This window comes from Aplidium turbinatum, chromosome 11 (assembly GCF_918807975.1).
Source record: "Aplidium turbinatum chromosome 11, kaAplTurb1.1, whole genome shotgun sequence".
Classification (NCBI taxonomy): domain Eukaryota; kingdom Metazoa; phylum Chordata; class Ascidiacea; order Aplousobranchia; family Polyclinidae; genus Aplidium; species Aplidium turbinatum.
The window spans coordinates 2900224-3044402 of NC_137482.1; the positions used below are offsets into that span (position 1 = coordinate 2900224).

The window sequence follows — 144179 nt, forward strand, 5'->3', positions numbered from 1 at the left end:
GAAAATATTCACTTGGAATTTAATTCAGTAAATCGTTCATTGGATACAAACCCGGGTTTTGTGCAAGAAGTTAGAATAATAATTTCTGCAAGGCGTACGGTAGTTGCTTTGAAAATTATCTGGGAAACTTGCGAGGTTTCAGTCTCACCAAGAGATCAGGTTGGGCCTGCCTGGTTGGGCCTGCTCCACACAGCTCTGGATTTAAGCAAGTAAAGAAAAATGAAAACACAACTGTTGCTTGTGATCTTACTAAGTAAGTAATTATGTAGCTCCGTTTCCTAACCAAGTTCACTATAACAATAACCGAGCAATGTTTCAGCCTCTACAACTATGCGAAACTGCCAGAATTAAGCTCTGCAAGAAGTTTCCCCAGTCCGAAGATAAAGATTCAATCAATCGATCACTATAAAGCTTTTTAACAATTAATAAATTTTGATTATTTAAAAAGCATAAGTGTTTAGAATCTAAAATTTTGTTAATTTTTGGCGTGATCAACTCTGAACAGTGCCCAGCAGTTGTCATCATTTTGTAGTTCTGAAGTAAAATGCGATAAAAAGTTGGCCTAATTTTATTAAATAGAGCTAAGCAATCGTAATTCGTTTTTTTTTTTCAGGTCAAGTAATTGTAATTATATAATGCAATTGAAGCACAAAGCTCTGTAGCTTGAAACACACCAGGCTATTTTTTTCTTTTAACGGACTCCTGCTATATTAGGGTAATAACAAGCAATATGTTTGTTGTGATGGTCAGAAATAAACCAACCCAATGCCGTTGAGAGTATATTTTGGCAAGGTATCAATGAGATCCTTGAGCCCCAAATCAAGACATTTATTAGAAGAACTCACTGTATCCAAAGAATACGCTGTGGTTTCTTCATACTTCTGGGCCCCTTGAAAAAGTTTCGGGCCTCTAAAATTATTCTGGCCCTGGTCTAAAAATACCCTCTGGACTCCCCCTATCAACGCTAGTAAACTGACACAAAGTAAACTGAAGTGACGTTACTGAAAATTAGAATACAAGTGACAAAAACTTGCACCGTATGAAACAAGATAATAATGTGATGCTACGTTTCTTTTTTATAGAGACTGTAGCCTACTGTGTCAATTTCAAGTCATCTTTGCCGCTTTGTGATATGTTGACATTCTTATTGCACCACTTATTTTATCTTCACCGTATGTGGAAAAATAATTCAATGTCTTTTGGAATACTCCATTCTGGAATTGAACCCAGACTTATCGTGGATAGGCTATTGTTGAAAGATACTACGTAATCTTGCAATTCCAAGTTGAAAGTGCTTGCGGAAACATACTGCACATTGCACAACAGCTTGTAGTTTCAAATGGTACGCTATCCTGGCCAGCAAATTGGTTCTTTTTAGATCAGCAGACGTTGAATCAATGTAAGAAAAGCTATTTGACTTGCGAGATATAAAGAAACTAAAACCGAACCTTTTGCCATGAGCAAACTTTGAAGTTATGAAATCCAACATTGTATCGTCATAATAGGGACGCGTGACAACATGACAAGCGACTTTAGCAGCTCCTCAAGCACAAAAATAGCATTCCCTTATTTCAAGCACAGCTGACGTCTAATTGAAAGGTTAATAATACGCTGAATCAGGCGTGGTTGCTTGATTATATTTTGGAAATTTGGCTCCACAGAATAATGTTTTGTTTTTTTTCTTATTTTTTAATACCATGGCTATGTGTTGCTTGGGCAAAAGAGAGTAGAGATTAGCCTATAATTCGCCTCTGGATCTTTCGATATTGGATATAAAGGTTAGCCTACCACTTTGCTTAGCATTCTGCTCTTTGTATGCAAGACGTGTGAGCAGCATTGTTGAGCAGATATTTTAGGCCTGGTGTCAATAATAGGCCCATCCTCCAAAACAAAACTTCTACAGTATAAAGAAAACAAGAACACACCAAAGAATACACCATCTTTGCATCGTTCGAGAGCTCTTTGGAAAGATTCTTAGCGGTATAATCATTCTGGACCTACGTCCAAAAGTTCCTCTTGGTCCTTGCTATAAACACTACTAACGTGTGGGCAAAAAAGTTTACGTGAAGAAAGTCAATCGCGTTAATTAAGAAAAAACTAAAAATGAAGCTTAGCATTCTATCTTTACTGTACACTCTTCATATTCTCTTACATCAAATTTGATGTAGTTCGCTCTTCTTGGCATTTTTACTTGGTATTGAGCACTTTTTGTAGTAAGCTATAAATAGCTATTGCTATTGTGAAAATTGCTATTGTCTAGCAACTTTTACAAACAGAAGGACATATAAATCCGCATACCCATGTTATTTTTGTAGATTGCTGGTTTTGTGATGGCGTTTCAACGAATTGTAACAATCGTACTCTGAATGATCGGTTTGGCTTTATCGAGTACAATTTCACACCACAAGGCGAGGATTGCAATCATTGGAACTTTGAGCCTCCAACTGATGACGGAGGATATGTTCTTATCATGAAGTTGTTTCAAATTAAAAACTCGGCTAATGTAATTGCTGCATTTTTACCTCATGGTGAGTCTCCAGTAGAGTTGCCCAATGAATTTTAAACTAACAAAATATTTTACTTTTACATAAAAGTGACCACTTTTACTTTTGAGTATCTGCCTTTTTGGGGCTTCTGGTGCCAAGAATTTGAAACCGAGAAAATTAAGGCCGCAAATCCATCCTTCTACGGGCCCCAGATTAACGATGTTTCACAAACGACATGGAAACGCTTCTTGAGCTTGAGAGAAGACGTTGCAGATCTTTTCGTTCCATTTTGTGGACGGAAAAAACGGTAGATCTGCTGATGAAATAAAGATAATAACTCGCAAGATGATGATGAAAATAATTTAACTTTTCATGCATTCTCAAATTAGTTCCAAGGAAACTATATGCAAGTTAATGCAATAACCTATTAAAAACACTTTCCATCGTTTATTTTTAAGGTGAGCCTTTGAAAGACACACCGGCTTGCTTTGCATATGTTTCCTCGGCTGCATACCAAGCTAAGGTTGCAGACCAAGCTATATGTGATGGCGTCTCTGAGGCATTTGATTGCTCTAAATTTGTGCTGCAAAGCAACGCATGGCCCCTCATGTTGACATTCTATTCCAAAGAAGTTGCTGATCGCCGCAAAGCCTTTGGATTTAAATTGGCTTACGTTTTTCTGGAATGTCCCATACATGACTTCAACGTGACAAGTAAGTTGACAGAAATTTAAGGTTTTGCGATGCTGATTAGAACATCCCAGCACTCACGAAACATGGCTACTGGATTTTGCAGCATGGCAAGTCAAAAACTTATTTGTCAATTGCAGAAGTCATCGAAAAGTGTGATTTGAAAAGTCTATAGATTGATTGATTGGCGTTTATTTTGTTGCGAATATAAATACACACATTCATTAAGCAAAGTTAAATAATACAAAACGATCACGTAGAATGTGTGGATACTGCAACGGGAGGCTGCGAAGTGATCTGGAAGGTCTTCCAGTCAAGCAATAACTTCTAGTTTTGTGCCTACTTTCGTAAAACGATTATTTTAAATCACCTTTTTTGTAAAAGCATCAGTGTCTTGTGGAATTTGTTTTTTTAGAACAAAATATTACTGAAAACAATGACGCCATAAGGAAAAATGAAGACCAGAGTGCTAGCAGTGTCCCAACAGTGATGGCTGTTGTGTTGGGAGCTCTTCTTCTTATATCGTTGTTAGTGATTGCACGCTTGATGAGAAGGTAAAATTAATTTGTCAAATGCTGTTCATTCGTGTAAAAACAATAAAAGAAAAAGGAATAATACTAACTTGTAAAACTGAGGTAAACTAGGGACGGTACATTACGGGACGCGCAACTCCGTTGTTCCTTCAACATTAGAAGGGTCAATTGCCAATTTGACATTTTTTTACGCTTTGCTGCAGGCTTGCTTTCAACTAAAAACCTTAAATTACTTTAAAACCAACTTAACTCTTCTTATATAACCCATAAAAAGTAAACTATTTTATAAATTAGAAAAAAACGTAACCCTTCTAGTGTTGCGGATAAGCCAAAAGCGGATGAAGTTTCGCATCCCTATGATCTACAATCCCTAGGTAAACATAGCAAATGTTGTAAATTCAAATCTTGTTTTTCAAAAAATTGCACCATTTTAGCACATTTTTGGCCCAATCTTTAGAAGTATATCAGCAAACTAATTACCAAAAGCGATATTTTGGCCTGGTAAAAATAACTTGGTTTACCACCAAACAGAGAACGTAAAAATGGTAGACTATGCCTAAAAGCTATACTTCTAGCTTTATCAAACAGACCAAAGTAAAGGGAAGTGTGCAGGAAGCTAATGGTATTTGTTTTGACTTATGTGGTCTGCCAGAGTTGGACACTTGAACAGATGCAATTTACTTATTTCACTGAGACATACGACACTGACAATTTTACATTTTTGTGCTTTTTGTGATTTATTTTAGGAAAGCAGCTGAAAGTTCAATGCTGTCCACCAACTACTTGCACAATCAACTCGTGCCGACATCGAGCGTACAGAGTGAATTTGTAGCGCCGTCTAACGGCACAAATGCTTACTCATATGCTGATGAATCTTCCGCAAGTCGTGTTCGAGATAATGGCGTTACCAATGACTACAGCTCCATATCCACAAAACAAGTCGTTACGAACATATTGTATCACACCCATGGTCACGTTGGAGGCAATGGGCAATTAGGTTGATAAGGGAGCTACCAAGCCGGTGTCTTGGCCAAACAAACAATTTTAAGCAGGCCAAAACGATTTCTTGGAAGGCCAACAAGTTTAGTAGAGCAGTAGACAACGTAAAAAAAATACAAGAAAGGTCGAGTTTATGTAGAAGCAATATCGTTTGGAAAAAAACAGACTTTTAGAGGTAGAAATGTCTACCAGGCTTCTATGCAGCCACTATCATTATGATGTGCTAAACAGTAGCCTGCTGGAAGAAATACGATTTTCTAACACTTTGCGTAGCCGTGGGAAATTGGAGATCAGAGGGGATGGTCGCTAACCAGCTACAAAAAATATCGCGAATTTGGGCGATATAATGTCCAGCTAGTTGGGTAAATTGTAACTTACATTGCTGCGTTTTTGAAAATCTAGGCCTATTTGCAAAGATTAAATTTTTAAAAATTTGGTCTCACCCTCAAAATGTTTAACTTTCCTGCTATAGCCTATGCCAAACATAGGCTATAGCAGAGGTCAAGGAAAAAGTAGAAGCGACAAACGGGGACATCACCGGTAGGATAAAAAGACTAGGCTATCGACTATCGCTTGATGCATTATGGAATCTTTTCCATGGATTGAGAAATTCTTTTTAAAAGGTTTCCAGACACCACTTTATCTGGTCCAGATCTGGTCTGATCCTTACCCGATCTGGTAAAGATCTGGACCAGATAAAGTGATTGTCTGGATTGTTGTAAGCTAATTCTAACAGTTCTAAAAACTTCTAGCCTACCAATATAGGCCTAAACTTGACTTGCCGACGCAGGCCAGCAGGGGCCAGGTTTTATAAATTGAAAGAAATGTTTTACCTTGTTGAACTGTTGCAGCTTGAAATATAGCCTTCTTCATCCACTTAAAGCCGTGCTTTATTTTCCTTATTCTTTTCGCGGTTAGCCTACGTCCATTTTTAGCATTGAAGATGACCAAAGCGTTTTTCCCTAAAAGCATGAATTATTTGTTTTGCAATGAAAGCTGTCAAAGTCGATACCGTAGTCTACATCCCATTGCATGAGAAACAAGTTGGGAAATAGGTTGCTTCCGTTGGTTGGTTTTTGAATCTTTATCCTCGGACTGACAAAGACTTGATAGGTTATTCCTGGTAGTGTCGCATACTTGTAGAGCAGTGGTTCCCAACGTATGGCCCGCGGACCCCTTGGGGGTCCCTGAGAAAGCATTTGGGGGTCCTTGATTACCTTGATGAATTTTGGAAAAAACCAAAACGAAAAGCGATCTTTTTGCTTTCATTTCTCTCTTTAAATGCAAGTGTGTCAAGCTCAAGCCCGCGAGAATAAACTGTACCAGTACCGTATGCATTAAAATAAATCTATGCTGCTGCCTACAGTGTGTATATTGAGTATTGACCTTAAAACTACATCTACCACAACGCATGTCGATTACAGTCAAATCAGGATTGGCTCGTCGCCTCGTCTATTACGTAGTAATAGAAAGAATACGGTGCCACCAAAGTTTACCTCATAGTGGCGGGAACGACACCACTGCTTGCAGTTGGAGACAACATTGTAGCCTACTTAGATATGTAGGCTACTGGTAAGCATATAGGTGAGTGGTATGCATAGTTATTATTACAATGGTCAATAGTATGTTAATTGAGTTTCAGGTAAAATTTAAATAGGGGTCCGCAGAATTAATAATTTGTCTAAAGGGGTCCGTGACAACAAAAACGTTGGGAACCACTGCTGTAGAGGCTCTTGACGCAGGGCCGGTTACCGAGATTGCCACAGTGAAGTTTTTGATTGTTGAAGTGTTGTTTCCGGAGAATTATTCCATTCAAGAGGTGCCGCTGAATGGAAAACAGCCCTGAAAGTGCGTTGCTCAAGCGCACACCCTGAGAGTCGAACCAGCGCCACGTGATCTTGAGCTAAAAAAGTCATCTGTGTAGGGGCGGATACAACGAGTAGTTTTGTAGGGGGAGGCGGCTTCAACAAAATACTATGATGTGTAGGCTTATGTGTCTTCATCAGTGTTGGGCGCGATAACTCATTTTTCAGTTAAGCGATAACGATAATCGATAAACGAAAAATGCCTAAAGCGATATCGATAAACGATAAATCAAAAAAAAATTAAGCGATAACGATAAGCGATAAATTATCGCCGATAATGTCCGATAACGATAATTTTTTTTCTTGATTAGCGCTGCCCCATCTCATGCAGCACGAACTGTTTTCATCAACATGACGAAAAATCGAACATAATATACTGTAAAGGGACAAAACTTTTTGTAAGTTATGCATGAATAGAATCGCAACAGAGGCAGTAGGTACCGAATCTTCAACCTCTTGATCCAGAATCAAACCACTGAGGTAACCGCCGTTCTTATAATTATACCTTCAGATACCAGTTGGATGCTTTTATCAATTGAGTTACACTGCCGCTTACGTGCAGTAGGAAAAACAATTAAATCAAATGAAAATACCATAAAAAATTCCAAACTTTGTATTTTGCTTTCTGCTTAAAGGGCTGTTTACAGCAAAGTCAGCAATAATTGAAAAAATTCCAAAAAACGCAAAATGCTTGAAAATTTATCAGTAATCTTAAGCGTTATTGGTAGTAAAAATATGCATACTGTGAAATCCATCAAGCTTGTCAAATTAGTCGTGTTTGTTTAAGAACAATGACACAACTATCGTAATTTACTGATAATTTCAGATAATTTTTTTTGTTTTCTTTGTGAACACCATCATTAAAGCAATGGCAGAACGCTGAGTTGTTGAGATAAGAATTACAGTATAGGCACTGTATTAGTGGGAATAAAAATATTTGAATGAGGTAGGTTAGGTCGCATAGGTAAATGAGAAAGGTTATAGCCTACTGTATTTAGCATAATTTTACCACGCAACTCGATGCGCCTATTGTCATGCAAAAACTACTACAAGTTTACAAGATGCAAAAAATGTGATGTCGGTCTGCATGTCAAATGCTTCAAGCAATATCATATTCCGCAATGACTTGTTTCAGTGATATTGTGTTACTTTGCTAATTTTCATCTTCATATTTTTTGAACTTTCATTTTAATAAAATGCTCGATGACAATAATGACATGAAAAGACATGAACAAGACATTTCCCATTTATCACTTTGAGCGATAAGTAAAACGTAATAACGCTTAAGCATCACGCACAAGAAACTTGTGAAATTTGATAACGGATTTGCCTAGCGTCTTATATATAGGACGGCTTTTTTCTCAAAAAGTACAAACACAATTAGGAAAAAAATAATTGTGATATGTTCTTTAGGTCATAATTATGCAATATTTAAATTTTCCGAAATTTTTTTTAAGTACTTTCACTTTCGACACAAATGGGTTAACTTTTTAAGTTAAATGGCACTTACGAATTTGGTTATTATTTTTGGATTAAAGTTATATCGCCAAGCTAGAAAAAAATCGATCTTATAGTCTATAACCGATCTTGTGTTGTTATTGTGTGTGAATTTTGTCTTTTAAACTGAGTTTGTGACGTAACCGCACGTCTCAAGGCAAGTTCTTGCAATTTTAGTTAATCTACTCATCTAAAGATTTAATGCGCTTAAAACAGTAAGTTTCATGTTTTGACGAGAGGGATTTTATTTTTTTGCGACAATTACTAAAAACTAACACTTCCAACGAAAAAAGAAAACACAAGAATAAAATAGTTGATCGTAAGGTGGCGCGAAAGACCATGTTTCCGATGTAAAAGCGGTAGGCACTTTAACATCACCCACTCGTCGAAGAGTGCCTGCTTTTCAATGTGAAATTGCTTTGTATTTTAGTCACAATTTTCCTTATAAACTCCATTGATTGCAGTCATTAACATCCTTCTTGCACTCAGTTCAGTTGCAGAAGAAAAAATAGTATTAGCAGAGGGTGGGAATCGAACCCACGAAATCGAAATTACTACTCCTCTGCCCTAACCATTAGGCAACGCTAGTAGTAGCGAAGCATTCAGTTAAATTTCTTTGTATCAAAATTTTTCGATCAGAATATCACGTGTCGAGTCACATGACTGAAATCAGCTGAATCGCGAGTACGCTTTTCGACGAGTGGGTAATGTTAAAGTGCCTACCTGTAAAAGCGGCCTCGTATTGCGACACTTTCACAAACCACTTGCCAATTTCTTTCGCTTCGCTTCAAAGGAATCTGTACCGCCTGTGCGCTTACATTTTAAGTGTAAAATTCACTCGCGATTGTCGATTGCAGAAAAACAACAAGAGACTTGTTGCATGCATTTCATTGCATTGCAATTTGCGACTCTAAAAATTATTGTGTTGTCAGGGCCGTCGCTGCAGGAGAGCGTGCCCCCTCCCTTGACAACGACCTGTGCACATAGGCTACACTTCGGGCACTGAAGAAGTACTGGTTTTAATTTTAGTTTCATTATCTAGGTGGTTAGTAAAAACATTACTTTTAATGGTCTTTCCACTTGTGTGTTGATCCCAATGATCCGAAATAAAATTTATCGGCGATTAATTATCGGCGATAATCAAATATTGCCTTTGGCGATAACGATAAACGATAACTGAAAAAATAATTGAGCGATAACGATAAACGATAAAAATTTATCGCCAATAATTATCGCCGATAATGCCCATCACTGGTCTTCATTAGTCCCATCTTCTTACAAATAGGCTACACTAAGAATAAAGTTAGCCTACTTTCCCGTGTTTCATTTCATCAAGATCAATTTCAATTCAATTCAATTTATTTTTCTTTGTCGGAAAACAACAGCAATGATAAAGTTACCAATAGTTTACCGGAACAAAACCAACAAAAGGAAACGACGGCAAAACCAAAGAAGTTTAAAACGTGCATGCGATGTAAATTTAAAGGATAGCCGACGTCGATGAAAGTAAATTTAAGCCCCGCCGTAGTTCAGCTCTCAGAGTGTGCGCTTGAGCAACGCATTTCACGATTGCTTTCCATTCAGCGGCACCCAGTAAATGGATCATTTCTCAACAACAAAACTTCAACAACAAGAGAAAACTTCACTTCTGCCAAACCCTCTGTAGGCTAACAGACCCTGCGTCGGTGGTTCAAAGCCTCTGCAAGTATGCGAAACTACCAGGCATAAATTATGAAGGGCTATGTCAGTCCGAGGATAAAAATCCAGTCCTCTCCGATAGCTCAGTGGTTAAGAAGTGCCAAACTCAACATCAAGCAGCACTGGTTTGACTCTCGAGGAGTGGGCTTGAGCAACTCATTTAAGGACAGCTTTCCTTTCAGTGGCACTTAGTGGCTGGAATAGCTCACAAACAAGAACGTTTCATCAAGCGGAAACTTCGTTCTGTCAATCTTGGTGACCGGGGCGGTTTTAGTTGTTCAAAACCTCTACAAGAAGCGAAATTACTCTCAAAGAAGTTTTCTTTGTCCGAAGATAAAGATTCCAACAGTCAACGAAACATTTATTATTTTGCACACTACAATTATATAAAATTAGATGGAAACTCTAAAACGGGACAAGTTTAGTTTTGCATGGGAGAGGTTTTGGAAAAGAGCCGAGGTTTGAATTTTTATTGTTTCTTCTTTTATCCTGTAGATGTATGTCATGACTGTAATAAACTCAGCATGTCAACTGTTATCAAACCAATTTGATTACGAAAAGAAAACTTGATTCCAAGTGAACAGTTTGCACTTATTTTATGCAGACTAGGTAGTAGGTTGTTTTATTTCACTTGTTTCTAATAGGACAAATGAAACCAAAGTGGGGCCTACAAGGCTTAGGGACTTTTTTTGAATAGAAGGCTTGGTACTAGCACAAGTAGAATGTGGTAGGCTGTGCTCAATAAAAATGAATAGACCTAAATTTTCAATAGTAGCCTATAGCCCAGCCCTAGTACTTAAGCTATACAGTAGGCTACTAAAGGTTGTTGAGAGCTCATTTAGTGACTTGAATGCAACAGCTTGAAATCTTGTATAACTCAGGAAAAGGGTGTTTTCATAAGAAAAAATAACAGTCTGAAATTCCAAGACCTAGTCTATACTGTAATCCATAAAACCGCATTTGAACGACCCTATGAGTTCCCACTTTCCACATTTAGGTTGTGACATCCTCTTGCAAGTAAATCTAGCATTGAGAACAATATGGGTAGAGTACAGTAATGGCACAAACTATCATACCAAAAGCAGAAACAGCAGATAAAATTATTGATCTTGAGAAAGAGGTGGAGTCATTAAAAGTGACACAATCAAAAGAAGAAATGACACAAGAAGTACTTTCTGAACTCAAAGATCAAAAACGAAGACAGAAAAATGTTGTAATTTTCAACCTTCCTGAACTACAAGGAGCAGCCACAACTAGTCAACAAAAAGAAGCTGATGCCAATAAGTTACACCAAGCAATTAATGAACATGTTAAATGCGACATTGATGTATCCAACAACAGAAGGCTTGGCAAACCTAAGAAAGATGGAGATGCTCGACCATTACTGGTGACTCTGAAACACGAGGACAATGTATCTGTTTTGATAAAAAATAGCAAAATTCTGAAAGAGTCAAAAAACTTATTTGTGAAGAAGGACTACACCCCACTGGAAAGACAAAGATGGAGAGATCTATGGACAGAACTAAATGCAAAGAGGAGTGCATGCACCAGCGATGTCGAAAAATACAACTGGCAGATCAGACAGATGAAAGTGGTAAAGGTGAACATGAAATGATCACCTCAACAGAAGATAAAGAGTGTCTTGTTTCGTATACCAACTCGGATACGCTAACTAACAAATTAGATGTTCATTGATTGCCAGAGAACACCAAGTAAATGCAAAAATAATTGTTGTTGTTGAAGTATAGTGCCTAAAAATTCGAAATTTGGTTTAACTTCACAAGAGCTAAATATATAGATGGATTTAACCTTTTCTGTTATAATACATTACCAATAATGGTAGGGGTGTTTGTATATACGTCCATTGTTCATTGAAGTGTGTTAATTGTACTAATATTCCCTGTATGATTCCTGATACCGTGTTATATGTATTAAGTGACAGTACTATGTATTAAGTGACAGTACTTTGTGACTGTATCAGTGTATATATGTGTTTTTCATGTATATATGACAGTAGTATATCAGAATGATGAAAAAGCACCTTGGTGCTTACAACATCAAATTATTATTATTATTATATATTATTATAAAAAGAAGAGATTTCGATTAACTCCTGCAATAATACTTTCATTGTCAAATATCTCAAAAACTAGATTGTTTAAAAAAATTAAGTGAATGTTGGGAATCGGATGCAACTTATTTTGTCCCCTGAAAAGGTCGAGTGAAAAAATAAAATAAAGCTGAAGTCGCTGATCGGAGTTTTCGCAAACATTTTAAAATTTTCCCCTTGAATTAATCACTGAATTTTTATGGGCCACCACAAAATAAGAGTGTCTTTTTCTTTGTTTTTTTGTCTAGAAATGTTAGTTGGAAGGGAATAAATCATTTCAATGTGGCACATGTCGTGATCATTTGTGTCATTATGGAAGGGGCTACAATATTACTTCGATACCCCTAACCCGAAAGTGAGGTTCTGTTTATCAAAATAACCCAACCCTAACCTATAAACCTAACCAATGCATATGACCCTAAACCAAAAGTGAGGTTTGGTTTATCAACATTTATGTCAAGTCTTCAAGATAGTTAGCGTTGTCAACTGTTTCGACAACTCGGACAATGGCAACTCCGATCAGCGACTTCCACGCTTTGTATTTTTTCTGTCGGTCTTTTCAAGAGAAAAACTTTGAAATATTTGCGGCAACTTTGATCAATGACTTCGGTTTTGCTGTATCTGTATCTTTTATTTTTTATCAGTTTTTTTCAGGGGACAAAATCGGGGGACAAAATGTTCAAGAGCCGAAATAGGTTGCACCCTTGAGAATCAGGGACCGTTAAAATAGTCTAAAACAACTCTCACTTTTTATTGCATCACATTACTCACAGTGCATTTGTTACCATACTGTATCACTAGTACCAACTAGGCTACCTATCATTACATATCAATGTTTACACCTTTACAGGGTCAGGGGCGTTACACAGATTCCTGTTGTTGTAATTTAAACATTGCAATGGCAGAAGCTGGTGTTAAAGTTTCCCCAAGTCATGCCGACATTCCAAGTGATTTAAGTGATGTCGGGGCAAAAGCAAAAACCCCCCAGACAAAGTTTGCTGTCTTAAAGACGTTCATAGAAGCTGTCGAAGTGTCCGATCGTGATATAGTAGATACGGTCTTCAACTTGGTAAGTTCTTGTTTATCGCCTTATCAGATTTATTGACACTCAACAGTCAACAACATTTTTAAAAATTATTTGATTATGATAAAATACAACTTGATGACAGTCAAGCATTATTTCAAGTTTAAAAGCATGCTTTTTTGCATTAAAAATAGCTGCAGCTTAACACAAACTAACTCTGGCCCATTTAATTTCAAGTGATATTACATTCCAAGCCTTAAAGCAGCCGGCGGCCATGGCTGCCAAGTAGTGCTTGAATGACCGCCGGTGCTACCTCCTCAGTCGGCCAAGTTTGGCCGCTGGTTTCTTCTGGCCAATTATTTAATTTCGCAATAGAATGATCATGGAATTAGACGCAGTGACGCAGAATTAGGTCAGCAGCACGTCATAATCGCCATTCGCCACTGTTGTATTGTTGCGGAACGTTTCCTATTGTATATATGGAATATATCCAGATGCGATCGCCAGCGCTGTAAGTCTTGTTTGTAATTCCCAACGTTTATTTTAACAAAGTGTTACTCCGAACTGCTAATTTGCATTGGCTAGCAATATTGTCGTTTTCATGTCGATTCAATGTTGTCGGACATTGAATCGTTGTTGAAAAGGAGAACTAGGTTAGTTGACATCCGAAGGGAAAACACGTGTCTTCATAATTGAGAAATGTTCCCGTTGTGGGTTAGTGACTTTCTGGGTTTTTTTTTGCTGAGACTTTTCGGTCATTTGTCCGAAATGACTTGAAAAAATTCGGTCATGTTTTATTTATTTCGGTCGTTTTTTTCTGATGAAAATATTTCCTTTCAAGTAGCTGATAGAAACCAAAATTTGCACTTCCTGACTAACTACAACATTAAGTTTCGCTGAGAAACGATGTCGTGTTTCTCAGCGAAACTTTGAAACAGCGTTGTCGTGTCATTTTGACCGAATTGACTATATATTTTTTCGGACATTTTGACCGAATTGATTATAGCCTATATTTTTCGGAAATTTTGACCAAATTGACTATATTTTTTTCAGACATTTTGCTAAAAAATCGGTCAATGACCGATAAATGACCGAAAAAAAAACAGGTGACTTCACACCCTCAATAGTGACATCATAACGGTATAAATGGTCAGGTTTTATGCATAAGTTTTATGCAAATGCAGTTGAAACAATTTACTGAGCTGTGACCAGTTGAAACAATTTAGTGTTAGATGGTCCCGCAATACCGAATTACAATCAGACTGATAAAGCCGTTATTGTGTGGTACAACAATTCTATTGCAGGACATCGCCCAGACTTTAACAATGCTAAGTGATCATTTTAGCATTGTTGCAAGTTTAATTCTATTTACTTGTGCTATCATTATTTGTATTTGGCCTCCAAGCACGCAGATTTGGCGGCCGAGAAGGAGCTCTCGGTAGGCCACGATGGCTGCCAGAAAAAAAACGAGTTTTTAGGCCTGCATTCATTTTTAAGGAGAAGTTGGTAAAGTTTTGTTTTCAATGCCCTATGTTATGAAGTACAGTAGCTTACCATTAAAATGACAGATTTAAGTAGAGTAGAAAAAATAAAAAGTTTGCAAATTTAGATGACCTGATAGTGATTCAAGAAAGTAAAAACTTTTAATTTAGAATGCTCGTTTCTCTTTTTTATAAACGTGTCAATCAAATCTGCAAATATTAAAATGCCCAAACAACTTGTTTCTTGGAACTAGACAGAAGTGCTAGATTGAGAGGGTTAACAATTATGTACATTTTACCTGATGACAAATTAAAAGCACTGAAACTGAAATAGCTTTGCAGACAAAGATGGCATATTTGTTTATGGTAGCTTTATTCTATGCATGTCTGTTTTGGTTGCAGTATGTCTGGATATTTGGTAAACACTTGTATTATTTATCGCCGCCTCATTGGCAGAAGGCTGTTGTATATATTTATAGGCTAATCTTAATAGTTCTTATTTTTTCATGCTGGCTGTATCACTGAGTTCACTTGCATACAAATGTCATTATTTGCATAGGCTAATCAACTTGCCAGACTTTTTATGCATTCGAATTATGTGGTTATCCACTATTCACATTCTTCAAACTAGTATTTACATGATTTTCTTCCATTACTGTATTTGTGCTTCAATTTGCTTTCTCAGATATATATAAACAATGTTTAATTAGTCATTTACGATAAATCTGAACTAAATGTGTATTCTGTTTAATCAAATAGAATATTCGAACTAAATTAAATTCATTAAAGCATTTTTTAATATGTGTGAATGATTGACAATGCCTTAAGATTCATAAAGCTTATAAAAATGCAATAAAATGATTGATGCAGTTATACGTTTAGGGTCATTCCATGTCAACTGTCCCAAAAAAATGGAAATTTTAACCCAACATCTCAGATTTTGCACAAATTTAATATGCAGGAAGAACTTTTCGTGCTGATTCCAGAGAACTAATTTTTTTGGAAAATGGTTGAGGTTTGACGAAGTTAAAGCCAATATAAAATGGCTACTTTTGTGGTCAATGAAGCGGAACAACTAATATGAAAGTTATTAACTAACTTCAAAACCAAATTACTTTCTTAGTAATTATTTTATTATAATGAAATCTTGAAAAAAGGTTACCTCTTTTATCGTTTCTTTACTTATGAAGAAAAATTGCAAAAAATTCATGTGCTTACCCCAATTTGGGGGTAAAGAAAGTGGTCCTCAAAATCACTCATGCGTGACCCAATTTTTGAACGCTATTTACTCAAAGAGCACAGGTGGTATTGGCATGTGTAATACATCATTGGAAAGCAATGGCTGAGAAGATCTCAGTCGCAAAATATCCTCAATGCTTATTTGGTGTCTTCTGAATGTAGGATGCATGAAATTTGAATGTCGTTTTCCATAATTTAGTATAGACTCTATAGAGCCAAGGCTGTGCTTTTCGAATTGTAACAGCAATGCAAAATCTTATCCTTGTACTGAGGTAAAATGAGTTGCTGTAGATGCTCCTTGGAACTGTTTGACTATGTATATACAAGAACTTTCTCAGATATGGAGCAGTGCATAAGTTAATATCAGATGCTGCTGAATGTAGCTTCAAACATCACTTTTGGTATCTCTCTGCTGAGATGGTACCACTCGCACTGTTCAGCTCTGAATTTCAGGAAGAGGAAAAACATCAGATGGCTGATGAACTTATACGCGTAAAACCTAAAGATCCTGTTTTTACACCAGCAGATCAGGTTGGCACTGGCTACGGAAAACCACGTTTTCCATCAGAAATCAATCTGGAATCAAAACTGACAAATTTTGTCACAAAGGACTCTCGTTTTTTTTTTCTGTTTTAGGGGTAAATGATGATTTTCTTCTTTTACCAGTAGAGAAATGGTCTGAATCAGAGTCTTACCAGAAAGTGTTGGTTCCATCAATGTCACAAAACATGTGGCTGAACGTGGAGTTAAGCTGAGCACCGATTACCTACATAGTGCCAAAAACAAGGAACACTATCAAAACACTTTACAAATAGTGGAAGCCAACAGAAAAGACGCACCTAATTTGAGAAAGAGAAAAAACTAATATCCTATTGCACAGATTAGGCTAGTCGATAACATTGCTTTCTGCTACAAAATATGTTAGTAAAAGTTTGCAGTTACTGTTATAGGCTACAGATTCAATACCAGGCTTTTTTGTAGCAAACTCATTATTGTTAGCTTTCTATATTATGTATTTGATCTATTTCCAGTACGAAATTAGTATTTTAGACCACTTCCGCTCACTGGAGTTGTATTTTTAGCTATTGCAGCGTTTAAACAATGTCAATTCACAGAGATCTCGTACAGACAAGCATATTCTTTTAATTCCCTGTAGAATAGTTGCACAGGCATACTTTTATGAGTTTGATGCATATTATGTTGTTGAAACATACAAATTCTTCTAAGAAATGTGAAAATAATTCAATATTAACCAAATGGCAACCCTGGAAATTTGAATGGGATGGTGGCCCACTTAAAAGTGCCCCAATTTTACTGATTTTTGGTCCAGCAAAGTTTCTTGGTTAGTGGCACATTCTCACATATTTACAAGTCAATAGTACAAAAAGTAAACAACAAGAGGGTTGTGTGCACCCTATTGTTGGCGCAAGTTATCTGAAAATATAATCTCATTATTATTTTGTCTCCAAAACGAATAAGGCACAATAAGCAATCAAGATTTTTGGAAGCAATAAACTGCTATTTAATAGCTTTCATTTGAGCCCACTCTTGCAGTTCTAGCTGGTGTGCTCATCTAGATATAGCAGTTTAAAATTGTTGTTACGCATGAGTGCACATTATGGATACACCTCCATCTTTACCCCTTAACTATGCAGGCCTCATGCAAAAAGTGCTTAAACATTTATAAGCTTATCAAGTAGGACCTAGACACAGCCCTTGCTGAATTTAAAGGTAATAACATAATCAGATTATGAGAAATTGAATTGTTAGTGTTCGTACTAGTAAATGGGGGCAAGCGTTCTGGTTGAGTGATCACAATAAATGCAAAATTTCAAACTCGCATAACTTCACCAAACAATAATGGATTTCAAAAAATTTTTTTTTGTCGAGTTCAGTGTTTTGAGCTTAATCTGCTGATGAAATGTCAAAACAATCTGAGATGGTGGGTTAACTGGCTGGGACAGCTGACAAATAATGACCCGTTATGCAAATAAGCAAATTCACGTAAAGTCATTTGGAAAAATTTATAATTCCAGTAATCCAGTATATTTCATCATTTCTAGCTTGTTGGTGGAGAGTTTGACTTGGAAGTAAACTTCATCATCCAGGATGAAAGCTGCATTCTTCACATGCTTGATATTATGACTGTTTGTTCCGTGCAGTGTCAGGTATATAATCTATACATATACACTGTGTGTATATTGTATTCATTATACAATGTGAATTAATGATTAACCACATGCTGAAGTTTATAATTTTTTACACATTTTTAATTTCATGCTGATGCGTGTCACAAACACGTTCATGTATATATTTTTGCAGTTTAGTTAGAAACAATACAATTTTTTTATCATTTCAATTCAATTTTTTTACATTTTTAATAATCTAGTAAATATTTCAACGTGAGAATAAAGATCCGTATTCCACATAAAAGCTCCCTCTTTTCCGACCTTAAAACGTACCGGTACTGAAAGTTGCGATGCAACTTATCTTTTTGGTTACTATTATTCAAGACATTGCTCATAGTTTTATGTTTAGCGATATAAAAATAGTAATTTTTAGGCGGAAATTTGGAGCAAATTTAAAGGGATTTGTCGTAAAAGCTATCGAAATTTGCAAGCATGCGTGGATGTTGGCTTAGCACAAACGCTTCTAACCATTCTACCAGATGCTTGTGAAATTATGTCTGGTAAGCTATATATACAACGTTGAATTATTCTACTGTAATTTAAATATTTACATCTTTAGGATTGCATATTCTTCCAGCCCAATTTTCATTCGTCTGATAACTTATTTCACTTTATTGGTGAAATGCTTAAGAAGTGGATATTTACGCACATGGTGTGATTTACCTTCATATAGCTAATCTTTGAATGAGTAGAATATATCGTTTTGCCGCAAACAACTTGTCGTTTTCAGGAATAAATGTTGACAGTGAAGCTTCGTGTAATTTATGTGTATGTGATCGATATTGTGCATACTTTCATGTAGCATTTGACTGATTGACCGTGCATCCAACAGTAGACACTAGAAAATCCTTTTGACTAACACCTCCTAGGTAGCACCATGTTGAAAGTTTCATATTTATATTGGCAACTGTGTTCATGAGTGTCAACAATAGACCAACATATTCCTCTGCTGCTTAGAGCTGATAGTGGACATGCTGAGCATCCTGACAAGCTACAATATCACCGTTAAAGAATTAAAGCAACTTTTGAGCATGCTAAAGGGAGAACATGGAAAATGGGTAATTTTTTTTGTTTTGAATGTTGCTATGTAGCAATTTATAGCATATGGCTGTCATTAGCATCTGGGAAAACGTATTGTTAAAAACGTCACTCTCTACTGGTCAATCTTCTACTGGCTAAGAAGGATATTTGAAACAAATTTGAAAGATAAAAATTGAATCAGCTATTGGTTGCCCTTGCTCGTGCGATATAATGTATAAATTGTATATTATACTGTTAAAGTGACAGCATCCTTTCAATGATTATGACATGCCTCTGAGCATTGAACCAACCGATGCTAGATGAAAAAGTGTAAAGATACATAGTGTCAAGCTTCTGGAGATGAGAAGATAAGGTCCTCACTTCTCAATAGCTTTTGGCACTAACGAGAATGGATTGGACACAGTAACTTTCTCTCGGCCTCTTTTTCTTCAGCAACAATACCCATGTAATTTATTGCGCCCTTGGTATAGGTGAGCGGTATTTTTTCAGCAACCACTAGGGAGTAAGATAAAATCGCTGCTAAATTATTACATATTATATATGCTGAAAACACTTGTCCTTCAAAAAGCAATGCACCGGAAGCCTACATGGCCAAACGGCAACACTTCCTTAAAAACGCGTGGATTCGATTAACTAATGACTGGTAACTAATAAACATCTAACATCAAAATGTGATATTCTTTCGCAGCCACCTTATGCTACCAAGCTGCTCGGAGTGTTACAATCCACCACAGAGAGACAAGGTCCAGATTGTTTCTTCAGTTTCCCTGGGAAGCAAGATGCGGCCATTGCTCTCCCTCCCCTGAAGACGTGGCCCTATGCTAGCGGATTTACGTTTACGACATGGTTTCGAATGGATCCACTGAATAGCCTGCGCTCTGACATGGACAAGCCGTATCTGTACTGGTGAGTTCACTTGTTACTTGAATCAAAACATACAGACATAGTTTTCCAAACTATATGTGCTGTTGATATTTTTAACTTTATAACATTAACAGCACATATAGTTTGGAAAACTATGTCTCTTTAAAATTTAAAGGCATACTAAATGAATTTTTCAAACGGGAATTAAACATTAAGATGCGTAAACTGAACATTCAAGAATACATTTAAAAAAAAATTACCGAAAAAAAATTGTTTTCAATGGCACTAGCAAGGCCCAAAGTCAAATACCAATAACAAATACCAATCAGATCTGATGTTTTGAGCAAACTGTCTGATGTTTTGATGTTGAAATCTGATGTTTTGATGTACATACATACATAGCCTACAGTTAAATCGCCCGCAGTAACAACTATTGCCGTTGCTATTGCTCGATCAGATGATTGCTAGTTTATAGTGACGTAGCCTATACAGTCGCACGCTTCGCTGCTCACACCCATTCCCGTTTTGAAAGCACGCGCGGAATGCTGACCAGACCGCAATGGGGCAAAATTTTATTGAAAATCGTTTTATAGCAGCATGTTTAACACAAAGAACGTGTACAATCGCCAAGTCAGGTTTTTCCTTTAGTAGCCTATCCCTTTAACACGCCAGTTCAGCGTGTAAGTGTGATACCTTGTGAAGTCATATAGTTTCGGGAGAGAGTTTGCTTTCTTATATCAAAGACAGGCAAAACACAACAATACAACAGGATTGAGCATTATAACAATATATTTTACATGTTTACAAATAGTTTTAACAGTCGAACGTTTTCGGTTTAACTAAAACCTTTATCAAGAATCTGAAAATATTTATAAAAATGCAATAAATTTCAACTTGTTGAAGGTAACTAGCTAACTGACTATAAGCATCAAGAAATACGCAGCGATTAAAAGCAATAGTGTGAAAAACCGGAATGGCCCGTTTCGGTGAGTCCGATTCGGTTAGTTCCCTAATCGGTGAGAGCCCTATTCGGTGATTTTTTTTAAATTATGGGGTACCGTAACCTAATTATCATTGCCGTTTTAGGGTTACAGGTTAGGGATTAGAGTTAGAGTCTTATTTCAACGTTTAGCGACGTTAAAACGATGTAAAAGCGGCTATGATAATTAGGCTACGGTACCCGATAATTTTCAAAAAAAAATTCAAAAAATCACCGAATAAGGAACTCTCCGAAAAAGGCTCTCACCGAATCGGACTCACCGAATAGTAGCAGACCCGTGAAAAACAGATAGACAAACGGAAAAAAAAATTACATTAGAAGGTAACTACGTAACTACAAAAGAATTTGCACCACAGGATGCGTGATACATCTAGTAAATGTTGAAGAGAATGGACGCGCCCCCTCAAATAATTGTTTGTTTAAATTTAGGTTGTAGCGTTTGATCAAAAGGGCATCCTTAATTTTTGTTTCTAATTTCCCAGACGCCTTCGTCTCTCTGCTCAAATGTCGTATACAGTTTTGCATGTCCGTGTGATTCGGCATTGACGTACGGTACATCGATATGTCCACCAGACATTTGGCCACGAGAGTACGGGAGCATCTGAACTTTAGAGACTTAGCCTAAAGGAAAGTGCCATCGAAGACCATATCATGAATTGTTCTTTTTGCACAGATCGAAAATTTTCTACTGACTCATTTAAAACTTTACGCAAAGGCAAATCCCAATTTGACACAAAAAATCGAGAAGCGCTGTTAATCAAACGCTACAACCCAAATTTAAACAAACAATTATTTGCGGGAGGCGCGTCCATTTTTAACATTTACTAGATGTATCACACACCTTGTGATGCAAATTCTTTTGTAATTACGTAGTTGCCTTCTAATGTATTTTTTTTCCGTCTGTCTATCTGTTTTCCACACTTGCTTTTAATCGCTGCGTATTTCTTGATGCTTATAGTCAGTTAGCTAATTACCTTAAAGAAGTTGAAATTCGTTGCATTTTTATAAATATTTTCAGATTCCTGATGAGGGCTTAAGTTAAGCCGAAAACGTTCGGCTGTTAAAATTATTAAGTTATAGACCAGCAGTTGCAGATTTTTCGTTTCTAAATCAAAAGTGTAGTGTTCACTGCACTGGCCACTGCCAACTGCTATGATCACAGTTTATTGTTGAGTGAAACGCCCATTCAGCTGCAGCTCTTCAAGTTCCATTTGTCTTTTCTGCCTCATTGGCTGGGTGGTTCCGTATGGATGCACACGTTAAATGCCGACGTTGTGTGTTTATGTCTGTGAGCACCAAAGACAACAGATAGTGAAGAGAAGGGGATCTTGGTGTGTTCTTGCGTGTGCCACATTTTATTTCCCGGTCATTATTGAACGATTATTTCCTCTCTCCGCATCATTATTTTGCGTAAAAGTGTCATATGTGAAAATTGCGGTAATGTCTATCACCAGCAGGTCATTATCGCGTTCAGCACTCACTCGTGCAGAATTCAGGTATGGTCTCAGGCTATCTTTTTCTTCCAAATCAAATGCAGTGACGGTTACAAATGCCGCAGTCACACTGGTGGTGTTGGTGAACAACTGAACATGGTGAATGATTGTACAGTCGAAACAAAACCTTAATTCTTAACTTGATATGCCAATGTGTGTTCTCTTAAAAAAAAATTTTGCAACAAACACGAGAAATGATTTTCTGATATTGGATTTTCTTCAGTGTTTATGGTGCAAATTCTCATTGTAGATTCTTTAAATTTGTTTTCTTGAAATTCGAAATAAAATAGAATCTGATTCCAACGTAACTGCACTAAGTGTAATCGTAAAGATAACGTCATCCGTGTTTCATTGAAACAAACTCAAACGTAGTGGCATGATGCACTTGTGTATGGCAACGAAGCTGTATTGGAATACAAAACTAAGCTGATTCAGTTTAAAGCATAAAGAATTAATCTGGCAGCTATGCACAGCTTTTAGTGTTCCGAAAGAAATGATACGTACAATGTACATGGAAGTAAACTTAATATTTTGCTCTGCAGTTTGACTTTTTCAAAAGTTGATGGCCAATCGCGCATTACTATTATTGAACTGTTTACCATCAGCCTCGGAATCAGACTATTCTTAGTGTTAGTTTGAAGGATCATCTTATCAATCCTTGAATGGCCATGGCTCAGCCATGTCTCAACCAATTCTGTAGGCTATGGCATTCGCTTATGGCACTATCACCTTTGTGTTGTAATGAATAATTTAAACTTCTTATTTTCGTGTGATGATCTTCATAAAAATTGTTTGATTTTAAAGTATTTACATCACAATGTTAGCACTGATTGTGTTCGGACCGTTTAATATTCTTTTTCAGAATATAATTGTTCTGCTTTGTTTACTTTATTGTGTACCATCTCTATTAACAACGCGGTTGTAGTAATTCTTTTGTAAACAATTATGATTACAAAAAGTTTGGTTTTTAGTTGCATAGCGACTGGTTTATGATCCATTTGACATTTGATGCAGAAGTTCTTTCTATTGTAATACGGTATGTGTCGGCGCTACTGTCAAGAAAATTTGTGCCTGTAAACGGATGGCCAATTTACTTTCGACTTGTCTATGAAATTTTATCACTTTTTAGGCTTTTGATTGGGTGTGAAAGTGATGGAATTGTTTTTGTTGCAACCGCTATATTGATCTGAGAATAAACCATACCTTTGGCAGCTCATCAAGTTTTTCATTCTACATGATAACATACTCGTAAGGAAGTCTGTACATTACAACCAGTAACCTCTTGTCTCAGATCAGAACTTTATTATGATCCTGCTAGTTTGTGATGAGCGTTGAATTAATGTAAAAAAAAAACGACTGATTTGCTGTCTGGGTCATTGTTGCCCATGCGGACTCATGACAGCCGGCATACGTAGGCCTACCTGTTTGTCATCATCCAACCATTAGTTTTACGTATTGTTGGCTGGTCTGCTACTGCTGTATTGTTCCTACTCTGTGTACTGTACATGGCTACCTTGAAGCATTCTTCATTAAATTTTAATTTTTCCAGCTTTCGCAACAGCAAGGGAATGGGCTATTCTGGCCATTTCGTTGGGAATTGCTTCATAGTCACAGTTTTGAAATCCAAAGGAAAAGGTTTTCAACATTGTCTTAAGTTCGAATTCAAACCACGAAAGGTAACATCAATATTTGTTTTGGTTTTGCGAAATGTTGTAAAACTTTAAATAAAGACTAAGTCGTAGAATATACGGTGGATAATAAAGTTTAAATTCATTCATTCATTCATTCATTACAACGTGCTAACTGAATATCGATTTCTGCGGATAGCGACGTGGTTGACTCAATACAATGCTTTGCTAAGTCGCATTATACTTAGTTTGTTATGTTTTTTTTTGCGGAAACCTCCTGCACGGTGTATTACTTCCTTTTTGTGAAACTTTGATGCTTTTTCTGTGCTTGTTTGAGGAAGAATGTTTGCGGCGTTATCAGTGTGGTGATGCTCCCAATCAAGACGTCTCTGGTTCAATACCAGTCCTCACCGGGATACGCTGAAACGTGCTCTCCCCCGAATAAACCCAAAGCGTATCTATGGTTGGTAAAAAAATGTTTGCATCATTCGCAAGACTCCAAAGCTTCATATGAGACACCGGCCCCCACTAAAATGCTTTTGCCAAGAAAGGCCTGAGTGCGGTCCAACTTGCGCACTGGCGTCGGACTATTCCGCTTCAACAAAGGTACACGGAAAGAAGATGGCACCATGCACGTCGCACGATCTGTGAGTGTGGCAAAAACGGACATACCGCAAACCACACTATCTGCAGCTGCGCCATCTATCATGCGTCAAGTGCGTGGTCTACGCTAACTGGATAACGAGTCAATTCAGTGGCTGCCACACCCGGCTCGTCGCCCAAGTGGGTATCGCCCACTTTGTCTCGCCCAGTTGTCGTGTACCGGCCACACCTCTTCAACAATCTATCCCGAGTCACCGCCGAGTCACATTTCACCGCCACTGTTTTATTGTGGTGAAAAGCAGAGCACCTCGAACCTTGACCCTTACAGGGGCGAAGAAGAAAGGTTTAAACGAAGAAGATCACATTGTAGAGTTCATCAACTCCAAATGTTTTGAAATATATTATACACCATAAAAAAACATGTTTTCGTTATTTGTTGTTTATTGGTTTCGGACTTCCTGTTGGCAGCAGTGCACTTCTCCAAAACGTGCTCGTGAAAACTTCACGTTTGAACTATTTCCGTCTGTTTTGGTTAGTCTCTTCTCTCACTGTTGGTCTCTTTAACTGCTTCCGAACCGTATCATCAAATGCAATTATAAAGATTTTTCCACCGGTTGAAAAAAAAATGGAACTGTGTTAGGCTCACTTCTGGTAAATGCAGTGCCATATGTATCAAAATGTTGTCTGAATTAAGATGAACATTTTTCCCAAATCATTTATGTACACTGTACAGACTACTGCGACATAGTTAGCTTGTTATATTATGAATATAAATGAGTATTGTTGAGAGTAGATCTAATGGTTTAACCACTCCTCGCAATCGAAAGCTGAAGATGGCTGTTGTGTCGTCTACAAGGCGTGGGGATTTAGAAATACACAATAACGCCATGCTACTGCCTATTTCTATACTATCTCGCTATATGCGACCATCTTTCTCGGCGTCTTCCCATTGTACATTTAGTAAAATTCCAAGAAAATATTGGCAAGTTGCTGTATGATTGTGTGGGCGGCACGAGAGATTGTTGAACCAATCGGATCCAGATGTTTGACAGCAGAACCGAAAAATCGTTTTTAGGCTTAGCTTGTTGTTGCATTATTATGTGCATGACGAATAATTTCCTCAAATATAGCACGGAAACACATCACTTGACCATCTGCGTAGCTTAGGCAATTAATAAATTTTAGTATTTCACTAACGTTTCGCGGATTGTTTCAAGACGCACTAATGAAACCTGACAGTGTAATTTTCAAAGCAAAAAATAACATCAAACCATGTTGATTGTTGATATATAAAATTTTGCATATTGTAGTTTTTGCCTTCATTTTGTGTCCAATGCTTTGAATGTAAGTGGCTGAAATGCTACTTTGGTATGTTGGTGGTTTCATGCAGCAGCAAGCATCACTCCAGATGCTGTTTTGCCCTTTGAACGCCTGTCGATTGATGTGAGTTTCAGCATTGTGCACTCTTGTTTAGCGACGTTGAAACGATGCATAGAGGCAACTTTTAAAGCATGGGAGTTCCCAAAGTTTCAGCATTCTTATCTCCTGCTTTGAATCCGCGCGGGCTTGTACAGAGTTAGTACTAAGCCTGTGCTTTACCTGTCTGAATTTTCTTCTGCAAAGGTTAATTTGATGTTTTTTCATCCGAATTCAACGTAAATAACTCGGTGTTTTGATCATTGGATAATTCAATACCCCGGAAAGGGTCTACATCAATTCTAGCATATTCATGTCATAAATCCTGCCATGCTTTCCTGACAGTGAAACCAGTTACATCCATAGCTGCATAAAACCGTTTTTCAATAGGTCATACTGTTTATTTTGCCGCAAAACTTGTGACAGCCTACCTTTTGTGTGGTTGTTAACGTCGAAGATTGAACCATTCAGGCATACATTTCAACTAAAGTTGCTTTTTGCGTCGTTGGATGTAAACAAATGTAAAAATTGCAATCTTGATGGCTGAGATTGTAGTCGTTATTGCCTATATCATGTTAGTGAAATTGATTGCCATCTGTTACTGCATAAACACGTTTCGCATACTTCACCAATACGTGAACCTCAGAACAAAATGTAAATCTTCTGCTTGAGATGATAAAGTGATCGTAGAAGATATTTAAAAGTCAGAATGCTGCCTTGTTCCTGTCCAAAGGCGCCATGAGCATGACTGTGGTGCACAAAGCCTAATTATCCAACAAAATATCCTTTCTGAATATGATTGCTTATTTAGTTTGTATAATGTATATACTCCTGAGGGAAATTATTTCGACATTTCGATTGATCTGAATAACAAACATTATGTTGCATTGCAGTGGTACATGGTCACCGTCGTACATATCTACAACAGGTGGCGCACTAGCGAAGTGAAATGTTACGCAAACGGACAACTTGTCTCTTATAGCGAGATGAATTGGAGTATTGGTGGAAGTGATGTAAGTTTTAACCCAGGCAGAAAATTAATCGTTTTTACATTGATTCAACGTCTGCAGACGTTGATGTTTCCAAATGCTCTTGAGCGGTCATGTTTTTGCTGGGCCTTGGTACATTGTCAATCATGTTTATGTCAGCTTACAATCACACGTTAAGCTTGCAACTTTTAAATTTTCAGCTGAAAGCCGTTTGTTTGTGATCAAGGGTTATGGAATAGAGGCCTACTGTACTGTGGCTATTTGAACTGCATCTTAATGATAGACACTTTCTTTTTTTGTTTTTCATCCCTTTGCCACAACGAATTGGGTGATTTCTTACAAAGAACCTCAAAGAAAATTGTTTTTTTTTTGGTGAGGATTCTCGCATTGCATTTGAAGCCGCCGCGTGTCACGTTGTTATATCCAGGCGCAGCAGCCAATGGGTTATGTGTTCATCGGACATTGTAAGGTTCACATACGGTATCTAATATATATCCTTGGGTCGATACTCCTTGCTATGTTGGCAAGCTCATACGAAAAGGTGTTGCTTCGATACATGTACTTATTGTGATTCACTTGAGAACAGCTCAAGTCAATTGATAGGCTCTTCTCTGAATGCGACCACTCACTTCGACTTTTAAAGTTCTAATATGACGAAAATCAATCGCTTTGCCCTCAAGAGTCTGAAAGCGTCGCATAGTTAGAAGTTGGTTGTATTTTTTATTTTGACTTACCCTCTTTGTGCTGCCAGCAATACGATCGCTGCTTCCTGGGATCAGCTGAGACCGGGGATGATTCTCGTGTGTTCTGTGGTCAGATGACGGCATCGTATGTCTTCAGTGAAGCGCTGAGTGCATCTCAAGTGTATGCGTTGTACCAACTAGGTCCAGCTTATAAGGTATGCACGACTATGACATACGGTACTGTAGGCTACTTACAGTTTAGTTATGAACGAATTGAATTGGAGATGGACTTGTTTTACTACATGTACGTTAAATAAATGTCTAGTTGAACAGTCATTTTTTACATTAGTTCAACGTCTGCAGACGTTAAATCAATGTAAAAATGATTGATTTTGCTGTCTGGGTCCATGTTTCGTAATGTTGCTTCCTAACCTTGCAGAACCAGTTCAAGTTTCCCACGGAGAGCGACCATCTGCTGGCGAACCATCATCGGAAAGTTCTTTATGAAGACAACAAGCTCTCTGACGCCATCGTGCTGTCGTATAATCCCAAGTCCACAGATGGCCAGTTGTGCTTGGAAAGTTCCCCAAGATCACACACTAAGGATAGCGCAGACAATCAACGATGGTTCGTTCACAATCCACATGCTCTTATGCTACATGTAAGTTCTGTCACCATTGTGTGGTTTTGTTGTTTCTTTTATCTTTAACATGGAATTCTTTCAAGTGCAGCATAAACAACCCACTTGGAAGGGCTGCAACTTCCGCGACAAGCTTAAAGTACCTTCGCAGTGAGAAGTTATGTGATATCTTGGAAAATTCTAACGGAAAACTGCGGATACTTCAACACTTTTGAGCTGTTGTTGACAATAATAATAATAATAATCGTGTTTTTATTTGCGCCCATTGCGATATCATACATAACACTGCGATCACAGATGCGATACAACAGACGACAGGAAGCAGCGAAGGGACATATAGTCTTCGAGTCATCTGCTCCCCTTATTTTGGCTTGCTATTAAGTGTCTTTGCCGAGACACAGCCGCGTGCTCTGGAGCGGTGTCGAAGTTGGTTTTTTTTTCGGTCATGTATTGGTCATTGACCGATTTTTTAGCAAAATGTCCGAAAAAAATATAGTCAATTCGGTCAAAATTTCCAAAAAAAAACAACGTTTCTCAGCGAAACTTAATGTTGTAGCTAGTCAGGAAGTGCAAATTTTGGTTTGTATCAGCTACTTGAAAGGAAATATTTTCATCAGAAAAAATGACCGAATTTTTTCAAGTCATTTCGGACAAATAACCGAAAAGTCTCAGCGAAAAAAAAAAACAGTAAAGTCGAACCCACGTCCTTTTGAACGTCGCGCAGACGTTCTCACCACTCGGCTACGCAGCCGACAGTTATTAAAAGAGACCGTTATTAAAATCGAGCCATGAATTGTTGTTTACAGTTTTACAAGAACAGCAAGTTTACAAGAACATGCTGTCACAACTTAACCTTGTGCTTTTAATTTAATCTAGATAGACCTTTGGCGAAGTTGCTTTGTTATGCAACAAGCATTAAAGTGAGCTACAACACTGGATTCAATTTTTTTTCTTTAAATAAATAATGTCAAATTATATGTTGTTGGTTACTTGCATACACAAGTTGAACACGGGCAGATACAAAAGTATGTTTTTGCATAATATTTCGATTTCGGGAAATGTACGGTGTTGATGTGACTAACTTGAAGCTTGTACGAATGTACGTACATCATCAAGTTACAAACTCTACTAATATCTTCAGTTTTCCATCTTCAGTTAAATGTCTTTGCACGTGATTAATGCATCTCTTGTGTCGCAAGCTCACTCTCGTTTTGTCTGGCAGGATGTGAGAGCAGTCGTCACTCATTCCATACACAGTGCCTTACACTCGGTAGGTGGCGCTGAAGTGTTGTTTCCACTCTTCGCTCAGCTCGATTACAAGCAAAGCGACGGCTCGCTAGAGACCACTGTGTGGTAAGCATTTTCGAACATCTTGCAACTTCGATCAATTTAACTTGAATCTGCTGTGTACCACACAATTCAAGCGGCACAACATCGAAAAAGAATTTTATTTAACCTTAAAACAATTGTCATCATTGGAACATGAATGACGTGAATGTGTTTTTTTGAAAGCGAAATGTGTAGCAAATAACTTTGGCAGAATTTATTAACCATACATGATATATTGATATATATAGTAATAACATTATATATTAATATGTTGGGAGAGATAGAGTTATATTTCCAACTCAATTAGCTGTTAATTATTCAATTTGTTGGGTTTGTGAAGCAAGATGCTAAATGTGTTCCACAAAGACACTTTCATATAAAGAAAACTATTCAAAAAACGCTTTATGCGAAGGGGTTCACTCTCAATTTATTTGGTGCAATAATTCTGCAGTGCCACCCTCTTAAATTTCCTCCTCCAACTCTTGCAAGGCTCTGTGAAGACTCAGCAGCAGGTTCTCCAGGGCAAAGGTTTCCTCGTCATCGGGACTTTATTAGAAAGAGCCCACAAAGATCATATTTCAAGTAAGTTAAGTCTTGTTTGTCTCTCGAGTGAATCGAAACTATGATTTGTGTTTATGTACAACGATGTACTTATTGTACTGTATAAAGGCAATGAACAATGCTGTCGTTTCAACCTTAACATTTTGTGTTTAATATAGGTCTAGGCAATTTTTAACTGTTCCTGAGTTCTTTGAGCAACCATCCAAGACATAGAGGTTCTGCCATGTTTGCATTTTAAAATATAATAATTTTACTTAGAAATAAAAGGCTGTCACAATCAATGTGCAAGGCGTCGCGTCGGGCTGCTTTGCGTCTTGACAGAATGTGCTGTTTTCATTATAAAATTCTTGAGCGGTATGTTATTATCGGTCAATGACCAGTAGTAACCTCTAATTGTGAAGTCATTGTTAATAACGTAATTCTAGATCATTCTGTATCTGGAACGTTCTGTTGTTTTCACAATTGCCAATATCGTTTGTCATGATGTCACAAGGTTGTCTACGAATGGACCTCTGATTACGAAATCTGTATTATGTAACAGTCCTCTACTCCTACGTGACATTCTTTAGACTTCTTTAAGCTTCTGCTTGTTGACATTTATTGTAACTTGACAGAACAATGTGACATTACGTAACCTTCTCGATGTTACTAGATCGAAACAACTTTCTATAAATAGTGGTGTGGTTTGCGTAATGATTATTATGATGATTATTGAGAGTTGATTATGAGAGTTGTGTTATGGGTTGTGGATTGGTAGTTGGTGCAGAAATTATTGTTGATTGAGAGTTGAAGTAATCGAATACAAGTAGATGAGAATTGGTGCTGATATAAATTGTGTTCGAAATTAGAGTTATTTGAGAAGCCGTTCGTTAAAGTCCTTCAAGAAGTTAGATTATCATCTCACTAGTAGAACCATTCGACATTTAATTGACTGCTTTTCGGTTTGACCCATTAAACTACGTCATTGAACCTTTCCAAGTCTTTTTCCTGGTATGAGATAGAAAGAAATCGTGACAAAGGCACAGTTTTGCGTAGATCATGCCCACAAATTTTTAATGCTTTAAAGCGTATTCGATCAAACACTTAACATTATAATAAAGACGGAAAGTATGGAATTTGCAGTAGCCTGTAAGCTACATAGTTGCTCTTATGCTAACATCTCGCATTGGCGCTGTCGCAGTGGATGTGCTCAACGCACTGATAGCGATGGCAAAGTTCCTGGACCAACTTCCCAACTCTGTACCTCTCATGAGGCAGTTCTGTGACCATATCCTCTTCAATCCTGCATTGTGGATCCATACCAAGACGAAGGTGAGTCACTAATGGCGTTCAAAAAAAAAAAACATGATATAGTGCCAATAGACACAGTATGGATTTATGCAAATGTTATTTTCTTGACAGGGTTACAATAAAAAAATATCTTTTTTGAGTTGTTTAATCAAGGAATTACAGCATAACATAACTACGAGAATAATTATAGGATATAATCGTAAAATTAATATAACATTAATAGTTTGTCAATGCATTTGGTAGTGAACAGCCGAATCTATCCGAGTGACAGATGTTGTGGAAGTGTATTGTAAAACCATCAAGATTTGATACCTTTAGCTGCTTGGCCGACATGATGCTAAACCACCACGTTTGTGGTGATGACGTATGACCCGTTTCATTCCTAACTAAAGCCAATCTCTTTCTATCGTCAATCAAATAAAACACTTATAAATGAAAGTTTCAACGATTCACAGAACCATTTTTTCATTCCCCATCAATTCAGATCCAGATATGTCTCTACACGTTCCTCGCCACCGAGTTCGTCTCCTCTCCCACCATCCAGACCAGCATCCGTCGTGTCAGCACAGTCATCCTCCTCATCCATGCTCTCAAGTACTACTACTGGGTGGTCAATCCACAGAACAGATCCGGGATCGCTCCAAAGGGGCTAGGTAAAGATAACATGTCTCCATTTGTGTTTACAATGATCAGGATTCCCACCTGAGATTTTGTTCTCTATTGTTTGTTTTTAATTGCCAATCACTTGGTAGTTTTTAAATCTTCTATGGTAGCTAGTAAGACGTAGTAGCCTCCGAGACAAGAATTTTCAACCTCACTCCACTCGTTGATTTCTATTGCTTTGTGTCATCTTATCGTCGTTGTTATCGACTGCTTGAGGTGAAATAACCGGTTTATGTTGAATTTGCCACTAAATGCTGTGGTGTCTTACTTTAAGATAGTTAAGCAATGAATTCCAAAATAAATGAGGTTCATTCAACTCAAAGTTCCTTAGCTGAAAGAAAGATCTCGATTGGTGTACTGACTGGTGATGCCTTGATTGTAACTTGCGCATGAAATGTAACGACGCGCCATGTTTATTTTGGGCTTGGAACCAACAAAGACATGCTACTGTGTCTTATCTGCCTTATTGACATTGGTGGATGAGTGTTTTATGAAGCATCTAAAGTTCATCGTTCTTTGTCTTTACAGCTGGTCCAAGACCGTCCGTGGAGGAGATCCTTTCACTCCGTGCCTTCATCCTCTTGTTCCTGAAGCAGCTAGTCACAAGAGCAGGGAGCATAGCGGATGATGAACTTCAGTCCATCTTGGGATACCTCCTCACCATGCATGAGGTTTGTTGTGAGACTAGCTGGAAGTTGCAACCGACATCAGACTTTTGAGTAGAACGCTCATTAATGTTTGGCGATTGTTTCAGCTGTTGCCAAACTAAGAATTTTCAAACTTAATGCGAATGCATTTTGTAAATACTTATTTTACTGAATTTGACACAACCGATATAGTGAACTAACCTCTTAGCATACCTGCACAGTTATTTTTGTCGCATATAGCCTTATGGCCGGTAATTAAAGTGGGTAGATGTCTAAGGAAAATCTATCTTCAAATTTTTCTTCAAGTATGTCATGATTTTAGTAATGCACTTTGGCAAGATGCAGTCGCCTGTTCTCGGTGAGCTTCGAACTGGGATTCTTTTGATCACCGATTGGATGTTCTCAACCAAGTAGCCGACTTGTTACCACCATCACTAACGGTTGATCTTGCTTTGCACAGGACGACAATGTTGTTGATGTCCTTCAACTGCTCGTTGCCATGTTGAGCGAGCACGGCACGACAGTCACTCCTGTGTTCGACAAGCAGAACGGACTCGCCGTCGTATACAAGCTGCTCGGTTCGCGATCCGCCGTAGTCAGAATCCATTCCCTGAAGCTTCTCGCCTACTTTCTCAAGCAATGCTCGGAGAAGTACGGCTTTGTTCATGTTTAACTGTAGCTATGTTAAAAACATTCCTTTTTTCATAAGTGTAGATACAAACGATCCGTTTCAGCCTAATGCTACGAGTTCGCTGTGGTAATGCAATAGTGACGAGTGACTAGGGAACCGTGTTGCGAAAGCTAGTGACAAACTGCTTTCATCACAGCAAACCGCAGCATCAGGCTAAAACTGGTCGTTAGTATCTACACTTGTAAAATAAGTAACGGTGTAGTAGTTCACTTTTAATCCGGTGACGTCCCCGTTACCGAGGGTGGCCGGATTCGATGCTGCAATAGCCTTCACACCCTGCCTCTAAAAGTCCTAAAATAAGTAGCGATGATGCTACAAAAAGTAAAACTCATTCTAGTACATCAAGTTTCCTTTGATGCACTTGGCTTCGTGCTACTTCTTTAGCAGTAATTGTATTGTTCGTATATGAGACCACAATTTATTTCATCACTGAGGTTTCGCGCGCTGTGACAGCGCATCCTCAGGATGAATAGTTTGAATACCCTTCAATCACAGCGATCCATCGCCATGTCTACCATATAAAATTTCGAAAAGAAATACTGCAAAACAAGTGATGGCAAAGGAAAAAGTTAATTCAATGAATGTTTACAATTATGAGCAAGATGTGTAAATGACTGTTGTAATCATCTTCCGTCTTTGTACCATTTTGTTTGTTTTTGTAAAAGAAAGAGATGCTGCCACAAATATATCTTCATTTCTTAGGAGGAAGAGCGAGATAATGGAGTCTCAAAGCCTCTTCATGCTGATCGGGGAGAGGCTGTTGCTGTATCCCGATGAAATAGACATTCCAACTTACAACGCTATATACGAGATCCTAGTAGAGAATCCATGCACGCAAGTCCTGCAAAAGCCGCACCATGAGCCATCCGCCACCACCTTCATACAAAACCCAGGTGTGTGGCCACTATTGCTATTGCTAAGTCGCAAAATTTGTCAATTTTCGCTCTTGACCAGGATATTGAATAGTTACCCAAACAACAAAATCTGTCATTTTTACATTGGTTCAACTTCTACAGGCGTTGAATCAATGTAAAAATGACTCATAAAACCGGTTGTTGTGAGACATAAAAACTTTATCACACACAAATCAATACAAAATCCTGGTTCTTCATTGTTTGTTTTTATCAGTTTCTTGTATTTATGAGCACATAGCGCACAAGTTTAGCAAATATTTTCTTTAACTGTTTTGCAACTGCACAAGAATTCAAGTTTTTGCGTTTTTAATGTCGAATCAATTTTAACCCCACACAGATGTAAATAAAATCTTACAAATTAAGTTCATTCAACAAATATTTAAAAAAAAAAAGCTAAGCCGAAGTATTCATTCAAACAGTAAGGTGACTCAAACTGCTAGTTTTGCATTGCTTCAACATCTACCTACGTTGAATCAATTTGAACAAAGATAGTGCTTCGTTCTATAGCTTATGACGTCATACAGCATCTGCTCTGGCAAGTTCCCTGCTGATTCTGAAGGAGAAGCTGATCTTCGGCGTTTTGCAATATCCGCTACATGAAGGTTTTTATAAGATTTTGTGTAACCTGCTCATCTTTCAGCCATGATGAAGGTTACTGCGAATATGCTCCGTCAATGTCCCTCCACATCCACTCTTGAGGTCAAACTTATCTTCCTCAATGACATGGTCAGTCTCTTCCAAGCCAACGCAGAGAACAGACGAACACTTCTGCAGCAATCCGTTTGGCAGGACTGGATGCTTTCTTTGGGGTAAGCGTTACTAGTTTTGCTTCTGTGTCTTAAAAACCTTGAATGATTGATTGATCGTGATACTGCCTTGGCTTTAAAGTTTACAGAGGCTTTGAACCACTGACGCATGCCCGGTCGCGAAATTTTTTTCCCACGAACTTTCTGTCTCATTTGCATATTTCTGTAAGTGTCGCCATTACTAGTTACCGCGGCACGCGTAACTGTTTTTACCGATTTTCGCCCTTCAGGTCCGAATCTAAACATTGAACTTGAAAAAAACGTAGCCTGGAGACACGCCTAGCCTAGTCAAGTTTAAAAAAGTTGAGAAAAGAAATTGATTCTGGTCACTAGTCTGAAAGTAAGATTTTCTGAATTGATTAAGAATTAATCCTAACCCATTAGCCCTAACTTTACTTTCTTTGAAAGGCTTTTGTGCACCGCAAATATTAATGTAAAGAAAAAAAATTGACTTCGATGGACGTCGAACCGATGTCCTCAGGATTATAAGGCAAAAGACGAAACCACTGAACCAAACACGCCACCGAAATACGTCTGCATTCACATGGTATTAATACAAACTGTATGCGAAGTAACAAAAAGTTCATGGGAAAAAAATTCGTTGCCCTGTCATCGTGATTGACAGCGCATAACCCAAGAGACGCACCAGCGCCACTTGCAATTACCATTTCTTCGGTGGGAAGTGGGCACCGGTCCAACAACTATCGAGCTTCACCAATCTCCTTATGCAACTCCCAGTTATTTCGCTACCATCTGAAAAATTTTCACAATCACTGTGCGAGTGTGGTTACTTTTAATGCAGTTGGTAATAGAAGTGTCGCAGTAACTGGTCGTGGAGTTTCGTTTTCTCCTAATGTTAACTATTTTTCACCAAAGCGTAAGGCTCCTTACGTGGAGACCATTTTTACATTTTTTGTTTTTTCATATCCTGGTGGTTGATGAGTTAAAATAAATAAAAAAATCCAATCCTTAGACTGCCCAGACAGCAAAATCCGTCATTTTGACATTGATTTAACGTCTGCAGACGTTAAATCAATGTAAAAATGACAAATTTTCCTCTGATTACGTTATTTGCTGTTCAAATAACGCTTTGAAAATCTATATATTCAGTTACCTTCGTCCACGAAGAGCGGAGGAGTATAAGTGTCAGGAGTTGGTCTATCAGTTGTTCCGCATCCTTCTCTACCACTCTATCAAGCTGGAATGGGGAGGGTGGCGAGTCTGGGTCGATACCCTCGCTATCGTACATTCCAAGGTATGGGGTGGGGTTATTAAGAGCCGCTTGTCGACCTGCTTTCTAGCACCAGAGAAAGATAGAAAACGTTTAATTTGTATGTTATGAGAATGGTACAGTACAAGCATGAGCAAAACGAAAAAAAAGCAGCACTATAAAAAATAAACAAATTCAACAACATTTGGTTAGTTCCTTCAAGATTTATGCTCGGTGAACCACGAACATATGATCATCCGGATGCAAGGAAAGAACCAGGGTTAAGAATTTACATCTATCCAGATTCCTGCAGATGTGACGTTACAATACTGTAGGCTTTTGCTTTTGCCGCAACGCACGTCATAGACACCAGCCGTAGCAGCAACACTGCTAATTTTTCGACTGTACAGTCAGCTATCAGCCACCGGTGCGTACCTTATTTGTTCAAAGAGTACACACGCAAACCACATCAACCCTCAACGCATAGAGGACACATGTGTCCCGTTTTCTAAAATTGCAGCAGATGTGACCATGTGCTGGTTGTGCTACCCTTAACACTCAGAGAACACAGCTTTTCCAAAAAATGTTTTTGAAATATCACAGAATGAGATTTTTTGTTTCACAAATTTTGATTTGCTTGTGTGACTAGCAGAGTTAAGTTTACAATACTCGTTGTAATTATGTAGAAATTGTTGTGAGTTAAAGATTTAGCGTGATCAACTTTGTTTTGTCGAGTGATGTCGGTTTAGCGCTACCGAGATTACCAGAAGAGGTTTGAAGCACGTTGAAGGAAGTTAGTTTATGCTCATTCGTGTCGGATGGAGGGGAAATCCCGTGGTCCAAATAACGAGATTCGTCTTCATCTAGGTCTCGTACGAGGAACACAAGGCTTACCTTGAAAAGATGTACGACGAGTACAAGAAATCGGAGCAGCACAGCAAGGAGACGGGCCAGGTATCTGCAATCACAGGAATGCAATCAACGGTACACAGCAAGCCAGCAGAGCTTTCTATTGAAGCAAGCGACAGCCAAGGTAAGAGAGTTTGTTTTCATTTTATCACAATATGTTAGCACGGAAAATGAAGTACCAGTGGCAGCACGCGATGTGCTCGTTCTCGAATAAACAAGAATTTTGACCACGCTTAAAACGTTTAATGCAGTGGTTTGGACAGTGAAGGTTGGTAAATGGATCTTTAGCTTTATATTAGATGTCATCATCAATGATATGAGAAGTAGGAAAACATCCATTGTGGCACAGCGTATTGTATTCAATTAACATGCCTATTTATTTTCTGCAATCAAACCGCATATTTCAGCTGAAAGTGCTTGTACCTCCCTGATGAGGGCTTAAGTTAAGCCGAAAACGTTTGAATGTTAAACTATTTGTAAATATGTAAAAAAATATACTGTTGTAATGCTTAACTCTGTGGTATTGTTGTGTCTTGCCTGTCTTTGGTACAAATAAAGTTCTTTAAACCAGAGCGATGGTCGCATGACCAGCCCAGAATCAAACGGTCCACCGAGAAAGTTCCCAAATCGCGGTGGGATAACCTAACCCAAAGTTGTTTCTTGTAGAAAGTGACCCTTGTAACGAGGCGGGGAATATCTTTCTAGGCTAACTGAAAAAGCGGAATTCCGTATCCCGGGCCGGCGTAATCTAATGTCTCCCTCTAACCAATCTGCCCCATAGCGAACATTGCTTACCCCTGTTTATATGATCAGGTGATGCTTCAGAAGTAACTCCTATTGAAGCAGGAGAAGTTCTTGCCATCAGTGAAGCTAAATATGGTGATGAAGATCATCTCGTTGTCACTGTAACTGATCACGACGGAGAACCAGCAGCATCAGAGGATCTAACGAAAGCTTCGAAGAGTATCTCGGCTCATGAAGAGGACAGTGAAAAGGAAGAGGACGCCGTGAACGAAAAGTTGGATGCTCAATCCAAGGAAGAAGAGAAGATCGGAGATCATCCTGTAATCACGGAGGATGGTGAAACTTCTAATGATAAAGACACTGAGGTGGATGATGAAAAGGTTCCTGAAGATGTTGATCAAGTTGCAGCAAAGGAAACGGAAGAACGCGACACAGATGGAGCAGAAATCACTTCCAATAAAGATGATGAAGAAACGCGATCAGAGACAAGTAAGCTTTCAGAAGAGGAGGAAATTGACAAGGATACGATAGAGGATAAAGAGAAAAATGATACTTACAATGAAGAAGGTCAAAAAGAGGATCCAGAAAGGGATGAAGACACTTTCAAAGATGAACCTGACCCTGCTGAAGAGTTGACAGAGCAGACACAAAATTTAGAGAATGTAAATGAGTCTGTATTGGAAGAAGCGCAAGAATCCGCTAAAACTGAAGAAAAGGAAGCAGAAACAGAACCGGGTGTTGGTGACGTAGTTTCTGAAAAGGAGGAGGAGGAAGAAAAAGAGTTAATAAAAAATACTGATGTTGTGAGTAGTGAGGAGCAAACTGAGAAGGAAGAAAATTACAAAGAAGAGAAATCCGATGAAAAAGATCATAAAGAAGAGAAATCTGATGAAAAAGACGATCAGAACACTGATGCAGATCATCAAAAAGAAGAGGAGCCAGAAAATAAAGATGACACTCTCCAAAAAGACAAAAACTCCCCTGGTGATGAAGAGATTGAAGAGGTTCTACATGTTAAAGAAGATGAGTTTGAAAAAGAAAATATTGACTCCAGAAATGAAAGTGATGAGGAAGATCTCAAAGCAGAAGGTGATGAAACTAGAGACGCTGCTCTAGAAAAAGAGATCAAAAGTTCCGAAGAAAAATCGAATCATTCGACCAAAGATGAAGATGCTGTTAGCATAGAGGCTTCACATGGAAGCATTGCTTCCGCTGAAGAAATATCTAAAAACTCAGGAAAAGAATCAAAGACTACAAATGATGGGGATGTATCTCAAGAAGAACAGGTTTCTGACGCAGTGGAACCAGAGAAAGTTAGCTTGGAAGATGTTAAAGCTGAAGGTGTCATCCCTACCAAGGACACTGATAAGGCTACACACAGCCAAAAAGAAACCAAAGAAGAAGATCATGCTGCGATTTCTCCTGCGGAAAGCACAGAATTGGAAGAAAATGATGCACATAGTCAACCCACGGTATGTCAAAGATTTTTATGGCGGCTTTTATTTTTCCACTTAGATTCATTTTTCTGTTTTCACATCGATACTGTACAAAGTGTACCGTACATCAAACGCTTTTTGTCAATTTGTTTGTGTTAACTTTATTTCGTGACACTCTGCAGTCTCCACTCTCTGGCTGTGTTACGTCATAATTGCATGTTGTATATACGTAGGAGGAACCTCGCCAACAATTTAGTCCCGGTCCACGAACGGTCGTGTTCCGGGTACCAGAATTTAAATGGTCGGACGTCCATTTGAGGTTGCTGGACGACTTGTTCTTGCGTCTCGAGGAAGACATAGAGTCCTGGAGGAGGTTCGTGGGTATATATAATTAACTTGATGTTGTTTTAACAAGGAAGTGTTAAATTATTTACATTTAGAAAAGTTAATGACAGAGTTGCCAAACACGGATCAGCTAACTTGTTGCTACAATTAGCGGAGGTATTTTTCTAAATGACAGAAGAAATAATTGCGTCTAAACGTGAGGATCAACTTGGTTGTTGCATACTTTTATGGTAATAATAAGATTTAACGGCGTAGTTGCACTGTACCCTAGCATTGCGTGCATGCACACAGTATGCCATGTAACTGCCCAGTAGCAGATGCAACAAAAGAAAGCAGCGATAGACTTTACACTGCGGTCATCGAGTCAGCTTCTCTCGTTGTCGTTGAGTGTCTTGGCAAAACATAACTGCAATGCTTTCTCTGGAGTTCGAACCAACGTCCTTTGGAACGCCGGTCACTCGGTCAGTCGCCTTTACCATTTGCAGTCGGTAACAATAAAGCGATTCGAGGTTGAATAAACTTTGTTAGTTACCGCAGCTAGTTGTAATTTTTAGCTTTTTATACGTTGTACTAGTCATACGTTGACTTACTGTACTTTAACGACCTCACAAAGACGTGTTGTGATTGTTTTGCAGCGTCAAGAAGCCGTTTGTTGACGTTGTCAATAGCAGCGAGAATGTGATTTTCCTCCACAACACTCTTCATCTTTTCTCCCAAATGATCGACAACATCATCTTGGCCTGTGGGGGCATCCTTCCCATCTTATCCTCAGCCACATCACAAAACGTAAGTGTTTGATTTGCCGACCTGCTACGCTCCAGAGGTTCGTTTGAAGATTTCCAATCGATGGCTCCCGTCCGTAGCGTCCTGCATAGCAATAGCATATTTGCAAGTTGCAACAAAGAATTTTGTGAATAACATGAAACACATAAATGCTTTTAGTTGAGCCAATATTGCAAATTTGCAACAATTTGTGTTTCTAAATATTCTATGTTGGTTGTACTACACCTTTGGAAAAAATATGAAAATTTTATGTTTTTTCTTGTGCGTTACGGGGTTACTTCGAATCTATCGAAACGTTTTTCACAAAATGAGTTTTCACTTTCAAAAATTTGTTTTTGTGGAGTTTTCAAACAACATGCGTATCATTGGCAAGTATTCAAGAAACTATCTTGATTACATCTTTTCAACCTTATTTAACATCATCTGTCTGTTTAGTACGAGCTAGATTGCATCGAGTCCAGTCACGGACTGTCCATGGAATCGGCCTGGGACATCCTGAACAGGCTCATGGCCTTGGTGGACGTGGTTGGTTTCGCTTCGAATCTCAACTTTGTCGACGTTGAAGCTGACAAGAACATGCAGACTGGTGGACTACTGCGCCAGTGCTTGAGAGCTAGTGAGTGAAATTGTTTTAAGTTATTCTATAAGTTAACAAAAAATGTCCCTTGGCCTATAGTGAAATTGTTTTAAGTTATTCTATAAGTTAAGAAAAAATGTCCCTTTGCCTATAGTTACCACCAACCTTATGTTGTATCGTAGAAGTGCAGTTTTGCATTTTTCTTTAAAATCTATTTAAGTAAAAGTCGACAATTTTTTTATATATCTGCGTTTTTAATAAATATTTAGGAAAAAAATACGTTTCTGTTGTTCAATTTATATTCGTTTTGTACTGTGCAATATCATTGCTAACCATTCTCTTGTCCCCAGCCTGCCTATGCGCTGTACGTAACTGCTTGGAGTCACGTTACTTACGTCGCAACGTCAGCGTGCCATCCACGCCCAACGTCATCAAGCCGACGCAGGAAGTGGTGGCTACGAACGGCGCAGAAGAGCCTGATGAAGTGAGTGACTGCATGGAATATCTTGTTGCTAGCAAGCGGTTGATGCCTGCGACCATAATACAAACGCTCAAGGACGTCCACTGTACAATGTACATTTAAGTTTCTTGTACTTTTTGTGAGTGCTTTGATAAACAGTGTCCAGTTCTACGCTAAACCACTCATTCATGTCGCCAATGGTTTGAGGTAGGATGTAGCCTTCTGTTGGTGTGTTTCTTCATATCTCGGCCTACAATCACACTTGCGATTATTATTAACGTTATTAAAATATATTTTCTTTGCTTCTACCCGCAACATTTCCGTTTTGAATTCTAATAAATAGATTCGAAGAAAGTGTTTGGATTGTTTCACGTCCAGCTCTTCGTGTGTTGCAAAGAAGCACATTGCGTCTCATCGATGAAAATGACGTCACAATACGACACATAATTTGAATTTGAAAGCCATTTTGTTAACTTGACCGCAATATCTTAAGTCTCTGTTGAATGGCCAGACGCAGTTGAGCCAAATTGCATTAAATAATCACTGATACTAAAATTTGTCTAAAAATATTCTATACTAAAAATACGTCACATGCATATCTACTGTAGTTGTGACGTGGGCGAACAAATACAATCTGCAACGATCAAAAAACCTGTTTTTAGAATGAAGATGAGAACGCTGACGTCTTTGCCGTGGATGCGGCGAAGATCTTGTTATCTTTTATGTCCAATAAATCCACTCCTATCCTGGATCCTCTCTCCCTCCTTCAAGATGCAGATGTTGGTAGGCTCAAGGCTGTCATCTACCGGGATATAGTAAGTGTGTTCTTTGTTCGCTAGTTAGCGCGTTACAAGGTTACATTGTAGTGTAGCTATTTAGCTAGTGCAAAGACGTAACTACCCAGCCATCAAAATTTCCATTTTTACATCGTTTTAACGTCGTCAGACGATGTCAAAATTAAAACTTTGCTATCCGAGTATTACTTCACTGCAGCAGGGTTGCCGAAGGCTAGCTTCGTATGATTTCATCTAAACACTCGATTCAAATTGTTCACGATCTCACTAAACTCCATGCAATGACAACTTTTGTGATTTTTATCCAAACTGCAAATTTTCGCCAAGTGCAAATTTTTACAGTAAACGCGTTGAAATGTGGTTTTTATTGAACCTAGCTTAACTACTGTTAAACAAAGCGGTCTACAAAACGACCCTACTTTCTACTGTTGTTTTGGCCTTTTGCTATTCTGCTTCCTATTGCAGGATGACAACACCTCGTCGCAATACATCGCCCTGTCCGTCGTTTACTTTGTGTCCGTTCTGATGGTTTCTAAGTACCGGGACCTCCTAGACCCGGACAGCTTGGACAAGCTCCAGCAGGCTACCGTTGCTAGGCGACTATCTCCAAGGCGACGAATGATTGGTATAAATATTATCAATTTTTATCTTTTAAACGTCTGGAAACATTGAGTCAGTGTTTAAAAGGCTCATACGTGAATAGAGGCTGTGTGTACTAAGTATAGTACTACGAAGTTGGATTCTTCCTTTTGATGTTTTATTTTCCAATCTCCAGATACTTGGTGGATAGGGTGCATTAACCTATTGAGACAAATAAAACCTAACAACCACACGGATTTAACATAAAATAATGTGAAAATAAACTAAAAATTGCACACGTTTTCGGCCAACATGAGTATGGCCGAAAACGTTCGTAATTTATAGATTTTTTCTGTTATTGTATTATGTTAAATGGCGTGTGGTTACCAGGTTGTAGTTGTCTATGATTCAAGAAAATAACCCCTTTATCAAAATTGTATTAGCTAAATTACAGCTCACGTTCTTGAGCAACGTTTATGCGCGTTCAGCGCCATCTCTTGGCTCTAGTTGCGCTGCATAACAGGATTAGAAAATAAACGGTGCTTGTTAGGAAATGTCCCTTTAAAAGAAATTATCTCTAGCCGTTAACTTGCGCTGTCAATCCACAGACAGAGGAGCTCGATTACCGTCCAAGTCGAAACCCTTGGAAGAGCCCGAAGCCGTCGTTCCTGTGGCAACGGACACCATGACGAACGGTCACGCTCTACCAGACAAGGACGTTGATGCCGCAGATGAAAATCGTAAGTTGCGGTGATATACGTGATACCTCTATAACTTGGACACCTTCTTTGTTGCTGGTTGCCACGTCAAATGACGCTTTCTGGTTTCAAGCGACTTGGTTCAAATCTCGTTTGTACTTTCGTTAGCATTTCAATATGGCGTCATGAATAGTGACATCGCCTGCGTCATAACCAGTGACAATTCTTCAGTTATTCGTCTATGATGGGCTATTTAGGTTATGGGTAGCTACCAAGACAGTTAAATTTGTCATTTTTGCATTGATTCAACGTCTGCAGACGTTGATTGCCATTGGTCTGAACCTGCCAAAACAACACGAAACAGCCACAATAGAGCTGTAATAGAGGCCATCTCAGTCCTGAAAGACTTTATCTGGTAGCCATTGTACGATATGGCACAGACCTGCTCACATCAAGTCCAAGGTGATGGAATTGTTTTCTTGTTTCAGCCGCCGAAGTCGAGAATAGTGCGGCCTCGCTTGACCCTGAGAAGCCAACATCGTCCAGCGTGCAGGTAACACTCCAGGAATGGCTTCTTCTCGTGCATGCTTTGTTACTTATAATTTTTCGTTTCACACCACCATTGAAAAAACGTCTCCAGCCATCTTATCTGTTTTGTAGTTGTTTTAGAAATAACGAAAAAACATTTATTTTTTTCTTTTAGTTTTTTGTAGTTTGTTAGTGTAGTATCACTGATTATTTAACTCAATTTGACTCAACTGCGTCTGGCCATTCAAATCAACAGAGACTTAAGATATTACGGTCGTTGACAAAATGGCCGCTTCAAATTGGTGTCAAAAAGAAAATATTTGTTGGATGAAGAGAGTTGTGTTATAATGTTAAATAAGATTTTAATATTTTCTTCAATTTAAGCAAGGCTTATTAAATTGTAACTTGTAAAAAATCATATTCGAAACTGTAGGCCACTTTCATACTGTATGACTTTAATCGAAAGAAAATATATGTCGGCTGCAGTTGGACCAGGCTTAGTTGCTTCATTGTTATCTAACCTTAAAATAACGCTAAATATATTAGAAAACATTGGAATTTATAGAGTATAACCTTATTTTACCTTAGCACTGACATTGAAGAAATTTCTTAAACACCGTCCCACCGCTAGATAACATCACTAACTTTTTATATATTGATGTTCTCTGTAGCTAACCATGGCCTACTGTGCCCAGACAGCGAATCAATTATTTTTTTTACATCTATCCAACGTCTGCAGACGTTTCAATGTAAAAAAAAAACGATTGATTTGCTGTCTGAGATAGATGGGTTTGGTTTAATTTGCTTATTTTTATGAAGGTTTTGTGCTTGTATATTGTTTTCCGCCAGAGTCCACATGACCTTGTCCGCTGGTTTAATTTAGTTTGGTGTGTTAATTTGGATGCTTTTCATTTTTGTGTGTTTATTATTTTTTTCATTTCGTGGTTTCTTGAAAGGATATTTTACGAAATTTGACCAAAAGTACGAATTACGATGAACAGACGACTTCAGTGCATGAAAGACTTTCGCCTAATTATTTCCCTGTACAGGTAGCATGCTAAACTACATCCGGTTACGTCGCTTCGACATCGAAAGACGTTGAATTAACGTAACCTCGCAACGAAATTATTTTATTTATTTGCATGCATTTTGAGGTGTTATTTTGAGAATGCCTTTTGGTGTAAAGGGCCAAGTATTTTGCTTGTGAGTGACCCCATCCCATGATGTAAACACTGAACACAAGGTTGAGAACACGTTACGGAAACTGCACTGTTTTCGTTCCCAATACGAAAGCTCAGTTCTATCTCTGCTGACACCATAGACACTGAGCTTACTATGAATGAAGATGATGAGAATGAATATTGGCGAGCTTTTCAACCATAAAACTTAACAACTAAGCCGAAATTAGTTGGATATTTTATTTTCTGCATTTTGGGCTCAATTGCTTGTTTAGATTGGCTCAGCCTTCCAGAGACCTCACGCTCACATCTGATCTGCCTGTTTTATTATTCACAACTTGTAGATGACGTCATGTTGTGCGGTTACATTTTATCTACGGTGTTTTGAGTTGATTATGTGTTGGTTAAGTTGGTTTTAGCTTGCACTTTTGTTATTTCTTACTTTTAAATGTGGAACACTAACAAATCCAAAACATCAATTTCTTATTACATTATCAACGAATGTTCATCATTCGTTAAACCGGTTTTTTCTATTGATATTTTATTGATAGATAGATAGATTTTTTTTTGTATTGATAGATTTTTAGAAGGCAAAGAACTTTCTAGCTATTGTATCATTTGTATAAAGCTACAGACTTCCTTTGCCATGCTTAGACGTAGATGCTTCCTTAGTAGACCTTTCTAGTGGACTGTGTAAACACTATTTTATCACATCACTTCCAGTCTGCATGCTAACGATGGTATCTTGTTACTGCCCAGACAACAAATCAGTCGTTCTTTACATTGACTTGTTGTCTGGCTGCGCTGTGTCCACTAGGTTGCAATATTAGTACGAAAGTATTGAAGTATGTGAATTGTTTAAAACATCATAATACTTTTACTAAACAACGTGTTCTCGGACTTCAAAACGTTTTGATTTGCTGTGCTTGTAATTGGCAAATTTAAGTTTGGAAACACTCTGATCTATTAGAAGTATTTTTCTAACGTAGAAATTTGACCATGAAAAGTGAAGTTACAGTTTTCAGCAGCCTACGCTAAGCTTTGTAAAGTCACGAATAGGTGCCAAAGTATTACGCAATTACATCGAATTTACGTCGTATAATGTTGTAAAAGTGATTGTTGGTCTAACCAGGTTGCATCCGTTCCCTCCACCTACCACTCGTTCGACAGAAGCGTGGTTGTCAAATCGAAGACCAACGACGAAGGTGATCTTCAGTTCCTACTGTACATGACCCAGACAGCAAAATCCGTCATTTTTACATTGATTCAACGTTTGTAAACGTTGAATCAATGTAAAAATGACAGGTCTTGCTGTCTGTGGAGTTGGCTACGACATGCATACGTACAGTTTCATAGTGAAATGCCATAACGACAAAAAAAAGGTCATTTCTAGGCTGACTGTGCAGGTCATAGCCAGGATTTTCACTTGTCTTCTTGAATGTAAAAAAATGCCCATGAGAACATTACCGAAATATCCAGACTTTGTTAATTTTATGGTAAGATTCCACAAAGGTTGTAGACGATTCTTCAGGGCTCTCTGAAGGGTTTATGTTTGGTTTGTATTGACGCAAGTCAGGATCGCGCTGTGTCATTTGTTTGGTAATAATCACACATACTATAATACCAGAGAGTATTACGCTAAATTAATGCATTCGATGTCACCACAACTTTTGCCACACAAATTGTGACGTTATCAGGAAATGTTTTGTTCATATAATCATAAGTTTTGTTGGTCATTGTTCCGTTGCAACTTGCTGGTGATAATGAGCAAGGAATCCACTTACATCTTACAATTATGTCACAATCGTCGCCATTTTTCATTGTTTTTTCATCCAACAGCGGGATCGCAACTTCCATCCACGATTGCAAGCTCCTCTACTCCTCTTCCTTCCTCCACCGAGGTCCGAGAGGAGGCACTTGGTGCAGTAACCAACGGAGACATTGATCACACAGATCTTCCCAAGTTTGATCCTTCTCACCTCAACATCTTGGAAGATAGTGGTGAGAATGAACGAGTTTTGATATTTGTGCTTTAATACGGCGTCGGCACCGCTTGGGAGCCGTGTCTTTAGCGGCTGTGTTTTTAGCAGGGCACTTTCCCCTGACAAAATCCGTCATTTTTATATTTAGAGAACGTCTGCAGACGTTCCCTCAATATAAAAATGAAGGGTTTTGCTGTCTGGGTATTGGGTAATGGCCTACCTGAAGGTGGACACGAAAATTGGCCTTTTTGCCTTCCCGTTCAGTTAATCTAAATTTTCAGCCGACGTGTATGCGACAAAAGCAAAAAAGTTTAAAACAAAATGACAAAAGGTATGAAAACATTCTACGGTTCTCATTTCACGTTAACCCAGGCCATTGGTATTCCACAATCTACTTATCGCCCGCAAGCACCTTAGGTCGGCTCTTTATATGCTTTTATCTGTTGTTTCATCAACGTTTGTTAGTGTTGAATTGATGTCAAATATGTTTTGCATGCTCCACAGAAGCCGACATCTCCTCCCGTCTCGAGCGCTCCATGGATGAACTAGCTCCCTTGCTTCGGGATATCTTCCTTGACTTTTCTTCCTACCTGAGCAAGACGTTAGTCGGAAGCCACGGACAGGAGCTACTGGTTGAAGGTAATCTGCCGCTTTTGTGATGTCATCGTGATTTAACGTTTAATTACATTTAAATGATGCAAACTACCTTATCTCGAAAGACATCCATAGATGTAGAATGTAGATGCTTTGGCACCTTAACTTCCGTTGTTGTTCAGTAGGAAGTAGTGACAATGGTCGCCGTCTGCATAGCCACAGATGGTAGCCGACTTAGTTTATGTCCTTAGAAAAGGTTGTAAAGTTAATGACGATGACTAACGAAACTATGTTTGTTACAACAATTTAATTTTTGAAAGTCTCAATAAATCTCGTTATTTGTTAGAGTTCACCACTGGACGTTGGAGTTTAACATTTTCAACCTTAATACGATTGCCTGGATTAAACTTTCTTGCTTTTACACAAACACCGTAGTTTTCTCAGCAACATAAAAATTATTTTCATACAACATTGCTTTCATATTATTACATCACCAGGGCTGGTATGTATGAGGTCATACACGTCTGTGGTGGAGCTCGTCATGTTGCTGTGCTCACAAGAATGGCAGACCTCCATACAGAAGAATGCTGGATTGGCCTTCATCGAACTCATCAATGAAGGAAGGTGAGGTGTTCAATTGTCTTTGTATCCAGACTTATTGCCTGGTGGTTTGGGGTTTTGATTAAATGAGCGGGAATGAAACGTGCCAATCCTCCACCTTTAAATGTATCTTTAAGTGGCAAAGACACATCCGCGTACTCTTGATTCGGTGTCTTTTTGAGAGTCGGACACTCTCATCCAAGCAACCGACATCTGAGGTTTATTGAAGCAACCAAAGGTTCCGTATACATTTGAAACCAGATTTCTGGTCAACTATCACGTAATGAATCATAAAGAATTGTTCATGCCTGCCCTTTGTGATTCATAATTTCAAACAAATGATTGTTAAAATCAGTAAGTTATCAATTTGCTTCCATCTCTCTCCAGGTTGCTTTGTCATGGCATGAAAGATCACGTGGTCAAAGTAGCCAATGAGGCCGACTTCATTCTGAGCAAGCAACGAGCTGAAGACGTCAAGAAACACGCTCATTTTGAGGTGAGTTCGATGTCGTTCTGTCACTCAAAGTGACATGTTTTGTGCTGCCGAGCGAGGACGAGTTTTTGACTTGCTTGAAAGTAGACACGAAGAATGACGTTTTTCCTTTCTGTCCACTTCAACTAAAATTCTGTAGTGGTCGCTCATCAGCAAGATAACTCTTTTAAGTGTCTGGGCAAGACATTTATTAATACCGGCTTGAAATTATGTAACTAACTAGAAAAATGATTTCTTGTGCATTTCGTTTTTCAGTTCATTGTGTAGATCAGTTATTTTCGTTACTTGAGAAGGGCTAACTTGAGTATGGCCGAAAACGTTCGTAGTTAATAGTTTTATGTTCACTATAATGTATGATGTTAAATGCCGTGTTGTTGCTTGGTTTTATCTGTCTATGGTTGAAGAAAGTCACCTCTCTACCAAAACTGTATAACTAGAAAAAAGTTATCACTTTCTAAACTTAACCATTTCCAGGCAACGAACAAGCGCAGAAATGTTCAGATAGAATATTTAAAAACAAAACAAGCAACTTGTCCCAGTCTCGCTTATGATTTTAACAATGAGACAAAGAGTTGAGATCTTGAATTCGTTTTTCCAGTCGTCAAGCGCGATCTACCTCGCCCAACAGCGAGAGGAGCAGAGACAATGCGACGCTCTCATCTCGGCAGCCAAGCACAGAGACCACGCCGCGGCCCAAGCTCTCAAGAACAGGATTACTAACATCTTGACCAACAAGCTGGGCGCGTGGGGATCCACATTTAACAGGTAAAAATACACCAACTGAGAAACCATTTTGTTGGCTTAGGTGTTAAGTGTTAGCCTCGGAGTTGTGTGATGTGGGTTCGATACCTTGTCTACGCATAATTTATTTTATGAAAAAATACCAGCGTTTGTTAGTAGGCAACTTGCAGTGTAGGTCAAGTAGCCTCAGTATAAATTCTATTAACAACCGGCTGGTTTGTTGGTTGCGTTGCCGAGTGGTGCGAGATCAACGTTCAGAAGGGCGTCGGTTCGACACCTACCGAGAGCACGCGGTTTTATCTTTGGCAAGATATTTAAGACGTGCTTTGAGATGGACAGTGCGGTTAGGTTCATTCTCTTCCTTTCCAATTTATCTAAAGATTTGGCCATTTTATTTATTTTAACAACTTCCAACAGACAATGTCCTATAAAATTTAATATATGCGTATGATCATTGTATGAAGCTGTGTGCGGTAGGTGGGTATAAGTATCGCAAATACTTCGAGAGAAATTTAAATTAATTTGTTTTTAATGCATTTCGTATTATAAATTCGCTCCTTCAATGCATGCAAAGTTGATCCGAGTGTAAGATGAACATATATAACATAATATCCAAGCGATAATCATAACATGAGAAAGCAATCGAGGTTCTGAATCTCTTTTTCAGTCGATCCCACGAATACTGGATGTTGGACGCATGGGAAGATGATACTAGGAGGCGTCGGAGATTCGTGAGAAACCCATACGGAAGCTCCCACAAAGATGCTGTGCTTGCCGCCAGTAAAGAACTAAGTAAGTATCTAAGGCGGAGATGGTAGGGTACCTCGATCGAAGTCCAGTTTTGTCAGCTCACATTAGCCACAACGTACTTGTTGTGATGTAAAGGAATGTAGGTAAAAATCTGTACAGGAAATATCAATGCTGAAAAAACACCGACCGGAAAATATCTATACGGAACATATCCATGCAGAAAATATTCCAACTGAAAAATATCCTTATTTTTCGAGAGAGGAGACATTTTCCGAGTGGGTATTTTTGGCCACGGGAATTTGAGCTATTTTTTATTTATTCTACTTTGTAACAAAAAAATATCTTTTCTATCGGATATTTCTGTTTTCATTCATTGAAACCTCCACCTTTCCATGCAGATCCCATCCACGATGCCGCGACTCCTGGATCCATCCCAAAGTCTCCATCATCATTCAGTGTCCAAGGAATTGATCAGCTCCAACCTACAGATGAAGAGCTTTCTCAGGAAGAAATTGACCTCGACGAACTACAAGGTGGAAAGGGTCTCAGGCCTGTTCTATATCAGAGATATCGGTCATTTTATTTTTGCAAGGAATATTTCTATTCTTGTTAATTATATTGATAAGTGTTTTGGATAATTTGGGCAATATTTTTATTTCAGTTTATTTATTAGTTTTATACTTTTATGTTATTTGTTTACTTATGCCCTCCAGACTCTGAGGAAGCTGCTTTTACGGTTGTGAAAGCTCTAAGTTATTGAATCTTGCTGACATTGCCCACACTATCTTGAATTGATGTTAGTCGTTGTTTTTCTGATACGGAAGCTCTTTCATATAAACCATCTTTGGGTTAATTTTTGTTTTTTCAATGAAATTATGATCTGGATATTGGCGATATGTTTTCCTTGGTTTTATAAGTTGAAGTTTATAAATCACTTCCTGATACCCATCCTGCTCTTCTTCTCAGGTCCTGTGTCATTCAGCACGGAGGCTGGTCTCATATCTCCAGGAGCATGTCTTCATGGAGTTTTTTCCATTTCTTCCGACGAATTTTTCTTTGAGGTTGTGGAGCAACATCCAGATTTCGCTAAAGTCAATCCAAAGGTGCGTAATCTTGACTTACTCAACTTGGCGTTTCTTTGTTGAACTGTAACGTCTTATCATTGATTGTGACGTTTCTTTGGATGAACCTTGACCTTTGTTTACTGAACCGTGATGTTGCTCTTTCACCCGTGACACACTTTGCATTTGATGAGTTTCATATCTGCACTGTTTTAATATGCGTTGGGTTTGGAGCTTTAACCTTCTGCGAGCAAATCTGTGCTTCCTTTGTAAACTGATTGGTTTGATAAGTGGGTTCTAGTCTTCGTTTTAACGTCGTTTGATATTTGGTCTTCTATAAGTGCTTCTTTGGACGGTAAATTTATTGATTCGATGTGCGGTTTGCAATGGCAGTTGTTATGCTTAGAAACTTGAATACACCCAGAGGTTAAGTTTTCTTGAAAGAGATATACGCTTTTACCTTTGCATCGCTTTGTTTGGAAGGATGGCCGTAAATATTTCACTGTTTCTCATTTAGAACTTGCTCAATATTTTTGACGATGCGTGGCATTGTGTACATTTGAATTTTTTTAATTTGAACTTTACGTATTGCTTCCTTTCACTTGTTCTTGCTGTTCAGTTTGATAGTGCTTTTGTGTACTCCTGCATTGAGGTATGCCCTACCTTATCAGACTTGTTTATTTTAATCACACCCATTAACTTGGGAGGTGGACACGAAGATTGGCTTCCTTTGCCTTCCCGTCCACTTAATCTAAATCTTCAACCACTAGGTGCAAGCCTGGATACGACAAACAAAAAAACAAAAACTGGGGAGCATGCAGGCTAACCTAAATCCGGTAGCAGATTCATCTTGTATGGTAGGACTATCTGCTGTCCATGTCTGACGTCCCTTGGTTGACTGTGTGCTGTTGTTTGAACGAGATTGCGGGTCTCTGTAGTTTCATATAAACTGTGGCGACATCTAGCGGTGCTAACCGAATGTAAATTTTACATCGTGCCAAACTGTTCCCTTTGAATAATTGAGCATCCCTCAAGTTACCAGCCCGTGCTATTGGCGCATTATTCGTACCGATCAAGAATTGTATTTGTGACGCATTCACCAAGCCTAGCCATAAAAAAACTGCTGTACTTATTGGATTATTATTTATAACAACTTTTATTTGAAAGAACGTTATTTTGTAACAAACTGTGTCAAAAAAACTTCGCAATCAAGTTACTGGTCAAGTCAGCAACGACCAATATAAGGCACTTCAAGTTAAGCCTGTCTAAGTGTAACTCAATCTGTTTATCCTCCTATCGATTCTTTCATTGATTTCGTTTTTGATTTTCTGATGACATTTTTTTAATAATTTAAGCTTTTTTATTCTCTGGTCAATGCTTTAATCTCCTTACTTGATTCTCTTCCCAGCACAATGTCGATAATCCGTGTTAACTCCGGGAGATTAGTGGATTGTTAGCGGGGATATGGTGCATTAAAGTCAGTGATTTATTCTCTGATCCTCAATATCGTCTGTTTTTAATATGGCTGGTGTCATAATATAAGGTATTATGGGTCATCTGCTTTCAAAGACCAACTGGATGTTTTTACATCGTTTCAACTTCTCATAACGTCGATTTAATGAATTACATTTTGAGACAAGCGTTGTGGTAGACTTGTATTTCAAAGTTCTAAAAATGATTTAGATAAGAAAATCAATGCTTATCTCTTGCCTCTCCGCAAACTATTGATTTTTGTAGCGGTTTTTGCATCTTTCTTAGCATTTATCATAAACTCCGATATAATCTCCTGTGGATTGTGACGTCTCCTGACGGCAAAAACTGTCATTTTTACATTGATGCAACGTCTGCAGACGTTAAAACAATGTAAAAATGATAGACTTTGCTCTCTGAGCCCTAGCATTTGCTTCTTTCCACATCGTCGATCCAGGTGAAAATCATTGACGAAAGCTCATCAGAGCTTATGATAGACAATTCATTGTAAACTGGCCACTGGCCACGCTTGCAACCGATCCACAATTTTTGTTTACTCAAAATGTATTTTAAAAGTTTGCTGTCTTAAATTTTATTTGGTATTAACGTGTGTACCATGTTGAAAGCTTGATAGCTCCATTTACCTTGATACGGCTGCGTGGAGTAAGGTGTGTTAACTTGTTGAGACGGTCAATATTTTATAACATAGCAAATACACTTGATATCGCAAAATTGTACGACAACAGTATCCCAAGGTTCGATTCCCTCTTTGTGAATTGGTATATCAGTTGCCATGGTATGACATCATCATGGTATGACGTCATACATCATAAGCTGTTGCTTGTGACGAGCACACTTTCTACCTTCCTTGACAACGCACGTCGCACAACGCATGCTTCATATCACAGTTTATTGGTTCACCACAGTACTATCGCCCACAACAGCGCGTCTGTCTCTCGCCCTTTTTACCACGTCATAAATAGAACGACGTCATTGAAACGTAATGAAAAAATATGCGTCACCTGATCGTCACTCGGATTCATTATATGGTCGAATGACGTGACCTTTTGTGACGGTGACGTCACAAGTTGTCAAAACCTTTGCTGTTTGTGATGATTTCCCGGGCCAGGCCCCAGACCTGCTTCACTGCTAGGTCCAGCGACTCCTTGGATGTGTCGGCAAACAGGTCCACTCCAGAGAGGAAGTAATGAGGGAGACGTTGACAGCGCAGGCAGGATACCAGCTGAAGTAGGATGCCCTGAAAGCAAATGTGAAAGTTGTTGACTCACAGAAAGTTTTAGTGCAGTGGGTAGCTGGAAGTTACTGTGTAGTTTTATTTCGAGAAGGCTAGTCAAATGAAATAAAAACATGACGACACTGTAGTTGGGTAATGTTTTGATGCTGCTTGCCTTGGCAAGGCATGCAGCGTCAGCACAGTAGCCATAGGGCGAAAACATAACTACCGCACATTCACCATTTTCTTCAATGCTGGGTGCTAAACTGGAATGAGAGTCAGTGCTATTTTTGTGAGGTGTTTGGTGTGATCCGACGGAGTGTTGAACCCATGCCTACCGATTCAAGAGGCTTAGGCTCTAATCACTACACCACCGAGCAGGTGTTGACAGAACAATCCGAGAGAAAACTATTCTTTCAGTTTTGCTTCAGTTCAAGCAGCTGAATGTACACTATTGTACAGTAATAATAGGTATTGACATATGTATTTCAACTTTACAAGACGTTTCTAGGCCTACAATTTGAGATAAAGTAAAATTCTGAACTTCGAGCCTTCATTTCACTTTAAGATATATTTTCGGCATTAGCATCGATTTTCACAGTGCCCACCCACCTGCAATCGGTCGCCAATCGACGCGATGCTCCAATCAACTTCCCGTTGGTGTTTGTCGCATTCGTACAGTAGCATGGTCTTCATGTGGTAGTTGTTCAATGGGCTACCACGGAAGTCTAAGTGCCTGGTATAATTTATAAACACGGCTTGCTGAATTAAATGCGAATCAAACTTGCATCAAGTATCCAGATGTTTAGCAATGTAATCGTAGTCATGGTAGCAGAAAGACGCCGAGTGCTCATGTTTTCGGTGATTTATTATCTCATTTTATGAATTTCAAGAAAATTCTTCAAGCGTTGTGCTGAGCTGACGTTTAGCTTGTCAAAATATTGGTTTATCCTCGTTCCTGCTTTACATTGTTGTGTGTGCTCACCTGTCTCTCAGTGTCTTGAGGATGGAAAGGCATCTTCTTCTTGCTCCTCCTCCTATCAGTATGTCCTCGGCTGCTGTGAATGACATCATCCAGGCATCACCTTCCGCTGTGCTGATACAAGAATTAAAGTTATTTGATGGATAGAAAAGGTTCGATTGCATGTGTCGTTCTCTGGTTTCACATAACTAGAGAATACAGTTCCGAAAGCTTGTGAAAAATCGTTACTACCACAGAGAATTCGCAGCATTAGGCTGAAATATAGCGTTTTAACTACACTTTTGGCTTATAAAAAAGATTGTGCAGCTGCAGAAAATATTAACACATCACATCGGATGTCGAGGTTGTAAAGCTTTGTTGGTTTGAAAATTCAGTGTGAATCTTGCGTGTACCGGTTGGTTTTTATGCTGAAAATTGTGTTTGATTCGACTCTATAAGTTATGACTCTGTAAGCTTATCTATATCACTTTCATATCTTGAACTTAGGTGTAAACATGGTACCGCTGATCTTGGATGAAATTTACACATCTCCCCATATGGCATGTGTTGACTGAATTCCGATTAGTAAAAAAATGACAGAGAAATCTGCTCTGTATAGATCACCCTGCGCTTTATTGAAATATGTTAGTAATAGCTTACTTGAAAAGCTGGGTTTTTTTTTTCGGTCATTTATCGGTCATTGACCGATTTTTTAGCAAAATGTCCGAAAAAAATATAGTCAATTCGGTCAAAATGTCCGAAAAAATATGTAGTCAATTGACTATATATGACCAAAAATGACCGAAATAAATAAAAAATGACCGAATTTTTTCAAGTCATTTCAGACAAATGACCGAAAAGCCTCAGCGAAAAAAAAACCCAGCTTGAAAGTTTGATTGGTGGTACAAAACTTGAAAATTGCGAGTAGAGCTGTGTGCATTGTGCAACCTACTCGCAATAACTTACTTGTGACTTTCCATCATTCTATTAGGTAATTCTTTCGATAGAAGATTGAATCCCTCCGCTTTCACGTCTCCAGCTAGGCTAGCAGGTGGCCACACTGAATTGGGGTCTGGGGTGGGCCAAGGCATGGCGCTGGTGGGCCATAGCATGCCACATTTGAACGCCGGCGTCACTCGCACCTGTTGTGTCATAAAGTCGATGGTAAACCTAACAGTATGCAGAGTTATGCTTGGTGGTAAATACTTAGTAAAAGTGAAGACAAGAAAGCCAATCTTCGCGTCCATTTTGAAGCATTTTAAACTATAAACCCGTGCTTTGGATAAGTACCGAACCCACAACCTTTCGATCGTTGGTGAAATGTTCTCACCACTCGAGCAGCTTTCCTGGCTGCGACCAGGAGAGCACATCTAGCTAGAAATATTGATCCTTTTTTGCATTGAAAAACAATTGGGTGAATGGACAAACGAGAAATTTAATTAAAACACATGTCATTCCCCGGCCAGAAAATCAGTCCTTTTTTACGTAAAGGACTGATTTGCTGGCCGGGGAATAACATGTGTTTCAATTAAATTTCTCGTTTGTCCATTCAGCAAATCAGTCCTTTACGTAAAAAAGGACTGATTTTCTGGCTGGTGTTCATTTGAAATCGATTTGTTTCTATGACAAGGCAGACAGTTAGGCGCAGCCCTTATGGGGGGGCCGTAGCCGAAAACTTGACTCCCCCAAATTCAACATTACCTCATTGCTGAGCAGGAACGGAGATTCAGTGCCATTTTGTTTCGTCTTTGGTTTGACCCGATTTTGGAATCGAACCCATATCTACCTACTCAGATGCGGGCATTCTAACCACTACGCCATCGAGAAGGTAGTTAAACTCTCCACCAAACTTGCCTAAAAGATCTTGCGAACTCACCATGATGTTGTCACGTATGATCAGTGTGACGTCAGTGGTGCTTGTGTCCAGCCTGACAATGTCCTTGAAGTTTAGTTTATCAACCACTTGCGTCACCAAGGTGTGGAATCTAGACCTTACTTTCCTTGCAGATAAGTAACTGGAACAAAAAAGAAATCGTTTTTTGAAGGTGTTTTTGAGTGATATTTTGCATTGTTTTTGTGTTCTGTGATGTTGAGTGGTGGCCTATTTGGTTTCTCTTTTGCTGTGCTTCATCCTCCGGCAGGCTTTCTACTTCGTGTTCTTGTGAGCATCGTGTCTTAATTGTTGTATCGTGCCACAGTTGAGTCGGCATGGCCGTAAGTTCTCCTGTAATCTGGAAAAACCTAGTAAGTCTGTTGAACACAAATTTGAGAAATCAAAGGTTTTTCTAAAGCATTATACCTCACTCACATGACTTGCTAAGTTCTTCCAGTTGAAAATCTGCCAACAGAGAAGCGTTTCTTGCACTGTAACTGAATCAACAGATGGGGGAAGACCTACTAAATCCAAATAAGGGCCTAACTGAATTTTTTCAATAATTTGACTTACTAGGTTTTTCCAGATTACAGGAGAGTTGTCGTTTCTTCTAGTTCATTAAACTTTCCGGACAGCAAAATTCGCCATGTTTACATTAATTGTAACGTCTGTAGACGTTCAATCAATGTAAAAATGACGAATTTTGCTCTGGGTTGAAGTAGTTAGGATCAAAACGGTTGGAACGTTTGGTTCAATCGAATAAAAAAATAAAGAGCCCAAAATGTAGATACTTAACCTTTCAGCCAACGTTTTGAAAACAGTTTAATTTTTACTTTTTGCCTCTTCAGTAAAAAGAAAAGTTACGATATAACTTAATTACTTGGATGCTGTTATGAATTCCACCCAGAGTGACATGCTTCTTTTTCTTCCGTCGCTTAATTTAAGAACGGCGCATCCTGGAAGCGAACCATCGTCCACGAAATTAAAGACTCCCATTTGGTTCAGAAACAGAACAACATGGTATTCATTTGGGGAAATCACCTCTAAACCCTCCAGCCGATTTCCCACTTCTTTCAAGGAACTGCACGATATGAACGAAAATTAAATTCCACTTTCAATTGCAATGGCCACAAAACTTAAGTTGACCAAACAAGTGTATTTCATGTTTTCCAATAGTGTTTGAATGGTTAATTTGTCGATTCATGTTAAATCTCGATTTTTGCTGGTTTGTCGGATTAAAAACTCTTTTATTGATAGGACGTTTTTGTTTCGTTGTATTTCGCAGGATATCAATTTTTTACTTTTGTAACCCATTTAGTGGCTTAGTACAGCACTTGCGCCATATCTTGCCACTAAACAATATCGGGTCCTGCTAGGCTGCTACAAGCGTGTAAATCGGTTGGCAAGTTGTAGGCTCGGTTATCTCATCAAATCATGATCTTGTGAAAAGAAATTGAGAAGTTATCATAGGATTGAAGAGTAACTTTTACGTGGTGGTGTGTTTGATTACGTCACTGCACCTTCCCCGAAACTGTTTGTTTACATTTTACAATCGTTTTTGTGTCCCACATAGCAAATCAGTCGTCTTTTTCACATTGATTCAACCTCTGCGGATACAGACGTTGGATCAATGTAAAAAAACGATTAATTTGCTGTCTGGGATAAATTTTTTCACCTGATGAACCTTGCCTCGTGGGCCTCCACTTCTTTCAGTATGCTGATGACAATTTTGCCAACATCTCTTACTTTTCTTGATATTTCTGCTTTCCTTGGGATCGTTTGTTCGTTGTAAAACTTCTCCACATGGTAAGCCACTGTGGCCTGGGACTCCAGCATGGTGTCTGCGTTTTCAAGCTATGTCTTATGAAAATATAGTCTAGCTTTTTTTATGAGGTTGTGTAGAAAATTCCCTCAAGTTAAACAGCCTGTTAAAAGTCACCACTAGAATTATAGCTTATCGGATGAAACGACCCAGTTTCTGCAAGAAATGAATAAAATATTGAATATTGACAAAGTTGTGTTTAAGCTCCTTAGAATTTTTCATATTTTATGGAAGCACTCAGTTTTACTCGAACATAGCGAAGCGTCTGCATACGTTGAATCAATGTAAAAAACGGTTGATTTTTTGTCTGAGTAATTTCTTGATTTTCTGTCTGAGTAAAAGCTGTTCATTTTCTGTCTGAGTAATTTCTTACGTTAAAATTATGCTACCTGTTGCTATTTCGGAACTTTTGCGATATAATGTTTTCAAAAATCTTGTATCATACACAGTAAGCTATTCCGTTTAAGCTTAATTTCAACACTTCTTGGGCTCACGCATTCGCTCATCATTTTGCCCTCACCGTTTGTTTTTCATATTCTGTTGATGTCGCTTCTTTTTTCTTCCCACTCTTCAACGCTCATCTCACGCACAGGCACAACGATGTATTGCGCTTTCGAAGGCGTCTGTGACAATTTCCAATACGGGTTTTATAGATTGTACATTTTCGGATTACAAACGCAGAGTTTGCTGTTCTTGTTGGAACATTGAACGGAGAATGATGATGCATGCCCTGATTTTCACTTAGCCAGTGTTTGGTAAACTTTTCATCACTGAAGAGCGCACTTGGCTGGTCTATAAATATTAAATCATTTGCTGTTGTAATATATAGAAACTAACATATACCAAGTTTCTTATTGTAAACTCAAGGACATAATTGACAAAAGGACGGATGAGATAATCCCATTTCTCCCTATCCCGATAGACTGAAAAAAAAATTGGGCCCTTTCTGATTCTTCTGTTTCTTCGTATGAACCTTCTTCGCCACTCCAAGGGTCGAATGGCTTTGCCTTTTACCACCCCTGATGCTCTGTACAGGATTTATCCGACTTCTACGACAGAGCAAGAGCTTGTGTGATGCTCTGGGCTACGGTCGTGTGACACACGACGAAGAACAACCACCCTCAAGCAGTGGCGGTGACTCGGTGTAGTTGTTTGGGCAGGGCGCGAACTTGATTTTGATTATTATCGCACTTCGTCGTTGCGTCGTGTATTCCTATTTTTCCGAACCTGTAATTCCGCTCCCAGGCCCTACTTGACTAAATTTTATAAAAAAAAATTTCAAAACTTCTTGATCTAATTTTTGTCGCTGATTGTTTGTTATCCCTGGATGGATATTTTGGTGTAAATTTGTTGAGGCGAAGTTGAGATTTTTTGAATTTATTGTGACGTCATTGAAAAAGATGAAAGTGAATTTCCGACGTCGGCTTGAAACAAAAAGTGTTCGCGAGATGAGAGAAAACAGACTCGATTGTTTGAAGATAATATTCACTTGACTGGTCTGTGGTCAGCTGGCAGGCCTTCTTAGAGCTCAAAATAGCAAGGATGGTTCATGCGAAATTGTTAGAACATTGCAATACGTAAAATTAACGTATTTTGATGAAAACTTAGACGTTTTTTTTGTTTGTTGGTGGGTGGCGATATTCTTTTTTGCTCTGTTTTCAATTGGAGAACTATTTCTAAAATAGCAGTCTTTCAATTAACCGTAAAGTTATTATTTTTCTCTCTGGTATCTGATAAAGCGAGCATCACCATCCACCAGCTGACCAACTTATTCACAGTTTCTGAACAACAATAAAGTGTCAAAATATTTGCCTTGGCTGACATGCATTATTTAGATCTTGTTGCAGTATGTGTTTACGACATGCCATATGGGAAAGTAATCTGCTTGGCGAGCTTCATTATAAAAATCAACTTTATTGTGGAATCTTCAAAATTTTAAACCATTCTTTTTGAAAAAATTCTTGGGTCACGCTTCTTTCAAAATATGATTTTTATTTCACTTTTTTTTGCTTCTTTTTCATGTCCATATTAAAATCACTAGCAACAAAAAGTGACGAAATTAAAAAAGTTTCGCCAGGATAATACACCTCAGCTTTGAGACAGTCTCACCACTATTGTTGTTACAAGTTGTTGTTGTGGACGTTTATTCAATGCAATCCGACATTTATTCTATGAAAATCATTCTACGAAATCTACGCTGACTAAAAAAGTTGCAAGTGCGATCAATTCAACTAATCTTGTAGATTATTTCATTGCTGTAATGGACATGATCTGTTTATTTAAGATGTTTTTATTGTTTAAATAGTAATTTAATTTGATCTATAATAGGAGAAATTAATTTTATGCTATTCCCAGCCATCTCGTCAATCAAGCCCCAACTAGATAACTAGGAGCTTTTTTCCAAAGGCTACCATGATTTACATGGGGCGCATCAATAATTCATCGCCATAAATAATGGATGCAGCCAGCGACCCGGCACTGTGATTGATTTTAAATACAGATAGTTCAACCAATGAAAATCAGCGACGTGAAAAACTGCGACATTTGTATTTTGATGAACGTTCCTCCGCTTTTCGTTGCACCAACATTGTTCAACGTTGAACCAACGTGAAATAGAACATGTTTAGTGAGTTTGGCTAAGAAAACCTGAACTCGCTCCAAATCTAACGCCTGGGAAATGTTTTATTAATATTTTTCTTTCCCTCTGACGCTTGGAATGGCCTTGAATGAAAGATAAGCCATCATTTACCGCACTAGCCATATTTCTTTGGTGTCATATTTCCATTCATGTCATAATTATCGACGTGCTATTGTTTTATTCACGCAAGAGGGCGCTCTGTTGTGATTTTCTGTTTTTACGAACCAATCTCTTATTCATATTGATAAATTTGTTTTGTTTGTTAGTTTTCCCGTGGAATAAATGGGGCCATTGTTTTGGTCCACAGAAGTTACATGATTTTATGGTTTGTCTGTCTGTGAAAAGGTAAAAACTTTCTTAAATCACTCTGCATGTAGTTGAGATGTTGAAATATCACAAGAGCAGTCTGCGATGAACATGACGTCACGTTAAACGACCTTGTTAGCGAAGTCACATTGTGCCAGGTTTCTGGCGTAGAATAATGTTAAAAACGTAGTTTAATGTTGTAGGTACTGGCTTACACTGACGGTGTCCACGGGAAGTGGCTCTTCCAAGAGGTCCGCGGCGTTTACTCCAGAAGATATTTGCTTCAAAACTCTGCTCTCGAGATCTTCCTCGCAAACCGAAGTGAGTTGTGGTGCCCATGTTCATTTATATATATTTTGTTTCTGATTCAAAACAACGATATTTCGTAAAAACTAGATCATTGACACCTTGTTAAAGTGGGTGTAAAGCATACAGGCTTTTACAAACAAAATATTGGATGAAGTTTCGATTTGCACTGGCACATAAAAATTCTATGCAAAGTTGTTTGTTTTTTTCTCAGATTGGCGCAGAGCTTGACGTTCCTCCAGATTGCGTTGTGAAATCTTAAATAAGTTGTTCCACTATCTTAGCGACAGGGTTGATCGGTTCAAACCGGTTAAAACCTGGTTTAAACTGGGCAGTTTGACCACCTATTACTGGTCAAAACCCCTTTAGTGTATGAATCAAGTTGATTTTTAATTGAATTAAAAATATTACCCTCCATGTTTAGTAATGATGTTTAACTATATTTTGTTTTGATCAACAATAACCTAAATGCTGGATTTGGAACAAAAAATATTCAATTTCTCTGTTTATTTTTGATATTTCAATCAGTTGGTTACCGTATTTTACGGACCATAAAGCGCATCCGATTATAAGGCGCACTGTCAATAAATTGCTTTGATTAGTTTTATGTTCAGACATAAGGCGCACCGGGCTATAGAACGCAACGTATTTTAAGGAGTATGGGTTACCATATAAAGCGCATTAAACAAAAATGCGTAAGAAATGTAAGCAAGTCACAATAGCACAATGAGCAAAAGAAAAAAATGGGCCTAGTGAATATCACAGTTGCTAGTTGCTTTTACCGTAGTTTATTGTGTAAGACGGTGGTTTATTTATATAATAATAGTATCGGTACTGGTTGTGAGTGTAGGCAATGAATAAAGCACTACTTGATCCATACATTAGGCGCACCGGCTTATAAGCCGCATGATCAATTTATGAGGAAAAAAGGATTTAAATTGCGCCTTATGGTCCGTAAAATACGGGGATTTTAATTATTGAGAAAATTCAAATTCTAAAAATAAGTTTCTGATGAACCAAAAAATGCTTGGTAGAACGATGAACAATTTGCACAGCCAACTGAAGTACAAGAATTTATTCCAACAAATTTTTTTCATGAAAACCATTTGCCATCAAATTTTGCCTGACAGGTCGTAATTGGCGGCATTTAATGAAAGTTCAGGCGGCCATGGCCGCCAGCTATTTCGAGGCCTGCATATCAAAATGGTCACAACTCACAAAGTCTGCTTTTATATTTCCTAAATAGCCCATTGCCCAGGTAGCCGACCATTACTACACTCAAGTCACTACACTCAAGGTAGTCACTACATAAAAATATTTTTCTAGGTTCTGACCAGTTTTGACCGGTTTAAACCTAGTTTTGACCGGTTAAAACCAGGTTTAAACCGCTTAGAGATCAACCCTGCTTAGCGACCAATTTCTTCCTGTCATCTTCACATTCCGTTCTCGAATTTGGTTGGTTCGAGAGTGAAGCTTACCACTGTGACGTAGTAGCACGTGATTGCCACCCAGTGGAGTATAATAAAGCTTGTCAAAACTCACAAACTGAGTAACTACTTGATATTTATCTCTAAAATGACACTTTATTACCCACCAGCCTGTGTGATGTTCAATTTCGCGGACAACGAGACGATGAAGAAAGTGGTGGCGTACCTCCCTGCAGTGGGAATCGGAACAGGCTATGGACTAAGCCAAGAAAGGTAAACCTCTGCTCGGACTTCATCTTCAGCCAGCCAGTTAAATTTATCTTTTTTCCATTAAATTAACTTCTGAAGGCGGTTTATCAATGAAAAACGCTAATTTGATGGCTAGGTAGGTAGTAGGCTGGCGCAAAATCTCGAAAAAAAAATTTTTTTCTTTTAAACTTTTCGTCAGTTTGGAATATTGTTCCTTTTGGTAAATGTATCTCCTACACCAAATTTCACAAAAAAATATTAACGTTTGACCCTGGTTCACCTGGTTTGAATTTTTTCAAAATATTGAATTTTCGCTTATCCCTGAAACTGCTCACCCGCTATCTTCTAACGCACTCTAGCATCTTAATGGACACAATAAAGTGGTTTAATTAGCAACTCCATGAACACTGACACGTGTATAACTCTCAAAATGTCGAATTCTACCACTTTTCAGACATGATTTTCTTTGTGCACCCTTCACCGTAGTAAATATCTACTGCTTTCAGTTTCTTGAATCATTTGACGATGTTTATCGATTTTCACAGGCCAACAAAACTTTTTTTTATATAAAGGCAGTCATTTTAAGGTATTTCAAGGCCCCTTATTCTGAAAATGCACTAAGTTTTCTCGAATTGGCTCTAGTTTTTGAGTCACAGCAAAAATAATTTTTTCGTAATTTTTGAGACCCTATGGATTTAATGTCGTGTCGTTTACTACATAGACAAAACTGGAAGTAATCCCAGGCACATTTCTGAGTTGTATAAACACTATTTGGAACCAATCACGTCGATTACAACCCAAACAAACAGCTATTTAACGTTTACTGGCCCAGTAACAATCAAAATACGACGTGAAGTAAGCCTGAGGAGACAAGATGTAGAATATAGGCCAATAACTTGCGTTTTGCGTTAATATATTTGTTGACTTCAACAGTATCAGACTTACTAAGTGAGCTACTAAGTACAAACAAAATGCATACATTGTTTTGCTTAACAAACTAGACAAATAAGCAAAACAAAGCTGTCGATGAACAAACGCCTTGGAGTCAAGAATGCCATGTTGATCGAGATGAGGAGCCAAGATTCCAGCTACCACTTTTGATAGCTAAATCTTTAACTACTACAGTAGGTGGTAGAAATGGTTTTGAGAAAAAAACTTGACCTTGCTCAAACACTACTGAAGGTATTGAGGTTACTCTCAGTCATGCCCGTTTTCCTATTGTTTCAAGCAAATCACCACTCGAAACTAGAGAGGGCAAACAGAAATAGCAACGTCCATGCAATGACTGCCTTGCACACTCCATGTAAACATAATGTTTCAACTTCCTTCGAACATCCTCACCGTGCAGAAGTATCAATTTTCATGGTGATGCCACGGCTTTCTTTATGCCATGGCACTCTGAACTTCTTAGCCTTGAGCCCAGAAACGGGTTTGCGTGCAAAGTTTGCATACTTTATAGGAGGAACCCAGGACTTACCTTGATCACCCAGGTTCATGTCAAAGTAATAATAATAATGCTTGTTTTTATATAGTGCTGTATCTATCGCAGAATGCGTTGCCTCATGCAGTAAAATATATCTGGGTTGTTTGTACAGCATCTTACTTGTCAAAGGCATATTTTATTAGCCTATATGCCATTTATTTAGCCTATAGACCAGAAAAAAACTTCTTGCAGCAAAGACTTGGCCTTAGCAAAGGCTTAGAATAAAATTTCATTTGTACAGTATGCATTTCAATAGGCCTACCTATTCAATATAAAGCTGCATTCATAAACACATGACTTTCGGGATATTGTTCTTGTGTGGTAGGCCTACTGATTCACAACTGTTTTCATTGAATATTTATGTATCTTTATTTTGTGACGTCATAATTTCGTAAACTTTTAAAGTGAAAAGTTTTGGAAACTTGTCAACATTTTTTTTTGTGTGTAGTTCTGTAAAGTTTGCATCGCCCTTGTTGCAAGTGTTCATTGTACCGTAATATTCGGCCTATTTTTTCTTTTGTTAAAGAGAGGGTTTGGGCTTGTTTTGTTTAACTTCAGCTCGTGTTTAAAATTGCCCTTGTTGCGCTGGCAAGTGTTGATTCCCTATTTTTGTACCGTTTTCACATAAAAATTTTTATCTTTTCTATCTCATTTCCAGGTTTTGTGGCTGTGCAAGTTAAAGATAGTGACATCCCAACACTGTTTTTGCATATTTTAAACCGTTTGGTTTTGCCATCTTTCCCTTTTGTTGGTGCTAAATTTGTGAGTTTACTTTGCCGTTTTCTTCATGTTCGCGCCAGCAATGAAAAATAAATTGAATTGAATGTCTCCCTTATGTTAAACACAATTCATTTCAACCTTTGCTTGCGTTTTCAACTTTCGTGCAATATGAACCAATTGAACTAGACAAGTGCAATTATGACATCATAATGGTAAACAGGGCTGAAAATAAGTGATTTGCTAATTGAAAGCTTTTGAGAAACGATTTCAAAAATATTTTCATTGTCGAATATCTCAAAAACTAGAGCCAATTCGAAAAAACTAAGTGCATTTTCGGAATCAGGGGCCCTGAAATACTCTATAGACTCTCATCTTCTGTGCCAAATTTTTTTTGTTGGTCTATGTTATAAATTCACTGACTGCGAAAAGGCTGTAAAATCAACTAAAATGACACTAAAAGCATGCACTATTAGTGACTCTCAGACTTGGAGTAAGGTGAAGATGTTCCACGTGGAAGTTAACAGAGGAAGTGACGTCAAAATCACGTGGTCAAACTTTGAGAAATCCCCTCTTCAGATACTGCTAAACCACTTCGAAATTTACTAATTTTTCGGAAAAATTCAGAATTTCTCCTTGGGTGAACCAGGGTCAAAGGTCAAAACCCAACAAAAATTTTTGGTTTAGAAATATCAGTGAGCAAAATGGAACATTATTCCAAACTGACAAAAATTTTAAAGAACATCAAGGAAAATGAGCCACCCTAGTAGGTAGGCTTAAGCACCGGTTTTTGAATACATTTATTATAGGACTTGATTGCCTGATCGTTGTGTGTCGGTTTTTGCAAATTTTAACTTCTCATTTGTTTCATATTTCTTGTGTTCGCTTCTTGTTGGCCGGTTGCGTGGCCGAGCGATGACAGCATCTGCGCAATGTTTAAAAGACAATTTATAACTTACTAATCATCATCAGCAACCAATTTAGATTATACAGGCCATGAATTAATCCTCATGTCGAGGGTGTGGCCTGTCTGTCTGTCGAGAACGAAGTCTTCCCCTCCACACTTCTCGATTTATTGGGTTGGCAGAGTCCATGTTCAGGGCTACAAGGTCACGTTTTACAAGTTCTTCCCAAGAAAGTTTTGGTCTACCTTGACCCCGCTGTGCTGCGATGTTGACACATCTGACCTGTGAGATCCAGCTTGAGCTGCGCTCAACGTGACCAAGCCATCTCAGTCTGCCTAATTGGAGGACTTCGCTGATGTCTTTTAATTTGAGCTTTGATAGCAGAGTCTCAAACCGGATGTTGTCCTCAGGCCCGACCAGACAGGTTCATCTTACCATCGCTCTGTCATTACGTTGTAGGCGCTTGACGGTGCTTGCTAAAGTAGCCCACGTTTCAGAGCCATAGAGCATGACACTCCTCACACAACTGGAGTAAACTTGTCCTCTGGTTGCAGCAGGAAGTTGCTTGCTTGTGAGGATAGGGAGAAGTTCTCTAAACTTTTTCCAGGCTGACTTGCACCGAGTTATAGCCGCATGCTCACACCCCCCTCCAGAAGACATGGTATCACCAAGGTAGCAAAAGTCAGCTACCACGTCAAGTGTGCCACCTTCAATCTCAACCTCGCTTACCGGCCTGCCATCTATTGGTCTTGCTGTGCCCTGACAGCGTGGGCATGAGTAGTGTGGGTCCGGTCTGAGTGACCCTTTAATTCCACTACACTTTTTGTGGACCCAGTGGGAGCAATTGGTGCAGAAGATAGAGTTGCTACCGGTTCCACTTAGGCATACCGAGCAAGGGTGCTTTCCTGATCTTCTTAGGGAGTTCTGGTTGATGCCAAAAAGCATTATTTTGGTCTTACCCATGTTCACTCTTAGGCCCTTTGCTTCCATTCCCTTCTTCCAGGCGGCGATTCTGTCAACTAGTGACTCCAATGAGGTGTCGATAATGGCAGGTCATCCGCATACAACAGCTCCCAAGGGCTGCCTGTGCGCAGTTCGAGTGACAGGGCCTCCAGGACAATGATGAAGAGCAGTGGGCTCAATACAGAACCCTGATGCACACTTACGCCTACTTTGAAAGTGTTACTGTGCCCATCCCCAACACGCACACAGCTCCTAGCATTCAGGTACATTGATTGTACTATCCGTGCTAGCCATTCCTCAACACTCAGCTTTCGCATGGCCCACCAGATCACCTTCCTTGGCACTCGATCAAAGGCTTTTTCTAGGTCTACAAAGGCCATATAGAGAGTCTTGTTTACGGCAAGGTGTTTTTCTTGAAGTTGACGGATGATGAAGATGGCGTCAGTTGTACCTCGGCCTGGCATGAAGCCGAATTGCATTTCATCAATCTGTACTTGTTGCCTAATCAATTGTTCTGTCACTCTCTCAAGTATTTTCATGGTCTGGTCAAGCAGCTTCAAGCCTCTGTAATTACCCCTATCAAGGGCATCCCCTTTACCTTTATAGATATTGACGATGTAACTTTCTTCCCAGTCTGCTGGTATACGACCCTTGCTAATAATAGCTTCTACAAGATCTCGTATAAGAGCAACTCCAGTTTCACCTGTTGGCTTCAGCATCTCTGCTATTATTCCTGAAGGACCAGTGAGCCTTGCCCATGCGCATCTTACTGATGGCTCTTTCGATCATCTCGGTGGTGATTGGTACACTAGGTCCCTCAACAGATGATTCATCTGAGAGATTATCCGGGTTCCAGGGGAACTCTACATTGAGAAGTCGTTCATAGTATTGTTTCCAAGCGACCTTCCTTCCTTCCTCGTCGAGGGAGAGTTCACCGGCATCATTTTTGATGGGTTAATGTTGTTATTTTATTGTTGGTATGAAGTCCTGTTTACTGATCGAAAATCTTTAAAAGCTATGATTTCCTGCAGGAGAGTATCTCTGGTCAATCCCCGTCAATTATTGAAGTCTTCAAACATGACCGAAAGGTGGCAGCGGAGAGAGATATCGAACTTCGAATACCTGATGTTCCTGAACACCATCGCAGGTGAGCTGAACGCAACGTCTGTACGGGGCTTTCAATCTTGTCGAAAGTGAACAAATATTTTTAACGTATCCAGGTTTATTTCTGGTGGTTAAAGATCAGCATTAAGTGACAAGGAGACTTTGTGTTCACTTTCAAACGTGCCATTAAGGTGTCTTCCTGAGACACAGTGGTATGTTGTTATGAGTCTTGAGTTGAGCAAACACACTCCTCATGCACTCACTCAATTAACCAACCGATCTAACCTAACTCTAAACCAACCGATCTTTTACTTAAAAGATGCACATCTTCCTAAGTTTCAACAAGTTTTGCTCTTGCATCGAGTATAAATTGCTCTTGAAAGCTATTTCATCGTACAGAATCTTCATTAATTTATATGGCTACATGTTTGTTCATTCATGGCCTTTGGTTCACGTGAACAGGGTTACAATCACTTTGCAGTGTGCCGCAATTAACAAGATCAACGATATGATAGGAAACTAGTTTTTGATTTGACACAAAAGTCAATCTAATCTTTTCCATTAAAGGCCGCACCTTCAACGACCTCAACCAGTATCCAGTGTTCCCTTGGGTGCTTTCCAACTATGACGTGTCAGAGCTTGATCTGTCGTTGCCAAGCAACTACAGAGACCTATCGAAGGTGAGAGGTGACAGCCATGCAAAACGTTTTAAGTAGCTTACATTTGATAACTTATAACCGGCACTTCCACTCATGCCGATATGTGCTGGCTGTTAATATCGCTCACTGTCAACTCAGAGTGTATTAAATTGAATGAAGAGCGGCCGAGAAATAAAGTTGCCACTCTATTCTAGTTAGTGCCATGGACTTGGCGCTTTAGAACTAAGTGATGATGATGATGGCGTATGAGCGATCTTTCCAGGCTAGATTGGAGGGCAGGAAATCTTCAGCCACTCAGCAGTCTCGTCGTACAGGACCCTCAGACCATGCGCACCGTGTGGAGGCCGGTGGGTTAGGCATTGGTGGATGACATGGTCTGCGGTCTGTTCCGTGGTACCACACTCGCATTCTGATGAAGGAGCCAGACCCCACTTGTGCAGTGTGCATGTCCGAACGAAAGCGGCCGACGCCAGTTTGCAGGCGGTTAAGCCTGACTCACGCAAGCCTTGCGAGGGACATCCCTGGTGTACGGGTTCGGCGTCGGGTATGAAGTCACGGAGCGTGGAGGAATGAGCCAGTGATGATGGCACCTTTGAGACAAATGTTGGATGGTTTTATTACATTCTAGCACTTCAGTTGTTTTATATGAACTCGATTTATTGTAATTTAATTTTCATTGGGTTGTGTCCAGCCGGTCGGGGCTTTGAACCCAAAACGCTCGGCCTACTTCCAGTCGCGGTACGAGAATTGGGACGACCCAAGCATTCCCAAGTTTCACTATGGAACGCATTATTCCAATGCTGCTTTCACCCTGGGCTGGCTCATACGAGTGGTGAGTGACACGTTCATTTTCGTCAAGTCACGTGTCGGCCATGATTGTGACGTCATCAACTCACGTTTTACAAATTTGTTCCCTGAAATCTAAGTTGGCGACTAAATCTAAACAAATCTTAGCGCCATCAGTGCAATTGTATGACGTTATAATTCAGCCAGATTTGCGATTGTTAACGAGTTTCGAAGTTTTGCATTGACCGAGCATCTCCTGACGTTAAACCAGGATAAAGTTGAAGATAATAAAAAGTGAGACAGTTTTGGCCACTCACTCCATAGTCATTCGTTGGTGACCCGTTAGCATTGGTTAAACCTTATGTTTAGTTTTATTTACGTAAAATAACGTTGCTTTCCTGACAGGAACCATTCACCACCATGTTCTTGGCGTTGCAAGGTGGCAAATTCGACCATGCCGACCGCACCTTCCACTCCGTGCTGCAATCCTGGAAAAATTGTCAGCGGGACTCTCATGACGTCAAGGTAAGATGACATCATCGCACGGCACAATATGATGCGAGTAATTTTTTCAGCAAGTGAAATTTTCACATGAAATGAACTTGGATACATGTCATTCACCTTTCTACTGTGTGAGTGAAGACATCAGTTTAAAACCCTAACCTTAACCTTTAAAACCTTAATCAACTTAAAAACTTGCTTTGCCATTTTAATGTCTGAATTGGGTTTATCCGAAAACAAGCATAATCAGGTCTGTTTAAGGTGGTTCAAAACAAAAGTCTTCGCCAAGAAAGAAAACTCAGACGAAGGCAGAAGTTCCTGTAAACGTTTAACTCATGAACGGTTTTATCACTTGAAACAGCACGAAACTTTCCCCCTCCATTTTATTTAAACTTTCTTTTGTTACTTATAGCAGCTCAAGATTTAAATTTTGCTAAAAGTTGGTTTCCTTTCAGGAGTTGATTCCTGAGTTCTTTTATCTGCCCGAGATGTTCATCAACAGCAACAACTACAACCTAGGGGCCACCAGTGAGGGCATCAAGATAAATGACATCACTCTACCCCCCTGGGCGAAGTCAGCGGATGATTTCGTTCAAATGAACAGATTGGTGAGTATGTTGGTTTGAAGGACTCCATCTCTCACCAATTCTTGAAGTTTCATTAAAGATTTACCTCATTTCTCTTCCCATAATGCTTCATCAGTCACAGTGCAATTTACTCCACCATCAAGTTTCTTCCTCATGTTGAGTACAACGCAATGTGCCATTGCTCGCGATCATGATTACTTCAGAGCATTTTTATTTTAATAGTGTAAATCGTTCTGTGTTTTTAATTTCGGTTTTGCTTCTTCTAACCTTAAAAAACGCGTCCAGTTACACAAAACTTAGATCAACGTTTTCAATGTTATCTCCAGTGGTGGGAAGCCAGTAGGACAACTTCAGTTTCCTGGGTCTAAAAATAGTTGTCTAGTGCTGTATGACAGAAACAATGAGCGCGAACCCCTATGCATTCAGTCTCTAAACGCTTTGGTTTTCATGCTGTTTGGTATATTTAAGTCCTTCTGTTTTGTATATACATCGTTTCATCGTTTTGTGCTCACACCAGAGCAAACATCGAGTGTTGTATAACTCAACTTAATCTCAGGCTTTGGAATCTGAGATTGTGTCGTGCCAAATCCACCAATGGATCGATCTCATCTTCGGCTTCAAGCAGAGAGGTCCAGAAGCAGTGCGGGCTACCAATGTGTTCTACCATCTCACCTACGAAAATAGCGTCAATTTGGACCAGATTAAGGTATTCAACATTCCTCAGCTTTGGAAATGAAGACTATGTTTTTGTATAACGCTGTAGTGTATGTGTAGTTCATTATTGCTGGGTGCCAAGCTAAAATGAGATTCAGCTCCACTTTTTAAAAAAAATTAATATGGCCCAACGGGGCATCGAACCCATGCCTACCAATTCAGAAGCGGACATTCTAACCACCAAGCCGGCTATGATTGAGTATTATTTTGTGAATGATACAAAATAATAAAAAATCTACCTATTCCTAGCATCGAATTATGGTCGCTGTATCTCGTTGTTTAAACGACATATTATAAACAGGATCCTGTTGAAAAGGAGGGCATCCGGGAACAGATAAAGAACTTTGGACAGACTCCCAGTCAACTTCTAACCGCTCCTCATCCTCCAAGGAGTTCCGCCATGCACATGGTGAGTCGCTCTGTGACGTCACAAGTTGGACAACGATTCTACCAAGCTACTTTCTGATTAGCTCTTAACAAAAAAAGCAAACGAATTTTGTGCAATTCTCTTGCAAGCATTTTCTGCCAGACTCTGCTTTACGCTTGAAGCTAATCCTTGAGCTAAATGTTTCGCAATTCATTGTAAGGCAGCTTTTTAAATGTATTGCAGACGTGGATAATAATTTGCATTGAAAATGAAGTTGTATACTTGGCTTTCTTGACGCTGACTTTGTTTCATCACAAACCAATTGTTTTGTTTCTCCTAGACCCCGATGATGTTCAAGGAGAAGGAGACACAGGATGTGATCATGGTCCTTAAGTTCTTATCCAACTCCCCAGTGGTCTGTGTGGCCGCCAACACCCACGCCAACCTGCAAACCCCTGCAGTTGTCACTTGTACCAAGAACCTGCAATTCTGCATCAACAAGTGGAACAATGTAAGATACTACAAGTCTGTGAGGTCATAAAAGAATATTTTCATCCGCCATTTTGGTACCATCATAATGCACACAATTTATCCCACGCTTCATCTAAGTTGGAAAAAATTACCATTTTTGCGCCGTTGTTATGGCATGCCTAGAACCATCAAAACAAGCGATTTTATCCATGAACCGATTTCTTGCCCTCAAACACTTTATAGTGCGGAAACAACACACTCGGAAAATAGGAAATTGATATGCACTTACACTACTATAATACTAAGATCAAGTGAACAGTATAATCATACACATTAAGTAAACAGAACTTCATGTCCATGTTTGATCATCCTGTCACGTGTCCTAGCATGACATGGTTGGTTGGTTTCAGCGAACGTCAAACTCCCAACGCTCGGTGATCCAGCCAATCAGAATGCGCTTGCTTTGGCCTGCCTACATAGTTATTGTATTAAAAATCAAAAGCTTGTGAAGTGACATGCCACTTTGCCAAGCTTGTGTTGATAAAAATGTTGCAATGACTCAGGTGCCCGACTCGAAGCCCTCTAGCACCTCCGGTGGTGAAGAAGCGTCCCTGCCTTTGCCAATAGAACCGGACCCACAAATCCGTGAGTGGTATTGCATAGGCCATAACATTCTGCATTAATGTCAGAGTGGCGAATCATGATTGTGTTTTGCTTACCGCTACAACAAAGCACACTTTTTTTTACATTGATTCAACGTTTTGATTTCACACGTTTGCTGAACATGAGTTTCGTTTCTACTTTTGCACCTTTTATTAGAAAATAAATCTGTTCATTACCAAACTATTAAATCTTGTCACTGCATATGGCTTCCAAGCACTACAAAAATGCCTGAAAGAAATCCATGAACCATTCTCTAATTGCTAAGCTGACACAGTGGTATGTTGTTCACAGAGATCAGTGGAGGGACATGCAAGCGTCAAATAAGCGACTTGCTCGATCAGAGCGTCACAGTACAGAGCACGTGTTTTGTAGTAACCGCAGACAACAGGTTCCTAGCGACGTGCGGCTACTGGGATAGGAGCTTCCGCGTCACTCATATGGAATCAGGTTGGAAAGTTTTAAGATCCAACCCCCACCCCGGACAACAAAATCTGTCATTTTTGCATTGATTCAATGTCTGCAAACGTTGAGTCAATGTAAAAATGACGGATTTTGTTGTCTGGGCAAACAGTGCTCAAGTTAAGGTCTATTGCTATATTATTTTAAAAGGGCCAATTTAAAACTTTACTTTCTAACTGTCCATTTGTGTTGGGGTCGTTGAAATTGGGTTTCACCCTATTTTATGTTCTTTGGGGTGATTGACCCCGTCCTTTAGTGCCGCCATGTCCCATCTTGTATCGCTCGACGTTACGTCACTATGACGTTATTGTCACCAGATGCGCGTTTGCACTGTGACGTCATACTTGCGTTTCAACCCCTTCGTTGAATTTACGGCATAATTTTGCGTTGTTCCAACGTAATCGAAACCTTTCCTTGTTTGTTCGCAGGGAAACTTAACCAGGTCGTGTTCGGACACTGGGACGTGGTCACCTGCCTGACCAGGTCGGACACTTACATTGGAGGAGACTGCTACTTTGTGTCCGGATCCAGGGATGCAACCTTGATGCTGTGGTACTGGAGCGGAAGAAAGAACTTAATCATCGGAGACTCCTCATCAGCTGGTGAGCTTGTATCGCGTTGATGACGTTATGGTGTGCTATGATGATGGCGTCATCTTGTAGTAATCACGTCAACGTGTGTTTTAAACAAACTGTACCAAAGAACAAAACTTTGCCTTCTAACTCTGGTCTTATAAATTTAGACAATGAGATTGAAAATAGGCGATCGCCCCATCCGTTTGTTCATTTATATATTTTATCTTTAGCCTAATACATGTGATTGCAGCTGTTGAGAACTATGTGGCATGATTTAGTGGTCCGATACTAATTAGCCCAGCCTCATGGGCGAAACACGTATCTATTGCTGTCAATTCTTGCTACACTCGACTGCTTAAAAACACATGTGATGTGCTGTCACTTATTTGGTCAACCGCAATTGTTTGTCATTAGTAGAAAGATTATGCCAGCAAATCAAACTTACCTTTGAATCATTATCCTCATAATCCTAACGTTTTGTCAACCAGATGAAAACCCTTCCCCTCGTGCCGTCCTGACCGGCCACGACACCGAAATCACGTGCGCGGCTGTTTGTGCTGAGGTGGGACTCATAGCCAGTGGCTCTCTGGAAGGTCCCATCCTCCTCCACACCATCACTGGGGACCTGCTCAGATCGCTTGAACCCAGCCACTCATCTTTCGATGACGTGTAAGTAGAGTTTTTTCGCTTCCTGAATGTTACCAAAGTCTATGCCCAGTGGTCGTTGAAGACTCAGATTTTGGTTGGGGAGGTCGGCAATGGGTGTAGTTGATAAGTGGAGGCAAATTTCTCTTCCCTTACTCACCGCCAGTAATAACAAGACCTCTCCTGCTTAGTAGTAGTAGTAGTAGTCTCCTGCTTACATTTTGTTTAAAAGCATGAGGTTTCCCCAGCTACTCCACTGCTAACCGTGTGTTTCATCTCAGTGATGTCACTTGTTAGAGATAATGCTTGTCATTGTGTTGCCATGACAATACGCGTTGAAGTGATGACGTTGTCAGCAATTTGAAACATCGATTAAAGGAACTATTTTCTCATACGCTTTGTCGCCCAGGGCTTCTACACCACGACCCGAGCTGATCGAGTTCACCAGTGAAGGGATGGTGATAGCTTCCTACAACAGCGGCCTTATAAGCAACTTCACTATGAACGGGCGTGCGTTGAAGAGCAAACAAATTGAAGATAACATTCAAGTTAGTTGGAATGAGGAGAATGTTTGGTCGTGATTGGTTTAGAATAATATGTATCCTTTGACTGGGAAAGCATTGTATAAAGAATGTCTTCTACAAATTATTAACTCTAAACTAAAGTTTCCTTATCAAACAGACATTAATTTACTGTAAAGTGCTGTGAAATTGCGGTATGTTTTGTCAAATTGATTAATTCATCAAAATCATATTTGATGTAATTTAAGTTCTTCTACCAGGCGATGTTGAGCAGCAAAAACAGCCAGTTCCTCATCACCGGAGGAAACAAAGGGATAATGCAGGTCTGGAGTGCGTGGGACTTTAAGCTCCTCTACACCTATCCACAATGCGATGCTGGCATCCGGGATATTGCTCTATCCCACGATGAGAAGTAAGACCTTCAAACGGTTGTATCTTTCAGCTCATATTACAAATGTCATGTGACTCGTCACTGTAATAACTAAACATCTTCTGACTTTGCAAGTTGTAAATCACGAAGTTTTTCCCTTCGTTGTAGCGGGCTGTTCTATCTTTTCTATGATACACTTATAAACAGAATTTCACCACATCTGCATCTCTTGCTGAGGACCTGTGTGGCCGTTCATCGCTGTCATAGTTGTCCTACTGAAATTCAGCGATAGTGTTTTTTAACTGATCTGCTGTGGTATGCTAGGAAGCGGACACGAAAACTGCATCTCATTCACCAAATATTAAGCCTGACCAGAACAAGAAAGTCGTTGAGTGTTCATTGTTATGAATCGTGCTCGTCTTTCCAGGGTTGTTATCATCGGTATGACGTCAGGCAGTATCGTGGCCTTCAGGATCAACTTCAACAAATGGCATCATGAGTACCAAGACAAGTACTGATGAGTACCACGGCAAGTACTGATGAGGATCGGGTTAACCTTGTTTCGACGGCCAGAGAAGGAAAGCCGCCACATGCTCCCTCTAATTGTGATGGTGCTTTGTATGCCTCTATTTAAACGATGTAGTCGTGTTTCTGATATCTTGTGCATCTAGTTGAGAACAACCAATGACAATGTTACGTAATAATTACCATGAAGACAAACAGAGCTTTGTAGTAACCGGTCTGACGTTTGAAATTTTCTAAATAAATTATCAAACTTTTCATTAATGTTAATGAGTGCCCGCTAACCGGAACAGTTGATTAGTTTTTCCCATTATCATGCAGTATTGAGAGACTGCAGTAGATTACACAACAGCGATTGTGTCAATATTAGAGTGTCCTGCCGAAAAATAAGTTTTTCTCGGCTGCTTCTGTTAATTTTTTTACACAAATCCACACCAGACATGGCGGTGGCCGTCATCATATGGCCGGGAAACACCACTTGCTTTTCTATTAACAAGATTTTTTTTTTGTGCTACACTTTGCACTGATCCATCTGAAAACATGATCGATCACCAGATGATGTGCTTTGATATTAAATTTTCTGACGACCTTGGCTTTGCAGATTGTACATTACACGTAGTAAGCAATTGTCGCTGTCCCAAATTATCGTCAATTGAAATGTTAATCTCTAAGCTTGATTGTGACGCGGTGCTGGTGGTTGCTTGATTCTTTGTGACGAAGTAATGACGTTATTATTACGTCTAGTGACGTTTAAACGCTTCAAAAGTAAACGATTATTTAATTTTCCGTTCAACTACTGAAGCCTCCCTTATTGTGTCCCTGAGGATTTCATATGTTTCCTATTCTAACCGTGGTTTGTGCAATTTGAGACTCAACATCTTTTGACCTACTTTGACGCTTGCAGAATTTGATTGTTAAAATATAATGAATTGTGGCCATTATCGTAAACAATTACCAATTGTGATTTAGCAGATCGAAATTACCATTCCAAAAGTGTAATTGTCAAAGACTAACAACTCTTTGTGAATAATTTCAAAGTGTCTTGAGTCCAACCGCTCGTATCATTGTGTGCCGCGCTCATATATGTATATCTACACCTTATGGTAACAATAAATATATTTAAAAAATATTTATGCTACTAGTTGTTGTAATGATACAGAAAGTTGTGTTGTAGCCTATAACTTACCAAACAATTAGAAAGCAACAAAGTTGGGAGGTTTAGTGACTGGCTGTCACAACTTGCAGATTGCCTTCTGATGGAGGGAGTTCTTTGGGAAGTGTATCTTTTCTGCTCGTTTTAGGAAAAATGTGCAACTCCCCACAAAGTATCTTCATTCTTCATAGTTGCGTTGTATGGAACACTTACAATTCTGATGGCCATAAAAAGCGCCCTGTTAGCTCAGCGGTTAAGCGGCTGGCTGACGATCACGCGTGGCTGGTTCGGCGCTTGAGCAGCTCATTTTAAGACTCCTCTCCATTCAGCGGCACCTAGTGGATAGAATGAATCCCGGGTAACAATCGAAAACTTCACTCTGTCAATCTCGGAACGGTCGCGAAATTGTTTTTCCCACGAGATTTCTGTCTCATTTACATATTTTGGTAAAAGTTTGTATTAAAACCGTGTGAATGCAACATTTTCTCGTTGGCACGGTTGGTTCAGTGGAAACATCCTTTGCCTAGTGATCGTGAGAACGAGGGTTCGACGCCCGTCGAAGTCAAACTTTTTTTTTCTTTAAATTAATTTTTGCGGTGCACAAGAGCTTTTCAAAAAAAGTAGGGTTAGGGAAAGCTTGTATTTTATTATCATTGCAGAATTTCATTGGTAAATAGTTATTTCGCAATCTGTATCAACCAATCCCTCAAAACACTTTCGGAAAATCTTACTTTTAGAGTGACTAGAATCAATGAGACAGAAATCTCGTGGGAAAAAAAATTTCGCTAACCGGACCTGGGTCAAAAGCCTCTACAAGTAGGGGGAAGGTTTGGTTAGTTGAGCCGGGTAACGGTTGATCCATCCGGTTTTATCGCAACGTCGTGCATGATTAGTCAACCGTTTCATAACGAAAATATGAAAAAACTTGAAGTCCATCAGCACATGTAGTTTTAGGGATTTTCTACAAGCAGAAAAATTGTGAAGCAGTTAAATGTGAAATGGTAGGTAAAAGTAGTTTTGAGAAAAATAAGAAATGTGTTATTTTTTCTTACGATGTTTCATCGTTGTCTTAATGGAAATACTGGGATAGGTGAGGGTAACTTACTCTTTGTTTTAGTAGTTCTCGTTGCTTGATTAGCCAGTTGGTTCTTGGCAATTTTTCATGAATTTTGAAAATGGCGGCGATGTTAACAGTTGAGCCACTTGCAATGTTCACGGTTGAGCCATGCCTTTATCATAAGGAATGTAGTTTATGAGCCGATGGTCCTTACGTACTGCCCTAATTTTGTTGTACCGTACTGTAATTGATGCGTAGAACTGGTGTCCTAGCCGGGGGCGGTCCACTTCCCCCCTTAAACTTCCATAAGAGTAGTTTTTTCTGTAATGCGCCAGTTTGAGGGTAATTTTTTTAGCACTCCCCCCTTATATTTTTCTCTATGGCAACGCCACTGGTTGCTAATGTTCGTTTTCTTCACAAACCTCGCAAAATCGTTTCAGAAACGTAAAAGCACCTTCGTGCAAAGTTTCCTATTCAATGATTCTCAGTGTTTTCAGAAATATAAATTTCTGTTCGTTCAGTGTTCACTGTTTTTTCATTTTAAGACACTAGACACAGTTTAAACTTTTTTTGATTGTTTATTTGCAAGATGTTCAAGAGAAGAGTTTATTGTGTTTGATGCAGATTGAGCTTTGTTTTGGGATATCTTTTGGAAGTGAAATAATGGTGGATCAACCGTGAACAACGGGTGGCTCAACCGTGAAATTTAGGGTATCATTTGAGCCGGCTAAATTTCAATTTTAAAATGCCGATAAATGATATAAATCGGGGTCAGTCGCAAACACAAACATGTTCACAAGAACCGCAAAAGACTGAAATTTATCATGATGGGTTCGGATTTTTGGTAAAGTTTGTCGTTAAATTTTTATTGCAGAAAAATCGATTTCTGGCTCAACTAACTAGACCTTCCCTATGCGAAACTACCAGGAATAACCAATCAAGGCTTTGTCAGTCCGAGGATAAAGAATCCAAGCCAAATATTCTACATTCATTAGATTAGTTGGACGTAGCAATGGAAGAATGTAGCCTAACATACTTGACGTTTTGCCAATAGGCCTATCTGAAGGCTGGCTTCACGATTTAGCGCACTCCCTTGAGCTGCAGTGTAGGCTAACCCAAACTGGACACGAGAGGCAAATTGCTTGTAACGGTCAACTGAATCGAAGTTTATGCAAATAAGACTTCACAAATAAGCATTGAAGTTAGCTAGAGTTGGATCAATTACAATGGTAATTGAATGTAGGCTACCTGTAGGCTGCAGTAATTAATTAGCCTACACATTTTCATGTAATTTTAATGGACGCTCTTTGCTGTTTTGTAACTTAATTATAATTGTGATTTCAAAAGAAAAAAATGGCGCAAATTGCAATTCGTCTACTACTTTTGTTAAGTTGTTTGCAAAAAAATTGAGGTGTTTGTAATGTAGTTGTAGCTCCAACTCTGGTAGGCTACTAGCAGTTGTTGTGGATAGACGGCGATATTACTGTAGGTGTATAGACAAACGTATCACCAATCATGTAGGCTACTGTGTCGTAGGCGTATCTACAAGCGTATGCAGTAGCTTATGTCTTTCAAATTCTACAAGATTGCAATCGCCCTCTACAGTTGGCCAGCGCAGCTGTTACCACTTGGTACCCCGTGGAGGTTGCAGTAGGACTTGGCGTAAGCAATAGCTTCACACCCTTTACCAGATGTCTAGGCCTATTTCTACACTAGGAAGCACAAGTACGTCACTGTAACTAACACTACTTACAGTCTGTTCAGAATTGTCTGCAAGAGGCAGACATCCTTGCAAGTGAGCACTATGTCCTAAATAGCCCAGTCAGACACAGGATTGCAGAAGTTTCTACGTCGCGTCGCCGGTCCAAGCCCTATCCGTCGCGTCGCCGGTCCGAGCCGTAGCCTATAGTTCGCGTCGCTCCACCGAGCCCTATCCGTCGCGTCGTTCGTCCAAGCCCTTATCCGTCGCGTCGTCGGTCTGAGCCGTAGCCTATAGTTCGCGTCGCTCCACCGAGCCCTATCCGTCGCGTTGCCGTTCCGAGCCCTAGCCGTCGCGTCGTCCGTCCAAGCCCTTCTCCGTCGCGTCATCGGTCCGAGCCATATAGGTGGCATCGCTTGACCGAGCCCTATCCGTCGTGTTACCGGTCCGAGACCTATACGTCTCGTCACCGGTCCGAACCCCACAGTTGAATTAGCTACTAGATGTGCTGGTCTCCGTCTTCTTAATTGGTTAATTTTATACCAAGCATTGATGAATTTGAAACCCAATCATTGCCTAGCCAGACAATGCCTAAAGCAGTCATGTAGTTCAGTTGAAGTCGGGTGGTGGTCGCTCAACTTCTTATCAGTGTCTGGCCTGTCAAGTTTGAGCTTGTCAGATCTGAGTCGCTCAATCATAGGGTAGTACAGTCGCAAGGCCTGGGAGTTATAGACTATTTCTAATTAACCAACTTTCAATGTCAACTCAGTCAGTGGCCAAGTTAGTCTACTTAGATAACATAGCCAAACACTTTACAAAGCATTCATAAATGAATGCAGTATAATAAATGTAGGCTAGTAGGCTAGTAAGCTAATACTAAATGTCTCTAGCGCAGAATGAGAACACCTAAAACAAATCTAAGTACAATTGATGAAACCTATTGAATTATATTTAAGGAAAACAGGGTGGAAAGTAAAGATATAAGATCTGTGCAGCTTTGGCATGTACTCAATAAAACGCATTAGTCTTAGACTTGTTTAGAATGCAATGATTTTTATTCTGTCATGGACCTTTTCACTGCCGTACCTTGTAACCCGTTACAGTAGGCTATCTGTTATGGGACTGCTACAAGGACTGCCATGACCTATGAACTCTCATGTGACCATCCACTTTCTGTACAAACCCAGCCAGAATAATTGCACTCTGTCTGGTGTAAATGGTTACGTCGTAAAATGGAAACTTTCCTGGCCGAGAAAACGCCTTGTGTAACCCAGAGCCCACGCCTAAAGACTGAACGTGTCAAAGCTGTCTTCTCATCTTTCTGATTTCTAGATCTTTTTTAACTACTCGTAGGCCTAAGTCCTTACAGTATGTTCAACAAGCGAAAGTATCTTATGAACGTTTTATCACTTACTGCAATAAAGACTTTAACTGGCTGACACTTCCATTATCTTAAACAACGTCTCTATGTTTGGGACGTGCTTTTGCTTCTACTGCCTAGACCCTAAAGCCCGCCTAGACCCTTAGTTTGTATCCTGTTTTGTCGCAACTAGCAAATCAGTCTTTGTTCATTGATTTAACGTTTGAAGACGTTTGAATGTGTAAGGACGAATTCTCTGGTAAGGTCTTCTGCATGATGTTACCTTTTTTGTACTTTATTACCAACCATCAAAATTACCCTACTACAGCGCTTACTGACGATGAAAGAATACAATAGCGAAACATCTGCTAGTTGGTATTGTCCCTGCATCGGACCAGGTCTCAGACATCAACGAGACGTCTATATACTTAGACGTCTGTCTCAGACGAATCGTCTCATCTCACTGAGTAGGCTACTAACTACTCTAAACTCTTGCTCGCATCTTCAAGATCATAACTCTTACCAGAGGCAACACTGCTTGTCTAAAATCACGTCTCGGACGTCTGTATCAGATCTATCTTAGACGTGTCTTGCAAGGCTGCCTCCCTCACGATCTCTTGTGCTCCTTACGTCCTTCTGCTCTGCGTCTCGAGTCTTGCATGGTTGAGTCTTTTACCTTACTGAAAACTTACCTCTGCACTACTTCAACATTTGGTAACGATAAAATTGTGTAAAGGAACACTTTCCAGTTGAGACTCCTTGTCAAACTACGTCTCGGACGTCTTCATGAGACATCTGTCTTAGACGACTCTTAACAATGCTAACCTTTCGCCTGTAGTTCCTGTAGCCTACCCTTTTCATCGTTTTTTTTTTACCTCTTTTCCACTCGCAACCAGCAAAACTTCCTCCTTAGCCCTCGTTGTTTCTTCGCTAATTGTGATCAAAGGAAGTCAATATAGTGACTTTTGCCAGCTGGCATGCTGCTTGTCTCAGGCGCCTAAAACACGTCTGAGACGTTGAGAAAGCTGCCTCTCCAGTTCCCTTTAGTTGCTGGACTCGTGTGACTTTATCTTCCTTGCGCACATTTTCAATTGGTTCCTCACCTTACTCCCGAGTAGTGTCAAACCACACACTCGATGTCTTTGTGAGGCATTTCATTTAACTCGTCATCGAGGCTGACGTTTTTTGTCTTCTCAGTTTCTCATCATCATCATTAAGTTCCTTCCTCTCGTCGAGGGTTGGAGGCAATTAGGCGCCAAGTTTCTCTGTTTTTCTTTGTGAGATTTTTCTACTACTTTTCTACTACTCAGTTTCTAGACCAAATATTATCTGTTTTCACTTCTGCATGCTTTAACCTGCTCTTACCAGTAAAATTGTCCCTTGAAATTGTTTCATCGCTAGATAGGCTACTTAAATATTAATGGTTCTTGCAAGCTTGCAAAGTCCTTCTGTTAGAACATGTCTCGGACGTCGTTCAGACACCTGTCTTAGACATGTCTTTATGGCTACGTGTTCACTTCCTTCACTGCTTACGACCCTTCGTCACTTATCTTTCTTTATCACTTAACTTACTTTACTTGTCTTTTTGCCTCCTATTCGTTTCTGCGCCACTCTTTGCTCTCACCCCCTCCTCTCCCCTCCCGAACCCGCAAAACTGTCCTATCAAGTCGTTACTAACCTCACAAACTACTGAAACAATAGTAGCGTTTATTTGCTGAGACACTGCTCATGTCAGACCACACATCGGACGCCTTCGTGAAACATCAATCCTGAAAACTATCTTTGCCAAGTGGGACTCTGCTCGCTTTGTTTGTTCAAGATGCTAGATGCTCTGCTTTGCTTTTACATAATATTTGTGTCATCCTTTTTTTAGTTGCGTAATCTCAATCCACACAACTGCTTTTCATGACGTTGATATCAGCGTGCACTGACGTTGATATGATGCAACAAAACACGTTTTCTTGCTGGGTCACTCCTTGCTTTAAACCACGTCTCGGACATCCTCGTCGGACATCTATTTTAAACGCGTCCTCAACAAAGCTACTTCCTTTCTGACCTTAGCACCATTTTTCTCTTGCATTTCCTTAACAAATTGTCTGTTTAGATCGCTCCAAAGTTTTATGAACATTAAAATGATGTGATGGAAACGTTTAAGTTCTGCTAAGCAATAGCCTCCTCACATCTTTGTAGAAAAGTGGAACATAGGCGAAAGATTTGTCATGGACCTAAGTGACATGAAGTTGCAGATTGGGAAGAATCAATTGAACCAGATTGTGTTTTTCAGTGCAGCTCATGAAGTGCAAATTAAAGTGCAGCTTTGAATAACACTATTAAATCCTTCGGTTTGCTGAGAATGTATAGATCATTATCAAATCAATTGAGCAAAACACCTGTAGCCTACTACGAACCTTCTGCACTATAATCAATCAAATCCTCGATGTCAATTAGAATATATTATATAACCTCATTGAAGGAATATTTCACAAGAGATCATCACATAACCAAATGACAAAATGATCTTCCTTGCAAAGCGCATGTCAATCGCTGCCTGATGATCAAAACAAAGTGAACCACACTTTTTTGTAATTAACTTTAAACTTACATTGTTCTTGTCGTCTTCCTTTGGGTTGCCAGTGGCCACCCGATCGCATTCGCAACCATAACCTCAATTTTTCCCTAACTCAGTGTTGCCAGATGTAAATTCAAACTAAATAAACTGAACCAAAGACCTGTGCTATCTGTATGTAACCTGAAAAATAAAACCATAAACAGACATAACTCAGCAACAACACTACATTTAACATTATAAAAACAAAAAGCGAACGTTTTCGGCTAGTCATACAGCCCTTTTCAAGCCTATAAGAAAAATACATATTAAAAAAAATGCTAAAGAATCATATAGTATCACAGCAAAATTATGGTCAAATCTAAACATTTGAGAAACTGTCTCGCTCACACAAAATGGTAACTGAAAATTACACAGCACAACGGGTCAAGTATTTAAGAAGTAAAAATTAATTAATTGTTCAGAAAAGGAATCAGGCAGAATTACGCAAGATTGACAGAAGCACAACACGAGATAGTGGCACAAACAAAGTGCTTCTCGCATTTGCTTTGTTTGTGCCACTATCTCGTGTTGTGCTTCTGTCAATCTTGCGTAATTCTGCCTGATTCCTTTTCTGAACAATTAATTAATTTTTACTTCTTAAATACTTGACCCGTTGTGCTGGGTAATTTTCAGTTACCATTTTGTGTGAGCGAGACAGTTTCTCAAATGTTTAGATTTGACCATATTTTTGCTGTGATACTATATGATTCTTTAGCATTTCTTTTAATATGTATTTTTCTTATAGGCTTGAAAAGAGCTGTATGACTAGCCGAAAACGTTCGCTTTTTGTTTTTGTAATGTTAAATGTAGTGTTGTTGCTGAGTTATGTCTGTTTATGGTTTAAAAGGGTTACCTCTCTACCCAAATTGTATGAAAAATAAAAGTTGATGACATTAACAAAAGATCGATTCCTGGACATTAAATGAGGCAGAAAAAATTCAACTGATAAATTGATATCAGCTGATTTATGCTTAATCACTAAAGTTCTCATTTCATCGTAGTACTTTTAACTTTTTTTATTTTTAACTACTATTTTTAGTATTTTTAACCCTCCCTAAATCCGGGACTGCTTCCACATAGCAACCTCCCCGTGTAACAGCTTTACCTCTCTATCCTTGTAGTTTTAACAGGTGTGTGGAGTCGAGCGAAACATTTACGATTTCGACTTTTCAGTTTATAACTGGACTTCGATCCCGACAACGGCTTCAGTGTTGCCAGATTTAAAAAATATTGTTCTTTTTTATTTTGTTAAAAGTTCATTTTACTTTAAGTTGTGATAAAAATTGAAACGGTGACTTTCATAAAAACTAACAAGAGCAAACACTTCAACTTTCTGGTGAAGTTGTAGAGTACAATAACAAAAACATTATTTTGAAAAATGATTGCAAAATTTTTTTTTATTGTTTATTGTTTTGTAGGGTAGTGCGGGGCAAGACTAGTCACATTTTGGTATTATTGTGTATATCTTCACATAAAGTTAAAAATGTTTCAATTTTTAGTGTTAAACAGTTATACTAAGGCTTCCTTAAACAAGATAGCAAAAAAAAGTGAAATTTATTTTTAAGTTATGTTAATAAAACATCATTTTTACGACCGAGTCAAATGACTGGTTTTGCCCCTAAGTAAGGGTAAAACAGGTCAGTGTTTTTTTAATGAGAGAAAGAGTATATTTACACATACAAAGTGCAGTTTCACATACAAAGTACACCACTGCAGCACATTCGTTCAGAACAGACATCAGCAAACATGCTGGATTCCATTTTATGACATTATTTGTTCAATTGCTGTGCCGAATATCCATGGTTCTTCTGGACGACAAAACAAACTGAGCAAGGAAGATTATAACTAAATTTGCCATTTTATTCACTAACAATGAGGTATACATGGTACATTACAGTTGCCAAATGTTAGAACAGAGGTGACGAACCTGCGGCCCGCGGGCCGCATGCGGCCCGTCAAAGAATTTTGTGCGGCCCGCAAAACAATTTGACAATCGCTCATGCATTAAAGACAAAAGACATCTCAAAGCTGTTTTATGCCTTCACTGGTACCGCACACCTTTCCTTTGTGCCATTGCATTATTCACCAGCAAAGCCTTTGCGCAAAATCTGTGGAGTTTGATCATGATCAATGATCATGTGATATCGGCATGAAAATGAAAGATGAAAATCTTAGTATGCAGTTGAGAGTTGCCACATCGTCTATTCGACCTAATATTGAACGCTTAGTCAAGCAAAAAACGTTCCAAAAATCCCACTAAGCAAAAAAAATCACTGCTTCAATGTTATTTTTTAATATTTTATGCTTCAATGCTGCATTAGATAGCTTCAGCTGTATGATTCGCATGGGCTTTTGTTTGTTGTTTGAAAAAAAAATTTCATTAACTGATTTGTTGTTTCGGAGCATAATGGTCGAAACATTTAGTCAACTTGAGCAAAAAGGATAGAGCCAAAAAAAGAAGAAATCATATTCATATGAAAGCAAACGCTTCGAAAACTAAACTGTCTTCATTATCAGTGCAAGTACTGTTGCTCTATCCTTTTTGCTCAAGTTGATTTGTTTTTATTTTTTATTGTTGTATGTTTCGATTCTGCGTAAGATAATTTCAACTGTGTGGGTTTTATTTGTTTGTTTGTTTTTATTATCTTTATCCTGCATTGCGGGAAAGCGGACTTGAGCGCTATGCATCGGTGTACGCCTTCCGACGTACACCTGACCCACGCTGCAGCCGACGGCAATGTCTGTTTCCGATTGTCTACTCTACTTATGACTTAAATTTGGTACTACCCATTACTCGAAATCGATCACTGGGTAGAGGCAATTATCGTAAAGTTTCTTGCCCAGAGAAACAACAGCAAGTGCGGGTGGTCGGAGTCGAACATGCAGGCTCTCGACTGCGAGCCCAACGCGCTAACCACTCGGCCACTGCTGCCGACTCGGCCACTGCTGCCAAATTTATTACTGCTGCCAAATTTATTACTTTCATCTGCCGTTTGTTACTTTTCATGAATAATTTCTTGAGTCGCTTCTAAAAGATTTCATAGTAGGTTACGATTAAAAAGTTGTGTGGCCCGATAACTCATGTGTAATTGACAAAGTGGCCCGCGACCGCAAAAAGGTTCGTCACCTCTGTGTTAGAAGAATTGCTTTTGTGAACAATTGATAGAAACACAATCAAAAATACACTTCAACGTTTTCTAGTAGGCTATAGTTCAATATTGTTACACTTTTTTTAAATCTTTCATTTGTGATTTTTTGCGTTTTTGTCCAAACTTTGACGCACACTTTCTATAAGAAAACATTAAGAACCATAAATGAATTTTATGTGGTAGACTTATCATATCTTAGTGAATAAGTGGACAACATTTCAGTGCAAATTTTTACTGGGGTCAGGGGTAACCAAGATATTAAAAGGACCCCACCTTTTTGCTTTTTTTCATTTCGACCCACGTTTCACATTAAATAACTCCCAAATCCTTTAATATTTTGTACTGATATTTTCTCAGTGCATAGAAAATCTTATAAACAACATTTCTACCAAATTTCAGCCAAAACCAATCACAAATGAGGTCTTGGCGAGGTTTTAAAATTTTGGAAAATCTTAGCCGAGAGCTGGAAACGGCCATCTTTGGATGTCTATGACCTTTGACCTTTTAGAGTGACAATGTGAACGATGTTGTTTTTTCAATATTTGGCAGAAGTACTATCACCTGTAAAAAATTTGGGTTGTTACCTAATTTGGTTTAGCAATGATAGGGCCTCAAACATGGCCAAAAATAATAAAAAATCGTGCCCCCTTGGTAGACCCCCCCCCAAACTAAATGCTTCGCTCACACTAGGATAAGCTGATTTTTGATGTAATAGGCAACTAATACCCTATGAACCAGGTAGCCTAAGCCTACATGACAGTTTGGTTAAAGAATTTAGCATTTTCACCAAAAGTTTGGCACAGCACTTCATGACTGACTTGTGTTGCCCCAACCAAAATAGCCATGACTGAACAAAAATAAATACCCAATAAAACTAATTTCCAAGGAAGAACTACAAGATGAGTTTTTTTGAGACAAATTACAATAATTGTAATTTCGTTTAAAGTAGAAAGTCTTGGTTTAATTAACAATTTTCATAGTGTAACGCTCTGTTTAGTCTAAACCACAAAAAAAAGTTAGTCCAAAATATGAAGGTAAAATTTTACACCAACTTACGTTTCGCAGCCTAGACAAAGATAGCAAGCAAAAACTGCATAGCAGTTGCTGTTGTCGCATCACAAAAGAACCACTAAGTGCGCTAAAGCATTTTTTTGAGTGTATTATTTCCAAAAAAAAAGTTATGCTTGATTAAAATCAAACTGACCGGTTTTATCCGACGACTTGTTTTGCCCCGAACTACCCTATTAAGTCGGAGTCGGCCTTTTTTTAACGACTCTGACTCCGGACACGCCAAAATCCTTCCTATTCCGTCTCCAGGACCGACTTCACAACCACGAACCTTTAATTGATAAACAAGGTGGTTTCAAACAAATATGCAAAATGATGAGGTCAGGAAGTGGAATAGAAAGTTTTGGGGTGGAAGATGAAAAATGCCAAAGATGGAAGATTTAGATGATAGGATGGAAAACAATCTTGCATCATTTCATCTCAATTCCATCATTAACTTTCTAACCCGGTACTAAGACATAAAGAAATGTAAAATAAATTGAGTAAAACCTTCCGTTTTTTATGCTGAAATAATTCGATTTTCGATTTGTATTGAACCAACGCGACTGTTGTCCGAACGAATGTTCGAGAACGAGAAGTCAACAACATTGAAGTGAAATCGACATCGAGACATGAAACAATTGTGAGTAGACGTCTGCGGACGTTGAATCTATGAAAAAACGACTGATTTGCTGTCGGGAGTACTAGGCTACATGTCTATTCCTTCAAGTAAGCAATCCTGAATTAACGGCTCCTTTTCACAACGTATTCTACTGTGGAACTGTATGTTTAAACCTTGCATACAACCGTCGCCGCGGCCTTCTGTATGATAATAATAATGTTTTGTCATTATTTAATTACGCTCTACAACTGCCAAGGTATTTTAGGGACAGAACTCATTTTTAATTTTATATCAGGTTTACGATGTCATCACATTATTACCGGACTTACAGTATTTTTGCTACATCATTGAACAAAGAACACAATCAGTAGTGCATTTGAAGTCTTCATTATAACCGGACCTGGAATCGATTTCAGGTCTACTAGCACCAGAGCGGAAGGCAAAAGCACTCGGCCATTTAGCTGGTGCCTTTTCTGCAATTTCTGAATGCAATAAATCGAACTTATAACAACTAGATAATTCTAGTTGTACAATTCGATGAATTAGAGCGAAATGTCGGTAATTTTAATCTCATTTGGTGAAAACTTGTTTACTCTAATTGTAGTTCTAATCTAATCTCCGGTTTTGCTAAAAATTCTAGTTTGTCTAAGAGTATTTTCACCAAATGAAAAGAAACTGCGCTCCTACCAGCCTTATGCTAGGAAAATGCAACAAAACATCAAGATCAAAGTCCCATTCCATCGCGAAAGCAGTGAAGCCAGGCGCGAATCTAAAGAGTTTTTTTCGGGGGGGCCAGAAAATTTGAAAATCAATTAAAAATAAAGAAAAGGCTTAACAGATATGAACAATGATACTACGACATATTCTTCTTCAACAGATTGATCATGTTTGATCAGCTGTGATCTCCCTTATGAACTGCCTCCATTTTGTTCTGTCCTTTGTTTTTATTAGTGTTTCCGGTATGCTTTTTATTCCTGTAATTTGCTTGATATTGTCAAAATATTTCATTTTTTGTCGTCCTCTTGTTCGTTTGCCTTGCACCATCCCAGTCAACATTGAATTTTCCAACGAGTTGCTTCTTGCTATGTGTCCGAAATATCTCAATTTTCTGAGGTTAATGTTATTAATCAGACTCCATTTACGACTGATTTACTACGACATATACGATATGCTATAAAATAGACATTAAAAGAACCATTTTCATCAATTGTGATGCCGAGGGACTAATATCAGCTGTTTAGAAGCTTATCAAACCATTTGATGCGGAAACATACAATTTCTACAATTTTTCACAAAATTTCGGGGGGGGGGGCCCAGGCCCCCCCCCCATAAATCTGCGCCTGAGTGAAGCCATAAAAAACTTGATTAATTTATCAATTTACTTACGTCACAATGTTTATTATGCCGTATGTAGTTTTAGTGCTATGGTAGTGGAATGACATTTTTATCTGAATAGAAAAAATATGTGACAACTGCGTCAAACTAACTCTAATCTAGTTTAAATTCTACTCTAACTTGTGAAAACTTGAATAGCTCTAGTTATAGTCTAATTTCGAAAAGCTGAAAAAATTCCAGTTGACCAACATTGAATATTGTCTATAACTCGAATTCCAAAATCGCACATTTTTAAGTTACAAATCAAGTTTCAAAAAGCAGGATGTCACCACAAAAATATTCACTTGATGTTTAAACAACGTAAACAAATTGATTTTGCAACGATGTCCCATGAGGCTGCAAGGAAAGAATACATTCCTGAACAAGAATGCTCGAGCTTGTAAGTCGTTTCTCTGATTTCTGCAGGTTGGATATCTTCTTTTCAGTTTTAGTCAATTTCAGCGTTTGCCGATGTTGGATCAACGTAAAAAGGGACCGTTTTAAAGGGCTCTTTATGAAAAGGGCCGACTGTGTTTTTTCTTACAATAAGCTTTAATAATTAAACTCGCTTTTTGCACAAAAACGTTGATGAAGTATTTGCAGGTAGGCTACGAGTTCTTCAGTTTGATTTTGCAAAAACTAGTTTGTTAATTTGAGATGGAAATCAATCGCGAGGATAGCAAAACATGATGCGTTCCACTAGTGCAAATTAAGCTAAATTATCACCATCACTTTATACATCTTGTCATCATCATTATGTTCCTTCCTCGTATTGAGGGTTGGATACAATGCGCCATTGTTCTCGACCATGAGCTGTTCGTACTGCATTTTCGTAACTTAATTTTGTCCATTTTGTGATGTTTGTTGTCCAAATCATTCTTGGTCTGCCTTTGTTTCTTTTACCGTTTATCTTCCCTTCTATTAATCATCTTTGTAACGAGTTTGCCTTATTGTGTGTCCAAAATACTTCAATTTTCTTCGTTGGACTATTTGTGAGAGAATTTGCTTGAATTGAATTTGGAGAGTACTTCATCGTGATTGGTCTTTTGTTTCCATGAAATTTTTAACATTTGCCTGTATGTGATAGTTTAGCTTAATTTGCACCAGTGGAACGCATCATGTTATTTAACTATATCCCTGGTGAACAGCCTCATTAAATTTTCAGAGCAGCAAAACATTAACTTTTTTGTTTTGGAAGCTTGAAAGTTCATCAATTGTGTGAATACCAGCTCAGTGGCCGAGTGGCTTCATCTTCGGTGCTGGTAGATCTGAGCTCGATTCTAGGTCGGGTCAAACCAAAGACTTTAAAAACGGTACCGATTGTGTTCTCAGCTTGTGGGCCGCTAATTTCCACCTCTGGCCTTTCTAAACAGTAACATTGAAGATAATAGACAATAAGCTATGCATCAGTAAACAATTCAAAATCTACAAGCTACGAGAGACACATTGAGACAGTTGTTCTATATATATTTTCGTAGCAAACATGAAAAACGATACGAAGACTAAAAACACTTGTGCTTGAACCACATATAGACAGCTTAAAAGTCCCACTTATAAAAGATAACCTTCAAACGTCGATAAGAATGAATTTAACAGTTCATTGAACATTTTTGTATCAGTCATTTTATACATTGATGCAACGTCTGCAGCAGACGTATGTAAAAAGGACGATTCAATGTAAAAAGGGCTGATTTGCTAGCTGGGTATAGGTAAGTGGAAAGTCAGTTTCCGTTAATAGAACGTACAGTGCACGCTACAGCACAATAGCACAACATATCCATAGACATATTTTGAAAGGAATTCTTAATGCAATTTGACACCATCATAATAACGTGTCGATCAATTTTCGGGTTCACTAAACGAGCGAGACAGCAGCTAGATAATGAATAAAACACAACATTTATTTCGTCGGGTCAACGTTCACCAAAGTTGAGTTAATGTAATAGTATAAACGCTTGTGCTGGAGTTAGTGCTTGCATGTTACACCCAAGAAATTCAGTTCTTTAAACATCAATTCTACGCCAGTAGACATTCAATTGATGTAAAATAAATGGTTGTTGTATGGTGTAGCAGCTGCGCTTCTTAACAAACTTCTTCAACTTTCTTTGAAGTGCAGTTGTGTTGAAAGCAATGATAATTGCTAAGTAGCAAATGGTTAAGAAACCGAGCTTTAAAACAACAAAGAAACCTTCGGACTTTCCACATTAACTCAAGAAGTTGAGAAGGAGCGATCTTCTTGGCGTCAGCACTACCTGACTACTCACTGTAGAACAGCGAACATTGTGTTTCGCTGACCATACCGGTGTAGCCTCTACACTAGCCATTTATACTTTTCCCAAAAACATGTGTTTCTCGGCAGTCGAATGAAGCAAGAACTCAGCGATAACTCAGCTTAACACAAGAACATACGAACAATCGCTTTCTTGTTTTACATTAAAATAAATACGGTATGAGCGCCATTCTATTTTTTGGATAACTCTTGAAGGTATCAATATACCACAAATGGGCGCCAATAGCCATATTGACATGAACAATTACATTGTAGCCCATTACCAACCACCACGATCGGCACTGGTTACCCAACATGAAGAGAGTGAAGATGTAGATTAGTAGCTCAGCCAAATAATGAGGACAGGAAACGTATTCGAAAAGACCTCCTTTCGGTACACCATAATATTCCCTGTCGCTTTGAAACGTTCCATCTTTAAGTAGAGTACCTGCACTTTCTGAAATGAAAACGTTATTGATATTTTGCTTTGTACTTTAGACAAACTTGCAAAAACTGGTTCACATTGATACAATGTGTGCAGACGTTAAGTCATACTATATGTCATGAAACATCTACAGAGCGTTTAGCAGCTGTTGTAATTGTACTATACGTCCATGCCAACTACGTTTGTTCACCACAGTGTTACCTAAACTCATCTAAACCATTTTTAACAAGACTAAGCATAACTAGAAGGCTGCCGTTTAAAAATGTTTAGCTTGGCCAGGCTGGGAATCGAACCAGGGCCTCCAGATGTAGAAACAAGGGCACTGAGCAATCAGAAACTGAGCTGGTCAGCATAAAAGCTTACTGTTATTCTTCCTCAAGTCGCCAAAGATAACGTGTGATCTATGCTGAAGGTATGAAGCAAAACAAAAACCAATTATTCCGATCACGTGGTTCATTCGTAGCGTCCCGGATGGAAGCTTCTTTAGGGGCAGACACTCTGATATCAAGGTAGGCGTCTGAAACACAGACGTCAGAAAAATGAAAACCATAACTACTAGGACTGCTCGAAACAAAATTGTCTCTTCGAATAACTATGAAAATAAGGTAAGAACTTTCTCCGGCAAACATATATTGAACATTGCTTTGATGAGCTCTCCCAATTTTATGGACATTCATTGTTTGAAATATGAAGTTTGTTTTATTGAAAGGAAATTTTACTCTACTAAATACGCGATTCGATAAAAAAAAAAAAATCACATTTCAAAAACAAATATAATTCTTGTACCAAAGACAGGCAAGACGCAACAATACAACAGGGTTGTGCATTATAACAATATATCGTACATATTTACAAAATAGTTTTAACAGTCGAACGTTTTCGGCTTAACTTAAGCCCTCATCAGAAATCTGAAAATATTGATAAAATGCAATAAATTTCAACTTCTTGAAGGTCGCTAGCCAGCTGACTATAACCATCAAGAAATACGCAGCGATTAAAAGCAATAGTGTGGAAAACAGACAGAAAACAAATTACATTAGGAAAAGGCAACTGCGTAACTACAACAGATATTAAAATAAAATTATGTTTCGTTTGAAAATATTTTCGGAATATTTTGGTCCAACACTGAGCTTGAATATAGCTTGAATGTAATTAAAATTCTTTAACAAGCTAGTGATCCATGAACTAACACGAAGTAAGGTCAGTTACTTCAAACTTGCTTTATGTATTCGAGGATTTTCTTGACCTTTTGTGCCGAGTTAATTACGAAACAAAACAACAGCTTCTATCAAAAACGAAAGACTTTTCTTTCGAACTGCTTCATTCAAACAACAAAATGAACTCTTGCGCAGTAACCTTTGCCAAGTGCCAACCGTGGAATTGTGCTCAAATTACTCTTCTGGGAAACCGCAAACTCCTTTAGCTGAAGGTTTTGCATTCACCATTCGCATCGAATTACATCCAATCCATCAATAGATTGTGACGCTGCAGCTAAGTGCGATTAAGTGAAAAGTTTCCGCAACGTTCTGAAATCTGAAGCATTGAATTCTGAATTCAATGCTTCAGGTTGGATCATTAGATGCGACAAATGCGGATTTTTTTAAGCGGCCGAACTAAGCTAATAGTTTGATTACAAAATCGAGAATCAGTTTTCTCGAAGTTAATCGATGAATCACCTATCGGCAATTCTAATCAGTGGATTATGGTTGATGCATTCGAAACAAACTAATCTGTAAAAAGTTTTTTCATTAGCAAATTTCCTTAATCGGTGAATTAATCCACTGCTGGTACATCTAACCATTAGTCGCTCAATGCAATACTTCAAATCACCGTTTTAACAGTAGCTTACTATGTTCACGGAAGACTTCTTTTTAAAAAACGATACAGTTCAAATGGGTAATCAAACTTATGATATAACTTGCTATGACATACCAGCATGATATAGTAAACAAAACCCCAAACATATTGAATAATGTTCAACTTTGCTCTGCTGGAGAAGACACTAATGAACAAACAATCATATAGCCGCTTCATGGAGTGAACAGTGAGCATCGCCAGCACAAGCAGGACAGTTAATTGGTCGCCTGAAAGTGAAAACATGTTAGCTTTGAGGCGTTTACAAGCCAAAATAACATTTGAGATTTTCTTTGCTACAACTAAGCTTATCCCAGCCAGTAAATGAATCATTTTTTACATGGCTTTAACAGCTGCTGACGTAAACGTTTGCAGTTAATGTAAAAAGTAATTCGTTTGCAAGCTGGGACTACAATTTCAAGTTCTCCGATTACTTTAAAATAAAAGCAAGTACAGCATCAACCAAATTATACTACGCTGTATATAAAGAAGGTGGTTGCCTTAATAATTTCATTCCCGCGGACCCATACATTTCCACCCTTTTAAATTTCAAAACGATGCTTTTAGAGAACGTTCAAATATTACGTAACTCCTTCGAGGGGGAGGGGGGGTTTATGCAAAGCGTTACGTTAGCGTCACATCGGGGGGGAGGGGGTTCAAGTAAAACGTTACGTAACGCTTTCGAGTACGGAATGGTAGTTTTTTGTGCTGAATTCGTAGTGAAAAAACGTTACATGGGGGAGGGGGGGTTGAAAAAAATGTTACGTTGGCGTTACATGGGGGAGGGGAGGTCAAAAATTCGGAAAAAAGCGTTACATAATATTTGAACGTTCCCTTACTACTCTTCTTGCTTTTACTACTCTTTTTATTCGTAGTGATCTTTTAGATTACGTAACTAACTGTTATCGCAATTCTAGATCTCCTATTAGAATCTAGGGCATCTGCTTGACTCGAAGATCCAGCATGGTCTCTTCGCAGATTCCCGTTGCTGGGAATTCCTTTTTTATTGCTGTATTTATTGTACTATATTTACCTACAACGAAATAAATAAATCAATCAATCAATCTTCGGGCAATCAATTTTGCGAGCATTACCATTTTTGTTGCACTGTAGCCTACAATCATACAAAAACATATCTTTAAAATCATGAGTTAAATACTACGTGACGAGTATACCATGCCATGATTTAAGACAGTGGTTCTCAACCGGGGTGCCATTTACGTTTTGCAAGGGTGAGCAGGTTATCAAATATGCGCTCAGACATTGAAAGGATTTGCGCTAAAACTCAGCACAAATTTCGCACTGACTTTGTTTGAAATGAACTTCATTAAATTGTACATGATATGATACGGAGCTGTAGTTAATTTTTTTTTTGCGAAAACACTTTTCAAAATTATTTTTATTTAATGCAGAAACTTTTTGGTTTGACTGTGGGTGCCGCCAAATTATTTGGTTGTTTGCAGGGTGCCGTAAGACGAAAAAGTTTGAGAGCCACTGGTTTAAGGCACATGCGGCCCGCGGGCCAAATGTGATCAGCGAAGCGAAAATATGTGGCCCAAGACAGGCTTTGATTTCTGGTCTGCGCCGCGAACACTTGGAAATGAAAAATATTGGTCAATGAGAAATGCAAGCTTTTGCCCGTGGTCTGACCAGGATACGTATATTTCACCCGGCAGTATGAAAGGTTGCACACACCTGGTTTAAGCTTTAAAATTAAATTAAAATTATCAATTGATGTCTCTGTTAGGCTTCGGTTCGAAAAAGAAACTACTTTTTTTTCTCGCTACCCAGTCAAGTCAACCTATAGCATGAGTTATGTCATGTCTCAGTGGTTTGAAATGCTCCACTTAATGTTAAGTCATAGACAAACAAAACAAAGTAACCTTTGCGGGTTTAACATGCCGAATTACACATACGTTACACATACTTACATTGGACGTACATCGACACGTACATGTGTCTTCATGTTCTTGTATCACGTGTTCAGTTTGTGCTTTTTAGTCCAAAGTGTCGTTACAGTTATATTGCATAGTTAGATTTATCTTACGATTTTCATTTTACGTCTATTGAAGATTGACATAATTCCTGATGGGGACACAAGTACGCGTCGAAAACGTTTGAGTTGATTTTTTTTTTAATTATGTTATATCTCTGTGTAATACAGCCTGTTAAACTCGCTAAGGTTACTTTGTGTAGTAGCCTATGGTTCAACCATGGCGGTTCAACAAAGCAAACTCTCTACCAAAGCTTTAATGTTAAATCGTCCATTACAAAACATTGGTCAAAACATCGATAAGTCCAACGCTTGGTTGGTTTGAATCTTTATCCTCGAACTGATAAAGCCTGATAGATTTTTCATGGCAGTTTCGCATATACGGTACTTGTAGAGGCTTACATCTTTTCCTCTTGTTGTTGTCTATGAATTTATGGTACTCGAACATTTTGCTGAAAGACATTTTGCCAAAAGGACATTTTGCCGAAACACATTTTGCTGAATGGACATTTTGCCGAAACTCATTTTTGTGTTATATGTATCGATATTCTCCACAATGTGTTTTAGTCTATCGTTCACAACCTTAGTCCTTTAGGCAATTTGTCCATTCGGCAAAATGTCTCGGCAAAATGTCCTTTCGGCAAAATGTCCGCGCACGGAATTTATCCACTAGGTGTTGCTGAATGAAGAGCAGTCCTGAAATGCGTTGCTCATGCGATTTTCGCTTCCAACAGATCGACCTTCAGTCAAATTTTAAGCTTGTCATGGCCTGTGTATAAAGGTCGCTATGATCTCACCTTTGGGGTATGATGTCGCATGAAGTGAAAAAAGATCAGCGATCCAACTTTCCTCAATAAATCCATAACACAGACCAATCACAGTGCACAAACACACCATGTTCCATATGGAAGCTACGATGTAGTAGTGAGTAAAAAATCTGCATTCAACATATCTCTTACAATACCCATACGCATATGACCCACACAACTTCTATAGCATGGTATATACTGTTCGCATTGCAAGCATATTGACAATGATTCATAATTTCATCAGAAATATAGAAAACTTGTAACGTATTCGATCTACCTGTTCTAATGGCATGTTACCGCACTGCATATAAAATAGGATACTTGCCTTTTAGGGACATCAAGTCTGCTGAAAATAGTTTTAGATTTCCCATATTCCAGTACAAATCTAAGAAATCTTGCTACAGCATTTCGGGATTCCAAAACATACGTGGAGAGGTAGCCAGACGTCAACAATAGAATCATGATGACCCATGCTGCGTTTGGAATTGTGATGGGAAAAGCGAATATGTAATCATATGTAGAATAGTCCATATTTCTCCATTCGTTCACTAATTGCACAACACACTACCAAATTTGACAACAGGATTTCAGTGTAGTCCTGCACTTTAAATCATAAAACAATTTCTGGTGTCTGGTGACAAACAATACTAGGTGAAATTATTTAATTAAAGTTTCATTACAAAGCTAATGCTGCAATGTTTTAATCTTTTTTGCAAGTAATCAAAGTATCCAGTAATTAACGTCAGCTCGACATACGAGCGTTGACAGGGGGCGTCCAGGGGTTAGGCTCCTTTTAGATCCAGCCTGGGGTCCGGAACGTTTCCAGGTTACCTAAAAACTTGAAAGGAAAACACCTATTCTTCAGATAGGCTATAATTATGTTCGCACTAAATCTACATATTTTTAAGCAACTGCTGCTTTTAGGGGAAGAACAATTTATTTTTGAATATGTGGACGAATCTTAGCAAAGCAGTTATTGACATGCTTGAGGGTGGACGAAACTTGACTTCCTCGCCTTCCTTTCAACTTAATGTAAAACTTCACTCACCATGACAAACCCGGCGATGGTTAAACATCGTGCGTAAGATTGCTTCAAAAACTATGGCCGAAAAAACACTTGTGTTGCGTAATATGACATTCAACTGATATGTCTAAACTTTTCAAACTAAGAAGATTATAAACTTAAACCTTCGGATTTAACTGAATAATGCTTTCCTTAGGCTTTATCATCTGACACCAGCACCAATCAAGTGCCAATCTGCAGTCATTTTAGAACTAGACTGGTAATTAAACTGAAAGTCAGCTCAGGGGCGGATCTAGGTATTCACGTTAGGGGGGGCGATGTCATTGACATTCAGGCAAGTGATCAGCCAGGCACAAACAACGACGGGGGTCTCCCCTAGAAAATTTAGATCGAGTTTGATGCGTTGAGAGCATTTCGAACACAAATTATGAGAAATTGAAATTCTAAACTTAAAAAATCTTCAACAATGCTGTTGTTTAACAAAGGGAGGGATGAAGAGCTGATATGCCCTTGCCATGTCAAGTTGAAGCCAGCCTGAGCAACCTAGCCGCATTTATAGTTGAGACTGAAGGTTTCATTCTTGATTGTTTCACGGCAATTTAAAAATTGACCTTGGAATGATAATAACAGGTAATTCTGTCTTCCCAATATTGATACAAACATTGAGGTCATAGCCGTAGGAGATGGGGGAGCAGGGAGGGCGATCGCCCCACCGCTGAAATAAAACATCGCTAATTTGGGCAAAAAATGTCCAGTTATTTGGGCAAATCAATCTTTCCATATTTCGACATTTTACAAGTTTAAGAACTTTGCATAATTATTATAATTTATGAGATTGCCAAGTTGATGCCTGTGGAGTTATTAGACTACACTACCTCAGCAATTGAGTAATGTTACTTTTCTGAAAGCAGTTTTGCAAAGACAAAATTTGGGCAAATTTTGAAACATTTGGGCAAATTTTGTTTGCCCCCCCAAAAGATTTTATTCTCATACGGCTATGATTGAGGTTATAGACTTACTGTATAACTTCGAGGTTTTATTCCTCTGACCAGTTTTAAATTGTTATAAAGAGCAATGAGGAAAGGTTATACATAGGCTACACTCAACATATTGAGTAACAAAAGTGGGGGCCAGGTCAAAACACTGGGTCATGTTTCACCCCGTAGAATCGCCACTATAGGCTAGGTATCGATTGTAATTTTTTATTTTGGACCAGCGAAACACTACAATTTGTACAATAGAATGGCTGGCAGTAAAACATAGTTAGAATGGCTGGCAGTAAACCAAAAGATATAGTCCTCCTTAAAACGTGTCATGCACGGTCGCTGCACCAGACAAAAAAGAAACTAACAATAACAGAAACAACTATTTCTGTAAACTTCACAAATAAAACGAAAATAAAAAGCTACTTTGCCGGTAAGGGTAATACTAACATGTGTCGTAGGCCTACCTTTGACTACAACACTAAGTCAAGTTTACGGCTTCTACTGTTGGCAAATCGATTTATCACAGAGTCTGTGTCAATTAAAATGTCTCGATGCTGGTATAGTAAGGCCAATCCATTCAGTCTTTCCTCGCCGATGTTGTTCCTCAGCCAGGTTTTCAACAACCGAAGAGATGAAAAGCTTCTTTCGGCTGATGCTACGCTGACTGGCAAGGTTAGCCTAATAGTATTTTTAGAAGAGAGTTTACGATTGTGTACACATTTTCATCATACGGTTGTAAAGCTTCTTCCGCAGTCATCGGTATAAGACTGCAGCAGTCGCCGGAACAGTTTTATTTTCCCACTTCTCCTTCCATAGTTGGATCTCTGAACCTAGTGCAGATTCCACACTATATATATGACGTAACAAGCCGTTGTAGGCATTGCAAATGACTTTTGTCAATGTTATTTTATTATTATTATTTATTTGCGTCAAACAAAGTTGTCCATATCCAAAACAAAAACAACGAAATAATACACCAACTGCAAATGCATAAAAGTCACAGAGAGCCACTTTGGATGCCGTCGGTTTAAAAGCTCACTAGCCTAAATGGGCTATCTACTATTACAAATTTATATACAATGAGCGTTGGAAGAATTGAAAGTATTCAGAACGATAAAAACAATCAGATGACATCATGTCTGATATAAAGCGATTTGAGGAGTGAATGCAACGGTTGATAAACGAAATTTTTTTCCTCAATAAAGCATCAATTATCGGGTCGGTAGCCTACTTAAGCAATTTCGTGGTAGCAATGATGTTAAGTGTCAAGATGCTAAAGTCTCATTGAACAAAACTGAGCTTTGCTGTTTCTAGATGCAATTTCAAGGTGGAATTGCAATGGTTTTAGTTCCACGTCTGACCGTCAAAGTTGCCAATAACCTGCTTTGTCAACCAACTTATCTAGGCTAAGGGATTTATCGCTATGCTCTACAGTGCCGGCAAAAAGTTTAGAAACTTTTTTAAATTTAGTAATTTCGTTCGGTAATTAGACTCTGCGACGAAATAATAGCCTTATACTATGTTATTATTATAACCTACCCTAGCCTAACCTAATCTTTGAACATGACGAAAGACTTACTCAGCAATGCTTTCGATATGTTGTTTTCCATATCGTATACGGTACATATAAATGAAGAATAAAGCTACTTTCTTGGGTTTTAGGGGGGCGATCGCCCCAATCGCCCCCTCTGGATCCGCCCCTGAGTCAGCTTAACACATGAAGTAAATTCTAGGTGAGTGATAAATATTAGCAAGCACCCACTCATCAAATGATATTATAAGTTATTTAACTCAACACTAAAACAACAAATACAGCTCAAGGCACTTCGGCTGCGGTTCATTCCAAGCAAAATTTTCAGTTCATCTCAATTGTACTGTAATGTGTTCAACCGAGTAAAGATGATTCGATTTTTCAATAGCTCAATGACGTGTTTGCAAAAGCGGTTTGTTAAGAGTAATTAAAGAAACCACAAAACGATTTTTACATATTGACAATGAAATATTATCTTTTCAAATACGATGTAACGATCACTACTCGACTCGAACTGTGATAATGTATAATTGAGCTCACAAGTTACAATCTTATGTAGCAGACTGCTGTGAAGGTTAATTTAATAACGTTATAGGTTAGGCTATACATCGAATCACATTTAGAGCAAAGTAACCTAATTAATAAAACAAACTGTTGCCTTAGGGTAGTTGCTCTTGTAACCGAGGTGTGCGTGAACGGCTTCATACTCTTCGGTGCTCATGACCTACAAAATAGTTTCAGGGGAAAAGGGAACATGTCACTCTGATTTTGTAGACTAGAACCAGGGGGGATCTAGCAAGTAGCCTTAGAGGGGGGCAACTTCAACAAAATACAATAATGTGTCGGTTTACATCAATTCAACCTTGCAAAGAAACCGTAAATGAATAAGAAGAGGCGATCTCCCCCCCCCCCCCCCCCCCCAGTTCCGCCACGGACTAGAACTAGCTAGAAAGTACACATGTAATTAGCACAACACACAATGATACCATGTAACTTCATCAAACAAAGTTTTTCCCATGCAAAGTTTCTTTGCTAATAAAGTTGTCTCACGTGCAATCAATGGGGTTTCCTGAGTGACGACCTTTCACTGCAGTACCTAACCTTTTCGTGACAACGAAGCACATTTTTGAATCGCGACGGCTAAATCTAAGCGGAATAGTTGCATAACCCCACATTCATTAATTAAAGCAAAATATTTTATCTTAGCAGAACAGCAACACCCTAAAAAGACAAACATTTAAAACCAAATCCCAGCTGAACGCATCTAGTTGATAGTTCTAAAAGCAGCTTCGACGTTGTAGCAATATTGTCAACCAAATGACATCCGAGCAAAATCTACCAATTGGCTGCTTTCTGGTAGGCCTACTCACAAACTAACTACACTCCCTCACATGAGCTCATCTGTAATATCAAGTTCTCAATTCTGGCCTGCGCCTTGCCTAGGCTAATCTTGAAATGTTTTTGTCATAAAGATTTAAATTTGAATCCTAAACCAAAGCAAAGCTTCGTGCTGACATTCAACCTTCTTACATGCAAGTACAGTTAAACTAATATGTCTATACACGTTTATGACAAAACCGTTCACTTATTGTGCTATTAGTGACGAAACAAACTGAATATCTTTTATTTATACTCAGGCTAATTATAAGTGAGAGAGAGAAACCTTTCGAATTGGTTGACAACGATTTAAGTCTATAAAAAACTTGAAGGGCAACGTAACAAGAGTTGTTCAGGCGCCTCAACAAACGCATTTAAATCAGTGGGCCTACACCTCGTCTAATAATGCTTTTTGCGCAAGACTGCTTGACACACTGTATACAGATTACAGAAGTGTTGACAGGGAATTCATAAAGGATGTTTAAACCTCGTCGATGCCAAAATTAGTCTCACTATGATGGCCTGCACACTTCCGCACATGATGAAAGAACCGCGTTTAATTTTAACCCACAGTTGGATGCAATATTATACCGAGACAGAAAAGTGACTGTGAATCAACGTCAAAACATGTCGAATACCGGTACACTAGACTACTTATCTCCGGTTATTCCTTTTTGCAAAAAACTTCAAGCTTTTCACTAGACCTGTTGAATTTTATTCACAGTAGGGTTCCCAATAAAATAAAAATGATTAATCAGTATCAGTTTTGCTACAACTGCAAATAACTCAGCTGCCAATTTGGACAATTGCTCATGCATTAGTGAAAAGCAGCGGGACGAGCTGCGAGCACTTTACCGGCTGCAGAGCAACATTGAGTTACCTAGCTACTTCAAATCTCAAGAAGGAAATTGGCACAGCCTCGGGCAAACCAATAACCGCACGCAATAACTTCGGAAAAGCGTAATGTCGGTGTTGTTTTTTCTTTATTGCTGGGTCATTTGCAGCAAACCGCCAACGCATTAGGCTTCTCAAAACAATATTACGTCATGAAAATATTTTGCATTCTTGCTGCCATGCTTCAGGAAATAAATAGGGGAATGCCCCAGGACACTTTAGAGATTTCTTTTAAGCTCCTAATCTTTCTCCACATCGAAGAACAGGATGTAGGCTTGAACAATAAACATTGCATTGCAAAAAAACGAAATAGGTCAAAAAAGTATCAGATTCAACAAATCAAATTAGTTCTTTCTTACATTGACTCAACGTCTGTTGACGCAAGGTATGTTTATTTCAGCATCATCAACACTTTTTTGTAGTTTTAACAAAACCCATAAATTTAATACTGAAAAGTTTGGGTGTTCATCAGGACAATTATCGTTTCTAGCACTAGTTGCTACGTTCATCTGATGTCAGTGAAGCAATAAACCATCTTGTTTGTTGTTAATTTTACTTTCAATTTCATCAGATGAACGTAGCAACTAGTGCTAGAAACCCATAAATTTAGTCAACACTTCACTACCCATTTTATAACTTTCTACACTACTGTAATTCGGCTTTTGCCAGAGTTTATAATAGGTTCGCTTCTTTCAAGTGGCAGGAGCGAAGTCCCTGAATATATCATATTTCAGCAATCAGCACTCTCCCTTCCGAAATATTTTTAATAAACATTTCACACTCTGAATACGGTACTAAAAAGTTTGGGTGTTCATCAGGACAATTTTGTAGCACTAGCTGCAACGTTCATCTGATGAGATTGAAAATCCCTGGATTGAAAGTAAAAGCATATTCGTACAACTCATAAAAAAATATATTCGCTCTGAAAATGCGCATTGTTATGGTGCGCGAAACGTCAGTGAAGCAATAAACCATCCTGTTTATTGTTGCTTTTACTTTCAATCTCATCAGATAAACGTTGCAACTAGTGCTACACACGATTTCACACTCTGTTATAGCATCATTTGACAAAGTTTTACTATCGGTTTAGACTGAAAGTGCTCTCTGAATGTGCCGTTTCAAGGTATTTTTTCAAAATATTCTGGGCCTGACCCCCACGTGGGTGCTCCACCTTCGGTGACTCGCTGCTGGGCTTAGCTACTCACATGAGCAAAAATACTTTTTAGCCCCCGCTAAAATTTTATGCTGGCTACGCCTCTGGAGGTGTCAGGCCCGGATTTAGGGGGAACAGTTGCCCCGGGCCCCCCGACTTTTGAAGGGCTCTCCTATGTGGAAAAAATGTGATTTTGTGTTATTTTTTTCCTTTTGGCCTTTAAAGTTTCTGCAAAATGCTGTGCAGTACTGGACTGATGCTACTGTAGACGTAGAGATGGTTTTTCGCGCCGTAGGCTTGAAAAAAATTTTTGCACGGGGGCCTCCCCGATCTAAAAGTGCCCCGGGCCCCCCATCAGCTAAATCCGGCCCTGGGAGGTGTGGTATCTTTGTTGTCATCATCAGGTTCCTTCCTCTCGTCGAGGGTTGGAAATAATGAAACGCAAAATATTTGTGTTTCGAGATATTCTAATTGCATTTTGTAGTCAAATCCTGCCTTCGGCACGCTCTAACCCACCCCCACGAGTTTTATCGCTTCCCTTGCTCAACCCACCAGGATACGCCACTGGATCTACCGGTCATGTGGCCCACGGCGAATAAACCCAGTTAAATTCTTTCTTATAATCTGTTAGGAATCCTATACTTTTAATTTAAGGCAGATCACGGGCAGATGTTAAATTTCCGAATTTTAGATGACTGAATCGATACTAATTAGTTACTAATAACCACTTGTTTCACTGAAACCAATAATCAATCTGCAAAATCGAGAGTTTTATAAAGACATGTTGTATTTCTCCTCAACAAAGGCTACAAAACAAAAATATAGGCTTCTTTCGGCCTTCCCAAACCAAAAAATGGAAAATTTGTGGCATTTACTGCACAAGGCTTGGTTTGACATCGACCACCATGCAAAATAACAAAAATCAACAAGACGCAGCACAAATCACTGAGAGTTGTGTTTTTGTTTTGTTGATTTGCTTTATTGAACTTTCACATTTGTGTTCACCGACGATCAGAAACTATAACCCAGACAGCAAAATCACTGAGAAAGTAACTCTAAAATCAATGAAAATCCTAAGTTAACTTCATGTTGCACTGCTAGTGAAACGAAATCCATGTTTTCAGTTGTAAAACACAACCAAGTATTTAAAGCCGTGTCTGTGTCTGAAACATGTAAAATTGACGAAACATAACCTTTGTGTACTCAAGGTTAGAGTCGTTCCCACACTTGACACTAAGCATTAGCGGGATGAGAAGACAAAGTTTTCTTTGTACTAAGCCGTCGGCACAAACGATAGTAGGGTGGCAAGTTCCTTTCTCAGCCGCCTTTCCTTCAGCAACTACGTCTATACCCAATTTATTACACCTTAGGTAGAAGCAGGGGCTCCGAGAGGGGGGGGAAGTCGGGCAAGTTTCCCCCCTAGCAAAACAGTGTAAAGGAAAAACGAGTAGTTTTTTGTTTTTGCACTTTTGAGGAGGGCCCATTTTAACTACTAAAATAAAAAAATGTACCAACTCAGAAACAAACAAATTCTTAAATGCAGTGCGTAGTTCCAAGTATTTCTCCATTATTGTAAATGTCACTCCAGATGCTTCTTATCAAGAACAAATCATTTTCGTGTTAATGTAGGCGATGTTGAACAGCTTCAAGAAGTAAAATCTAAAGCTGAAAGGATTTCTGTATCACTGAACGGTTTCAATTATATTGATAGTTTCAACTTGAAAACTGGTGTTGTTTCAGCAAAGCGTGAACTATTTTTGCTTGACAACTGAACCTTAACTTCAAAATCTGCCTTGGCCAGGCATATGAGGTTGTATCCAACACATCTGGGAAACTGGAAGGTGTCAGTCCAAGCACGATTAAAGAATAGTGAACCCTGCATATATTTTGTTTATGTTGTTGCTGCTTAAATCTAGCTGGAGTTCATAGTGTTGCCTACAGCGTTGTTCAAATGTCATATCATTTCTAGAGTAATTGATCAACTGTAAGCTCGTGGCATCCTTAAAGTTATAGCCCAGTCAGAGGAAAAATTCTGAAGTCTAAAGAAAGCTGTCCTGTCATCTTTGCAAAGAAAATTGACTTCGAGAAGATAATCAAGGCATGGCGCAGTAAAACCCAATGCTTTACATTACCCTTTGAAATTAAAGCTCTAAAGACGTTACTTAAATGCATCAAGTTGGAACCAAAAAGACCCTGATCGGAAGCTGAGTCAACGCTAAAGTAGCCTATCACAACTAGCAGTTTTAAATTTGTGACTGCTTTGTATTGTGTGGATTACAGTCCTAAACAAGATTCACTGATGAATTTAATGAAATTAAAGAAAGATGTAATCTAAGTAAGAGAAAGCTGAGAAGAGTAGGCTACTACTATAAGTGCAAGCTAAAGTTGTCTGTAGCAATTATAAAAAGATTTTCTTTTCCTGAGGACAGAACGCTTTTATAACTCCACTTAACTAGCTGAATCATTCAAACGAACTGTAGGGCCTATTCTACAATATACTGCAAAAGATTCGCTAGTTATTGGAATTGACAAATGTATCAACAAACTGAAACATATCGTCGATGAGTTTGAAGTTCCATGAAAATTTCATCTTGTGTCTGATTTGCAGTTGCAGGCATGTGGAACAAATTTAAACCATTTGTACAACAATGACATTTTTCAAGACATTTTGGATGAGTTGGTACTTTTGACAGAAAGCTACACAGCAAACTTCAGCTGCAAACCAGAACGAACCACTACATAATCTCTACACAAGAAAACCATTGATTGCAACTTTGAAATCGATACTAATTAGATACTAATAATCACTTGTTTCATTGAAACCAATAATCAATCTGCAAAATCGAGAGTTTTATAAAGACATGTTGTATTTCACCTCAACAAAGGCTACAAAACAAAAATATAGGCTTCTTTCGGCCTTCCCAAACCAAAAAATAGAAAATTTGTGGCATTTATTGCACAAGGCTTGGTTTGACATCAGCCACCATGCAAAACAAAAATCAACAAAACGCAGCACAAATCACTTGTTGTGGTGATTTGCTTTATTGATAAGAACTTTCACATTTGTGTTCACCGACAAGAAATTATAACCCAGACAGCAAAATCTGTCATTTTTACATTGATTCAACGTCTGCAGAAGTTGAATAAGTGTACAATGACGAATTTTGCTGTCTGGGAATAAGCCACAACCTCATGTAAAATCCTGGTATTACTTCAACACCAAATAGACGTTCTTAAAAACAGTTAGACACACTCATAGTCATTTCAAAGCACGAAATACACTGTGAAAGTGACAATAAAATCAGTGAAAATCCCAAGTTAACGTTAAGCCCTTCATATTGCACTGTTGGTGAAAGGAAATCCATCTTTTCAGTTGTAAACACAACCCGGTATTTAAAGCCGTGTCTAAAACATGTAAAATTGACGAAACATTATTATTGTGTACTCAAGGTTAAGGTCATTCCCACACTTGACACTAAGCATCAGGGGGGTGAGAAGAGAATTCTTTGTACTAAGCCGTTGGTACTAACGAGAGATAGTAGGGTGAGTGACCCGTTCTCTTCTCTCAGCCACCTTTCTTTCAGCAATTACGTCTATACCCAATTTATTACACCTTAGGTAGAAGTGAGCGAATTATTATTAACAACTAGCTTAAGCCAGGAGTCGAACCAGGATCTCGTGATTGGAAAGCGAGCACAATATTCTCCGTGACATTCCAACACATGGGGGTGAATCTCTTCAGTTTTAGGAGGTAAACCATTTGCAACAGCTGACAATGTGTTCTGCTGAGTGAAAAGTTTAGCGACAAAGCCGCTGGTTTTACCGTTCTTATAACGGCCGATTTGAGTAGACTGCATGGGAAATTTGGCAATCTTGTTCGATAAGGGATGAAGTGTGCAGCAAAGGTTAAAAACCGCTGTAACATACGAATAAAAAACCCCATGGTCCCAAAGACAACAAAAAACAAATACGCAACTCAACAGGCCAACGGCCGTTGGGGCATACATAAATTATAATAAGCTTTTTGGTTCCAGAAGCTTCCAGATTTCCATCCGCACCAGCCTTTATCTTGTATTGTCTTTAAGTCATCGGCGCCGGTGTAGTGAGGATCGAGAATCAGAAACATCGTTTCCCCAATTGTCTCGCTGAAGCAGACACCGAGAATAGTATGCGCAAGTACGCCACCACCTGGACAGAGTGTAATTGTTTGAAGTTTTTGAATTAGATGCGTTCGTCGTCGTCGTGTGAGCCTCTGGGGCAGAGGGTCTATCCTTTTACCACCCCAGATTCACGATGTTTTGCGTTAAGTACGTCAGGCAGTTTGCCATTACTGGGGTTTGAACCATTACACATGACCAATTGACCATAGAATTAACAAGGAGGGAAGAGTAACAAAAGCGGCAAGAAAAAAAGTTTGGGTTTCGAAAACTTGAAATTAATATTTCTTGATCACCTCCAAGGGTTAAGGGGACGTGAGGGTTTGTAAAGCCATTAAGACCCCAATCGAACGAAATTACCCTCTCTCGGATTGAACGGAATATAGTGCAGTTAACAACAGCTTTATGGTCTTGAGACGTGGGCGAGTGAATAAGAGCGGCATACTGCACACAGTAGTACAATCTAGGCGAAGGTTCGATTCCCACTCAAGTCGGAGAAGTCCACAATTCCCATCGTTGGAAGTTGGATTCCCGCTCGACACATGGATATACACCACTGATGATCCAAACAAGGGTGAAATTAGAGTAGGAGTCTTCCGTTTTGGTTCGATCGGGCTCTTAATGTTATGTGCAATGATTTACCTTACTGGAGACGATACACTAAAATCACAGTAAGTGAAAATACATGAATTGACCAAAGTACCTATCATGACAGGTGACCCGTGTTTCGTGAAGTGTCGCGATAATTCCCTTCCATGGTTCACAAGGTCAGCCCCTACACTGACGTAGGTGATCTTTGATGTGACGCCGATGTATTCGTTCAGTACGTTGCTGACTTCAATTGATCCGATCCACTTCTTACTGCCTACGAATCCTTTAGGCTTGTCTTTGATTTTAACCAAAATCTGGAAATCACATCGATGAATTACGTTGCCGAAAGTTCCAAGAAAGTAATGCTAATGTGAATTAGAAGACAATATTTTTAAAGCGTTGAAAGCAATACATGTACGCGACACAACGTTATTAAACCTATAGTTAGTTAAGCAGAGCGAAAATTATTCCGCAAGGTCCGGTGAAAAGTTAACTGTTGTACCGCAAACATTCAAACAAAAACCATAAAGTTTTGCGTAAGTTTGACTTGTATTTAAATTCATCATGAACAAATTAAGCAAAATCTTTTCTTTTCTATGTAAACCACAAGAATCTACTACTACTACAAAATATCGTAAAAGCGCAAGTGATCAACTGCAGACAAGCATATCTATGCTTTGCATTGGATTAATACAATTCAGTTACCTGTTGTATTTCCTTGTGCGAGGGAGTACGTAGATCCGTGTACCCCTGATGACGAAACCACGATACCAAGGTCTGTAGCGACCTATACGAGCACCCCCACCCTGCATCATTGCAGTTGTCCTGATTGTAATGGTGGTAGTCGTACTGCCCGTGCACCGTGAAAGTCTAAAAGCAATTAGTTGTTGCTTCAGGCCGCTACAACATAGGACATAAAATGAAACGTCACTAAAATAAGGATTCAACTTTTCTTTTTTTTGTTTGATCTCAGCACAATCAGGAATGAGCCATGTGCAAAGTAATGCAAAATCAACCACAAATTGTCATTGTAATATTTTCTGCGGTTTTACTTGCCGACTGTACTAGTTAATAAATTATTTTATGACAGCAGAACTCAGTTTTCTTTATTACATCACAACTATTCGTCGTTCCGCAACACATGTTACTCTGTTACTGAAATAAATTCTATCATGGTGAAAGGTTTCGTGCAATGAGTGAAAAGTCGAATCAGACTACGACAGGTATCCAAAAAGTTACATTTTTGTCAATACTTAAACCGCAAGAAAACTATACTCCTCAGACAAATTTGCCGTCTGGCAACACGGCATCAACAACACTGATAGATTGATTATTATTATTTTTAGAATCAACATTACCTAAATTGACACAATGTGACATTTTACTGAACGGGAACATTAATTTGATTACATTGCATGTTCCCGAGTGACATAAGTGAAAGTGATTGAGTATTTCTTTGAAAATATACATGAGGCCTACGAACAAACTAAACAATATCAATAAAATATCAAACCTAAAATATAGAAACTAATTCCATGATCCCATCTTAACTTTTTAAACTATACATTTGACTTCCAGTGTGCAAAATTTCCAACTTCTTCTTCGTCGTATGAGCTTTCTTCCGGACTATATGTTTGGGCATGAAGTCATCAGCCACTCGACAGTCTCGCCATCCAGGGCCTTCAGTCCAAGCGCTCCATGTGGTGGTTAATGGATTGGGCAGTCATGGACGACATGGTCTACTGTCTGGTCTGTGGCACCACACTCGCATTCCGGTGAGGGAGCCAGGCCCCATCTGCACATGTCTGAACGAAAGCGACCGACGCCGGTTCGTAGGCGGTTAAACCGGACCCACGCAAGTCTTGCGAGGGACATTCCCGGAGGGTGGGGATCGACGTCGGGTAGGAAATCACGGAGTCGAGAGGTGTTGTTTTGCCACTCCGTGTTCCATGTGTAGTTCCTCCAGTGTGCCGCACTTATTCCAAGATCTTCAACGTTGTTCAGAAGCTGTCGTGCGGCGGGCACAAATGGGCGTCTTGATTTCAGTCGCTGCTGTCCTCCAGGTAGGCGCTGGAATGTACTGTGGAGGAGGTGGTCGGGGTCCAGTGCGCGACGAGCAAGGGAAATCATGGCTCCTTTACGGCGAAGCTCAGCAGGTTGGATGCCTGCAATGATGGGAAGGCAGTCCGTTGGAGTGGAACGCAGGCATCCAGTCACAGTGCGTAGTGCGTCGTTGATGGCGGTGTCAATGTGGCGGGTGTGAGAGCTGCGGCACCACACTGGTGCGCAGTACTCGGCGGTAGAATGGACGAGAGCCAAGGTAGCTGTGCGAAGGGTTTTCGCGTCAGCTCCCCAGCCGGAACCCGCCAGCCGAATTTCCAACTAAGTTTTAGCAATGCAGACGAAATGAAAGCTTTCAATCGTTTACTAAACTATAAGTAATGCTTCTCTATTGTTTAGGCTTAACGCTCAAAAAATTGATTCAATACAAACTAACGTGGCCGTCTGCCATAGTGGGACTCTTTACTCCTATGTGGGGATTCAGTATCAACTTCTGTTTAGTCGCCCCAACAGATAGATAACTTGCAATCGTGCGGCGAAATATCGGCCTTGTGGGAGGTTCCAGGAATGTGTTGTGAAGGACGTCCTGCGTAGAAGTGATTGGTGAAAAACAACTCCAACATTATTCGAGAACCTACGTACATATTCACAACTTGGTTAAAAAGTTGAATTTCAGCCTTCTGAAACTGATATCACAAAAATAAGCACTTTTACAGCTCATATCTTTGCAACTCAAAAATCAAATCTATCAAATCAATGTAAAAAGACCCATTTTCTGTCTAGGGTAGGCTAGTGCCCACCTTCCTGTAATCTGCTAGCTGGTCGTCGGTTTTGTTGGCAGGAAGGCATGCGGAGACGGGGTGGCACCATCCATTCAAGATAAAGTGAAAGTGTTCTGGAATCCCCATGCTTGTAACATTGTAATCATAATTATCGATGACAGATTTCTTCATCAAATGCAGTTGTCGGTGGAGAGATAGCTTCAAGGAGTTGGCAACTCTGTAATGACATAATGAGCCTGAGGGTGAAGAGCGATATTCAAGGAGTGGAGTTGGGACCCATTGTACGATAAACATTTTGAGTTTGGAGTACTGCTTTATCATCCTGCGTTTAATCAGAGCATAATCTTGATCAGTGACGTTCGGTGGCTTAAACTGTTGGGAAAGCAACTTGGAAATATGCTGCAGCAAGGTAGTAGGCACAAAGGGCGTAACTGTCGGGCGAAGCCCGAAGGCAACACTTCCAGCGGGGGGTCTGGGAGGCCTCCACCAAAAATTTTTGAAAAACACTTCCAATTTGGTGCGCTCTGAGAGGATTTCCAAAACAAATCAAAATAAAAATCTGTCAAATTGTGCTTCGCCTATGTCGTGATCATACATCCATTTAATGTTTAGAAGTCATAAACAATCTTAATTTTAACGTTCAGGACCAAAATCCAGTGTTAGACATGGAATAATAGTTGTCTAAATATTTAATTCGTCATGAATGTTCATTCTCAGATATTCAGTTAGGCCTACGCCCTACACTACAAAAACTAACACTTAGGCCTAAACATTACAATCGCAAGCAATTTGTACAAAAAGCTGGATAAGTTTGCCTACTGCGTATAGAAGCTTAACGAACTAAATATTGCATCCGCACCTGAACGTTCATTGACGAAGTAACGTTATATCAACGCTGTAAAAAGGGCAAAGGCATGACTATGAAAGCTAGTAGGCTAAAGTGCATGGCGAGGAAACATCAAAAAACAGCAACAATCTTTTCGCCTTTATGATGCTGTGCTGTGTACCGTGACGAGAGACCATTCTATGACGAGTTAGTCCAGCCATTGTACGCATTGACGTCACTGGGAAAACAACTCTAACCATAACACATCTGATTGGCTAAGCAGCTGGTGATGTTTTGCAAAACGAGTGAGGATTGGATAAAACGAAGGCGTTTTTGTACGTGGGGAAAGCAACTTGGAAAGTTGATTTCCCTGGAGTCTCAGTGATTGTTTCTGACAGGAGCATTTGCGTTAATTGGCATTTATAGGCAAGACATGCGGTTTGGTGAGGACTTAGACTACTCACAAGCGTTACGAGTAATTCTAGTCACGAACACAGTAATTTTCAAGTTAAAATAGACGTGATAAAAATAATAAGTTAAACCTAGAATTCAGTCATTATATTAATATATTTTGCATAGTTTTCGCTTAGGTAAGCACTGCTTTCCTTGCTTTCCCTCACCGATCGTCACTGATCTTGATTAACTGCTTTCCGATGATTTGAAATCTACTTTTCTGAACATTATTTCGGTTTTAAAGTATCATCCGTTAAATCGTGCTATCGGTAATTAACTCGGTCCCAGTATAATCTGATCAACGATCTAGATTTAAATGCTTCATAACCAGAATATAAGAAATGGAAATTCTTTAGATAGAAAGTATGCCCGACCTCACTCTGCAACTACCGTACTAATTAAAATCACGAGAACACAAACTAGTCCATTGTGCTTTTGTTTCCCATTTAAATAAAGCGTTTCATTTCTAGAGTAAAAATCAACAACAAAATGATTTGAACTTTAAAAATTCTGTCTCATTCGAAAAAAGAATTACAACATATATAAGATAACGCAGTATTGTTCTGTATAATCATGATTGCTGTGCATTTATCAAATTCTGGTTACAACTATTATATTGTTATAAATTTTATGAAAAGTATTTTTTTACTCATTATTATATAGTAACAGCAGTGTATAAAAGTGAACCCAATGCCACAACATACCATTTTGTTTTTCACTTTTTGCAACAATATAAACATCATTTGTTTAGATTAGAAGTTAAGTGTAATAGATGTTATTTCAAATTGTTCAATGTTCATGCTATAAACTGTTTTGTCAATAAGAAAAATGTAAAAGTTTTCTTAAAAATTAGTATGTCATCGCTAATTGTTAGCCAAAAACATAAGCAATTTCTTAACAATAACGTAATGGCCACGTGACTTTTAATACTTTAAACTTTCAGAAGCCGTGACCAGGGTCTTCTTAAATGGTTCATCTATAGTGGAGCACCTAAACATCCAAAATGAAGCTTGGGAACAAAACTCAGTCAAGAAACGAATAATGTCATATTTCAAATCTACATTACCTGTTTAAAGGTGTGTTTAACGGGATGAAGCAAAGAGTATTGAAATGGGCTGGCAGTTGATACTTGACTTCATTATGGGCGTTGAACTTAATAATAGGCGATTTTGCTTTGTTTGACGTGGTCATGCACTTCAACATGGTCGCCTGTACGCAACCATTGTGATCTTTCAAAAAGGCACCATCCTCACCTCCAAGCTCTAACAAGCTTTTGATAGTTTTTTGCTTTGAAGAAGTTAAAGACAATATAGCATTTTTTGCAGGAAGGAAAAAGCTTGTATTATCTGGAATAACGTGCTCTTCATCAAACACAAGCTTTGCTGAAATGAAAAGACATAATTGAATATTACAAGACAAAGAAACGTGTAATCTTCAGACAGTTGTCAAACCCGCAACTTGATAAGCACAAAAGTAGCACTTGAAATTTGTCACAGTATAATGTGTAACCATAGTGCAACATAGTATTTTGTGGATGTTTAATAAAATAATTCAGCAACACATTATCTTTCAATGCTGTTTTGATCTTTCAATTAAACAATAACAAATTAAATATGCAATTAAATATGACTTGCTTCTCTGACAAGTTGAGACACTGGGAGATTCCGATCCGACGCAGTCTGGTCAGGTGCATATCGGATCGGAACTCCCTTTCCAACTCAATCAATTGACGTCCTGTAAACGCTGTCCGCATCCGCTTTTTATCTCCGGGTTGACTTTCATTCGTAAAAGCGGATACTGATCCGGATATCGATCCGCTGTCTTTGTGAATGCGTGAAATCGGAGGGAGAATGTGGCAATTGTTTTGAACGAATGATTTCTGTTTTAAACTTTGCGCTGTAGTTTCATTTATTTCCACAGTTCGTTTTCCTCCGACGTTAGCTGGAGTGGTTTGATCTCCTTGTGAGGGATTCGGATAGCCCGGTAAGCAGGTTACTAGACCTTTTTGGGACAAGCTTTGCATAGTTTGAGTAGAATCCCTCTGGTGGCCAGCCTGAAGCAACTCCGCAGTGGTAGCGGGCTCGCTCTGCCATTGTGACAAATTTCCAAAAGCTGAGAACGTTGCTATGGCAGCCGCAGTGGAAGGGCTCCAAGCATATGACAAGAACTGGTAGGGTAAAGCATTTGGAAGGTCTGGGATTTTTAAGGTATTTCAATCTTTAAATTCCAGTTGATCGCTTCCCTGCACTCTGTCATTGCAGGACAAAGCAAAATTCATCTCATCGCCATCATGAGTTTCTAAACTTATCAGTTCCGTCGCTTGATTATCCGTTGGTTGTGAGCCACGACACAACAATGTCCGTTCTCCATCATTGTTACAACATAATGCTGCATCTCCCATGCTGTTTGAGGCCTTCTTTAAGTTTCCATCGTCTTCACCATTTTCATCTTCAATGATTTTCTGTTGACATAAAATACATTTTTAAGTTTTGAAATTTTTGTTTTCTCATTTATAAATTTTCTAACTAAACAGTGCCAGAAAACGGGCAAAATAACTCAAATCTTTTAATGAAATAGGCAACAATCACGTGACGTCAGGATGAAATCCAACAACTTAAAACTAAAAATATAAACTTAGTGACCATTAAAATGCCTTCTCTCCCTTTGATCAAGATGTAAAATGTGAAGTTTAAACCAATCAGATTAGTGCAAACTCCCGGCTTTAATAACGCGATGCCGCTGGAAGGCATTGGGAATATGTGGAATGAAAAGTCGTTACTGAAAAGTGGCGAAGAGCAATCAGAAAAAAGGGAAGAAACTTTACGGAAAATGACTCAAAATATTGGTAGAAAGAACGAGGAATGCAAAGACTGGCTAGGAAACATTGCAAGGAAGTGAGTATCTACTCGAACGTTGATAAGACGTGTTTTGGTGTTGAATCAACATTTGGATCGTTTCTTTAAGATCCCAGGTTCACCAACCGATGCAGTTTCCCTTCGCTGTCTGCACACTGAACTCATGAAAGCGCACCAAGGCTTCATTCAAACCTGCTAGCTTTGAACTATTATATATAAAATTTAGATTTCACAATAAAACTTGTCTCTCAATGCAAAGCTTGATCTTCAACTACCCCCCCCCCCCCCCCCCCAGGTACACCATCCCCATCGACCATATCGGATTCGAGTTCGAAGTCCTCCTCTTTGAAAACGAAGATGAAGTCGACGACAAGCCGGATGACGGTATGATGACATCACTAGTACACAATCGTCACAGCCGCGTGCTTATTATTGCCAGTCGTGGTCTCTTTATTTAGCGTAATTTAGTGGATGAAATGGTGCACCCTCCAACAAGTGGTAACGCGTTGCACTATCTGCCTGGGTGATCGAGCCTGCGTTGATGATTCACACATCTACAAGTATGCGAAACAAGTATTAGTTTAAACTAGAGTTTAAACTTTTTTAAGGGGTCGCTTTCTCAGTCCGAGGATGGAAATGGCCACATGAGATGTGTGTGCGGTCATTATTTTCTACAATCACAAGTCGGAGGTTGTTCCATACGGCGATGTTGGTTCCTCCGATCTTTGAGCTCATTGGTGGGTTGTGTCTGCTTCGGCCAAAACGCCAGAAATTTCGTCTCGATCCGACTCCACCGAGTCCATCTGATTCTTAAATTTGTTGCTGCCAATAAACTGGATCTTGTTATGAAACCAAATGATGAGGTTTCACTCAGATTCTCTTCTATTCAGGGGTGTACATTCGTGGCCTCTTTCTGTAAGGGGCGCGGTGGGATCGTGGCAACATGATGATGGGGGAGTCACAACCCAAGAACGTATTTGACAGTCTCCCAGTCATGTGGTTGCAGCCAGGAGAGAGTTCAAAGTTCGTTCCCAAGGCAACGTACACATGTCCGGTCTACAAGACAAGCGCGCGTCGTGGCACGCTGTCTACCACAGGTGCAGAGTTGCCAGATTGGGCTACTTATCGCGAATTGGGCTACTTTTAATTCGCTTTGCGACTTGAATTTGAAGGTTTGCGATTTTTTGACATTTGCGACTTTTTGGGCTACTTTTTACTTCCCAATGCCTAACAAAGATGAAAGTGGAAAGAATCACAGAATAATCGACTTGCATCACATCTCTCACTTTGGAGCGTTTTTACGTTTTTTCTCTTCTCTCTTATTTTGGTAAAAATGGCGTGATGCCCCTTCCACGTGACCACGTGTACTTTTCCTAGCCAATGAGCGAGTAGCGTCTTGCTGAGTTTTACCCAGTTGGCCTTGGCCGAGTCGAACTCGAGTAGCCTATTGGCTATTGTCGCCTCACTATCAGCATCTAGATCTATGCGTTTGTTGTTATAAAGCAGAAGTTTCCCAGGGGGTTTTGTAAGTAGTTGCTATTGATAGATTAGACTTAGAGTGTGAGAGTGTAAGAGAGAAGAGAAAAAACGTAAAAACGCTCCAAAGTGAGAGATGTGATGCAAGTCGATTATTCTGTGATTCTTTCCACTTTGCCACCTTTTCCTTTTGTTAGTTTTGTTACTGTATTTCTTTTTCTCAATATCATTTCTTTTGCATTCTGACAAAGAAAAATAAATTGAATTGAATTGACTTATTTTTTGTGGTTAAGATTTGGGTTTAAGTTTGAATTAGTAAACTTTAAACAAGATATGTACGGTATTGTTTAATTAGACAAAGACTAGAGATGTAGTGGGTAGTAACTAGTAATGTAGCAAATCTTATTAGCCCAATGGAGGCTAGCTGTGACAATCTTTTAATATTTTAAGTCAGCAACAATGGTAGCACAATAAAGCTAATTGAGTGACGTTAAAACCAATTTTGTGACCAGTTTTCCTCTGGTTAGCGCTACCAACTAAACTCTTCTCGTTAATCTTTGTTGTGCTACCATCATTGCTCACTTTCTTCTGTGTTTTAAACCTTACAATATATATCCATTTTCAACTTGCCATGAACAAAACTGTCTAGATCACATATACTGGTATTCATAGAGATATTTGATAGTAATGAATATTTCAATGAGCACAATTATGCAGTACTACCTAGATATGAATGCATAAATAACTCTTAACTCCGTGAGGTTTGTCATTGCCATGTGGGTATTGTAAGATTTATGTTGACATTTTTGTGTTATATACATCACTTAGTGGTATTGTAAAACAATCAATAGACTTTTTTTTTAGTACTCGTATAGGTTTCATTAAAACAATTAACGGTATTGGTGTTCATTTCTTGGTCTGTTGGTGTAAGCATTATTTTGCATATATTTCTGCTCTTGTATTATAATAATAGTTCTTGTGATCTTTCCGATTACTGACTGTCAATACTGTAGCCTATAATCTTTTTTCTGTTTAGGTAATTTAAGGTTGTAAAGTTTAATTGTACAGTAGGAACTGATATACAATGCAATATCTTACAATTGGGACATGTTGGAAAATTATGCAACATACAAAATACAGTTTTCCTTGAAAGAAAAACATCGCGCAGAAATTGGGCTACTTTCAAATCCATTTTGCTACTTTTTGTAAAAAAAATCTGGCAAGCCTGCACAGGTGAGTGCTTTTTGGTCGTCTACCCCATGGGTACGTCACTTTTCGCTCGTTGATCAGCGAGATGTCACATTAACTTTCGATCGATAACTTACATTTTTGTTGCCATGAACATGAAGATATTTTATCACAGCGTTTTGTAACAAGTTAGTCTATTTGTTTCGATAGTGCCATGTAACAACACAAGTTTTACACCAAGCGTTATGATTATAACCCCAGTAGTCCGACGCAAGGAGTGGTCACCTCAGCTCTCAAAATCCAAAGATTTGTGCTTTGAAGCAAATTCGCTGATCCCACGTTTCATGTGAAATCATCTTTGTGACAGCCACTCGCAAGTTGGTTAACCATAACGTCTGCAAACGTTTAATCAATGAAAAGTTTGCAGGTCATTCCACCAACTTCGTCATGATGATGGAGCTCCTAACCGACAAACCAAAGAGCCATTGGGTGAACCGCGGCGTGGCGATCCTGTGCCAACTCGATGACTGACGACTTGCCTCGTCAGGGAATCAATGTTTAGTTTTGTACATTATTACGTATATTGTTAAAAGATGGCGCGATTTCTTTTGGTGTTGGAGTTTTTGCTTGCACAATTTGTTAGTAGACACTGTGCTCACCCCTGTTAAATGTTTTGTATTTATTGAAGCCTGCAACGCACTGTGTGGAATGAACAAGTTCGATGAGTGTTGGAGCGATATCGTTTGTTGTCTAAGGCTACGTTTACATGAGAGGCGAAATGAAAATGACCGCAATGAAATCTCAAAGCGGCGTGAAAAACTTTTTGTTCACATGGAATCTCGTTGCGACTGCAGTTGGTTTCGGGAGAAAGGAATTCTGTCTCTACGCATGAGTGATTTTCGCGCCTGTTGCTACTGAGCAGTCAGCAGTTGACCACCGTCATTCTGGCAGAATAATTTTTCCACTTTCCGCCTAAAAAAGTTATCCGTGAACAAGTGCGAGGCATAAAATGCGACCACACACACATTCGAAAAATCTTGGAATAAAACTATAATCCGCAATACGTGCCACTTAAATTTTACATGCATCGGATTCAGTATTAAATTACCTTTTGAGGGATGTGCACCAATAGGTGCGCATTTGGAAGGAACTCCTAGCAGAACGCTTCAAAGATGGAAGATATATTTACAATAAACATTAAAATAATACGATTTTTGCATAATTGACACCTCTTCAAACATCTTGGAATAAAACTATAATCCGCAACACGTGCCACTTAAATTTTACATGCATCGGATTCAGTATTAAATTACCTTTCCAGGGATGTGCATCAATAGGTGTGCATTTGGAAGGAACTCCCAGCAGAACGCTTCAAAGATGGAAGATATATTTACGATAAACATTAAAATAATACGATTTTTGCATAATTGACACCACTCAAACATCTTGGAATAAAACTATAATCCGCAACACGTGCCACTTAAATTTTACATGCATCGGATTCAGTATTAAATTACCTTTCGAGGGATGTGCACCAATAGGTGCGCATTTGGAAGGAACTCCCAGCAGAACGTTTCAAAGATGGAAGGTATATTTACGATAAACATTAAAATAATACGATTTTTGCATAAATGACACCTCTTCAAACATCTTGGAATAAAACTATAATCCGCAATACGTGCCACTTAAAATTTACATGCATCGGATTTAGTATTAAATTACCTTTCCAGGGATGTGCACCAATAGGTGCGCATTTGGAAGGAACTCCCAGCAGAACGCTTCAAAGATGCTGGAGGATATTGTTACGATGAACATTAAAATAATGAGATTTTTGCATAATAGACACCACTCAAACATCTTGGAATACAATTATAATCCGCAACACGTGCCACTTAAATTTTACATGCATCGGATTCAGTATTAAATTACCTTTCCAGAGATGTGCATCAATAGGTGCGCATTTAGGAGGAACTCCTAGCAGAACGCTTCAAAGATGGAGGATATAGTTACGATAAACATTAAAATAATAAGATTTTTGCATAATAGACACAACTCAAACATCTTGGAATAAAACTATAATCCGCAACACGTGCCACTTAAATTTTACATGCATCGGATTCAGTATTAAATTACCTTTCCAGGGATGTGCATCAATAGGTGCGCATTTGAAAGGAACTCCCAGCAGAACGCTTCAAAGATGCTGGAGGATATTGTTACGATAAACATTAAAATAATACGATTTTTGCATAATACACACCACTCAAACATCTTGGAATAAAACTATAATCCGCAACACGTGCCACTTAAATTTTACATGCATCGGATTCAGTATTAAATTTACTTTTCAGAGATGTGCACCAATAGTTGCGCATTTGGAAGGAACTCCTAGCAGAACGCTTCAAAAATGGAAGATATATTTACGATAAACATTAAAATAATACGATTTTTGCATAAATGACATCTCTTCAAACATCTTGGAATAAAACTATAATTCGCAATACGTGCCACTTAAATTTTACATGCATCGGATTTAGTATTAAATTACCTTTCCAGGGATGTGCATCAATAGGTGCGCATTTGGAAGGAACTCCCAGCAGAACGCTTCAAAGATGCTGGAGGATATATTTACGTTAAACATTAAAATAAGACGTTTTTTGCATAATTGACACCACTCAAACATCTTGGAATAAAACTATAATCTGCAACATGTGCCACTTAAATTTTACATGCATCGGATTCAGTATTAAATTACCTTTCCAGGGATGTGCACCAATAGGTGCGCATTTGGAAGGAACTCCCAGCAAAACGCTTCAAAGATGTAGGATATATTTACGATAAACATTAAAATAATACGATTTTTGCATAATTGACACCACTCAAACATCTTGGAATAAAATTATAATCCGCAACACGTGCCACTTAACTTTTACATGCATCGGATTTAGTACTAAATTACCTTTCCAGGGATGTGCATCAATAGGTGCGCATTTGGAAGGAACTCTCAGCAGAACGCTTCAAAGATGCTGGAGGATATATTTACGATAAACATTAAAATAAGACGTATTTTGCATAATTGACACCACTCAAACATCTTGGAATAAAACTATAATCCGCAACATGTGCCACCTAAATTTTACATGCATCGGATTCAGTATTAAATTACCTTTCCAGGGATGTGCACCAATAGGTGCGCATTTGGAAGGAACTCCAAGCAGAACGCTTCAAAGATGGAAGATATATTTACGATAAACATTAAGATAATACGATTTTTGCATAATTTACACCTTGTCATCTGTGTCTGGTTTTCTGATCCTCTTTCTCTCACGGTTGCTTGTATTGTCATCTGTGTCTGGACTTCTTATTTTCTTCCACTCACGGTTGCTTGTATTGCCATGTGTGTCTGGACTTCTTTTGTTCACAAGATTCTTTTCACTGTACAAGTATATTTGAATTCGTTTGGCAACAGCACTTCCTAATGAATACAAGTAATTACCGAGATGAATTATTAAAGCATCACCAAGCTTATGACAAAGTATCTGATTGGAGGTACTTTTTCAAGGAGCTGGTATGGGACTCCGAGTTGGTTGAGACCGCATTTCACACCTCTTTGTGTGAAACGTTGCACCGGTATACATTGTATGGCTGCTAACAGTTGTGGGACAGCAACAAAATGCACATTTAACATCATATTGTTCGGCCTCATTCTTTCCTGTGTATACAAGACCCTTTGTTGCCAAAAAGTGCGGACTAAAGCTGTAAGTAGGAAATCTGCAGCAAACGAAGGTAATCAGTCGGGAATGTTCACAACTCATGTTTTCTTTTATCACAAAATTGACATCATCCTTAGTTCCAACGTCAAGCATTTTCAGCAAATGCTTTTTTCTCTCCATTGTGAAATGATTCAAATCGGTCGTAACGAACTTCAAAACAATTTTCTTTTTAATCTTGACATATTTATCCCAATGGTTATCAGTGTCAGTATTATATTTTACGGCTTTCACATATTTACTAACTCCCTTTTTTAGGAGAAAACAAAGTGGTGCCAACAAATCTGAATTTGCATTCTCCAAGTTGCATGTTTTTAGAAACTTTTCCACGTCATTTGGAGATGCCACTGATGCCAGATACAAAGAAGCCAAATAACAATCTTGCAAATTTGAACCTCTCTGGGAATGCTCCTCTAAGACACGTTCATATGCCTCTTTCAATTTGTCCCTGACACGTTCCATGACAGAACAACAAGTATCCTTCCATTCTCTTCCAGCATCATCAACAAAGCAAAGACAGAAGATTGTGGACAAAAACCCATCAAATTTTTCTCCTATTTTAAATACCATTTTAAAATATTTTATTACGAACCTAACAAATGTAATGAATTATTACTAATATAATAATATATGAGATGTTGCAAAGCAGAGTGCTTATTCATCTTTCAATCACATACAGTAAACAAATTAATAAAGATAATAACAATATTGAAATTAGCAGTGGTATCAACAGTGATACTCACGCAAAAGTAAACAGCTATGTAATATCAATGTGAGAGTGAGTAGGTAAAAACATGAAACACACAAAAACAATAAGCCAACAATTTGTTATCAAACTGAAGCAATACTGGTATGCACATTGCACAATTGTAAAGTGACTGCTAGTATGCCCTTGATACTAACAGTGCAGTTGGACACTAGTGTCGGATTTAGGGATGGGCATTTTCGAATAGTTAATGCAAAATTAATGCAATTAATGCAAAATTAAGAATTACTTTCAATTTTGCATTAATTGAAATTGTCTTGAGCAGGTTTTGTGTGCTTGAACCCCAACATAAAATGCAATATTGTATAGTACAGTGTTAACATGCTGTGTTTGTTTGTGTAGTTTCTAATTTTATAAAATAATCCACATATTTTCGCCAATCTCCCAGATCTTCAATGTGATAATTCCAACTTAGTTTGTCATCAAGAAATATGCCAAGATATTTGATGTTTCAACAACTGAATAAAAATAACAGTTAACCTCTCAAGTACATGTAGCTCCACACAGAGTAAAATTTACATGCCTTTTGACTCTTTTTTATTTCTTTAAAAGTAATTTCTAAAAAGACATTATTGACCCAAAAAGAATGTCTAAAAAGACATTATGAAAAGTAACTACGGACAAAGGCCAGTGTTTCGATCTTCCAATCTCTTCAGCGTAGTAAAGTGAAGGTGGAAAGTTGTCTTGAAGCGTTGGTTGAGATGATGATTTGAAACTTGAGTGATTGTTGTGCGACAATGAGACTGGATTTATGTTTTAACTTCGGACTTCAGCAAAACATAATTTTACAGCCTATTATAAGGTGTGATTTTTTTGAGAGAATTTGTACTAAGAAATGGCAGGAATTTGTTAAAAATAAAAACTAGAAAAAAAGACAAGAATTTGCAACTGAGCTAGGACATAACAATCATCTGAGATGGATCTAAAATACAAGAAATTAGATACTAGCGGCACATATAAGTATTAAAATTCAAAGAAAATGAAGGGGTGTACCAGCAAACATCTATAGGATTGGCCCATGATACTAGAGAAGGAAGATCAAAACACTGTCTTTTGTCCGTAGTCATAGGCGTCGAAATAGGGTGGGCAGGGTGGGCGACGCCCACCCTGCCGTGAAACGAGGGTGGGCAAAATATGTTTCGCCCACCCTGTTTTCATGCCACTTATGAAGTGTTCGTTACAATTATTTCTGTTTTTCTTAAACGCTGGACTATCCAACCAACTGCAGCGCAACTTCTTGTTTTACGCTATGTCTCTCGCTAGGTATCCGACAGAACAAAGCAATTCCGTAACAACGCTGCGTGGAAAAACGGCGGTACGCACTGCATTGTTGTTGCTACGGCAACTGCCACAGCTGGCAATTCCTGGTGAGAGAAAGCCACGTTTGATCTTTTCTCCAAATTTGCGTCGGCAATTTGATCTTTTCTCCGAATGGTCACACTTTCGTTACGTCACAATCAAACTTCAGTTCCCGGTCAGCGTAAGGGAATGTGAATATGACATCATAATGAACATGACAATAAAATAACCGATACAAACTAAAGACGTACTAAAAACAATCGCTTTTACAAATGCGGCAAATCCGAAGGCGCCACTTTAAAGATAACAGGTCACGAGTCACGCGCTTTTTAGGTCGCAAAGGAAAACATAAAAGAAGTTTGTTTAGTTTAGCAGCGCTCATAAGATCGCAAGATGCAAGAAAGAAAACATCCAACCTATTAAAGCTTAATTGCTGCAGCGACGCTAAACGCAGTCTTTGTGAGAAAGACTAACCACACTTTTCGAAATTAGCGTCGGCAATTGCCGAGGTGATTGTAAGGACAACAAGATTACAAGAAAAAACTAATTTTCTTAGACTACACCAGACTAAGAGATTGATTAATCTTACTATTGCTGGATGTTTTATTTGGGTTACTTCCTACTTCGCCGGCGCTTAGACACGTGCCCAGCTGGGAGAATCTTTTATAAAAATATCACCCTATAATTCAGGCCTTGAAACTGAAGGCGGCCATCGCCGCGATTAACCTACAAAAACCGACATTTTGTCCGCCGGGTCTCGCCCTTCCGTCGGCCGCATTTGTCCGCCATGAAGTTCCGAGAAAATTTTACACAAGCGGCCTTGTAAATAAAGTAGTAGTACTTTGCCACTTATAATCACAAAGGACCAGAAAAGAGTTAAAGCACTCGATAAATCACAATACACCCTGTATATGCTTGAATTGTTAACATTATTGAGTGATCAAGCAGCTGATGTCTGACATAAGCAGGATGCAAGTGACACCACAATACACTTTATTAATGCGATAAATTCAGTCTTCAAAATTAGCGTCGGCAAATGGCGCATTAGCGTCGGCAATGAAAATGCCGAGGCCACACGAGCGCTTGTAATGTTAGGGTTAAACATTCCTCCCAGTCGTTATGGCACAGCATAGATTTATTCCCTAGTCAACACCCTGATGGATCTTTATGAAAAAAAAGAGGCCTGTGGAGTGGTATCAAGGCCCGAAAGCCGCGAAACGTGGACGCTTCATTGCGAACGGCAAAGACGATATAGATTTACAGCCAAGCTATGAGCCTCTTGATGTGTCTGATTCCAGTGATGACGCGACAACCTCGTGCTCCGATACAGCATCTGATGATTCCGATTCTGACAGCTAGTTCATTATCAAACAGACTTTTTGTTGTTCGCAGTATCCCAATTGTGCCGAAATTATGTTAGTGTATACGTAAATCGAGGCAATCTTCTCGCAGGGAGCTATTAATTTGTTACCTGTATCTGGTTGAGCAATTCACGTTATTTCATGATAATTCAACGTTGCTAGATGTCGAATTAATGTAAAACAAACGTAACTTTCTTATTGGGCATTGCTGTTACGCAATATAACCGAGCGGAAAAATTAAATCGATTTGTGCTGACTCGAACGTTGAATCGACCCAAAACTAACTTACTTTTCCCCGTGAGTTAACGTGAATTCCTGCAACAGCGTGCCACGTGCGTATCTTGTAGCTCGCTTTATCGCTACTTTTGGCATTATTACATCACAACAAATCAAACAGTGCGGTCGTGATAGACTACTCTAGTATATTTTTCGCTTCTGCCGAAGTAAAAATGTGTGTCGAAGTTCCGATGGCCGCCATGTGCTTGTGATTGGCCGCCGAACAGCTTGCTTCAGTCGGACACGTTTGGCCGCCGGAAAAAAAAGGTGTTTCAAGGCCTGCTATTTGCATTGATTTAACTCCAGTAGACGTCAAATTATTGTAAGCATCTACTCCTTGTTGCGCCTCGCTTTCCGTTATCTCGTCCAGCTGATACAGCATCTGATGATACCGATTCTGACTAGTTCATCAAACAGACTTTGTGTTGCTCGCAGTGTCCCAATTGTACCGAAATTATGTTGGCTTATAAGCTTACGTAAATCGAGGCGATCTTCTTGCAGGGAGCTATTAATATTTTACCTGTACCTGGTTGAGTATTTTACGTTATTTTATGATAATTCAACATCGCTAGATGTCGAATTCATGTAAAACAAACGTAAATTTCTTATTGGGCATTGTTGTTACGCAATATAACCCGCCGGAAAAATTAAATCGATTTGTGCTGACTCGAACGTTGAATCAACCCAAAATTAACCCAAAATAAACTCCCCTCCCCGTGAGTTTTTTAACGTGAATTACCGTAACAGCGTGCGTATCGCGTTGCTCGCTTTATCACTACTTTTGGTATTATTACATCACAACAAATCAAACAATGCGTTCGTAATAGACTACTCTAGTATATTTTTCGCTTCTCGTTTTAGTACAATCTTTTCCTAATAAATATTCACAGTAATTGCCGAGGCAATTTCAACTTTTGCAGTTTGGCCTCGGCAACGTTTTTGCCGAAGTAAAAATATGTTCATTTTGAAGACTGAACCATTGCGAATTTGCAAACATACACATTCAATGAAATCTGTTTGAAAACTCTTGCCCACCCAGAATTCCTCTCTTCTAAGAAAAAATCGACGCCTATGGAAGCTACGATGTAGTAGTGAGTAAAAAATCTGCATTCAACATATCTCTTACAATACCCATACGCATATGACCCACACAACTTCTATAGCATGGTATATACTGTTCGCATTGCAAGCATATTGACAATGATTCATAATTTCATCAGAAATATAGAAAACTTGTAACGTATTCGATCTACCTGTTCTAATGGCATGTTACCGCACTGCATATAAAATAGGATACTTGCCTTTTAGGGACATCAAGTCTGCTGAAAATAGTTTTAGATTTCCCATATTCCAGTACAAATCTAAGAAATCTTGCTACAGCATTTCGGGATTCCAAAACATACGTGGAGAGGTAGCCAGACGTCAACAATAGAATCATGATGACCCATGCTGCGTTTGGAATTGTGATGGGAAAAGCGAATATGTAATCATATGTAGAATAGTCCATATTTCTCCATTCGTTCACTAATTGCACAACACACTACCAAATTTGACAACAGGATTTCAGTGTAGTCCTGCACTTTAAATCATAAAACAATTTCTGGTGTCTGGTGACAAACAATACTAGGTGAAATTATTTAATTAAAGTTTCATTACAAAGCTAATGCTGCAATGTTTTAATCTTTTTTGCAAGTAATCAAAGTATCCAGTAATTAACGTCAGCTCGACATACGAGCGTTGACAGGGGGCGTCCAGGGGTTAGGCTCCTTTTAGATCCAGCCTGGGGTCCGGAACGTTTCCAGGTTACCTAAAAACTTGAAAGGAAAACACCTATTCTTCAGATAGGCTATAATTATGTTCGCACTAAATCTACATATTTTTAAGCAACTGCTGCTTTTAGGGGAAGAACAATTTATTTTTGAATATGTGGACGAATCTTAGCAAAGCAGTTATTGACATGCTTGAGGGTGGACGAAACTTGACTTCCTCGCCTTCCTTTCAACTTAATGTAAAACTTCACTCACCATGACAAACCCGGCGATGGTTAAACATCGTGCGTAAGATTGCTTCAAAAACTATGGCCGAAAAAACACTTGTGTTGCGTAATATGACATTCAACTGATATGTCTAAACTTTTCAAACTAAGAAGATTATAAACTTAAACCTTCGGATTTAACTGAATAATGCTTTCCTTAGGCTTTATCATCTGACACCAGCACCAATCAAGTGCCAATCTGCAGTCATTTTAGAACTAGACTGGTAATTAAACTGAAAGTCAGCTTAACACATGAAGTAAATTCTAGGTGAGTGATAAATATTAGCAAGCACCCACTCATCAAATGATATTATAAGTTATTTAACTCAACACTAAAACAACAAATACAGCTCAAGGCACTTCGGCTGCGGTTCATTCCAAGCAAAATTTTCAGTTCATCTCAATTGTACTGTAATGTGTTCAACCGAGTAAATTAAGAGTAATTAAAGAAACCACAAAACGATTTTAACATATTGACAATGAAATATTATCTTTTTAAATACGATGTAACAATCACTACTCGACTCGAACTGTGATAATGTATAATTGAGCTCACAAGTTACAATCTTATGTAGCAGACTGCTGTGAAGGTTAATTTAATAACGTTATAGGTTAGGCTACATCGAATCACATTTAGAGCAAAGTAACCTAATTAATAAAACAAACTGTTGCCTTAGGGTCAGGGCCGGATTAAGGGTGTATGGGGCCCTGGGCTGAGTTGAAAGTGGGGGCCCTTATCAAGCGACATTTTTCGCTAAAAATAAATGGTAGAGTGGGGCTACGACACGGGCACAGTTGCATGTATCTGTGGCACCGAGCCCCAAACAGCGGACCAGTGGCGTAGCCAGAAAAAATGTTGGGGGGAGCCAAATATTTGATGAACTGAAGAGAACAACAAAGTGTTTGATTTAAAGCCATCGCCACTTGATGTGCAGTGGCGTATCCTGGTGGGTTGAAACAATAAAAGTGGTAGGGGGGTTAGAGCGTGCCGAAGGCACGCGTACTCTAGGGGGGTCCGGGGGCATGCTCCCCCGGAAAAATTTTGAAAAATTACACTCAAATAATGGATTATAGCGTTTTCTGAAAACACTTTTAGAGTAATATTTGTATGAAATTTGTTAGCAGATAAACAGCTATTAACTTATTAAAGATAACTCTTACACACGAACGGGCAAAAACTGCGGCTAAAATTAAAGAACACTAAAAACTCAGCTACACAAAAACTCAATAACTACACAAAAACCCAACAGAGTAAGCCATTCTGAAATTGCTTCCATAAATTAGTTCAAAGAAACGTAAATCGCGTAAATTTTGCGCGATTTACGATTTGCAAAATTTATTGGTGTCTTTCTGTGTGTCTAAAACAAGTCCTTGGGGGTGTTAATAGCCAGATGTCTTGGAAAACGATATAAATTTCTACAAACTTTATTAAATTTTCAACAAAGGGCTCAACTTTGGAATCCAAACTTGGAAAATTTGGGGGGGGCATGGCCCCTTTCGCCCTCCCTGGCTACGCCTATGCAGCGGATCACCTTCTTGTTTGCCCTCGGCTTGCAACACGGTGCAGTAGGTGGGACCTGTCAGTGTATAACTCCGTTGCGGAAGAATGTGTCAATCTGTGGTGTATCAACGAAGAAGATAGAAGAAGAACTGCATCATATCTAACTGACCATCTTGTATCAGATAATGTATTCAAAACAGGCAAACCATCTAGGAATTTTCGATGGACTTGCCAACGATGAGTAGACGAGACGAGCCATGAATAAAGGCTTTGCAACAATTCAAAAAGCTCAGCGGCAGAATGGCATGTTTCTACAGGACATTTAGGCTGGCGATTAAATTGAGTGAATGTGCTGTGCAAGGGACATTATGAGCTACACTACATTTCTCGCGCAGAAAAGCTTGAAGACCGTTATACTTGCCATTCATATTGGCAGCATTATCATAACTTTGACCCGTAATCCGTACCATTTTCGGATATGAAAGTATCAAATAAATATGTTTTTTGTTAAAAAAAAGAAGAAAAATTGAATAACTGGGGTTGGGCAGGGGTGCTGCAGCACCGCAGCACATTTGGGTGAGCCACCCTTGCTTGTTTGAGATACGAATTAAAGCAGTAATCTCCAGCTGTGCAACTAAAAAAATTAGTAGATTTTTTCTTTGAGGTGGGAGCCCCCAAAAGTGGGGGCCCTGGGCTTCAGCCCAGTCCGCCCCCCCCCCTTAATCCGGCACTGCTTAGGGTAGTTGCTCTTGTAACCGAGGTATGCGTGAACGGCTTCATACTCTTCGGTGCTCATGACCTACAAAATAGTTTCAGGGGAAAAGGGAACATGTCACTCTGATTTTGTAGACTAGAACCAGGGGGGATCTAGCAAGTAGCCTTAGAGGGGGGCAACTTCAACAAAATACAATAATGTGTCGGTTTACATCAATTCAACCTTGCAAAGAAACCGTAAATGAATAAGAAGAGGCGATCCCCCCCCCCCCCAGTTCCGCCACTGACTAGAACTAGCTAGAAAGTACACATGTAATTAGCACAGGGGTGGGGAACCTGCGGCCCGCGGGCCGAATGCGGCCCGCGTAACTGTTCTATGTGGCCCGCATCAAAATTTCGTAAAAAAATTTTTTTTTTCTTTTGCAAAAGTGAAATCATTTGAAGCTAAATTACCTGTGGAAAGTACAACTTGAAAACAATAACACCGCACATTTTCCTACCTTGCAAGAGCAAAAGCTTTCTACAACAGCCAAATATAGGCTACCCATTGCCTATGTATGTGTCAATCTTATGGAGACATTTAATGCAAGATTTTTGGATATAAAGAGTAAAGAAATGGAGTTAGATATTTTTGCCTCTCCTTTCAATGTGGTTGCAACTGATGTTCCTAGTAACTTCCAACATGAAATAGTAGAGCTCACAGAGTGAGGGTACGTTGAAAGCGGTGTACCAAAACATTCCACTGCTCAACTTTTATCAACGCTACATAAATGCTGATGATTTTCCAGTCATGCGGAAACATGCTTTGAAATATGTGTCTCTGTTTGGAAGCACCTACCGTTGCGAGCAGTTTTTTTCCAAATTGAATCTAACAAAAAGTCGGCTTCGCTCCAGACTGACTGATAAAAACGTGGAGATGTAGTTAAGAGTTGCAACATCTTCCGTGTCAGCAGACATCACACGACTCACCAAAAATAAAAACTTTCAGCCATCCCACTAGCTGTGAAAGTGAAATAAATCATTGTCTACTTCGCTGCATTTTTTTATCTGTAAATAAAATTTCGAAATTTTAGTGGCCCGCCTGTGTTATTTCTCATTTTATGTGGCCCGCAATACTAAAAAGGTTCCCCACCCCTGAATTAGCACAACACACAATGATACCATGTAACTTCATCAAACAAAGTTTTTCCCATGCAAAGTTTCTTTGCTAATAAAGTTGTCTCACGTGCAATCAATGGGGTTTCCTGAGTGACGACCTTTCACTGCAGTACCTAACCTTTTCGTGACAACGAAGCACATTTTTGAATCGCGACGGCTAAATCTAAGCGGAATAGTTGCATAACCCCACATTCACTAATTAAAGCAAAATATTTTATCTTAGCAGAACAGCAACACCCTAAAAAGACAAACATTTAAAACCAAATCCCAGCTGAACGCATCTAGTTGATAGTTCTAAAAGCAGCTTCGACGCTGTAGCAATATTGTCAACCAAATGACATCCGAGCAAAATCTACCAACTGGCTGCTTTCTGGTAGGCCTACTCACAAACTAACTACACTCCCTCACATGAGCTCATCTGTAATATTAAGTTCTCAATTCTGGCCTGCGCCTTGCCTAGGCTAATCTTGAAATGTTTTTGTCATAAGGATTTAAATTTGAATCCTAAACCAAAGCAAAGCTTCGTGCTGACATTCAACCTTCTTACATGAAAGTACAGTTAAACTAATATGTCTATACACGTTTATGACAAAACCGTTCACTTATTGTGCTATTAGTGACGAAACAAACTGAATATCTTTTATTTATACCCAGGCTAATTATAAGTGAGAGAGAGAAACCTTTCGAATTGGTTGACAAAGCGAAAGGTTGACAGGCTAATTATAAGTGAGAGAGAGAAACCTTTCGAATTGGTTGACAAAGCGAAGGTTGACAAATGCAAAGCGAATGAATTCACGCAAGAGCAATTGATTTAGAGCCAGCGATTTAGCTTGAGCTGCAAAAAAAACCTGCTATAGTTGCAGTGTATCGCGATGCGATTGTAACATGTATTTGAGGACCTAAACAATGTTGATTTACAAATGAGAATAGACTGTGCTATTTCTCAGGCTATGTCAAAACATGCCCTTCAACATGCCAGGTTGACCTCGATAAAAAGTAAAAATAGCTATGTGGGGACCACATTTAGGTACCATAAGCCACATGCTTTGAAAGGGTACGTGGGGGCCAAGTTTGGACTCCATTAGCCACGTTGCTCAGACAAGATTGCGTGGGGGCTTGATTGCTCCATTAGCCACGCTGCTCAGACAAGATTGCGTGGGGGCTTGATTGCTCCATTAGCCACGCTGCTCAGACAATAAACAAAAAGTTCAAGCGTAGTAGCTTGTAAAAATCAGTGCTATCAAAAAAAGCGTTATTACGTCAGAAATTTTGTTCCACGTCAACAAAATGCGCCAGCGCAAATTTGTATATATTTAGAAAAAATAGAGATTTATTTATAGTAAGAACTATGCCGAAATTTTGTAGAACAGAGAATAAAGATAAATGAGAGAAAATACTAGAGAGTTTAAGTTTAACACGTAGGCTACCAATTTGCAATTAATAATACTTTCGAAAAGGCTGGCGACAAAAAATACTACGTGGTCATTCATTGATTCCAACAAGCCATTTTGTTAGTCCATTGTGATTAGAAGGCAAAAGTCGTCGTCAAAAATTAGGCGCTGTAGCTTTTGAATTACAAGCATTTGTCTCTATCGAATGTGGAATGACGTTGTTTTTGCGAAATAGGCAAAGGCGCTTTTTGCTTTAACGTTAAAATGCAATATGCAGGAATGTATGAGAAACAAGCGTACAAGTTAATTATCAACATACTTTCTACAACGTTTAATAGTGTTGTAAATGAGAAAATATTTACCAATATAAGATAAAACATTAACGCTTCCATTTTAAAAGTGGGCGGTTGATAAAAGGCGATAGCTAGATTAAAAAACAAAATGAAAACAAGCACTCGCCGTTAGTTGATTTCGTCAGTTCGGTAGCAGAAAGTCTTTGATTTTCGATCTTTTTCGGCTTGAAGTTGACTATAAACTAATACTCCTTTTTGGTTGAATTCTTCTCTTTGGATGAGTTTCTTGTTTTCTTCTTACTTCTTTCTTGCCAAGGAAACACTCGGAAGGCACCAATGCAGGGGTTCTAGGTTTTATTGTTGATTTATATAGTTTATTTACCCCTGATAACAGCAGATACGCTGCTGGCGTAACAAAGCTTCGATGGTACAATAAGGTAACACAATGAGTCTCAAGTTCTTTTATTCGTGAGTTCGAATTGAATTTAGATTTTGAATTTGAAAAGTTATCTTATGAGTCTGAGTCTACTTTCAATAATATTATGAGTCTCTGTTAAAAATTGAATTTTATGAGTAAATCTTATATTATTAATCTCTATTAAAATTGTTTTGTGCAGAGGTATATAAACCGCTTTTAGAAAAAGGGAAAAAGCAAACAGTTAATGTAATTTAAAATTGGCAAATTCCAAAGATGTTTACGAACTGGGTTGAACTCCTGCTAGTGAGATTCCGTCACGGGTGAACTGCGGGTATACTGAATAAGCAATAAATGGCCATTTTAACAGACTCACTTGAGAAAGCTGCCGGTGAAAGGTTATTTGAGTAAAAAATGATCCATCAATATTATCTCGGTGCACAACAAGTGAGTTTTCTTAAGAAACGCAACTAGCCTAGATTTATTCTCACTTTTGGGTTCAGTGAGTTTTTAAGAAACGTAAATGTTATGTAAGAATTACATCTGTACAGAGCTAAAAACAATGGAAATTCATTCTGGTCCCTACAGATTTAAGTCTATAAAAAACTTGAAGGGCCACGTAACAAGAGTTGTTCAGGCGCCTCAACAAACGCATTTAAATCAGTGGGCCTACACCTCGTCTAATAATGCTATTTGCGCAAGGCTGCTTGACACACTGTATACAGATTACAGAAGTGTTGACAGGGAATTTATAAAGGATGTTTAAACCTCGTCGATGCCAAAATTAGTCTCACTATGATGGCCTGCACGCTTCCGCACATGATGAAAGAACCGCGTTTAATTTTAACCCACAGTTGGATGCAATATTATACTGAGACAGAAAAGTGACTGTGAATCAACGTCAAAACATGTCGAATACCGGTACACTAGGCTACTTATCTCCGGTTATTCCTTTTTGCAAAAAACTTCAAGCTTTTCACTAGACCTGTTGAATTTTATTCACAGTAGGGTTCCTAATAAAATAAAAATGATTAATCAGTATCAGTTTTGCTACAACTGCAAATAACTCAGCTGCCAATTTGGACAATTGCTCATGCATTAGTGAAAAGCAGCGGGACGAGCTGCGAGCACTTACCGGCTGCAGAGCAACATTGAGTTACCTAGCTACTTCAAATCTCAAGAAGGAAATTGACACAGCCTCGGGCAAACCAATAACCGCACGCAATAACTTCCGAAAAGCGTAATGTCGGTGTTGTTTTTTCTTTATTGCTGGGTCATTTGCAGCAAACCGCCAACGCATTAGGCTTCTCAAAACAATATTACGTCATGAAAATATTTTGCATTCTTGCTGCCATGCTTCAGGAAATAAATAGGGAATGCCCCAGGACACTTTAGAGATTTCTTTTAAGCTCCTAATCTTTCTCCACATCGAAGAACAGGATGTAGGCTTGAACAATAAACATTGCATTGCAAAAAAACGAAATAGGTCAAAAAAAGTATCAGATTCAACAAATCAAATTAGTTCTTTCTTACATTGACTCAACGTCTGTTGACGCAAGGTATGTTTATTTCAGCATCATCAACACTTTTTTGTAGTTTTAACAAAACCCATAAATTTAATACTGAAAAGTTTGGGTGTTCATCAGGACAATTATCGTTTCTAGCACTAGTGGCTACGTTCATCTGATGTCAGTGTCCAGTGAAGCAATAAACCATCTTGTTTGTTGTTAATCTTACTTTCAATTTCATCAGATGAACGTAGCAACTAGTGCTAGAAACCCATAAATTTAGTCAACACTTCACTACCCATTTTATAACTTTCTACACTACTGTAATTCGGCTTTTGCCAGAGTTTATAATAGGTTCGCTTCTTTCAAGTGGCAGGAGCGAAGTCCCTGAATATATCATATTTCAGCACCAGGGTTGCATTCCTGGGGGGCTCGGGGGGGCTCAGCCCCCCGAAATACGAAAAGGCTTGATCTAGGGGGAGCTCAGGGGGGCTCGTTCAAGCTTCCATTTTTCAGCTTTTCTGGCTGAACAACAAATTCTCGACTGAACAAATAACACTTTTAACAGCTTTCTCACAAGAGAACTGCAAAAAAACACGAACATAAGTTCATAGCAATCGCCAATTATCACTTTTGTCAGAAACTCTCCAGATTGGGAATATCAACTTAGTAGTAGGTAATCGTCATGTCAAATGGACTGTTAATTCTCTACTTCAAATAAAAAAAGCTATTCAAGAAGGAAAGTATTCGTTTGATGAAGTTGTTAACTTGAGTCCCGGAAGTACAAAAAACTACTCCTTTAAAGGCACAACATTGGACCAGTTCAAAGCTCGATGTAGAGACTAGGCTACCCTTCTTTTGATCGTAATCGGTTTATTCAAGCTTTGGTTGACAACATTGGAAGCAGGATGGTGAACACCAACAATGAAAATTCTGTGAAGAGTTTGGAAATTATTGTACCAGAGTTATGGCCTGCTGCAGTCGAAGTTCCATGGCAAGAAGGGGAGCAGAGATTACAAAAAATAGAGGAGAGATTTCATGTCATCACTCCTGTTTCCGATTTTCGATTGTATGTTGACAATCCTTGTCATACACCAGATACGATAAAGTTGCTCAAGAACGTAGTACTAGACATGATTGCTATAAGTTCTGCTGAAGCCGAACGTGGATTTTCACAAATGAACTTGGTCATCACACCGCTACGATCACGGCTGACCATATCACTTGTTCAGCATTGTTGTTCATCAACATCAATGGACCACCTCCTCATTTATAGAATCGCACTGAGGCAACTCAGAAGTGGTTGCAGACTCATCGGTCGGCTGTGAATATTCAAGTTAAGCATTCTAAGCTGCCCACATTGAATGAACTCAGATCTCTGCAAAAACTGTTTGCTGGCTAAAATCAAGGACTGTCGTGGTGCTTATAAATAACTTAGCCTATAAAACCAAAGACCTGGCAGACAGACACAGGCTGTTTGTTTTGTGTAATCTCGTTTGCACCAACTTGCAAAGGAGATTGCAGTGTAGCAACTAAGCCAAATTCTAAACTTATAATTTTATATCGGATTCAACCACGTTTTGTTGCTTCTACCTTTTTCTGTACTTCAAGCTATGTTTTAGCATGGGTTGTTTTTCGACATGATGTTCAGAAGTACAGTAGAATTCGCCTATAACGGCTTCGTTTATAACGTCAATTCTCCTATTACGTCACATTTCGCTCGGTCCCGGCAGAATTCCTATCTTTTACATACATTGTAGTTCGGCTACAACAGCATCGCCTATAACGTCAATTCGCATGTAACAGCACCCTTTATTGGTCCCCAGACGTCTTTTGTTCGTTTATAACGTCACTTTAAGCCATCACCTTCATCAGGAACAGTCAGTCTTTTAATCCAGTTAGCGCTGCTGCTTGCAAAATGTCTTCCCTTTATTTCGCTACGTCGTTCTCAGCAGGGACTTTAAGTGAATTAACTTTTTTCCTGCGTGAAAAACTATCACGTGTAAAAAGCAGCTCTACAGCTGTGTCAAATCCGTGTCAAAACTGAAACAGCTCAAGATCAATGCCTTTTTTGCTAATAAACAATGAACTTTTCTACTAATGTATGTAACGAGCTGGATTGCGCAAATTTCCTGTACCTTTCGCTGTAGGTTATTTTTTTTAAACAATTTCTTTGTTTACTGTATTTTCTGCGTGCCTTTTGTCAGTTTGGTGGTACACAGTAACCCTGATTGGATTATAGCCTACACCTCTTTCTTTAATCAAAAAACACTTGTGGAATAGTTTGCGGTAGTTCGTCTATAACGTCAATTCGGCTATAACGTCAGTTTTTGCAAATCCCCTAGAGGTGCCGTTATAGGCGAATTCTACTGTAAAAACAAACTGAACGGTGTTTCCTTTTAAAAAAGGTAAACATTGTTGGCTGACCTACACTGATTACTTATACATACTTTGTCTATAACAACACAGCTAAGTGTTAGAGCCCCCCCAAATAAAGTTTTAGGAATGCACCCCTGTTAATCAGCACTCTCCCTTTCGAAATATTTTTAATAAACATTTCACACTCTGAATACGGTACTAAAAAGTTTGGGTGTTCATCAGGACAATTTTGTAGCACTAGCTGCAACGTTCGTCTAATGAGATTGAAAATCCCTGGATTGAAAGTAAAAGCATATTCGCACAACTCATAAAAGAATATATTCGCTCTGAAAATGCGCATTGTTATGGTGCGCGAAACGTCAGTGAAGCAATAAACCATCCTGTTTATTGTTGCTTTTACTTTCAATCTCATCAGATAAACGTTGCAACTAGTGCTACAAACGATTTCACACGCTGTTATAGCATCATTTGACAAAGTTTTACTATCGATTTAGACTGAAAGTGCTTTCTGAATGTGCCGTTTCAAGGTATTTTTTCAAAATATTCTGGGCCTGACCCCCACGTGGGTGCTCCACCTTCGGTGACTCGCTGCTGGGCTTAGCTACTCACATGAGCAAAAATACTTTTTAGCCCCCGCTAAAATTTTATGCTGGCTACGCCTCTGGAGGTGTCAGGCCCGGATTTAGGGGGAACAGTTGCCCCGGGCCCCCCGACTTTTGAAGGGCTCTCCTATGTGGACAAAAATGTGATTTTGTGTTATTTTTTTCCTTTTGGCCTTTAAAGTTTCTGCAAAATGCTGTGCAGTACTGGACTGATGCTACTGTAGACGTCGAGATGGTTTTTCGCGCAGTAGGCTTAAAAATTTTTTTTGCACGGGGCCCCCCGATCTAAAAGTGCCCCGGGCCCCCCATCAGCTAAATCCGGCCCTGGGAGGTGTGGTATCTTTGTTGTCATCATCAGGTTCCTTCCTTTCGTCGAGGGTTGGAAATAATGAAACGCAAAATATTTGTGTTTCGAGATATTCTAATTGCATTTTGTAGTCAAATCCTGCTTTCGGCACGCTCTAACCCACCCCCACGAGTTTTATCGCTTCCCTTGCTTAACTCACCAGGATACGCCACTGGATCTACCGGTCATGTGGCCCACGGCGAATAAACCCAGTTAAATTCTTTCTTATAATCTGTTAGGAATTTTATACTTTTAATTTAAGGCAGATGTTAAATTTCCGAATTTTAGATGACTGAATCGATACTAATTAGATACTAATAACCACTTGTTTCACTGAAACCAATAATCAATCTGCAAAATCGAGAGTTTTATAAAGACATGTTGTATTTCTCCTCAACAAAGGCTACAAAACAAAAATATAGGCTTCTTTCGGCCTTCCCAAACCAAAAAATAGAAAATTTGTGGCATTTACTGCACAAGGCTTGGTTTGACATCGGCCACCATGCAAAATAACAAAAATCAACAAGACGCAGCACAAATCACTGAGAGTTGTGTTTTTGTTTTATTGATTTACTTTATTGAACTTTCACATTTGTGTTCACCGACGATCAGAAATTATAACCCAGACAGCAAAATCACCGAGAAAGTGACTCTAAAATCAATGAAAATCTTAAGTTAACTTCATGTTGCACTGCTAGTGAAACGAAATCCATGTTTTCAGTTGTAAAACACAACCAAGTATTTAAAGCCGTGTCTGAAACATGTAAAATTGACGAAACATAACCTTTGTGTACTCAAGGTTAGAGTCGTTCCCACACTTGACACTAAGCATTAGCGGGATGAGAAGACAAAGTTTTCTTTGTAGCCTACTAAGCCGTCGGCACAAACGATAGTAGGGTGGCAAGTTCCTTTCTCAGCCGCCTTTCCTTCAGCAACTACGTCTATACCCAATTTATTACACCTTAGATAGAAGCAGTGGCTCCGAGAGGGGGGGAAGTCGGGCAAGTTTCCCCCCTAGCAAAACATTGTAAAGGAAAAACGAGTAGTTTTTTGTTTTTGCACTTTTGAGGAGGGCCCATTTTAACTACTAAAATAAAAAAATGTACCAACTCAGAAATAAACAAATTCTTAAATGCAGTGCGTAGTTCCAAGTATTTCTCCATTATTGTAAATGTCACTCCAGATGCTTCTTAATCAGAACAAATCATTTTCGTGTTAATGTAGGCGATGTTGAACAGCTTCAAGAAGTAAAATCTAAAGCTGAAAGGATTTCTGTATCACTGAACGGTTTCAATTATATTGATAGTTTCAACTTGAAAACTGGTGCTGTTTCAGCAAAGCGTGAACTATTTTTGCTTGACAACTGAACCTTAACTTCAAAATCTGCCTTGGCCAGGCATATGAGGTTGTATCCAACACATCTGGGAAACTGGAAGGTGTCAGTCCAAGCACGATTAAAGAATAGTGAACCCTGCATATATTTTGTTTATGTTGTTGCTGCTTAAATCTAGCTACAAAACAAAAATATAGGCTTCTTTCGGCCTTCCCAAACCAAAAAATAGAAAATTTGTGGCATTTATTGCACAAGGCTTGGTTTGACATCAGCCACCATGCAAAACAAAAATCAACAAAACGCAGCACAAATCACTTGTTGTGGTGATTTGCTTTATTGATAAGAACTTTCACATTTGTGTTCACCGACAAGAAATTATAACCCAGACAGCAAAATCTGTCATTTTTACATTGATTCAACGTTTGCAGAAGTTGAATAAGTGTACAATGACGATTTTTGCTGTCTGGGAATAAGCCACAACCTCATGTAATATCCTGGTATTACTGTACTTCAACACCAAATAGACGTTCTTAAAAACAGTTAGACACACTCATAGTCATTTCAAAGCACGAAATACACTGTGAAAGTGACACTAAAATCAGTGAAAATCCCAAGTTAACGTTAAGCCCTTCATATTGCACTGTTGGTGAAAGGAAATCCATCTTTTCAGTTGTAAACACAACCCGGTATTTAAAGCCGTGTCTGAAACATGTAAAGTTGACGAAACCTTATTATTGTGTACTCAAGGTTAAGGTCATTCCCACACTTGACACTAAGCATCAGGGGGGTGAGAAGAGAATTCTTTGTACTAAGCCGTTGGTACCAACGAGAGATAGTAGGGTGGCCCGTTCTTTTCTCTCAGCCACCTTTCCTTCAGCAATTACGTCTATACCCAATTTATTACACCCTAGGTAGAAGTGAGCGAATTATTAGTAACAACTAGCTTAAGCCAGGAGTCGAACCAGGATCTCGTGATTGGAAAGCGAGCACAATATTCTCCATGACATTCCAACACATGGGGGTGAATCTCTTCAGTTTTAGGAGGTAAACCATTTGCAACAGCTGACAATGTGTTCTGCTGAGTGAAAAGTTTAGCGACAAAGCCGCTGGTTTTACCGTTATTATAACGGCCGATTTGAGTAGACTGCATGGGAAATTTGGCAATCTTGTTCGATAAGGGATGAAGTGTGCAGCAAAGGTTAAAAACCGCTGTGACATACGAATAAAAAACCCCATGGTCCCAAAGACAACAAAAAACAAATACGCAACTCAACAGGCCAACGGCCGTTGGGGCATACATAAATTATAATAAGCTTTTTGGTTCCAGAAGCTTCCAGATTTCCATCCGCACCAGCCTTTATCTTGTATTGTCTTTAAGTCATCGGCGCCGGTGTAGTGAGGATCGAGAATCAGAAACATCGTTTCCCCAATTGTCTCGCTGAAGCAGACACCGAGAATAGTATGCGCAAGTACGCCACCGCCTGGACAGAGTGTAATTGTTTGAAGTTTTTGAATTAGATGCGTTCGTCGTCGTCGTGTGAGCCTCTGGGGCAGAGGGTCTATCCTTTTACCACCCCAGATTGACGATGTTTTGCGTTAAGTACGTCAGGCAGTTTGCCATTACTGGGGTTTGAACCATTACACATGACCAATTGACCATAGAATTAACAAGGAGGGAAGAGAAACAAAAGCGGCAAGAAAAAAAGTTTGGGTTTCGAAAACTTGAAATTAATATTTCTTGATCACGTCCAAGGGTTAAGGGGACGTGAGGGTTTGTAAAGCCATTAAAACCCCAATCGAACGAAATTACCCTCTCTCGGATTGAACGGAATATAGTGCAGTTAACAACAGCTTTATGGTCTTGAGACGTGGGCGAGTGAATAAGAGCGGCATACTGCACACCGTAGTAAAATCTAGGCGAAGGTTTGATTCCCACTCAAGTCGGAGAAGTCCACAATTCCCATCGTTGGAAGTTGGATTCCCGCTCGACACATGGATATACATCACTGATGATCCCAAACAAGGGTGAAATTAGAGTATGGCGTCATCCGTTTTGGTTCGATCGGGCTCTTAATGTTATGTGCAATGATTTACCTTACTGGAGACGATACACTAAAATCACAGTAAGTGAAAATACATGAATTGACCAAAGTACCTATCATGACAGGTGACCCGTGTTTCGTGAAGTGTCGCGATAATTCCCTTCCATGGTTCACAAGGTCAGCCCCTACACTGACGTAGGTGATCTTTGATGTGACGCCGATGTATTCGTTCAGTACGTTGCTAACCTCAATTGATCCGATCCACTTCTTGCTGCCTACGAATCCCTTAGGCTTGTCTTTGATTTTGACCAAAATCTGGAAATAATATCGATGAATTACGTTGCCAAAAATTCCATAAGGCTAATGTAAATTAGAAGACAATATTTTTAAAGCGTTAAAAGCAATACATGTATGCGATACAACGCTATCAAACCTATAGTTAAGCAGAGCGAGAAGTATTCTGCAAGGTCCAGTAAAAAGTTAACTGTTTTGTACCGCTGTTAACTGTTGTAACTGTTGTACCGGAAGATGCAAGGGACAGGGTGAAATGGAGAAAAGGGATTAAAACAATTGCTGCGCGGAAACAATCGGCCAACCCCACTAGTGGGGAACAAACCGACGACGGATTATGATGATGATGACCGCAAACATTCAAACCAAAACCATAAAGTTTTGCATTATTTTGACTCATATTTAAATTCATCTCAAACAAATAAAGCAAAATCTTTTCTTTTCTGTGCAAATTACAAGAATCTGAATATCATAAAAGCGCAAGTGATCAACATCAGACAAGCATAGCCTATCTAACTTTGCATTGGATTAATGCAGTTCAGTCACCTGTTGTATTTCCTTGTGCGAGGGAGTACGTAGATCCGTGTACCCCTGATGGCGAAACCACGATACCAGGGTTTGTAGCGACCTATAGGAGCACCCCCACCCTGCATCATTGCAGTTGTCCTGGTTGTAATGGTGGTAGTCGTACTGCCCGTGCACCGTGAAAGTCTAAAAGCAATTTGTTGTTGTTTCTGGCCGCTACAACATAGGGCATAAAATGAAGAGTCACTAGAATAAGGATTTTTTTTTATCTCAGCACAATCAGGAATGAGCCATGTACAGAGAAATGCAAAATCAACCACAAATTGTGATGCTATATAATTATGTGATTTTAATATTTCCTGCGGTTTTACTTGCCAAATTGTACTAGTTAATAAATTATTTTATGACAGCAGAATTCAGTTTTCTTTATTACATCACAACTCTTCGTTGTTCTGCAACACATGTTACTCTGTTATTGAAATAAATTTTATTATGGTGAAAGGTTTCGTGCAATGAGTGAAAAGTCGAATCAGACTACGACGGGTATCCAAAAAGT

The 144179-nt window shown here is 38.9% G+C and overlaps 6 protein-coding genes across 6 annotated transcripts in view; 2 read left to right on the forward strand and 4 right to left on the reverse strand.

Annotated features, from left to right (window-relative positions):
• Positions 1-12808: 12808 nt before the first annotated feature.
• On the forward strand, positions 12809-77937 carry LOC145779983 (neurobeachin-like). Its single transcript, XM_082591675.1, has 55 exons — positions 12809-12946; positions 17685-17789; positions 18184-18310; positions 18768-18868; positions 19540-19757; positions 23758-23884; positions 26749-26868; positions 27596-27742; positions 27967-28188; positions 29390-29520; positions 29948-30078; positions 31238-31368; positions 31832-32000; positions 32539-32681; positions 33118-33308; positions 34051-34241; positions 34903-35071; positions 36179-36323; positions 37146-37311; positions 38001-39403; positions 39601-39740; positions 40348-40498; positions 40931-41111; positions 41423-41556; positions 42195-42347; positions 42792-42951; positions 43514-43645; positions 44092-44156; positions 45088-45180; positions 46442-46514; positions 47149-47310; positions 47796-47930; positions 48383-48509; positions 48873-48981; positions 49577-49743; positions 50387-50511; positions 50868-51002; positions 51436-51572; positions 62038-62155; positions 63738-63840; positions 68916-69031; positions 69556-69668; positions 70339-70479; positions 70839-70958; positions 71390-71542; positions 72078-72227; positions 72537-72668; positions 72943-73113; positions 73637-73718; positions 74028-74183; positions 74624-74797; positions 75259-75439; positions 75825-75963; positions 76197-76348; positions 76734-77937. The coding sequence occupies exons 2-55, from the start codon at positions 17751-17753 to the stop codon at positions 76822-76824; spliced, it is 8742 nt and encodes a 2913-aa protein (XP_082447801.1). The 5' UTR covers positions 12809-12946; positions 17685-17750; the 3' UTR covers positions 76825-77937.
• On the reverse strand, positions 54051-58904 carry LOC145779738 (putative nucleotidyltransferase MAB21L1). Its single transcript, XM_082591377.1, has 7 exons — positions 58744-58904; positions 57949-58149; positions 57072-57210; positions 56162-56337; positions 55220-55330; positions 54847-54970; positions 54051-54258 (listed from the first exon to the last, which is right to left on the reverse strand). The coding sequence occupies exons 1-7, from the start codon at positions 58902-58904 to the stop codon at positions 54082-54084; spliced, it is 1089 nt and encodes a 362-aa protein (XP_082447503.1). The 3' UTR covers positions 54051-54081.
• Positions 77938-92347: 14410 nt separating the features above from the next.
• LOC145779911 (polyprenal reductase-like) lies at positions 92348-98889 on the reverse strand. The gene is made up of 5 exons (XM_082591584.1): positions 98593-98889; positions 98256-98395; positions 95544-95695; positions 93975-94128; positions 92348-93623 (listed from the first exon to the last, which is right to left on the reverse strand). The coding sequence occupies exons 1-5, from the start codon at positions 98796-98798 to the stop codon at positions 93331-93333; spliced, it is 945 nt and encodes a 314-aa protein (XP_082447710.1). The 5' UTR covers positions 98799-98889; the 3' UTR covers positions 92348-93330.
• Positions 98890-108166: 9277 nt separating this feature from the next.
• LOC145779607 (ufm1-specific protease 2-like) lies at positions 108167-115323 on the reverse strand. The gene is made up of 6 exons (XM_082591242.1): positions 115169-115323; positions 112842-113040; positions 112478-112627; positions 110686-110850; positions 110093-110294; positions 108167-109420 (listed from the first exon to the last, which is right to left on the reverse strand). Exons 1-6 carry the CDS (start codon positions 115303-115305, stop codon positions 109209-109211), a joined length of 1065 nt encoding a protein of 354 aa, XP_082447368.1. The 5' UTR covers positions 115306-115323; the 3' UTR covers positions 108167-109208.
• Positions 115324-117902: 2579 nt separating this feature from the next.
• Positions 117903-120323, forward strand: LOC145779309 (dynein axonemal heavy chain 12-like). Its single transcript, XM_082590863.1, has 2 exons — positions 117903-118054; positions 120049-120323. Exons 1-2 carry the CDS (start codon positions 117904-117906, stop codon positions 120150-120152), a joined length of 255 nt encoding a protein of 84 aa, XP_082446989.1. The 5' UTR covers position 117903; the 3' UTR covers positions 120153-120323.
• A 20668-nt stretch (positions 120324-140991) lies between these two features.
• Positions 140992-144179, reverse strand: part of LOC145779525 (ufm1-specific protease 2-like) — a 16956-nt gene continuing 13768 nt past the window's right edge. Inside the window, exons 7-9 of the mRNA XM_082591132.1 lie at positions 143645-143809; positions 142921-143122; positions 140992-142246 (exon numbers count right to left, since the gene is read on the reverse strand). Of these exons, the coding sequence (XP_082447258.1) occupies positions 142035-142246; positions 142921-143122; positions 143645-143809 (579 nt within the window). The 3' untranslated portion in view covers positions 140992-142034. The remainder of the gene's footprint in view (positions 142247-142920; positions 143123-143644; positions 143810-144179) is intronic.

Excerpts from the sequence above, each read along its gene's own strand:
- LOC145779983 (XM_082591675.1), top strand. The coding sequence starts at position 17,751 with ATGCTTGATATTATGACTGTTTGTTCCGTGCAGTGTCAG. Across the intron at positions 41,112-41,422 it reads GCGCCAGTGCTTGAGAGCTA|CCTGCCTATGCGCTGTACGT; the intron begins GTGAGTGAAATT and ends TCTTGTCCCCAG. Across the intron at positions 62,156-63,737 it reads GATCTTCCTCGCAAACCGAA|CCTGTGTGATGTTCAATTTC; the intron begins GTGAGTTGTGGT and ends ATTACCCACCAG.
- LOC145779738 (XM_082591377.1), bottom strand. The coding sequence starts at position 58,904 with ATGCTGGAGTCCCAGGCCACAGTGGCTTACCATGTGGAGAAGTTTTAC. Across the intron at positions 56,338-57,071 it reads TCATACGTGACAACATCATG|GTGCGAGTGACGCCGGCGTT; the intron begins GTGAGTTCGCAA and ends ATGACACAACAG. Across the intron at positions 54,971-55,219 it reads CTCAAGACACTGAGAGACAG|GCACTTAGACTTCCGTGGTA; the intron begins GTGAGCACACAC and ends AAATTATACCAG.
- LOC145779911 (XM_082591584.1), bottom strand. The coding sequence starts at position 98,798 with ATGGACTATTCTACATATGATTACATATTCGCTTTTCCCATCACAATT. Across the intron at positions 98,396-98,592 it reads AGACTTGATGTCCCTAAAAG|ATTTTTTACTCACTACTACA; the intron begins GCAAGTATCCTA and ends TGTTGAATGCAG. Across the intron at positions 95,696-98,255 it reads TGCGACATCATACCCCAAAG|GCGACCAATTAACTGTCCTG; the intron begins GTGAGATCATAG and ends TTTCACTTTCAG.
- LOC145779607 (XM_082591242.1), bottom strand. The coding sequence starts at position 115,305 with ATGTTGAAGTGCATGACCACGTCAAACAAAGCAAAATCGCCTATTATT. Across the intron at positions 112,628-112,841 it reads AGCTAGCAGATTACAGGAAG|GACGTCCTTCACAACACATT; the intron begins GTGGGCACTAGC and ends ACTTCTACGCAG. Across the intron at positions 109,421-110,092 it reads CGGGTCACCTGTCATGATAG|GTGGTGGCGTACTTGCGCAT; the intron begins GTACTTTGGTCA and ends CACTCTGTCCAG.
- LOC145779309 (XM_082590863.1), top strand. The coding sequence starts at position 117,904 with ATGATGGGGGAGTCACAACCCAAGAACGTATTTGACAGTCTCCCAGTC. Across the intron at positions 118,055-120,048 it reads TGGCACGCTGTCTACCACAG|GTCATTCCACCAACTTCGTC; the intron begins GTGCAGAGTTGC and ends AAAAGTTTGCAG.